At 46.7% G+C, this 139,723-nt stretch overlaps 9 protein-coding genes across 10 annotated transcripts in view; all 9 read right to left on the bottom strand.

Annotated features, from left to right (window-relative positions):
* LOC114103942 (keratin, type II cuticular Hb5) overlaps positions 1 to 543 on the bottom strand; it is a 6,223-nt gene extending 5,680 nt beyond the window's left edge. For both annotated transcript variants that reach the window (XM_027949823.2, XM_027949822.2), the window contains exon 1: positions 124 to 543. In XM_027949823.2, the coding sequence (XP_027805624.1) occupies positions 124 to 543 (420 nt within the window). The remainder of the gene's footprint in view (positions 1 to 123) is intronic.
* An 8,500-nt stretch (positions 544 to 9,043) lies between these two features.
* Krt84 (keratin 84) lies at positions 9,044 to 16,810 on the bottom strand. Its single transcript, XM_027949797.3, has 9 exons — positions 16,259 to 16,810; positions 14,881 to 15,089; positions 14,244 to 14,304; positions 13,338 to 13,433; positions 12,279 to 12,443; positions 12,005 to 12,130; positions 11,304 to 11,524; positions 10,654 to 10,685; positions 9,044 to 9,393 (listed from the first exon to the last, which is right to left on the bottom strand). Exons 1-9 carry the CDS (start codon positions 16,808 to 16,810, stop codon positions 9,044 to 9,046), a joined length of 1,812 nt encoding a protein of 603 aa, XP_027805598.2.
* An 8,436-nt stretch (positions 16,811 to 25,246) lies between these two features.
* Krt82 (keratin 82) lies at positions 25,247 to 36,270 on the bottom strand. Its single transcript, XM_027949824.3, has 9 exons — positions 35,866 to 36,270; positions 33,958 to 34,166; positions 31,581 to 31,641; positions 30,816 to 30,911; positions 30,311 to 30,475; positions 26,951 to 27,076; positions 26,339 to 26,559; positions 26,001 to 26,032; positions 25,247 to 25,482 (listed from the first exon to the last, which is right to left on the bottom strand). The coding sequence occupies exons 1-9, from the start codon at positions 36,268 to 36,270 to the stop codon at positions 25,247 to 25,249; spliced, it is 1,551 nt and encodes a 516-aa protein (XP_027805625.2).
* A 3,581-nt stretch (positions 36,271 to 39,851) lies between these two features.
* LOC114103947 (keratin, type II cytoskeletal 5-like) lies at positions 39,852 to 51,592 on the bottom strand. The gene is made up of 9 exons (XM_027949831.2): positions 51,110 to 51,592; positions 49,136 to 49,344; positions 46,409 to 46,469; positions 45,843 to 45,938; positions 43,623 to 43,787; positions 42,723 to 42,848; positions 42,090 to 42,310; positions 41,567 to 41,601; positions 39,852 to 40,063 (listed from the first exon to the last, which is right to left on the bottom strand). Exons 1-9 carry the CDS (start codon positions 51,590 to 51,592, stop codon positions 39,852 to 39,854), a joined length of 1,608 nt encoding a protein of 535 aa, XP_027805632.1.
* A 2,111-nt stretch (positions 51,593 to 53,703) lies between these two features.
* LOC114103988 (keratin, type II cytoskeletal 75) lies at positions 53,704 to 63,495 on the bottom strand. Its single transcript, XM_027949934.2, has 9 exons — positions 62,998 to 63,495; positions 62,272 to 62,486; positions 61,245 to 61,305; positions 60,795 to 60,890; positions 59,793 to 59,957; positions 57,823 to 57,948; positions 57,464 to 57,684; positions 56,098 to 56,132; positions 53,704 to 53,930 (listed from the first exon to the last, which is right to left on the bottom strand). Exons 1-9 carry the CDS (start codon positions 63,493 to 63,495, stop codon positions 53,704 to 53,706), a joined length of 1,644 nt encoding a protein of 547 aa, XP_027805735.2.
* An 11,474-nt stretch (positions 63,496 to 74,969) lies between these two features.
* On the bottom strand, positions 74,970 to 78,744 carry LOC139705011 (keratin, type II cytoskeletal 6C-like). Its single transcript, XM_071609184.1, has 9 exons — positions 78,211 to 78,744; positions 77,431 to 77,645; positions 77,046 to 77,106; positions 76,799 to 76,894; positions 76,509 to 76,673; positions 75,892 to 76,017; positions 75,532 to 75,752; positions 75,301 to 75,335; positions 74,970 to 75,199 (listed from the first exon to the last, which is right to left on the bottom strand). Exons 1-9 carry the CDS (start codon positions 78,742 to 78,744, stop codon positions 74,970 to 74,972), a joined length of 1,683 nt encoding a protein of 560 aa, XP_071465285.1.
* Positions 78,745 to 99,266: 20,522 nt separating this feature from the next.
* On the bottom strand, positions 99,267 to 103,247 carry LOC139705010 (keratin, type II cytoskeletal 6C-like). Its single transcript, XM_071609183.1, has 9 exons — positions 102,714 to 103,247; positions 101,934 to 102,148; positions 101,545 to 101,605; positions 101,297 to 101,392; positions 101,009 to 101,173; positions 100,395 to 100,520; positions 100,035 to 100,255; positions 99,804 to 99,838; positions 99,267 to 99,702 (listed from the first exon to the last, which is right to left on the bottom strand). Exons 1-9 carry the CDS (start codon positions 103,245 to 103,247, stop codon positions 99,473 to 99,475), a joined length of 1,683 nt encoding a protein of 560 aa, XP_071465284.1. The 3' UTR covers positions 99,267 to 99,472.
* Positions 103,248 to 112,054: 8,807 nt separating this feature from the next.
* Positions 112,055 to 116,709, bottom strand: Krt6a (keratin 6A). Its single transcript, XM_071609182.1, has 9 exons — positions 116,176 to 116,709; positions 115,052 to 115,266; positions 114,687 to 114,747; positions 114,439 to 114,534; positions 114,149 to 114,313; positions 113,524 to 113,649; positions 113,164 to 113,384; positions 112,933 to 112,967; positions 112,055 to 112,831 (listed from the first exon to the last, which is right to left on the bottom strand). The coding sequence occupies exons 1-9, from the start codon at positions 116,707 to 116,709 to the stop codon at positions 112,602 to 112,604; spliced, it is 1,683 nt and encodes a 560-aa protein (XP_071465283.1). The 3' UTR covers positions 112,055 to 112,601.
* Positions 116,710 to 133,618: 16,909 nt separating this feature from the next.
* Positions 133,619 to 138,828, bottom strand: Krt5 (keratin 5). The gene is made up of 9 exons (XM_034636856.2): positions 138,280 to 138,828; positions 137,501 to 137,715; positions 136,670 to 136,730; positions 136,467 to 136,562; positions 136,158 to 136,322; positions 135,685 to 135,810; positions 135,200 to 135,420; positions 134,375 to 134,409; positions 133,619 to 133,923 (listed from the first exon to the last, which is right to left on the bottom strand). Exons 1-9 carry the CDS (start codon positions 138,826 to 138,828, stop codon positions 133,619 to 133,621), a joined length of 1,773 nt encoding a protein of 590 aa, XP_034492747.1.
* Positions 138,829 to 139,723: the final 895 nt, after the last annotated feature.

Below are 139,723 nucleotides of genomic sequence, written 5' to 3'. Positions count from 1 at the left end.
TTGGTCTGCGTTTCTTTCCCTCTGCGGTTTCCAACCTGGCAGCCAGCCTGTCTCCCCAGCAGACTTTTCGAGAGAGGGCAGGGCTGAGGTCTTCTCTGCACCATCATAGGCCTCAAAACTGACCTTGTCGATGAAGGCAGCGAACTTGCTGTTGAGGCACTTGATCTGCTCCTTCTCCTCATGCTTCACGCACTGCGCGTTGGGGTCGATCTCCAGGTTGAGGGGCGTGAGCAGGCTCTCGTTGACCGACACGGTGGTGATGCAGGGAGCGCTGGGTCCGCACACGCCGCCGGAGCGGTAGCCGAAGCTGCGGCCGCAGGACCCAGAGCGGAAGCCCCCAATGGCCATGCGGGGTCCGCAGGAGCCCAGGTTACCAAGGCTGCGGCTGCTGAAGCCCGTGAGCCCCCGGTAGCAGGACACTCCCCGGTAGGGGGTGGCACTGATGCAGCAGCGGTTGCCAGTTTTGGGGGCCACAGCTGAGCAGGAGCTGAAGTTCCTGGTGACCCCACATCCTGAGCTGATCCTGTAGGAGCGGCAGGACATCGTGGGAGTCTGAGCAGAGTGTGAGCGGCTGTGAAAGTCAGTGCAGGCTGCGGAGCTGAGGCTGAGGATCCTTCTGGTCTCTCTGATCCTCCCTGATCCTTTTATTGGTGGGGAGAGCTGGGGTTGGCTGCATAAAAGGAGTGAAAAGCCATTTTATGTTGTTTATTGGCTTGGGGAATTTTCCAGCAACTCCCAAGGACTCATCTTAAAGGTGAGCTCAGCAGTGATTCCGGCACCGTAAAAGTATTGAAGATGTTATTAGGGACACTGTACGTTTGCACTTTTCATCTTCAAAGCTCGTTTACACACATTAAGTAATTAATTTTCTCGCAGTCTCTCTGTGAGATGGCCCCAACCCACACTTGGAGACGGAGTTGAACTCCACAACAGCCTGGGGGTGGATGGGTTTGGGTTATAGGCAGGGCCATCATCTCAAGGGAGAGTTTTTGGGGTCTCTGGTTCGGTGAGCCCTGGGGAGCCATTGCTTCCACCCAATTGTGGTAAGGCACATTCTCTGGTAAATCACTATCTCAGGAACTGATAGGTCAGGAGTGTCTACATGCATCCCCACAGCATTGACTAGAAGGTAGTTCAGGACCAGAGGGGTGTTTTTGACCATGTTCCCTCCAGTACAGAGGCTGCAGGGGTCCATCCTTTGGAATCTTCTGGATTTCAGCCTAGGGGGCTCTGTTTCAGGGTCTTTATTTCTCTCTAAGCAAAAATGCAAACCACTCAACTCTCAGTGGCCACAATAATGACCACTTGTGGATAATGGGGAGACTCCCCTTCAGCCACTTTCTTCTCTGTGGCCCAATGGAGTGGAGAACCCAATCCTGAGATTACCTGGTGGCTACAAATTGCTCTGGGCACCTTCTCTTTGCTCTGGAAGAAGAAACAAATCCTGTGAGTCTCCCCTCCTTCTGACCACCAGCCAGAGGAGGGGAGCTCATTCAGTTCACCAGCCCTGGTTGTCCCTCTTAGAGGAATGCTTAGAGACTGCTCTACACTTGTCTCAGGACCCTATAATTTTTGGCTCTAGGGGGGCTCTGAGAGTCTTGGCTGTTTATGTCCCTGCGTGTCCTTGGGCCAAATATTAGGATATTGATTGCTATCCTTTTAACAGCACGAACCTTGAAGATGTGGTCTCTGCCCCTGGGGAGGCTAGTCAGTGACCTGAGGTGTTAGGAACTTAGGAAAGAAGATCTGATGAACTTCCTCAGAGGGTGACTCCTCCTTTAGGGGCCTTTCAGAACCAAACTCTGCCACTGCCATCCCCCGACATCCTCTGTAGGGTACCCTGCATTCTATCCTGATGTTCATGGCCAGCCACCTTAGGTGTCCATCTAAAATCATACTGATACTCCTACCCCACGTCTTACCCCTGTTCTTCAGGGAAGGTAGAGAGGTCTTTGGAAGTGGGTTGAGGAGAAACATCTGGGGTTAGTAACCTGGGCAATGGAGTCAAAGTTGAAAGACCTGGTTCAAGTCCTAGCTATGTGGCTTTGGGGAAGCACTTAACCTCTCTGAGCCTCTGTTTCTTTTACCGTAAAGTGGGATTTATTCTTACCCTCCAAGGTTGTTGGGAGAGTTAAGTGGCTAATACGTGAAAATGTTCTCTAGGTGTCATAAAACTCTGTATAAGGAAAGGGATCATTGCTTCCGGTCAGAATCAGCCCCCTCCCTCCCCAGCATAGTGGCCCCACCCAGGGTCTTTACCTCCCCTGTACATTTATGACTTCTTTACCCTTTCAAGATTGTGTTTAATGTTTTCTTTAGCCTGATTTCACTCGTATAAAAATTTGGGGTGGAGTCTGGGGGCAGAGGGAGAAGACTGTCTTGGAGGGAGCTCAGGAGATGACTCCCAGCCTCACCCCTGGGCGGGGTCCCTGGGTTGTTATTCTCAGTGTCCTGAACAGGAGTTCACTGCCCAGGTGTCTTGGAGACCTGGGGTCATGTGCTATGGACAAGAGGGATTGGGGAGGAGGACCTGGTAAGCAGGAGGTAGGGGCGCCTTGAAATCTCATCACCCCAACTTGTAGAAGCCTCTGCTCGCCTCCGTTTGCTCAGATGATGGAGTCAGACCCAACCCTGCTCTCCTCAGAGGCAGCAGGAAGGGGAAGCTCTGTCTGAATGGAGGTTTTATGTCAGTTGCTTCGTCTTCCCCAAACTTGCTGTGGATGGAGGACTGTGCTGGGGAGAGGGGAGGGTGGCTGACTCCTCCTGGCTGGTCCCATGTAGGCCAGAGCGAGTGAGAGCTCACAGGCCAAGTCAGCCTCGAACAACTGCCCTGGAGGGGCCTGGCCTTGGCTGTATGGTTCTACCCTCTGGAGGGGCAGGGCGTCCTGAGCCCATGCCCAGCTCTTCCTATCAGCCACACACTCTGGGGGACCAGGCCCTATCCTGAGAGTCAGGATCTTTTGTGGGTGGGGTGGGAGGCCTCCCTCCTTTTACTGGTCTCATCATCTCTGCCCCCCTATATCCTGCTGATTCCTGCACTGCACCCCTCTCTCTATCTCTTAGACTTGTCTCCAGGCACACCTTTGTCTGGAATGTTCCAGAGCAGCCACCTCTTCCAGGAAGTCTTAATGAACTAATTAGAGGGCGGCTGGGATTTCTTCTCCTGGTGTCTCCTAAAATGCCCTCTCTGGGCTTCCCAGGTAACTCCCAATTATCCTCTTCTGCACACTCTTGAGCTCGATGCAGTCATGCATCACCCTCTTTGGTCCTGCCCCGTGCTGGCCCCTACCTTTGGAGGCCCCCACCCAGTGCCAGAATGTCTACTGGAGTCCATGACCCTTCCATGATTTAAAATGCTCCTCAGAGGACTCTTCTTCCAGGAAGCCTTCAAGAGCTAATTGGGAGAGAGCAGTTCTTTGCCCCACCCAGGAGCCCCTGGTAATTTCTAAGATCCTTTAGGAACCTGCCCCAGTCCACTAAGCATACTCCCAGGGGCTTCCTTAGAGGCCTTGCAACTCATGCCTCAGCCCCACCCATGCTGGTCCATCCTCCTCCTTTGTTTGACTGAAGCTGGGATGCCTTAGTCACCAGGGACTCATTACCTCCCTTCCCCTCTGCTCTTTCTACTATGTCTGACATTCCCCATCACCACCTCCAGGAAGACTTCCTGGATTTGTCAAAAGGCAGGAGAGCACGAATACCTTCTGCCTATCCTTAGAGCCACCGCAAACCCTCCCAGTTTTGTATTTGTATCTGCTTGGGTTATTCTATCCTTCCTGGCTGGCTGGTTCTCCCGAGTGGATGCTGATGGGCTCCCCATAGACAAGCCCTGTCCCAAGCAGGGGCTTGATGGCTTCCTGTACATCTGGTTCACAGTGGGCCCTCACGCTGCGGGCCACACTTTCATTATGCATGCAAATCAATGCCACCTGCCTACAGTGGGACATGGCTCTTGAAGGGGCATCATAGCACCATGACCCTTTCTTTGGCATTTGGAGGCTTGGGTATGATTCAGAGACTCGGTGTGGGAGGGATGAGGGTCAGAGCTGTAAGAACTTGGCTGAATGGACAGCTGCTTCTCTGTGTCATAGGGTGGTTCCTCTTCCGGCTGGCCAAGGGCTCCGTGGCCTGCCCCCCTTTCTTTCTTCTCAGGGCTTCCCCACCAGGAACCCCAGGAAACTCACTTTCCTCCCAAACTCTGTGCATCTTCCTCCCTGTGGTCACTGTCCCTGGTGGCTTGTCATTTTCTCAGAGCTTCTAATTTCAGAATTCAACTGTATTAATTAATGGTTTTGAGATATTTCTTCTTTTAATTTTAGCAATAGAACCATTTTCCTAAATCTTAGTAGGAAACTAAACATATAAAGCTATAAAATCACCCCTGGGTATCCATGGAGAAATGGTTCTGGGAACCCCAAGGATACCCAAATTAAAGATGCTCAAGTCCCTTACATAAAGATGGTGTAGTGTCTGCTTATAACCTGTCATATCCTCCTGTATGCTTTAAGTCACCTCTAGATTACTTACAAAATCTGGTACAATGTAAGTGCTATGTAAATAGTCTGTCATACTGTGTTGTTCAGGGAATAGCAAGAAAAAAAGGTAGTTGTTGTTCAGTTTAGACACAATTTTCCTCCACTCCATGGATATGAAGCCATGAATAGTGAAGGTGACTTGCATATTTTCTTAGAACAAATAAGCGTGTCATGTTAGTCTCCCTGCTGGCTGCTCGCCCCGCCCTCTGGACTCCATCCCCAGCACAGGAGGGTACCCCATAATACATTAAGTCAGATTGCTCCAAACCGCTGTGACTCGACACCCCACCCCTGTCCTAACGATGGCTCAGGAGGTCTTGCTCTGCCTGTCGCTTGCCCATTCTCACTTCATCTTCTTCCCCTGATTCCCCACTCTCAGCAACCACAGTGCTCCTTGAACATGCTGGGAGCCCTCCCATCAGGACTGTGGCACTGATTCTTTCTTCTGCCCGGTGCTGACTTGTCATCCACATGACAGGCTCCATCGCCTCCTGCGAGTCTTTGCTCAAAAATCACCTCTTGCAGCCCTCTTTTAAAAATAGTAACCTGCTTTCCTATCCCAGGGCATTCTGCGCCTGGCTTATCTTTTTCCAATCTACTTTATTCTATTTATTTTAGTAGTTGCTTATTTATTTATTGCTGCTTATTTGCTGACCAATTGAAGTATACATGTGTAAATGAATGAACATCTCAGATTTTTTAGATGTTTGAGGTTTGGTAGAAATTGAACTTGTGGGAAGCCTTGGTCTTTGAGCCCTAAGGTGCATGCCAGGTTTGAAAACCACAGGACTCTTGCACTTCAAGGCTGTAGATTTTGAAAGCACCCTTGGGAACAAAGTGAGAAACACAGGTGATGGAAACAGGGTTGTGTAGTGCTGGTAAGAAAGGGAATAGATTTTTAAAAAAATCTATTTATTGTTGTTATGTCTGTGTCCTACGTACAATTTTGGTTGGGGAAAAAAAAAGTTGAAAGACTAAGCTCACCTTTCACAATGTTAGCCTTTGAAAATTCCCTGTGCCCTGTCACTGTGGAAGGTGGCGGCCAGCAGAGGGCAGCAAAGCCCCGTGACTAGCCTAGCAGAGGCCGTGTGGTGGCAGGAGCAGGAAAGGCCAAGGAGGTATCAGCTTCCCTGACAGCTCAGACTTTAGGCTCTTCAGAAGCTGGATGCAGTCCACTGACTCTTGCCTAGACTATTGCAGTAGTTCCTATTGGGCCTCAGTGGTCGCTGTAGGAGTGATGAGAGGCAGTTGGATTCTGGCTATTATTTAAAAGCTTAGCTGATGATATTGGTGGATGGATTAAACATGGGAACATGAGAGGAAAGAGGGGTTAAAGATAACTCCAAGGATTTTTGACTTAAGCAGCTGAGTGGAGTTGCCAATAATGTGGAAGGAGCTGGAGAGGGAAGCAGGAAGAGGAGCTTGTTTGGGGACATGATTAGTTTGAGTAGCCCGTTAGACACACAGGGGGAGATGTTGGTGGGTGAGTTGCATATACCAGCTTGTAGCTAATGGGAGGTCTGGGCTGGAGACACAAATTCAGGAGTCACTGGCTTATCCATAGCATTTAAAGCTGAGACGGATGATGATGTCACCCATGGGGTAGGGCAGAAAGATGAGAAGGAACCTGATGACTAGAGCCTGGGAGTCCCAACATTGCCTTGTCATCTAGCTCGAGAGTTGGAATCAATGCCATTCCAATGGCATGCATCCGTCAGCCAGGGCCCAATCAGGAGACAGCACCCCGCGGTAACTTGAATGGGGAGTGTTTAATGCCAATAATATGGGATGTCAGCGTTATGAGGCATTGGCCAGTGAGAAGTAAAGAGAACTCCAAAAAATAGAGAAGCAACAATGTGAGAAACGGTTCCTACCCCTCGGGCCATGGTGGAGGGCCCAAGGGAACAGGCTGGGATCCAGACCTCCCTGGAAAGAGCAGAGTGTCACTCACTGGATGCCAGAGAAGTCACTGGGGGGGCCACTCCAGTGGAGCTTGCTGGAAATCTTCAGAGCTGGAAATCCACCTTCTTTGGTGTGGGGAAGGCTTTTCACAAAGAGGGAACTTGCTGGAGGCGCTTGGCTTTGAAACTGCCCAAGAGGGTATCAAGGGCAGCTATTGGCATCTGGTGCAACTGGCTGCTGCTGTGTGCTGCAGGAGCATGGCACTGTAGAAGCCTCTGTGGGGTGGGAACTTGGCTCTGGAGAACCCAAACAGGGACCTGCAAGGAGGCACGTGGAAGGGAATCTCTTACTTGAAACACCAGCCGACAAAGCTTGGAGTTATCTTTAACCCCTCTCTTCCAAAGGGACCAGATCATTTTCACAGTGTAGGCAGGCAAGGGTGACCTTAGAACTGAGGCCATAAATTGAGCCCTGGCACAGGGTGGATGTAGGTCTGGCTGAGAGGCACCAAGGCCACATGAGGAAGCCTTGGTATTGCTGTCTTAGAGGTGTATGCAACTTTGCATAGGGGAGAGGAGCTGGAAGTCAGGAGCCTCTGGAAATGGGGGCGGGGTGGCTGGTGAGGCCAGGGTCAGGCAGGCCTGAGGCTGTGAGCAGGGCACTCTGTATGTCCTTGGGTTGTTGACCAGGGTCTGGGTAAAGCTGAATATATAAAGATAAAATATGTGCTTCCTGATCTCTAAGAAGAGCTATCTGGGGGGAGGCTGATCAGCAATCAATTCCTACTATGACAGATGTGCCCTAATGGAGCGCATCCGGGTTCCTGGTCATGATCCACATTGGCTGATTCCTATTTCCGCTTGAAATAGGAATGCTGTGTCTTGGCCTCTATGATGTAGCCAGACTCAACTCCGGGCAAGTCTCAAGTTTGTCATGCTCTCTATCACCTCTTGGTTTTTGCACACATTGTGGCCTCTGCTTGGAGCACTTCTTTCTTCTTTGTGTGGCTAAGGCATCATCCTTTGCTTCTCTGATAGGACATCACATTCTTTAGGAAGCTTTTCATGATGCCCCAAGTCTGCATTAGGCCTCTACCCTGTGCCAACTCTACTCTTAACAAAGAATCTATCAAATCGAGACTTAATTACTTGTGCATCTGTTCTACCAGATGGATTGGAAACTCTTCGGGGATAAGAATCGAACCTTGTTCCCAACTCTTATGTAGTGGGCATTTATCAAATTGTTGAATGTGAGTGAAAGATGACAGGCCGGAAGTGAGGTGCATGGAGGAGATGACAGTAGGAAGTGTGTGGGCAGATCACGAAGTCCTTGAAAACCATGTGAAGAAGCCTGGGCTACTTCTGGAGAGCAATGGGGAGCCATTGAGGACTATAAGCTGGGGAGAACCACGACTGGTCTTCCATGTGAGAAAGATCTCTCCAGCAGCTTGGAGATGAATGAGTTAGGTGGAAACAAGAGCAGAGATGGAAAGACCCCGAGGTCCCTGCAGTGATCCCAGAGGACCTGGCACTGGGTAGGACCTGGGAACCAGGTGGAAGGGTTCACTTTGGTCAGGAGGAGGGCCCCTCTGAAGGGTAAGGTGAGCTTGGGGAGAAGTGGGCTGTTTGTCACTTGTTCTGAGAGTCTTTGCTCCATGTCTTCTTTGTCTTGAAGAGCTGAGCCCCTCCCTGGCAGGTTCTGAGCTTTCTTTTCCCAGTGCTTCCCCTGGGCTCAGGACACCAGTCCTTGGCAAGTCCTTAGGAGGATGGACTGGGGGGCCTCTAGGAGGCAGTCTCCCCATCCCCAGTGTAGTCCAGAAGGAGAGGCCAGAGTCCTGTTAGAGTGAGCTTGGCAAGTTTATTGAAAACCCAGAAACATAAAGAGCAGAACAAACAGGTGGCACCCCCACCCCCACGTCTCTCTGGAGCTCGTAGACATAACCCTGCTGTGGCCAGGGCTGGGCCTCACACCACCAAAGGACAGGGGCAATGGAGTGCTACAGAGACCACCTCTCCAGCCGCAGCCACCACCTCACCAATACCCCAGGAAGAGGAACACTAGGACATAAGCCACTGGAAGAACCACTGTGGGTGCCGTAGGGGTCCCTGAGCCACCAAAAACTGTGGGTATTTGTGGGCCAGGAAGAGAAGGAGAGACGTGTCCCCGGGCAGGGAAGGCAAGAAGCAGGAAGCAAGAGTTGGGGACACCTGCACTGTGCAGTCCACACTGTGCTCCAGCTCTACCAAAGCCGCAGGTGGCCCTGGAGCCCAAACACCTGCTTTGGGCTTGAACAGTCCTTTTCTCCCCAGGTACACTGCGTCTGGAATTGGGCTCTACCTGCATTTCCCTGGGAAATGGACCGTGAGGAGTGATCCCAAGGAAGGAAATTGGGAATCAGAGAGAAGCCAGTGGGGCTGAGGCTGTGGACAGGATATCTATACTGTGGCAAGATCCTTTAGGGGGTGTCTGACAAGGCACAGCTGCCCTTGGGGACAGCTTGCTGTTGGTGACTGGGCAGGAGGGGTGGCTGGAGACTTCTCAGGGGCACAAGCAGGGGACGTTGAGTTGGTTCTCCTCTGGACAGAAGCTGAGGCCTGGGGGTTGGCTTAGTACTTGGTCCTGCGAGAGGTGGTGGTGGACGAGAAGCGGACGCTGGAGCTGCGGGTACTGCGGCCACCACTGCAGCTGCTGAAGCTACCCTCAGTGGGCAGCGGGCACGGGACGCTGGGGGCGCAGGCCTCACCCACAAGCACTGAGCCCCCCTTGGTGCCCGCGCTCAGCAGGTCCCCGTGGCTGCCCCATGCCCCACCCAGGCTGGAGCTGCAGGAAGTCAGGACCCCTCCTGTGGTGCGGATGCTGCTGCCGCCAGAGAAGGTGACTCCGCTGCGGGACAGGGTGGAGCCAGCGACCAGGTGCTCAGGCCCACACACCACGCCACCCCGGGTGCTGCTCACAGCTGCGGAGAAGAAACCATCAAAGGGGCTAACTCCAGGAGTCAGGGTCCTCTTTTCCTTCTCTTGTCTTGGATGCCCAAAGACTGTGACTGCATTAAAACCCAACAGCCAGGTCAAGGTGGGAGAATTCTGGAAATTCCTCTGGATGTTTGCATCTGTCCATCTGCTGACTATCATATGAAGCCCAAGTTGGTGGGAGTGAGGGTGGGGGCGGAGTGGGCGGGGTGGGCTGGATGACCCAGGCACTGGAGCCTCTAGGAAGCTGTGACCTTCTCTCTGCCGTTCTACTGGGTTCCTGGTGCACTTACTCCCCCATAAGAAACCCTGTCAACATGGGTCCCTTGTCAGCTCTGGACACATTTCCATGTCCCAGGACTTGAACCCTAACCTCTGCATAGACCAGCCCCAGCCTGTCACTACACACTCTTTCTGCCCCCTTCTCTCACCAGGGTCTTTGCTCCATCTGATCTCCCCTGGAGCTTAACCTCCTGCTGAAGGGCCATTGCCTGCTGCTCCTTCCCCTGCCTCCAGGGGCACTCTCCTCCTGGAAGGGGTAGCTCTGACCATCTGACCCATCCAGATTAGCACTCAGTCCTACCACGCATCTGTGTACATTTGTGTTTTCGAGTCAGAAATCTGGATCTGGATTCTGCCTAGTCTTGTGACTTCCAGCAAATCACATCTAGTATGCCAAGGCCTGCTCCTCCTCCCAGGGGTCCTTCCAGGACTAGGGTGGCAGTAACTAGGACTCACCTTTGCAAGAAGATTGAAATTCTAGAGAGCAGGGGCTGGCCTGGAGCTACCCCATAGTGCTCTGCTCAGTGTCCTGTGTACTTTGGGCACAACCAGTACTATTTGACAGGAGGGGGAACTTCCACTCAGTTTGTCCCATCCTTGCCATCAGGGAATGACAGACCTCCCTGGCACAGGCCTTTCCATTCCTTCTTTCTCTGAGATGGTTCCCTTGAAGGACAAGGTCATTCAAAGCAAAAGGACTGAGTCTCTTCTGGAACTTTCTCCTACTTTGATAACTCTGCACACCCTTGTCAATGCTTTGCTCTGGGGAAGGCAGACTCCAAGAGATCTTGGACCTCAGCTGAGGACATGTCCCAGTCCAAGGGGCAGTTGGCCCCTGCTTCCCTAACTGTCTTGGTCATAACCAAGGAGCTTCTTGGGAGGGCCCTGTACCCTGCATGAGCCTGAGTTTAAAAGAAATTTGAAGGAGAGAGAAATGTGAAGAGGAAAAGGCATAAACTACTTACATATGTTAACTGGGCCAACGCCTTCACAGATGCTGGAGAGAAAGGAACAATTTAGTTCACAGGCAGGGGACACTTGGCTCTCAGTCTCAGCTGTACATGCGACTGGGGAGCTTTGAAAAAACCATATGTTCCTAGAGCCTACCCCCAAATTATTTTTTTGGCACTGAGGATTGAACCCAGGGGTGCTTAACCACTGAGCCACATCCCCAGCCTTTTAAATATTTTATTTAGAGACAAGGTCTTGCTGAGTTTCTTAGGTCTTCACTATGTTGCTAAGATCTTCTTGCCTCATCCTCCTATCTCAGCCTCTTGAGCCACTGGGATTACAGGCATGTGCCACCATTCCTGGCTTACCCCCAAACTACTGAATTAAAATATTTAAGGAAATGTATTGTTATTATTTTTAACAAACCAGCCAACCAAGCAAAACTCATGAGACACTGTGCCGCTTTATAGACTTCACATTTGAGAACACAGATCTAGAGCTACCTTCTAATCTCTGGACAAGGACAACCAACTAATGTTTGTGGGAAATGTATTGTCATCTCTGGGAGCAGCTTAGTTTAGCAATTTTCCCCCTGGCTCCTCCCCTTACTTGCTTAACCTTCCCAGATGCCTATGTCTGACCTCCTCCCTCCCAGAGCGCTCACCGGACTTCCTCGCCCTCTAGCAGCCTCCTGTAGGTGGCGATCTCGATGTCCAGGCCCAGCTTGGCGTTCATGAGCTCCTGGTACTCCCGCAGCTGCCGCGCCATGTCCTGCTTGGCCTGCTGCAGGGCGCCCTCCAGGTCCGCCAGCTTGCATTTGGCGTCATTGAGGGCCGCCTCGCCCTGCTGCTCTGCCTCGGCCACTGCTTCCTCCAGCTTGACTCGCTGCAGGGAGGGCAGTTTGCAGTTGGGCTTTGGCAGGGGCCCAGGGGGGTTAGAAACACTGCCCATGGCTGATAGGGATGTAGCTGGGGCCAAGCCAGGGATGGAGCCTCTGGTGGCTGTTTTCCTAGGGATGGTGATCCTGTAGTTTGCTGTCACCAGAGGGTAGAGCTTGACTTTCCCTCCCTTTCCATCCACATTGACTTCACCCTTCCTGATTTTTGCTGCCCATGGGGTCCAGAGAATCCACCTGTTCTTTCGACCTCCCCTCCCTCTCTGGGTCCGCCTCGGGTCATTCCTCCTACATGGGAGATTCTCCCTTCTTCCCTATTTCCTCCTCCAGGAAGTCTTTCCTGCACAAAGCCTCCATTCCTCTGTTTCTGGGTCTTGGCATGACCCTGACTTCATCGGACTTGGGGCTCCCTAAAGCTAGGGGCCCTACCTCTCCCGCTCTGTGGCTTTCTCTCATTTTTTTTTGCCCACCTGAGCCTTGGCATGCTCGATCTCTGCCTTCAACCTGTGGATCAGCCGGGTCAGTTCATTGATCTCGTCCCGTGTGTGGCGTAGGTTGTCACAGTGTTGGCCAGCTGTCACTCGCATCTCCTCATACTGGGATCAGAAGGCAGTGTTTTGAAGTTTCAAAGGTCAGGTAAAGACCACAGCCCCCACTAATTTGGGAACTTCAGAACTTCCCTGGCTCTACTCCATTGAAAGGAGCACTCTCCCCCCAGGGCTAGCCACACCTCTTTTTGCCCACCTTGGTCTGGTACCAGGCCTCAGCATCAGCACGGCTGCGCCTGGCCACCTCCTCATACTGAGCCTTGACTTCGGCGATGATCCCGTCAAGGTTCAGGTCCCTGCTGTTGTCCATCTTCACGATGACTGATGTCTCTGAGATGTGCGACTGCAGCAACTGGATTTCCTGTGTTGGAGGAACAGCAAGGCAGAAGGGCTCAGAGTCTCATCTGTGGCTCAGACCCTGCCATAGAGTCCCTAGGATGTGACTGGGATCAGGGGCAGAAAAACATTGCTATTTGGTTTAGGACACATCAAGATCCTCTACACTGAGGGTAAGGGAAAAGACGTGTCCAAGAACGATTTCAGTGTCACACTAGAACCTTTGCTATCTGCTGGGAGATAGCCCTTCTACCCTCTCCCTTGCTTAGGTTTTAAATAGTAAAACTGCAGTGTCTGTGGACTTGGTGGGGAGAGTGGGAGCCATGCTAGGGATTCAACTTTTCTTTGGCTCATCCAGAAAGTGGCTTTGCTGGTCACATTCCATTGAGAGCTGCCAATATTTTAAACCATGGCCTCCCAAGTCTCAGAACTAGGAGGCTGGAGCTGGCTGGCAAGGCGAGGGCTCCTGGGAGTGTTCACTCAGGGTGTCTTTGCTCAGAGCTGAAAACTCAGCTCTGCCTGGGTCTGCTCCAGACGAAACGGAACACATATGAAGCAAAAGATAATGAGTTAGTTTGGCTACTGGATCAGAAACACCTTTTCTTACATCTCCTGGCAAATCAGTTTTCCAGAGTCATCTGGCCAGTAGAAAGGAAGTGACATTCCTAGACCCCTGTCCTTAGCTTGGCTTATGGAGATTTGGATCACACATGCAAGGTGGCCATTCATAGGCCTGAGCCAGGCTGCTGAGAAGCCTGCTCCCCTGACCTGCTCCACTTGCAGATCCATGACACAGCACATAGACTTGGGTGGTAGGATGTAGGATGCCAACGTTTGAAAATATGCCAGCCTAGGCTAAGCCACCGGGAAGTCCAGGTCAAGCACTGATCCCCTTGGATGCCTTAGAGACGAGCCTCACCTCCATGTACAGGGTTTTAAGGAAGTCAATTTCCTGAGTTAGGGCATCCACGTTGGCTTCTAGATCAGATTTATTCAAGAAAGCTGTGTCCACATCCTGCATAAAAGAGAGAAGGATAAGATACTTATTACCTGTATGCTGCTTACCCTTCCCAACTTGGCAGGATCTGCGAATGGGTGGAAGATCTGGTCAGTTTCCACAGGACCAATTCCTACAGGCTTTTGGGATGGGTGGAATGTCACTGAGTGGAAGTGACTATGGCTCTTCTGAGAACTCCTCCAGAGGCTGCTGGAAATTCTCCAGTGCTCATTTGAAAGCAAGGATTATCTAGCTAATTCATAATACTTAAAAGGTCATCTTTTCATACCTCTGATTCAAGTGACCCAATGAAGTAATCTGATGCCAAATCAGAATTTCCAAGGGAAACTGATGTGATCTTTGGGATTCTGCTGTCTTTGTGTACTCACAAAGCACTGATCTCCTCAGATTCCTGAGAGATGAGCCTCACCTCCATGTACAGGGTTTTAAGGAAGTCAGTTTCCTGAGTCAGGGTATCCATGTTGGCTGAGTTAGGGTATCCATGTCTATATCTGAAGATAGATGCCAGCCATTCTTGCAGAGGCATAACTTGCAGAGGAAAGTAGGTGGGTGTGGTACTAGGAGGTGTATTCTGGGATTGTAAGTCATACCCACCACCTCAGATATCCCATCCACTGAGATGTGTAGAGCTGGAGAAGAACTCACAGCCCCCAACCCCATGTTAGACATGGAGACACTGGAGCTCACATTCCCTTCCATTTTCAAACATAGTCCCTGATTCCATGGGACTCCCTGGGATGTTTCTGGGGGTTCTTGAGAATATTTGCCCTTCTGGAGGAGAAATTTGGGTTTGTTGCTCTTCTTTACCTTCTTCAGAGTCACAAACTCATTCTCAGCATTGGCTCGGAATCCCACCTCCTCCTCATACCTGGGTAATAAAGATGAAGGGGTTAGTTCTCACTGCAAACTGAGGACCAGTTACTCCTAAGCCCTCAGCAAGCCTCTGAGGAACTCTCTGCTCCATTGGGTAACTTGGCTCCCTGTTCCATCTTTAAGACCTATGAGTTGGTGGTCTTAGTTCTTCCAAATCCATTTTACCTTTTCAACTTGGATTTGGGGGTCTGGAGATCTGGACCATTGCTATACTCCTCTATTAGCAATGACTTAGGGTCATTGCACTTGACCATTGACAGAGTAGGATCTAACTCAATGCTGAATGTGGGCATTGTTTTCAGAATCAAGGGAATCCTTTTTCTGGGAATCTCACTCATTCCACTGGCAGTATTAGGGACAAACCATGCCCAATTCCAAGACTTCTTTATCCTCAGGACTCGTGGAGGCACTCTTCCTCCCCTTCACATATTACTATCCTCAATCCTGTCCCCAAGCTGTATATTGTAGCCAACCAATTCCCACCCTCCCAGTTGCTGTCATATGAGCTGGGCTGCTGCTTTGGGAGCAGCCTGTGCCTGTCATCAGTGTGTGCAATCCGGGTTCCACTCACTTCTTCTTGAAGCCCTCGAGGACATCCTGCAAGTGGTTCCTCTCAGCCTGCAGCCGGGCCTGGTCATTGACCAGTGTCTCCAGCTGCCTCCGCAAGTTGGTGATGTAGTTCTCAAAGAGAGGTTCTAGGTTGCTCCTGGCACATTTCTGCTCTTGGAGGAAGCTCCACTTGGTTTCTAAGAGCTTGTTCTGTTGCTCTAGGAACCGTACCTAGATCCACAGGGACAAAGAAATGAAGTGTTTGATAGAGTCCCCACACGTTGGCCAGTTCTCTAGATGGCTGGCAATGAATCTCCATCACATATGGACAGTGTTGTCTCTTTTGTTGACTTTCATTCCTCTTCCAATGCAGGTCACACTGGAAGGGCATATCCGTGACCCTCTACTCACGTTCAGTCAGTCTTGACTACAAATAGACATGTTTCAGTACAATCCCCTCTTTCTCCCCCTAAGAAAGATGTAAGACAGTTCATGGGGAAGGTGGAAAGACTGATTTGTCTATTGCTGAAAACAGATGCCAGCCATTCCTGGCAGACCATACCTTGCAGAGGAAAGTACATTTGGGGTGGGCGTGGTACCAGGAGGTATATTCTGGGATCATAAGCCATACCCACCACCTCAGATATCCCATCCACTGAGATGTGTAGAGCTGGAGAAGAACTCACAGCCCCCACCCCCATGTTAGACATGGAGAAACTGGAGCTCACAGAGTTTCCATTTTCAAACATAGCCCTAGCTTCCTTCTCCATGGACATGGCCTTGGGAGGTCAAGTCTTTTGGAAGTTCATGTCACTGTTCCTCTGCATCAGTGACTACCAGTGTTGGGACCTAGATTTCCCTCAATCTAGGCAACTTGGCCAAACATTCACAGGAGGATGTATTTTTTTTTTCTTTTTACATGAAAATTACTCAATTCACTGTCCAATTTCCTAATCCTGCACAGATGGGGCCACCCAGCTTCAGAAACTGAATATCTTATTAAGGAAACCACAATTTCAAAGGATTAAATCTTTTGAACTTACAACACTCTACATCTGACTGAAGTCCTGGTACTTCCAGCCTGTTGAGGAGACATTTCTAAGTGACCAGATAGTAGGTCTCATTTTTTCCCAGATGCCCTCAGCTTTGGTTAGCCGCCCCTCCTTCCTCCAGAAGACATGACCAGGCCTTGGCCTGTGTTACCATGTAGCAGTTTCTCTGGCTTGTCCTCGTTCCTTGATAGAACCTCCCAGAGGTCATACCTCAATGCTTTGGTAGACACCCAAAGGATCTGGGTCAAAGGTGCTGCCCCAGAGCTGGACTAGTTCTTTTTAAGAGACAGAACTCCCAAGACTTTAGCCTCCCTATCCCAGACCCAGAGATTCAGCCATTATAACTACCTTGTCAATGAAGGAGGCGAACTTGTTGTTGAGGGTCTTGATTTGCTCCTTCTCATCCTTCTTCACCCTCTGGGCATTGGGGTCAATCTCCAGGTTGAGGGGCGTCAGCAGGCTCTGGTTAACAGTCACCGCTGTGATAGATGGGGCTGCTGGTCCTCCAATTCCTCCAACTCTGTAGCCAAAGCCAGGGCTGCTGAAACCATGGCCAAAGCCACTGCCGCCTCCAAAGCCCAGACCAACACCACTGCAGGCCCTAAATCCCAGACCGACACCACTCCTGTCACCAAAGCCGAAGGCCATCCTACTGCCAGGACCAAAGCCAACTCCACAGCGGGTGGGATGAGGGCCTACAGCTGCCATCCGGGGTGCATGGGATCCAAAGTTGATGACACTCCGACTACCAAAGGCACCAAGGCCCCGGAGACCAGGCCCACTCTTGCAGGAGACAGAGCTGGCCTGAAAGTGGCTCAGGTTCTGGGGGGTCACGGCTGAGCAAGAGCTGAAGTTGCCCATCCTGCACCCAGAGCTGACTCTGTAGGAGCGACAAGACATGGTGGCTTCCTGGGTGAGGACCAAGGATGATTGCAGAGTGGGGCGAGCTGGAGTGGGGAGTCCCTTTGAGGCTAGTGGATCCCTCTCACCCCTTTTATGTATGTGGGGATCTGAGGATGGGCCCCATAAAAACGAAAAAGGCATTTATGAGCTTGGGTAGTTAGCAGAAACTCTTCATGCCTATAACCTCCTTAACAATGAGCTAACTCGGACACACCTATTCTCATCAGGATGAGGACTGAAACATCAGACCCATAAACATTAAAAACACATAAACACATAAACATTATGGTCCTATTTTTCCTCATAAGTCCACCACAATTGCCATTATGGGGACATTAATTTGCTTTGGTCATAAATTCAGAGGTTTTTCCACTGCCAGTGTGGCTAACCACCAGAAGGTTAGGATGCTAACAGTCACGGCCAGAGGCTCATGAGGGGTGCATCTGTGCAGACATGTCACCCTAAAAAGGCGAGTGGGTGTACAGAGGAGAGAGACAGGGTCTGTGCAGCTCCACATAAGAAGCGATTGCAAGAGAATATGTTTTTTTTACATCCCTGCGGATAGATGGAATAATCAAAAGACCTTTTGCAGTGTTTTATCTCTTCTCCATGATCAGGTTTGGGTGTTTACATAAGAGTTAAATCCATAGTAAAGTTTGTTTGGGCCAGTGTAGACATAGTTCTGATTTGAGACGCTCAGAGGAGATTCATTCATTTAAGAATTGATTGTCCACCCTGTGCCAGGCTATGTGGATCTGTGTGTAAAGTTAACCACAAGGTTTGGAGCTCTTCCAATAATAGACCATAGATCTGATTTATAATCCTGCCTATGCAGGTTCCTTATTATCAGTGAATCTTTGGTTAGGGTACAGATACACACAGCAATAAGCATCTGGATAGAAAATGAAAAGTTCAAAGCAGCTGGATATTGTTCTTGTCCACAACGTTGGACATTGAAGCTGATTTACCTTTTCTGTTCTCTTATGTGACATGGTTCCTCCTTGTGGTCCTGTGCCCGAGAGAACTTGTGTTTGGAAGCTTGAGCTTCTTTGAGAAGCTTGGGATTCTAACTAAGAAGGGAATACGTGCTCTGGACAGGAAGTATACAGCTCAGGTGTGCACTATTTTCTGTAGATTCAGGTATCAGCTGTGTGTCTAAGAGGAAGGAAAAGCTGGACAATAAATAACAAGTCGAGCTCCCAGTGGCCTCTGTGTTGCTGGGTTCAGTGCTGTTTTGGGTCTTCTTTTCCCACAACTCAGCCATATTTAACATACTTGGTTCATCCTTGATGCACGTTCTTGTGTCCATTTCCAAGCATCACATTCTCCCAACTTCTTTTTAGTCTTCTTAGCCAGTTCTCCCTAACTTCTACACATCACAGCATCCCTGGGCTCAGTCCTGTGCCTTTTCTCATCTTTGCATACACCTTGGTGACATCAGTCAGACTCATGACTTTAAAGACTGTGCATCAGCTACTCCCCAGGCAGGGCTCTCCCCCAGACCTCCCCACACATGTGTTTTAATTGATAGCTCCATTTGGATATTAGACAGGAAACTCAAACCTAGTGTCCCAAGATGTTCCCCTAATCATTCCTATTAAATACTTTCTACTTGCCATCCTCAGTATCCCTGAAGCAGCTCAGACCAAAAATCTTAGAGTGGTCCTTGTTCCCTCTGTTTTTGCCATATCCCTCGTTCCATCCATTGGCACGTATATCTGGACTCTATTTCTTGCCACTCCACTGCTGCCATGTGGGTCTAAGACCATCACTCCTCACTGGCTCCATCCATTCACCCTCCAGCTAGACTCCCTGCTTCCTGGACTGCACCTTCAGACTTCTCGCAACATTATGGTCAGTGGGATCCTTCGAAAGCCTGTTAGGCTACATCATTTCTGTGCTCAGAGCCAATGCCAAGGAAGATTCTCCAGCATGCCTCCCATTCCTGCTCACCCTGCTCCCACCACCGTGGCCTCTGGCTTGTCCATCAAACAAGCAGAAACACTCCTGCCTTAGACATTTACCCACTTGCTGGTTTCACTGCAAGGACATTTCCTCTTAAAAGCTCCTCAGCCATGTCCCTCAACTCTTCCAGGTCTTTGATCATGTTCCCTTCTGACCTCCATCCAGGCTCCCTGCTCCCTTTTCCTTAGTACTTCTCACCATCTGAGGTCATCTCTTGCACAGAATTGCAGTCTATTATCTGTCCGCCCTGGCTGGAGCATAAGCTTTAAGTAGTGACAACGTTGTGGATTTTGTTCTCCTGGGTGACCCCAGTGCTTGGTAGAGTGAGGGCACATGGCAGGTATACTACCTAGTTCTGTTGAATGAATAAATACACCACAAAAGTTAAAAGCAGGAAGAGAAAGGAACGAGGGGAGCAGGGAGGATAAAGAAGAGGAATTGGGACATTAGGTTTTTGCAGATATTTTAGAAAGAGAAGTCTCCAGGCTTCACAGTGAGCAGGAATGACCCTGGAGATGCTGGTAGTGCAGAAACTCAAGAGCTCACAGGAGAACTAGTCCAGTTTCTCCAGATCCTGCTTCTAGGGCTTGAATCTGTCTGGTTGAAGGAAAAGACACCTCACTCCTCTAAGGATAGGCAAAAGTTTCCAGGATATTGAGAAGGGAACCAGAGGAACCCCACTGGAGGAGAAAGAGGGAGGGGAGCAGGAGGATGTCTTCGAGGGCACCAGTGAGGACAGAGAACTTGATATAGACTTTGGAATCAGATGGACCCGGGTTCACTCCAGTTTTGCCACCTGTCAGCAGTGTGATCTGGGAGAGGGATGCACTGAGGGGAGGATGGTGACAGCATCCTGCTTCAGGTGGGTACAGGCCGTAAGGGGTGCTTGATTGTAGACAACTTGAAAACAGTAATGCAACCAGCTAAAATCTGTCTGTTTTTCATTATCAACATGCCCTGGCTGTTCTAAATAATGCTGGTAGACAAAGATCACCCTGACTCCATGGCATATCAGTGACCTTGGCCAGGCGGGTGGGGTGTTTAACCTCTCTGAGCCTCAGGTTCCTCATGCGTATATGGAGTTAGACCTTCTTCACATCGTTCCAAGGATTCAACGTGGACACATCTGGGATGTGCGTTGTCAAGGCCTGGGGACCCTTCCCGAACTCCATTGCTTTCCCTCCTCCTTTTCCTCCTTCCTGTCCTCTCTACCCTTTTCTCTCTCTTTAGCCCAAACCTCCCTCCATTTCTGGGCAGTCCTCCCTATTCCTGTCCTGCAACCCACACCCCTCCTGTGGCTCATTATCCCATTAGGCATTCCTGGGCTGTCCCAAGTTTCAGCTTCCTTGATCCCTGAGCAGAACGGGTGGGGTGGGGGTGACTGGGACCAGCCAAGCCTAACCCTGTCACCATCAGCACTTTATAGTTCTGAGGTATCATTTCACCAGATGATGCATAACACAACACTCAGACATTTTCAAGGGGGTGGCAGGTAGAGAGTGGGGAGGAGTTGTCCTGGCAACTCTGGGCTCGAGGTTTTGCTGCCGTGACAGTTTCTTTTTGCTGTCGTCAGTCCACCTGAATGTAATCCTGGAGATCTGGCTGCGCCCAGCCGCGGCTCCTCAGCTGTGTCACTGGCCGACTGCTGGGTCATCATGATGCTATCTGTGGAGTAGGGAGGCAGGCCGAGTGGCAGGGGAGGGGACCCCCTCCTGGTTGGCTGAGCAGGGTCTGGGAACCCTGGGCATGTGGTGTGGCAGGGTGTGTGTGGGTTGGGTGGGGGGGGGATGAAAGGGGGCAGTCCAGGCGCTGAGCAGCCTTTGCTAAGTGCCGCCTTCTGAGTGCTTCCGTTTTGCCCGGGGAAGAGTTTGTGCTGGAGCGATACACTGGCCAGGGAGGAGGTCCTTTCTCACGCTGAGACCTGCCCCTGCTGGGAAAGCACGTTGGGAGTCCCCACAGAAGGAGCCGGAATGGGAGGGGAGGCTGAGTCCACTCTTGCCCATACCTCCACTTCTGCCCACTCAGACTAATGACCACTTGCTTGAAACCCAAACATCTCCCCAGGGGAGATAAAATGCGTCCTCTTATTGGGCACCCTCTTCCTGCAGGAAGGATGAGGTTTCAGGTTTAAGCCAAATTCCTCCCATTACTCACGCAGTGCCATCTGGCCAGAGTGAAAATGTTCCTGCTAGGTGCGGTTTGCTTCAATAACCCTTCACTGAGTGCTCATGTGTGCCCAACACTGTAACTAGGTGCTGGGATGGCCAAGGGAACCCTTTTTCTGCTATCAGATCCACTAACTGAATCACTGTGCCATTTAGGAAGTCATTGTCCCCTGCCAAGATTCTTTCTGGGTGCTCAAGTAACCCTAGTAGAGAGAAGCAGCAGTTAGAGGGCTTGGGGCCACAGTGAGGAAGGGACCATTTGAGGCAGAGGCAGTGGGCACCTGGGGATGGGCCATCGGAGCAGGTCAGGGTGTGTGGGGACAGGAGAGGCTCTATGTGAGTACTTGAGAGCCAGGGGAGGATGAGGGACAAGGAAATGGAGACATTCTGGGAAGACAGGAGCTCCATCTTGTCCTTCCACCATCCCCGACTTGCTTGTTCCCACGCTGTCCTCCCTGGCACTCTGCGTGGGATTGAAAGCTGGATTCTCCAGGCAGAGTCAAAGGTCGTGAAGTTCTGGCTTGCTGTAGACGGTTCTTAGCCTGCCTCCACCCCAGGCTGGTTCCTTTTGTATCCCAGCATCCAGGGAGCTGGCCCAGAGGGGAAGGAAGCTCAGGAGGTGTTTGCTGAGTCGAATGGAATGAGAACACTGTGCTCCCACCAGGAGGCGCTTTTGTCTCACCTGTTTTGAGTCATCACCACCCCATGGGAGGAAGGGAGAATGGGTTACTGCCAGACAGTGAGGAGTGGGGGAGTCCTCGGAATGTTCTAGAGGGGACAAACCCAGGTCCATGAGCTTGTCTCCAGACCTGAGCAGGGGGCGCCCCACTGCTGGGATGAGTAGTGCTTAGTACATGGTTCCAGGCAGCCTCCCCTTTCTAGCAGATCTGTTAAGGGCCCAGGTACTCGGGAACCAAAGTCTCAAAGGGGTGGCAGGCAGGCCAGAGAGGCCCCTTGTGAGGGTGAGGGATCATTTTAATTTTTACTCAGCTCAAACACCTAAAGGGGGCATCCCCGGGGCCTCAGGTAGTCTTCTGTGAGATAGAGGTGGCCAGTCTCTTTGGAATCCCAGGTTTTGGTGTACTCCTGGCCAGAGTGTTTCTGTTGGTTCCAGAGCTGGGCTGGGAGTTCCGCTGGTTTCGGGGCCAGGTCCAGAGCAACAGGGATGCAAGTGGCACTGAGGCTCCTGAGGCCCACCATCCCCTCCCTCTTTCCCTTGCACCTGGCACACACCTCTGGAATCACAGGCTCTGCTGGGCCCTGGGCACATGTCTTTCCACTAGAAGCTCCCACTGGCTTCCTTCCCCTTACAGTCCTGCGGCTGTTAGGATTCAGGCTGGCCTGCTTCCTGCTGCTTCTCCTGGGGAGCTTCCAGAGTCCTGTGACTCAAGAGGGACCCTCGGTTATGTTTCCCATGCCCCTCTGCTCTGCCACCTTCACAATAGTCCTGGTAGCTGGAGTTTCCTGTTCCAGGCCCACATTACTGCTAAGCTGTACATTCCATGGTCTTGGGCCAGGCTCCTTTTAAAAGGAGCCTCATGGACCTGCTATACTCATTTATAATGTATGATTCAATGAATTTAATCTATTCCCAGATATGTGGAACCATCATTGCAGTCAATTTTAGAACATTTTCATCACTAAAAAAAAAAAAAAAGAGAGAGAGAGAGAGAAATTTTAGTTATCTCCCAACTCCTGTCACCTACTTCCTCCAGCCCTAAGCAGTTACCACTCAGCTCCCTCCCTCTCTAGATTTCCCTGTTCTGGACTTCCAATGCATTTATTATGTGAATGAAATAAAATAATAAAGAACTTTCCTGTGTGGCTTCCATCACTTTGTAAAACGTTTTCATAGTTCACCTATGTTGTGGCAGGTATAATTATTCCATTCTTTTTTTATGCCCAAGATAGGATTCCATTGTATGGATATGGATCCTATGTTGTTGATCCATTCCATTCACCTGTTGATGGGCATTTGGTTGTTTCCGCCTCCGGCTACTTTGAATCATGTCGCAAGTTTGTTTGGCCATGTATTTTCATTTCTCTTGGTATATACCTAGGAAAGGAATTGCTGGGTCATATGGTAACTCCATGTTCAAGAGTTTGAGGAACTGCTAGAATGTTCTACACATCATTGTACCATTTTACAGTCCCTATCCTGGGCCCTCAGTGCTGGGCCTGCTGTATGTACAGGGCTGTCTTGTTCACCATGGTGCTACCAGGTCCTGGATGGTCTGACCCAAGCCGATGCTTGATAAATATATATTGTGTGACTGAAAAAGTGAATGAATGAGTTCTATTGAACGTGTTGCCACAAATATGCACCTCCAGGCTTCCTGTCAGATTCTGTCCTTGCAATCTTCCCTTTGAGCTTCTCTCTGACCCTCTTTCCAGCACAATCATTTGTTGCTTCTTGTTGTTCTCATACTTTTTAGCATCATTATTTATGACTCCTTGATGAGGCTGAGAGTCCCTCCAGGGATAAGAGGGTATATTTGTCATCTCTGTATCACTGGCTTCCAAAGCAGTGCTTGGCACAAGATGGGTGCTCTGTGGCAGTGAAGGGAGGGCTTCATCCCAGCTCTCAGGAGGGGGAGAGAGCCCTAGGGGAGGGGCTGTTTCAGGGGTCATTGAGGCAACAGGAAAGAACACTGGAACCTTGCAGAGGGTAGAACCACTGCCACTGAATCTTGTCTCCAGGTCTCAGGGTTTCCAAATGGGAAGAGGAGGTTGAAATGTCCTGGGCTTCCTTCCTTGCTGGGCTGCTGCCCATCTTCACTGCTTGGCCCAGGCCACGACTATGTAGGCCCTGGGAATGGTCCAGAATAGGGAATGGAGCCCAAACAGGGTTTGGGAGCTGCTACATCTAAACATGATAGTGGGCTTCAGGGTTTTCTATAGATTGTATGCAAGGCCCCATGCAGTGAGGAGGTCTCACTGGGTGCAAAATCTGCATTGGGATCGGATAATACGGTTGCTTTTTTAACATGGCAAGTGATATGCAAACTAGTGGGGTGTGATATGCAGGTTTTGAGTATGAATTATATGGAGCCATATTTATTCCACAGGCCACTTGCAAATTGTGAATGTGTTGTTTTCCCATTGGTAGAATGACTTTCCTTCCCATTCCCAAGCTTCCAGTCCCCAAAGATGGCTCATGATTCCCTTCAGCCTTATCTTACCCCCCGCCCCCTGACACAGAGCAGGATGAGCAATCCTGATTCTCAAAGTGTGAATAAAGTTAGTTTATTGGGAACACAGAGCCCAGAAGCTCCGGGCAGATAACTTGTATCCCAGGTGGGCAGGGCTCCTGGGAGGTGGGTGAGCCCAGCACCTTCTCCTCCCTCTCCCAGATTCCAAACTAGAGCCTCCAAGTGGCTGGGGCAGCTCCACAGAACTGTTGTGGAGAAATGTGTTCATGTAGACCCAAAGCCCCAAATCTAGAGGGCTAAAGGGAAGAAGCAGGAGCTGTTGGCTATGTACAGAATATGGGGTGGGGAGTGGGGCTTAATCCCATTGAGTAAATAATGTCAGCTCTTGATCATCCATCTTCCCAGTAATTATTTCAAGTCTTCTTACCCTTTGTTTCAAGAATATTCCACCATCCGCTGCCAATGTGGGCTCAGGCAACAGACTCATTTGTGTAGTTTGAGATCAAACAAATTTGTGTAAGTAAAGCTACTACCCAAAGACTGCTTTTTGAGTTTTTGTGCTGGCAGGAGATTGGCAGATCCCAAATGATCTGAAATCTTGGCACTTGGTTTTGGAATTCAGAATGGGATTTTGGGGTGTCTCCTTTTGATGTTTACAATAGTGCATATTTCAGGAGGGTGATAAAAGAAGTTTAATTTTTTTTTTAGGTGCATGAGAGCCAGTGGAAAGGGAGGTGGGAGGCTTGGGTGGAGTGGGGAGGAGAAGGCTGGCTTTGAAGGGAAACTTGCATGGGGTTTTCTGCAAAGCAGAACTGTGATGTGCCCATTTGGTTTATCTGGAATTGAAGTGGTTGGGGTTATTGCCATTCCTGGGCCATATCAGGGCTGACTGTCACTAGTTTGGGAGGGACAAGAGAAATGCATCCTCTCTCTCTGCATCCTACCTCACCCCAGGTCCCAATGCAGATTTTGTACCCAGATACTTGAAAATAAAGATGAACTTGAAGGTCAGCTCAACCCCAAGCAGAAATCCCAGGGGTCTCTGGAGTCAATACAGGAAGGGTAGGATTTTGGAACAGCCTTTGGCCCTAGTGGGGTACAACATCCAGGGCCCTGTCCCTGGGTCTCCAGTGTTGGGGGCAGTGCTAACACTAGTGCGCGCAGGAGCTGCCCCCAGTTGCCAGTTTCATGTTGGAGCTCCGCCCACTCCCACAGCCCAGGAGCCCCTGGGCCTCGCAGGGGATGTAGAGTTCCCCAGTGCCCACCACACTGCAGCCCCCGCTGCTCCTGAGGACACCTGTGCTTCCAGGGCAGTACTCGGTCCGCAGCATGGGTGTACCCACCACACAGGGCTCGTACAGGATGGCGCCTTTGGAACTGCTCACAGCTGTGGGAACATGAAGGGATGCTCAGGATCCCACCCCATGTGGCTCTGAGGGAGCTGCCCTGAAACTTCTCAGCCAGGCCCACACCTCCCACCTGCTGCCATTCACCTCCAGCTACCAACTTCCATGTCTCCCCACCCTAGCAACATCCAATGCTTGGAGATCCCCATGGGCTTCTCTCTTTTCCTCAGAGCCTTGGAGAGGTCAGGCCCGATGTCACCCCCTCTCAGCTTCTCCTTGTCTTCTCTCTCCCTTTTGTGTCTACCTCAAACCCTTGCCCTCTAGCAAAGCATCCTCTGGTCTATGTGGCTTCTTGGGGACTCTGAGACCACGCTGGGCATCTACTCCTAGTTGTGATACCCCAAATATGGATAGTCCTGCCAGAGACCTTCTCCATCAACCCAGGGCTTTTTGTGAGGTGGGAGATGCCCCAGAGGTCTGGATGGAGTGGTGCCAACTTGTAGGTTGTGTTATCAACTCCCGCGACCTGGCACTTTGGGGCCAAGGTTCATCTACTTACAGATATTCACAGGCCCGATGCCTTCACACAGCCTGGAGAGAGGAGGAGAAGAAGACAGGGTGACTGCATCAGAAAAAAATGAAGTGGGAAGGTGCTTGCCTAGCATGTGTGACGCCCCCGGGTTGCCATCCCCAGTACCACAAAGAGAAAACAAAGAAATAAAGAGAGTGAGGCACTCCAGGTGGAAGCTCCCCTTCTCTTGCCCTCACCATGTCGAGCAGGAGGGCTCAAGGACTGTGTGCTGTTCTGGATTTTCCACCACCCGTGGGTGGGTCACGGCAACACTTCCCCGAGGGCTGGGTAACACCCTGATCCCTGCCCTCCCTTGCAGAGCTCACCTGTGCTCCTCGCCCTCCAGCAGGCGCCTGTAGGTGGCGATCTCGATGTCCAGGCCCAGCTTGGAGTTCATCACCTCCTGGTACTCCTTGAGCAGGCAGGCCATGTCCTGCTTGGCCTTCTGCAGGGCCTCCTCCAGCCCCGACAGCTTGCACTTGGCATCGCTCAGGGCCGCCTCGCCCTGCTGCTCTGCCTCGGCTATGGCGCCCTCGAGTTTGCAGCGCTGGGGGAGAGGGCATAGCATGGCATCACTGGGGGCCCCTGAATCTCTGAGTGGGATGCTCAGAAGGATAAGCAGACATGTGGTGGCACCTGCCAGGTTTGAATTTGCTGTGGGCTTTATCCTAGGATTGTGACATCTGGCTCTCCTGGGTATAGGGAATTGTTTTTTCTGGAATACACTCAGGAGAGCTGAGATTTCCTCCTAGATAGGCTTAGCACTGGGGGTGGAGTGAGGTTCAGCTCTTATAGAAAGGATCTACTTCTTCACCAGTGGAGGCGGTCAGGTTTATTCCCTCCTCCGCGGTGCTCCCCGGGAGCGTTGGACCTGCCCCACAGCCTGCGGGAGAGTCACCTGTGCTGGGCTCCCACAGCAGAGGCCTCCCTTGCCTCACCTGAGCTTTGACAGTCTCAATATCTTGCTGCAGCCTCTGGATCAGCTTGTTCATTTCCAGGATCTCGTTCTTGCGGTTGCGGAGGTTGTCACAGTGGTTCCCAGCTGTCTGCCTCAGCTCCTCGTACTGCGAGGACATAGGTGTTACACCTCCAGGCTCTGCTCTGTGGCATCTCCTAGCTTCTTCCTCACTGTCCCCAGTCTTTTCTCCAGTGACTTCCTAGCTTGGTGCTCTCTGGCTTCTGATACTTGTCCTGCTTTCAATTCCCTTTTTATTTCTGACCAATGTTTATGTCCTTCCATGGGCCGCTCCTTATTTCTGTCTCACCCCTCAGTTCTGAGACTTCAGGCTGGTTAACTTCCCCTCCAAGCTCCAAGATCTTCACCTTGCCTATCAGATCCCCTTCTCTCTGCCCCAGAGCCCTAGCTGTCTGAGGACTCTCTCCCTTTTAGATGTCCCTCTGGATCTTGGGAGGGGTTTCTGGGCTCAGCCTGGAATGCTAACCGATCAGTAACTCAAAACAATCAAAACCAAAATGCAAAGTTATGTCTTACCTCAGCTAAACACTTTTTGAAAACCTTGTCCCTTTGCATTCAATTTCTGAAGAGTAACTGTATACAGATTACATTTGTATATTATTTAAAAAGTTAGCCGGCTTTAGATTTTCTGATAGTGGATGGGAATATCTTTCATAAGAAAATACAAAGCAAGGGGATTATAGCTCAGTGGTAGAGGGCTTGTTTGACATGTGTGAAGTCCTGGGTTTGATCTCAGCACCATAAAAACAAACAGGTCCGGAAAACATGGCAGCTGAGTCATTCCCCACTTAATTCATATTAAGCACAATCAAGTTGGCTCTTCTGTTATTGGGTTACTGTGGGGAAATCTGCAGCTGCCTAATAAATATCCACTCCTTTTCCCTTAAAACAGAACCCTTTGAACCCAGATAGGATAATATTTCCCAGCTTCTGATCAATGAGGTCTATGGTCATTGCTGGGTAGGGATTCTAGGAAAGCTCCTTAAGTGGGGAATGACTCAGCTGCCATGTTTTCCACCTTCTAGTTTTCTCCTTCCTGCTGAACATGAGTGATTTGTGGCTATCTTGGGACATGAGGCAACCATGAGCCTGAAAATGTGTGCTAAAGATGGTAGAATAGGGTCTACCATCTTTAACACACATTTTCAGGCTCAGCAGTAGTGCACTTGCCTAGCATATATGAGGCACTGGGTTTGATTCTCAGCACCACATATAAATAAATAAAATAAAGGTCCACCAACAACTAAAATAGTATTAAAAAAAAAAGATGGTAGAATTGACTGGGCAAGTGACACATGCCTGTAATCCCAGTGGTTTGGGAGGCTGAGATAGGAGGATTTCAGATTCAAATCTAGCCTCAGCAACTTAGTGAGGTCCTGAGCAACTTAGCAAGACCCTATCTCTAGACCAAATATATATATATATATATATATATATATATATATATATATATATATATAGGACTGGGGATGTGGCTCAGTGTTTAAGTGCCCCTGAGTTCAATCCCCAGTACAAAAAAAAAAAAAAAAAAAAAAAAAAAAAGGCATAGAATGGAATGTTGGAATGAGATGGACATCATCACCCTAGTACATGTATGAAGACACAAATGGTGTGAATATATTTTGTATACAACCAGAGATATGAAAAATTGTGTTCTATATGTGTAATATGAATTGTAATGCATTCTGCTATCATATATAACAAATTAGAAAAAAAAAGGATCCTGAGTGGTATGATCCTGGGAAGTCTATTTTTGTACTGTACCACATGAAAAACAAACAAAACAAACTGAATTTAACTATTTTTTTAAAAATTTCTGATTCTTATAGCTAACTAAATACAATCTTTAACCAATAGAATCATCTTTATGGTTCTGATGGGATGATGGGAAACTGAGTTTGTGTCCCCTGAGCCCACTTGACTGATGGATGGTCCAGGAGCAACCAGAGAAGGGGCCAGCAGGGTGAAGCTGGCCATGGTTGGGCCACAGACGGAGTCACCAGGGCTGGCTCCAGGCCAGGGTTTGTTATTTCTGATTATCACAGATCTTCAGAAAATAGGCAGAGCAGTACTTGAGGCCCTGGCTGGGTGGGGTACCTATTACCTTCAGAAAGAGCCCCAAAATATTTGGCACAGCCCTGCAGACGTTTGGAAACCCAGCCCCCAACTGTCTGTCTGGACCCAGCTTCCTCACAGCACACCGGAACCTCACTTTCTTGCCTCTGCGTCTCCTTCCTTCTGCTCCTCAGCCTGCTTCCCCAGTCCTCTGCTTATTGACATCTCTACGTACTGACAATTCTTCTGCTGTTCAGGTACAACGTGTTACTTCTGTCTCCAGGCCCCTGAATCTGCTGCTTGACCTTGGCAATCACCACACACTCTTTGTCTCTCATGGTGATTAGTTATACACTCCCCCTGTCCCCCAGAAATATAATTCCTCCAGAACAGGTCTGGTCTCACTCTTGGTATCCTGGATGTCGCCCTGCTCCATAGGGCCATCTTTCGCTGGCCCCCATCTAAGCCACCCTCCACACACTCCCTACCCTCTACCTGACCTGTTTCCTCCCTAATATACACCACTGTCTAACATACATCCTCTGGACTTCCTTGTTTCCTTCATTGTCTGCCCCCTGCCTCTGCCTCTAAGAAGGAAGTGACATGTGGGCCAGGTTGCTGTCTGTTCTGTTCGCTGCTGGATCTCCAGCTCCTAGCACTTGATGGATCCTCAATGAACAGTTGCCTGAATGCACGAACCAGTGAGCCGACGCATGCGCGGTGCCTTTCACAGACAGGGCAGTGACACTGAGATGATAGTGTTTGTTAACTCAGATTGCCCTCAGGGGCTCCCCTGCCCTCCCAGCAATCCCCTAATTACTAAGTCTGGGCCCACCTTAATCACTGTTTCTGCTGTACCATTAGTAACCACCCCATGCCACCAGCCTCCCACGTCTCCAAGCCCAGAGTCCTCTTTGCCATCATCACCAATTAGGTTTATTGAAGGCTGTTTAGAGGAGCGCTTCTGGTGAGTCTGAAGGTAAATAAAGCCGGGCACCCTGGTGGCAGGCCTGGCCTATCTGTGGGGGTCCCTCCTACATGCTCTGTAGGGAACTGGCGTGAAGCTTGGCAGAAACAATAGAGCTGGGATTTATGGGATTCCCTGGCGCTGTGGCATGGCCCAGTCCTCTGTGCTCCTTACTCACTTCCTGGGGCCCAGAGCATCTGGGGGTCCTCCCCTGGCCCTGCCTATTTCCTCTCTCTTCTCCCCTCTCCCTTGCTCCCTGTCCCTCCCTACCCCCAGCCCAGCCTCTGCACCCCAGCTTACCCGGCACTGGTACCAGGCCTCTGCCTCAGCTTTGCTGCGGCTGGCAATGTCGTCATACTGGGCCTTGATCTCGGCAACGATGCCGTCCACGTCCAGATCCCGGCTGTTGTCCATCTTCACAATGACTGAGGTCTCGGAGATCTGAGACTGCAGCAGGAGGATCTCCTGGGGAGGGCCAAGGTGAAGGAGTGAGCTCTGAGAATCAGCAGCCGGATGGGGACAGCCTGCTCTGATCTCTTGTGGGAGATTTGCACAGGTCTCTGCTGTAGCTGTTCCAGGACTTCCGCCATCAATATCCTCCTGGTCCCTGTCCTTTAGTGTCCCAGAACTTTCCCTGAGGAGCCTGAGAGCCTGGGATCTGGATACTCCAATTTCTGAGAGTCTCACTCCCTGAGCTCCAGCTGTCCCCGGGGGATCTATCTGTTCCAGGCACCTGCTGGGTAGATGCCTTCTTAACCCCCTGGCCCCTGACCAGCCATCTAGAAGGCAGCACGGCTGCAGGTACCTCTTCAAACAGGCCTTTCATGAAGTTGATCTCCTGTTCTAGAGCCTCCACGTTGGTCTCCAGGTCAGCTTTCACCAGGAAGGCTGTGTCCACATCCTGCAGCAGAACAGTGACAGAATCATGACCTGGAGCTGGGGGTGTGTGGGGACCATGTCCTCCACCAGCCAGGTACCAGCTGATGGCAGGTGGCAGGTGTGGGGCCCACTTTTCCTCAAGGAGTCCATGTGGAAGTGAAGGATGGAGCCAAGGTGGAAGGGCGGGTCCCCGGCCCTGGGACCCCTATGCCTGGACCCGACACCCTGATAGGGAAGGATCTGAGGATTGTAGGGGTTTAGAGGAGCTACCATGTTGGCCTACCATGTTCTCAGCTCTGACTGTAGAGCTCAGCCTAGAAATCCCCAACTGTCTGTCTAAGGAATCCTGGCAATCAGTTCATCTTTGGGCGTTTGAGTCAGAGTTTTGTTTTGTTTTTGATTTGGCATAGCCACATCTTCAACTGCTTGGGCAGGTGCAGACATGACCCTACCTGGCTTTGGCCTACTGAGTTGGGAGTGGGGGACAAACCAACCCTTGCCCCTAGCAAGAGGGATGGGAGTGGACTCTGACCTTCATCTTTTTCAGGGTCAAGGGGGTTGGCAAGGGAGGGTGGGAGGGACTCTTTGGATGGGATGGCTGTAGACATGTTTGGACACAGTCCAGGGGCTGGGTATCTGAGGCTGGCCAGTCCGGCTCAGTGGCCTCTGCCTCCCTGTGTAGCCCCCTCACCTTCTTCAGGGCAACAAACTCGTTCTCGGCACAGGGGCGCAGGGAGAGCTCCTCTTCATACCTGATGGAGTGGGCGGGAGAGAGTCTTTAGTTGGCATGTGGAGTTTGGAAGGGGTCTTGGCATCAGGTATTTGGGGGCCACTGTCTGTCAGTGACTGACCACCCTAGGGAGCCTGTCTCTGGACACCTCAAGATAATTATTACCAGAGCTTCTCACAGCCACTTTCCAAGAATATCCCCTCCCACTTCCCTGTAGCCTGTTTCTGTGGTGAGTCATCCTCTGGGAAGTCCTCTTTGAAGCTATCTTCATTTTTTTCTTGCTGCTGAGGAAGCTCCTTCATCTAGTTGATTTCTCTGGGAATCCTCTGCTGACCTGGCTGCTTTTCTTGACCTGAGACTGGCTGCTGTTTCTGAAATACCCAGCTGACCTGGGGCCTCCTCCTTGCTGGGAGGGTGCTGAACCTGATTTTGACTTGCAGTCTGGTGACAGAGGTAGCAATTACCCACTTCACCAGACCCACGGAGGCAGCCCGACTATTTCCTGCAAGCTGCCTGGGAGCTCCGCAGCCCACACAGGGCTCCTCTGAGGGGATCAGTCAGGTTCAGCCTGGCCATGGTGACTCAATTGGATGAGCAGCGTGGATCTATTAGAAGCGGCTCTGTGCTTCCTGACGCCCATTTCCCCCTTCCCAGGAGAGCCCCGGCACAGGACTCGGGGACCTATCACCTGGGTTTGAATCCTGGTTCTGTCACATGCTAGTCATGGCCAAGACGGGTAAGTGACTTGGCCTTTCAGCTCCTCTCCTGTGGAAGGAGGGTAACTCTGGTCCTGCCACACAGGGCTGTTGAGGGTCAGTTGATGTCTACCACACACTAGGACAGTGCCCAGCCTGAGCCTGGGCTAAGTGTGGTGTCAATGATGAAATACCAGTGGCATCTCATCCTCTCCTTTTGGCCATTTTGAAAATCCCAAGTTCTCCTCTTGAACTGCAAATCATGTCTCCCAATGTAACCTTGCTACTGTCTTCTCAAGAAGGGCATTGCTCCTTCTGAGGGGCCAGTCTCCACTTTCCCACAGCCTGCCACAGTCTGTTAGAGACGTTCCCCTTTCTTGGCACATTCTGGACCTTCCTTGTGTCCTGCTTCTATTTCTACCTGTTTCTGAGGTCTATTCTGGGCTGTCCTTTTGGAAGAAGCCATCAGAAGAGATGTTATCCCTCAAGGCCCCAAGCAAATGGTGCCTCCTCCAGGAAGCCTTCCTGGCTCCCCCTGCTCACTCCCTCTCTTGGGATCTGTTCCCTTTCTGTTCTGTTCTGCATTGCAGCTGCTTGGGTATAGGTGCAGGTGGTCATTGTGTACTAAACTGGGCCACCTAGAGGGAAGAAGCCACCTTTTCCCTTTCTATAGCATCTCTATTTCCCAGCACAATGCCGGCCACTGAGAGGGCCCATGTTGGCACCTATAGCATGAGTGTCCCCGACATGGCTCCCCTTCACTGGCTCCTATCTCTTAGGAACTGCTGCTCTTGGTGTGTGTTTCTCCTCAATGAAAATGTATCTCTCTTGACTCTCTTTCACCAGCATGTGTTCCCATGAGGCCCTGCGCCCGGGGCAGACCCACTCAGGACTCATCAGGAGGCAATTTATCTGGCTTCCGACTCTTGCAAGCACTGAGCTGCTTTCCTGCTGGTTCCCCATGAACATGTGCTCACCAGTCACCTCCTCCAGGCTGTGAATCAGACCCGAGGCGGGTACTTGGGGCAGGAGAGAATACACGAGCCCCAAAGCACCGAGAAAGAGGGAGTTCAAGCTCCTAATAGTGTGTGTGTGTTGTGCATGTGTGCACGATTTTTCCAGATCATTTCCAGCTGTGCTGGGGAGGGATGAGGAAGCCGGAAGTCAAGGGTGAGGGGAATGTGGGCTGGCTGGATGGCTGGGGGGCAATGCTGAGAGGGCTTATCAGGTGGAGGGAACAGCAGGTGCATAATCTTGGAGGGAGGAGCCTGCGGATCTTTTAGGGGACTAGGAAGAAGTCCTGACCTACAAAGGGACTCATGAAGCAGAGCAGGTAGGTAGCTCAGAGTAGAGATGGGGACTCCTTCATGGTGGGTGAAGCATGCTTAGGGAGAAAGAGCGTGAAGGCCTTCCTTATTTAAGCAGGGTGGTGGGAAGGGAGATGAAGACAAATGCACACATTCAGGGCTTCCACCACGCACTACATACATGATCCTGTAGGATGTTCTGCCTATATTATCCCACTTAATTATTGTTCCACCTAATGAGTGTTTTCCCATTTTATGGGTGGGAAAATCGAGGCCCAGGTCGTTTCTGTAACTCATCCTAGATCCCCTCATGGGATGAAAGCTGAGCCAACTCACTTTTTCTTGTAGCCCTCCAGCGCTTCCTGGAGGCTGCAGAGCTCCGACTCCAGCCTCGTGTGGTCCCCTGACACGCAGTCCAGCTGCCTCCGCAGGGCGCAGATGTAGCCCTCAAAGAGGGGCTCCAGGTTGCTCTGGCAGCACCTCTGCTGCTGCATGAAGTTCCACTTGGTCTCCAGCAGCTTGTTCTTCTGCTCCAGGAACCGGACCTGCAGCCAAGAATGGGGTGCGGTAGGGGGGACCCTGGGAACCAGGTCTTGGAGAGGGTAGTAAGTGGCTTTTGACCTTTCCCAACACACCAGTGCCAATGCTCTGGGATTCGCAAAAGTTAAGTTCTCTGCATTGACTGGCACCTGAGGTGTCTTTGTGTCTCCTCGACTTTGGGGACAGTAGAGGATGCCTACCTTCCCTTCAGGAGTTGTGTGTTTTAGCTGAAAGAATATCACCCAAGAGGCCTGGGCAGGTCTGTAGTGCAGCCTTCTCCGCCTGCCTCTCACTACCCTGTAGCCTAGACCAAAACCTTTACCTCTTCAAGCTCCACTTTGCTTCCCAAAGCTCCTGCTGGGACTGTGAATGGGAGAGCATCCTGCAAGCCTGCGTCCTAAGGTCCCGCTGTGACACTTGGGAGGCCAGGCTTCTGGGCACTTGGGGAAGACGATCAGCTCAAGGGTGAGAGTTTTAGGACTCCAGCTCTTCCCACCCATCCTGTCCCATCCCACATGGCTGTAAAAGGAAAGAAGTCCAGGTCATAGGAATAGGGACAGTTGCTGGCCCACCTCCCCCATTTTTGTGGACTGGAGCTGAGGTTAGAAGCAGCTGAGTGGGTAGACCCTGGTCACCCACTAGTCATGGGCACGGGGAGCATGGTCTCTGGGCCTTGCCCTGGGACTTATTCCCTTATGGTGCTTTGCCTCTCAAGAACATTGTAGAAAGGAAGTAGCCCCAATTCTGGCCAATGACCACATCAGCAGGAGGCTCCCTGCCTCACAGAAGGTTGATGACCAGGGCCCATGTTGTTGGATGAGTTTATAACCAGAACTTAAAAAAAAAATAAGTGTGACTGAACGAGTTTATTTCTGAAGCATCCCTGTGGTGTGGAGTGCTTCCTTTCATCCTCCCCCTCTCTTCCTCCTTCCCCCACGAGGCACCGGCATCCCTGAGGCTGAGCAGCAAGTGCCTTGCTCAGGGATCTGGGCAACAGGAGTGGAGTCAACTAGGGGCCAGGACTCCTGGCTTCTGTCCCACAAGCCTAGCCACCAGAAACACCAGCTCAGCCTGTGGCATGGTCCAGATCCCAAGAGCCTCCCTGGACTGGGGACAGGCCCAGGGGCAACTGAGGGATGACGCCTGGTTCAGCAGCATTTAGAGGCAGTGTGTCCCCCTCCCTGCAGCCTTTCCAAGCTGGCTCTGGGGTTGACAGATGTAAGACTTGGGTGATGGCCACGTTGTGCTCCCAGCTCTGACTGCTCTTCTATTCCCTCACCCCAGGCCTAAACCAATGACAAATTTTGGGGGTCACAGTACCCATCCTCAACTTCAGAGCCTTCAAGAGCCTCAACACAGCTCAGGCACACAGAAGGCAGTTGGATTGTTAAAGCCTCATCAGGAAGGGCATTTCTTTGGTTATAACCTGCTTTGAAAGTTTCTCTTATAGTCTGACCTCAGGCAACCTTAGTGATTTTTTTTCTCAGATAACGTCCAGAGAGACATAACTTAAAAAATGGACTGGAAGCAGAAACATTCAGTGCTGAGCCTGATCCGATCACTTTCAACAATGAAGGCTGGAGAGGCCGATGGGCAAAGGACAGCTTGTGTATTGCCGGCCTTTTCCTTGTCCCTTGACTGGCCACCAGGTACACTCTGCAGTGGGTCTTGTCCCCACCCCAGCATCTTAGGCCCACAGCTTACCTTGTTGATGAAGGATGCAAAGCGGTTGTTGAGACACTTGATCTGCTCCTTCTCATCCCTCTTCACCCTCTGCACCGTTGGGTCGATCTCCAGCTCCAGCGGGACCAGTAGGCTCTCATTGATGGTGACAGGAGTGATGCAGGCAGAAGACCCACAGGTGGCCCCTGCTCGATACCCAAAGCCAGGCAGGCTGCACCTGGAGGCCACCCGGGGCCTCCCGAAGCCCACATTGCACAGGCTCCGGGAGCCGAGGCAGCCTAGGGCGCGGAGGCCCCCACCAGCCCCAGGCCGGCATGGGCCCTTGCTCACCTCATAGTGGGTGACCATTCGGGGCATGATGGCCGAGCATGAGCTGAAATTCTGAGTACCATACCTGGAGCCTGCCTGGAAAGAGCGGCACGACATGACAGGAGAGAGAGGGAGAGAGACGGAGCCCTGGAGTGGAGAAGAGAGGGCAGGAGTGGCCAAGTCGTGGTTTGACTTCCCCTTTTTATCTTGTAGAGGGATGGAGGGCTGAGCTGGGTCAAACCCCAAATCACCATTAAATCTGGTTTACAGGCTTGGGATATCGGCAGCTACTGGCGAGCAAGGTGGATAATTAGGGTAGCAGAAAGCCAAGAGAAGGAGCCAATGGCCCATGCTGGTGGGGCCTATAAAAATCCAAGACTTCCTTGTTTATGGGGGCGATGAAAGGGTCCATACAGACAGAGATGCCTGCCATAACCCGTGGCTCAGCCTCGAGGAGGGGTAGAGTGGGACTTTACATCATTTCACAGGAGGGAAGGGGAGGGACATGAAATACACACCCCAACTTCCCTGGGATTCAAGGGCAGATCAGACACATGGAGGATGCTCTCTTTGCCCAGGGCTGTCTCTGTCTTCCTATAGATCTTTCAACCCAAGTGCCCTTCATGGGCTCTAGGTGATCCCAGGAGTTCCTAGGGAGGTAGACTTTTGGGCTGGAGGGAGCCTCGCTGGATCTTCCCCTTCTCAGGAGGCAAGGCTCTGGCTATGGTTCAGCCATCCAGACCCCCCCGGGGTCTTGAGGGCGGAGGGCTCCAGGCATATACACTTCTCTCCAGGGACCCATTTGTACACACACACACACACACACACACACACACACACACAAATGCTGTATAGGAGTCTCAAGAGGAGTTTTGGGAGAGGAAGGGATGGGGGGTCCCTTCACATGGGGGTCCCCCAGGACATGATGTTCATGGAGCTGGTCGGGGGATTCAGCATTGGTCTGGGGTTCTGTTTTGTGCTCTGGAGCCTCCCTGAGGCACATTCAGCTTGAGGACCTCTCTTCAGACAGTGCCTGCTCTAAAGAATGTGCCAGGTGGATGTGGGTCAGGCTGTCTTCCCAGAACTAGGGCACAGACACAGTCTCTTGGAGAGGCCTGCGGCCCCTGCCAATTTTCTTTCCTCTTCTCTCGTCCATCTCCACAGTGCAAACTCTGCTTGGTCTTGCCCTTCCATGCTGAGACTTTTTTCCAGGTCAAAATCAAGCCAATGATAATAATAGTGACATTGACTGAGGTTTAACATGTGCTGGGTCCCTCTGAACTCTTCCTATCCATTATCTCATTATCCTCCACAGCAACACTTTGCTGTAGCAACCATCTTACAGACAAAGAAAGTGAGGAGCAGAGTGAAGGGCTGTGTCCCCATCACTCAGCTTGTCAGTGATAAGGTTGGGATTGAGTCCTGTTCCTCCTAACCCCACCTTGCTCTGCTGCTCTGAAGGCCTGGGTTGGGGACGGGGAATCTGCACCAACATGCTTCACATTCTTTGCCTGTAGATTAGGAGCCTAGAACTTAAACACTTCAGCACCTTGAAAATTCTCAGTCTGACTGCCATTTCACACTGTTCCCTCTTCAGTAGTCTTGACTTGGGGCCTTGAAGTGAGGGGTGTCATGGGAGGCCTGGGGAATGGTGGGAGGTGGAGGGTGGTGTGGGCTGGGACACTGTTGTGCAGTGTCAGGGAAGGAGACTCTCACTCTACCCTGGTGGGCCCAGGAGATGATGTTCATGGAGCTGGTGCTGCTGAGAGACCTGGCCAAATTTCAGACTCTTTAGTGGATGGGGACAGGGCTCACTGGGACCACATGGTACAGTGGAGCTCCCTCAGCATATCCAGACACAATGGTAGTCTCAGTGACAGTGCTGGGCTCCCAGAAGCCCAGGAGCAGAGCTCAGGGGCAGAGGGTAGGATGGTTCATGGCATTCATGGTGGGCAGAAGGCATGGACTCCCAGACCTCCTGATTCTGAAGCTGCCCTCCAGGTATAAGACAGGACACGACTCAGTCAAGACCTAGAGTGCTCAGTGACATTTTATTGAAGCAATTTCAGCAACTTGGCAAGCGAGAAAGGAACAGGGAGTTAGAAGTTTTAACTTGTTTTCTGGAGCTGTGAATTGGGTCTGCATGGCAGCCGAGTGGCAGGGAACCTCCTTCTCTTTTGATCGGGTTTGGTTTTGAATTCATGGCGGGTGTTTGAGGGTTTACAACTCTTCAAACGAAACAAGGAAATCAACCATGAAGGCCAACTCCAAAAAAAAAAAAAAAAAAAAAAACTCAGTGCAGCCCCTCACCCTGTTCACCTGCCTCTTCCCTCTGTTCCCTTGGTGAGACTGGGCTATTATGTCCCTTCAGAGGGAGGGGACACTCCAAAGCCAGGACTGTCTCTCCTCCAAGCTCACCACCTCAGTTCTTCCCCGCAGGGCAGAGAGTTTGAGGTGCTGCCTTAGAGAGCTTTGTTCTCACTGGGACAGGAGAATCCTCATAGCTCGGAGACATTTCAGAGGCTGGGATGTGGGAAAAGAAAGGTTGGAAGAGCAAAAACAGAAAATATGTTGCAAAATGGGAAGAGTGGGAAGGATGAAAGGAGAGAAATAGAGAAGAGAGACGAGGAGAGGAGAGGAAGGGTGGGCAACGAGGGAGAACACACAACGAGGGGCCCTGAGGATGAGTAGGAAAAGCAGTGAGGGTGAATAAGGTAAAAAGGAAAGAGAAGCTTCCAGAAGAAATAGGTGGTTAGCATAAGGGAAAGGGAGAGAGGGCCGAGGCTGGAGCATTGTTTTGCAGGAGGATTCTCACAGGGCAGTTCTCTATATAGGCTAATTGGATTCCTTTTTTTTGGTGTATCTTGTGCGGGCATTTTGGGCTGAGTGGCTGCCTCCTACCCCCTCATCACTGGGATCTTTCTGTTCAGAGTCAGCCATCTAATATTAGTTTCAATGAGGCAGATATGGAAAGGAATGTGGCTAGAAGCTCATGCAATGCAGCTGCAGGCCACAGAGAACTCGGGCTCTTGATAAATTTTTTCCCAATCTAGTATGAATAATCACAGTTGGTACTGTTTTGAGGGCTATTGATTCCTTGTTCAAATATTTTACTGGGGGGAGTTGCTGGTGGACTTGGCTGAAGGCCTGGACAGAGACAAAATAAAAGGAGGAGAGAAGGCAATATGTGTGACAGGGTTAGCAAAGATATTTCCTGGTCTGAGGGCCCAGCAGGAAAAGTGTCATCTTTAGGGAGAAACAACCTATGTAGAAAATTAGACCTAGACGGCTCTGGACTTCTTTAGGGTCCCTGGGTCAATTTTAAGGTTCCCATGAAGGACTGAGCAAGAGGAATATCTTGGGATTGTAGTGGATCTGGGTCAGACAGAAGGAAGAGATCCTATTACATCTCCCAATTCTGGGAATTTCTTAAGGGCAAAATCCTAGCCCAGGTCTAAGCCCAGAGCAGTTGAGTCAATGTGGGCTGGAATGGACCCGGGAGGGCTCTGAGACCAGGATGGATGAGCTATCTCTGTGGGGCCTGTGACAAGAGATGGACAAGGTGACCTTTAAATTCATAGCCACTTGCCACTCCCTTGCCTGCTGCGGTGGATGTGAGCATGGGATGTGGGCAAAGCGTCAGGCCTGAGGCTGGAAGCTTGGACCTTGGGGGTGGCTGCCCAGGACAGGTGGGCGCCTTAGCTCCTGTAACTCTTCTTGGTGGAGGATGACGTCTTGGAGATGATGCGCATGCTGGAACTGCTGCTGCTGCCACCGCGGCTGCTGGTGGAGCTGAATCCGCTGCCCCCGCCGCTGCCACCGTAGCTGAGGCTGCTGCTATAGCCGCCCCCACCCATGCACAGGCCGCTGCCCCCGCTGTAGCCTGAGCCTCCAGAGGAAGAGACCACAGCTGTGGAGGGAAGACAGACACGTTAGCAGGTTCCTCTCTTTTCCCAAGATGCCCCTCTGGGGTGGGGTCTCATGCCCAGGCCTGTCCTCCCACAGCGTCTTGCTCCAGGCAACACTCTCCCCCCAGGGAGCCTTGGGAACAGTGGTCAGGCTGAGGCAGGGTGGGCATGGGCCCATCATCCTACAGTTTTTAAAGCCCTTTCACAGCTATGACCACACTGATCTCACTGAGGCCTGAGAGGGCATCATTACAGTGTCCCCCTTTTAAAAAGAAAAGATGAGATGCAAAGAGATCAAATGCCTTGGCCAAGGTCATGCCTGCCAGAATGAAGACTTCGGGCTCCTGTGCTGTGTTGGTTCCTCTTCTCTATCAAGAGGCTGTCATGTGGGGTGCAACATGAGGCCTCGGATTCAGGGAGAGGACCGCAGACTGCCATGTTGCAGAACAGGCCACCTGATGAACCCCTCCGGAATTGGAGTCCCCTTGACTACGTCACTGAGAGGCAACACTTTTGTGTCTATGCTATGTTTTCAAGGATGAGGAGCTCCCTCCTGACAGGGACAGCCTCCTGACTTTATCCAACACGAGAAGGCTTTGCTTCAACCCTCACTTTCAGAGTTGGCTTCTCCCCATGAAGATCCTATGACACCCCCATTCTGGAAATTCCTTAAGAGAAAAATCCTAGCCCAGGTCTTGGCCCAGAGCAGTTGAGTCAGTGTGGGCTGGAATGGACCCTGGAGGGCTCTGAGACCCGGATGGATGGGCTATCTCTGTGGGTTCTGTCTGGAGGAGAGGGATGGCCAAGGTGACTGACTCCAATTGGTGGCAGGCTCTCTTCCAGGCTCCCAGGTGTTCTGATTCAGGGACGCCCAAGGAGCTTTGATTTCCATGACCAGGACTCAGGGCTCCTGTGGCATCACACAGGATGCCCATCTTTTCCTGGGTGGGGGGATGTGGCTCTGTGACATGATTCCTCCTGGTCTCCCTCCTGGGAGTCCAGGTCAAGCCAGGCCAGTGACTATTCTACTTGTTCAGTTAAAGTGCTTAAATCTAAATAAAAGTCTTTTCCTTGAACCTGGTTCACAGCTTCTTATTATGTTAGTTTCTGAATCTCAGAGAAATCAGGCCATTGAACTGGGGACCCATCGCTGCTTGAGCAGTCCTGTCCCATAATTGGATCCTCAGGGGCCAGGCTGGTGTCACACTCCTGAGGACATGTGACCCCACTGCAGCCAGCTTAGGGGGCGAGGGGTCACCTGGGGAGATTATCCCAGAGTGAGGAGAAAGTCTCTGAGCTCTACTCCAATTCCTTCCTTAGGGACATGGAATGTCCCAGTGCTGAGTTCTCTTGAACCCACTGGGAGGAGAGGGGTCTCCACAGAGCCCCAAAGAGGGTCTTAATGCCACAGGGTGTTCATTTTCTAGCCACAAAATCCTAATTAGTGATGCTGTTAGCATCCATTTTGCACCCCCAATTTCTTTCAACCCAAGACAGTTACTCACAGATGTTCACAGATCCAACGCCTTCTCCAGTGAGTCTGTGGCAGGTGGGGAGAGAAAGGGACATTTCATTGCTGAGAAGTTAGAGAGTCCTGGGTTCCACTTACCTCTTTAGCTTTTGGAAACTAAAGAAAATATGTGAGGGGACATTTAGAGGGGGGAGGGATTCATGCCAAAGGTGGACCAGGATGGTGACATTATAGGGCATCTCTGGGAAGACATGGGGCCTCTGAGGCTGGTCGTGAGTGTGGCTAAGTTTGCTATAGGCCGTGCATGGAGATGGCCTGCTTAGGGGTTCCACATGGTCATGATCACTCCTCTTTCTGATACTTTTGGCCCTGACTGCTGCCCTGGGTCCAGCAGGAATGGTGACAGTGGCTGCAGCTACAGGATGTCTCTAAAGGAGCATTGGCATGGAATTTCTCTGTGGGGGGCTGACACTGTGGGGCTCATGCAGCTTCTATAGCATTATGATATGCTCTGGTGGCATCTGCTTTGGCCATGGTGGGAGCAGAAGTTGACCCACCTGCACTCCTCGCCCTCCAGCAGCTTGCGGTAGGTGGCAATCTCAATGTCTAACGCCAGCTTGACGTTCATCAGCTCTTGGTATTCTCGGAGCTGCCGCGCCATGTCCTGCTTGGCCTTCTGCAGAGCATCCTCCAGCTCTGCCAGCTTGTTCTTGGCATCCTTGAGGGCCATCTCCCCACGCTGCTCTGCATCAGCAATGGCGGCCTGAAGTGTGGCACACTGCCAGCGGAAGATGGGAGATTGTGACACCATTCACAGAGAATGTAATAAGAAGTGGACTTTATGATAAAAACATGGAAGGATTCCCTGAAATGGATTTAAGGTAAAGGAGGCTGGAGCTGGAGTGCTCTCTGTCCTCCTCGGATAATTAGAACTGCATCAGGATGGAGAAAATGGTTTTCTGAGGCCCTTTTCAATGCCACACTTCCTTGGCAAAGGGTAAGTAATGCAAGCCAAGGTGTGGCCATTTGAGACTCCACAGGAAAGGACAGGTCCTAGTGGATACATTTCTATATATCTGGAGACCATAGGTCCAGGAAGCTTTTCTCTGCATGGGTTGAGTTAGGCCCAGGTCCAGCTCTTCCCAAAGGTAAGGGCATGGATGGGATGACCTTTGGGAGCTAAGACTGACCTGTTTCTTCAGGTTATCAATCTCCGAGCGCAGTCTCTGCATGGCCCGGTTTAGCTCGGAGATCTCCATCTTGGTGGTGCGGAGGTCATCCCCATGCCGGCCGGCGGACCGCTGCAGCTCCTCATACTAGAAGAAAAGAGAAACAGACCTTGAGTAATGGATGTGTGCAGCTGGCAGGAAGAGCAATCGAGAGGAGAGCAGATGGTGGCTCCAGGCTCCACAGGCTTCCTTTGTCCTGCTTGGAGACTCCTGGCTTTGCCGGCATCCTGCCCCATCATAGCCCCTCACTCTCCGTGTCCACAGGCTTCACCCCACAGCTGACCCATGGCCAGGCTCGTCCTTCTCCCTCCACTCCAAGCACTGCACCCTCCCCCATACAGCATCACACTGGGTGCCCAGCCCTTTCTGTTTCCGTAGCTCCTCCATAGTTGTTTGTCCTGACACCACATCTCATCTTTCAAGATCCCCCAGCAGAGTGTCTACTCCACCCTGAAGAATCTCATTCTGTGACCTCTCAGTCTTGCCACCCCAGCCAGTTCCACCTCTCTTCTCTGGATGCTCTATCTTCTACCAGGAGGTTTTAGAGCTTCATCATGACCACGTCCCCTCCTCATCCTCCTGTTGGCATTATGGCTGGAACTGTCCAGTTGTACCTGTTCTCTGATACAGGGCATTGAAAGTGTGTGTCCATCTGTCCTAGCAGTGGAACTGATCATTTTCTGCCTGCATCTGGCTATTCCCCAGCTCCTGATGGTGCTAGATTAGAGGGCGAGTCTCGAGCTGAACTCAGATGCCTTTGACCCAGGCTGGAACATCTGAGAAGACAAGGCTCTCATCTTATTTGTGTTTGAAACCTTGGCTCTCTGTGCTTGTTTAATGGATTTTCTCTTGATAGCTCACCTTGGTCTGGTACCAGGACTCCGCTTCTGCCCGACTGCGATTGGCAATGTCCTCATACTGCGCCTTGACCTCGGCGATGATGCTGTCCAGGTCCAGGCTGCGGTTGTTGTCCATGGACAAGACCACGGAGGTCTCAGAGATCTGAGCCTGAAGCTGGGCCAGCTCCTGTGATTGGGCCCAAAGGGGAGAGCTGAGGCGGGGCATTCATGTGCCTGATTGTGTTGGAAGACAGACCCTGGCATAGAGGGTCTTGTATTTTTGGGTCATGCTCCCTGATTATCTCTAGAAGCCTTCAAAACTCGGGAGGGACATTAGGAAGTTTACAGCTGCTCTTTATCATCATCGGCTCATCTGGCCTGGGGAGCAGCAGCACAGGTAACTCTAGCCAGAATTCTCCAGAAACCACTCCCATTGCGGGATGGCGGGGGGTGGGGGGAGCACACCTTGTTATGACTGTTAATGTTCTGAGAAAGCACAGCCCTTCATACCACATAAAGAAATCAACTTGGGAAAGAAAACTGAGTCAGAAGGAGCCAGACAACTCGGCTATGTCCTCATTCTGTTTCCCAATTTTGCTCCTCAGGACTGGGAAATGGAAATGAGCTTGGATTAGCAGAAAGCACATGGGGCTGAGAAATCCAAGTCTGGCTCTGCAGAGCAAGTTTGGAGAGCATCTCTGGGTCTCAGAGAGGCTCATCGCAATACTGCCTTGCAAGACTTCCGTGAACACTCAGTAGAAACCCATAAAAGATGTTTTTTGAACAGTAAGCCCACAATTAATTTGATTTGATCTATTTTCAGAATTGACCAAAGCAGTGGATTTTCTCACTTCAGATGGACAGTATCAGCCCCACCCATCTGGGAGCAGGATGGGAATGCCACATTCAGCTCCCCAGACATCCTCAGTCCAAGCTGGTATGTTAACAAGACTCCAGAAGGTTCTGATGCTTTGGAATCTGAGAATTGCTGCTCCAAAGCATAAATCAAAGCAAAAATACCCCTCTATCCTCTTTAGTACCAGCTGCTTCTTACATTTTCTGTTTCAGCAAAGGGCTATTTTGTTCTTAAGCTGCAGTTTGTTTTTTTCCATACAGTTTTTCATGCTCCCTGACCTCACTGTGGGTGGGGTGGGGGTGAGGTTCAGCCCATGGGCCTGCTGGACAAGGGGCCCCCTCAGATTTAGGAGCCAGCACCACGCTGGTTGCCATAATGAAGAGAATAAGCAGAGCAAAGGACAGCTTTTTGTCTCATGCAAGCTCTGAAATGGTCACTGGAGGCACCTGGTCTTAGAGCTGACAGTTCTGGTCTTGGAACAACATGGCAGGCTGCTGGTGGGCACCAAACATAGCTGACCCTATAGATGTCAACTGTCCTACCTGGAGACCTACCAATCCCCCTCCTCTCCCCACCTTGACACTGCTGTCCCACCTCCTCACTCTGCTCTAGCCATGCTGTTCTTCCAGATCCCTGTGGCTGAGACACAATCCACCTCCCCTTGTCTTTCTGGCTCATATCTTCTCTTCCTTCAGACTTATTAAATGTTACTTGCTCCTTGCCTTCCATGGCTGCCTCTTGCCATTTTTCTTCTTTGCCCCCATTATGTCTGAAATGGTAGTTATTTGATTACCTTGCCATTGCCTGACTCCCTAACTATAAGACCTAAGAATCTAGGGGTTCCATTGGGTTTTCTCAGTACCATCCTAGTGGTAAGTGTCTGAGAAGAGTATCCTTGAATAGAGGTGCTCAACAAAATCATGTCTTTAGGAGAAGCAGGCAATTGTGTTGCGGGCTTTCAGAAGCACCTGCAGGCTTGCTAATTGCTGCTTGATTTGCGTAATTGTGTCATTCTGCAATAATAGCTCTAGGAAGAGCAGCAGATAGGGCTGGGCTGGGCTGGGCTGGGCTGGGCTGGGGGAGCCAGGTTGCTCAGGTGCTTCTGTGGGAACTACAGGCATTTCAATCACAGGAAGTCCATTCTTTTGTTTGCCCAATGGAACATGGTTGGTTCAAGTGGTCGAGGCTAAATTTTCCACCTCTCCCTACCTTCTAGCTGTTCTAAGGAACCTTGTTTTCTCCCTTGTATGGGAACCTGCATCTGCCTCATGAATTACACCCACAGATGGAGAGAGGGACTGTAGCAGAAGGCCAGGGAAGGAATCAGCAGCCCCTGTCCCAGCCACCAGCCCTTCCAGAGGTTGGGGGAACACTGGGTCCTCTTACCGCCTCATAGAACGCCCTCAGGAAGTTGATCTCATCCATCAGGGCATCCACCTTGGCTTCCAGCTCCACCTTGTTCATGTAGGCAGCGTCCACATCCTGGGCACAGAACATGCTATCACCTTGGGCCCACTCTTGGGCCCAGCTTGCTGCCTCTGGCCATGAGCTAGAGGGGTAGCTTCAGCTCCTGAGGGGGAACCTGTCTCTTCCCAGCTGTGGAGTGGAGGTTGGAGGAGGGGGAAGATCCATACCATAGGAGGAACAGAGTCCTCAGGGATTCTTCCTGGTTGTTAGCAGGTACCATGTGAAAGGTCTTCTATGGCACCTCACATGGTGAAGAGACCCCATCCTGGGACCCTGGGCTCCCACTGCCTCTAGGTTCTCCAAGCCTCCCCCCAAAGCCCACCTGGCTTCCAACCTTTATAGCTGCAGCTCTGTTCCCCTTCCAACTCAGCCCCTGGAAGTTTCTCTTCTCCCTTTGATAGTCCCATCCAGCAGAAAGTTCCAGACCTCTGTGATCTGACCCCTATACTGCCCCCGTCTCCCAGCCTGGCTCTCTGTCCCCTCACCTTCTTGAGCACCACAAACTCATTCTCCGCTGCTGTTCGCCTGTTGATTTCCTCTTCATACCTGTGGGAAGAATAGAGAAGGAGTGGGAGTGGAGGAGGGCTCTGGAGATAGGTCATTGGAAAATATCCTACTCTACCATAGCTCTCCAGGACACATATACCCCTAAGTCGCCAATCAAACACTGCCCCAGTGCAAACTGAGAATAGAATAAAACCACCCCTCATTCCACAGCTCATCTCCTTAGAATACTTGGGTCCCCGGATGAAGCAGACATGCTTCCTTATTTTATTTTATTTTCTAATGGGCTCACCCCAACACAAACAGAGGTAGTGAGAGGAAGAACGGAGAGAGCAGTAAGAGGCTCCTGGGATCTGACCTGGCTCCTGTATCCCACTATACTGTCCTGTCCCCTCTGGTGTCTTCAGCCTGCACACCCCTCAGGTGTCCTCAGCCACCTGAACCACACCTAAGGAGCAGAGTCCATTCCCCTTGTTGTCTTATTCTTGGGTTTTCCCCTAGGCAGCAACACCCCCCCTCCTGCTCAAGGGGGCTATGGAGATACTTTCCTGCTCACCCTTCTCTGAGAAGGGAGCCTCACTTCTTCCCCAGGTGACCCACTCCCCACCTGAGCCTCCGAAGCATCAGTTGCATTAGATAGCCGGGGTTCAGCTCTTGGCCGAGAAGTCCCGCCTGCCACTGAGTCACCCTGGGCAACTTCACTGACTAGATCCTAACCTCTCTGAATTCTTTCCCGTCTATGGAATGGCAAGTCTTTAATCTTTGACAACTACCAAGTCTGAACACATACAGGTGTGTTACTAGAATTTCACTGCCCCGTGGGACCTGAGCACCACACACTTTCCTGCCACTGAGACTTCAGTGCTGTGCCTTCTTCTACGTTCTCTGGGAAAACCAATTTGGTGCTCCTTATTGTTGCCTTTTTATGAAATCTGAACATTTTTTCTTCACCTGACTCCATGCCACTGTCCTTGTCTTTGATGTCTCCCAGCTCATAGTCCCTCTGCTGCACAGGCCACCTGGATCCCACAGGAACACTGCCTAGCTGTTAACCAGGAACATGCTCTTCAACAGATCCCACGTCCCTCCCCCTGTGCTTTCAGCTTTAGTCTCCTCTTCCTCCAGAAAGGCTTCTCGGATTAAAACCCTGTTACCCCATGTTTGTACTTGCATTATAAATTACCCATCTGCACCTTCTTCTCTCACCTTGGTCTGTATTACCACACACAGATGCCTAGTCATAAGGACAATCAAAATAGATAACATTTAAGGACTTACTATGTCAAGCACTGGGTGCCCTACCAAGCACTTTCCATGAAAGTTTTGATTTAATATTCTCAACTCCCTTATAAGTGGAGCACTATTGTCACCCCTGTAACAGATGAACTGAGGTTTGGAGAAGTTAAACAGTTTTCTTGAGATCATTCAGCTAGAGAGTGCCATTGACTAGGTTCTATAGCACTGTCAGATAGAACTTTTGCAATGATAGAATGCTATGTATCTTTGTTCATTACAGAAACCATTAACATGTGTGATTGAGCACTTAAAATGCAGCTAGTGTGACTGAGGAATGGGATTTCAAATTTTATTTAATAGATTTAAATGTGACAAGGGAAGTTTCAGAAAGACTCTTATCCAGACAATAAGAAGATTAACAGCATTGATTAAAAGAACAAAATAAGAGCAGGAGAAGGGAGAAACCAAGACTTTGAATTTACGAAGTTCAAGTTTCTAACCCTATAATAGCTGTTTTGTGTTTTTGTTTATAAAAATAATGTAGAGCCAGATAATTAAAAAAAATTTAAGTTACTTTTCTTTTTAGTCTGGCACATGAACTTGATCTTTTGACAAATGAACTATATCATATTAAATTCAGTCAGTATGTGCCCACCACTGATCAGTTTTCTTGAGGTGTAATTGATCAATAAAATTGCATAAACTTAAAAAAATAGTTACATGTGGATAGTGGCTACCATGTTGGTTAGGTTTTAGCAGGATTCTGTTTTAGAGTCCTGAACTCTCACTTCTACAAACAGTAACCAAAACTCATTATCAAGTTACTAATTTTGGTTGGGCCAAGATAATTGGAAATCAATTAGAACAAGAAAAATAAAAAGCAAAAATAAGAAACTCATGTTTATGGGCATGAGCATACCATGACCCTTAAAGGTGTGTGTGTGTGTGTGTGTGTGTGTGCGCGCGCGCGAGTGTGCACACATGCGTGCTTGCGCATGCATGTGTGCAGATAGTCCTGAGGGAAGTCTGCAAATAGGCTTTCTTCTCTGTTCCTTCAGCTTCTTGGCCAGGGCCATAATGCATAAAGACTGTCAAGGAGCCCTGGGATTTGGTTGAATAAATGTGCCAGTGAGATTCTCTGGGTTTAACTCTTACCTCATGAGTTGCCACCTCAGAGCCTGACTTTCCTCATCTGCGGAGTTGTGTTTACCTAGCCCTTCGTACCCATGTCACTCATTGTCATCTGTAATTCTAGCTCCTCCCTAAGACCTCGACATTCTTGACTACCGGGTCCCAGTTCTCATTCTACTTTTGTGTCTATTTCTATTCCACCCCATGCCCCAGCTGTGCATCTCATTTCCCATTGGACTGGGCATTTCTGAAGAGCAGAGCCTATTTCTCTGCTGTCCCTGGTCTCTGCCAGAGCCCTAGGGCAGGACTCTGGCCCAGGAGCCGGCTGAGCCTCCACTCACTTGTTCTTGAAGTCCTCCACCACGTCCTGCATGTTCTTCAGCTCCATCTCCAGCCTCCCCCGCTCTCCTCCCAGGCAGTCCAGCTGCCGCCTCAGGTTGTTGATGTAGGCTTCAAACATGGGTTCGATATTAGCTCTGGTGGTTTTGTGGTCTTGCAGGAGGCTCCATTTCGTTTCCAGGACTTTGTTCTGCTGCTCCAGGAACCGCACCTGCCCAAGCCAGAGGTAAGAGACCATGAGGGCTTCTGTGCAGTAGATTCCCAGAGTGCTCTGGGATATGGGACCCCCAACAGTTCAGGAAGTCTCTGCAAGATTCAGAATCCAGGTGGCATTCTCCTCTTCTTCCCCATTGCCTGCAAGGATCCTGAGGTTTACAGATTTTGTTGCAGAGGGCTTGGGGGACAGGTGGTAGTTTGATTTGAAGGGGGACAAAGTAGGGAAGTAGGTGCAGGAAGCCATCTGAACACACCAAACCATACTGATGTGTGCTAACGTAAGAAAAGAACCCTCTGTCACCATGTCACTGGCGAGATTTTTATTTCTATTACATGAGTAGGAGGTTTATGGCAGAAAATTCCATCTGTCCATTTTCTGGGAAAGGATTTCTCAGGATCTAGAATGTAGGCTACCAAGCCTGCACACTCCAGAAATTCTGAGTCGAGGGTCACTCATGAGTTGTGCTCGGGGGACCTGGGCACAATTCCAGTTGTGTCCCTCACTAGCCATGTGGCCTTAGAAAAGCCCCTTTCTCTCTTTGCTTTCTTGAGTTCTTTGAGGTTTTGTGCTGTTAATTTGAGTTTCTTAAATTAGCCTGGGAGGCATTACCCTTCCCCTTGACCAAAGCCTTTCCACTCAGAGGAACCAAAATGAATAAAGGAACAGTTTCTCCAAGCCTTTGGAGATGGCAGTATCCTTATAGAGAGTTATTAACAAATGCATCCTTTCTAGCTTCTCCTGTTGTTGGACGAAGGAGAACATCCTATCTCTAAGCCCCTCCCTAGTCCTAGGCTCTCATCTCCCTCATCCCCTCCAGATGAACCTGGGAAAAGCAAGGCCCAGGATCTTCTCTTCATAGCCAGGCTCCTGAAAATCTCCCCTCTGTTAGTACAACCTAGGCTAGGTGGGATGACATGGGTGACAAAGCTAAAGGACCAGTGCCTTGGCAGTGCTCTTGGTGAGGTCTGTGTGCTCAGTGGTCTTGTCCATACCAGGAGGCACTCATAGTTTATCAGACCTACAAAGGGACCTTAGAATCCATCTGTCCAACCCAACTCACACCTGAGAAATTGGCGACTCTTGCAGCAGTAGAACCAAATTGGAACCTGGCAGGTTGCCTCTTAGCTCAGCATTCTTTCATTCAGATTTCAGATATGGAGTCTGATAGATCAAGATCCTTGAACTGGTTCTTCCCAGGCAAAACCAACCAATTCAGGTGCAATGGGGATGCAGGGGCTCTTTCCCAGAGTTGGGAAGTCCCTAGAATCCCAGAGTGGGATTCAGGCTGAAGTCACAAGTTTCCTTTTTACCAAAGAACGTATGCTAAATGCTCTGAGTGTCCCCTCTCTACCCACTTAGCTTCCTAGACATCAGTGTCACCAGGCAGATGCCTACTGCCATGGGAACACATGAGTGCTGACTCAGCTGAGTAAGAAAAAAGGACCCAGTTCACTTCCATGAACTTGTAAACTTGACCCCCTTCCCTCAAAATGCATTCCTCTTGTGCTCATTTTAAGCCAAATACATGAGAAGAGCAATGTCCTCATAGTGGGTCAGAGAGCTCTTGGGTCTGAAGAGGGAAATTTTTTTGGTCTCAGCTCAGCAAAGTGGGAGACCACTCTCCCTCTCCCCACCAGCAGGCTGCTTAGTCCCTAGGACTGAAGGTCCTGGGAAGTCATAATAGACTTCAGAAAAACACCAGAAGGCTAAGATCCCCCGGCTTCGGTGCTTTCCAGGTGGGGACCCATGTGTTTCTCACCTTGTCGATGAAGGAGGCGAACTTGTTGTTGAGGGTCTTGATCTGCTCACGCTCCTCCTTGCGCACCCGCTGGAGAGAGGGATCGATCTCCAGGTTCAGGGGTGTCAGGAGACTCTGGTTGACTGTGACCTCCTGGATGCCCCCAGCTCCAGCCATCATCCCACCTCCCATTCCGTACCCACTGAAGCCTCCCCCCATTCTGTACCCTAGGCCACCGACACCCAGCCCACAGCTAGCACCCCCAAAGCTGCTGCGGCTGGAGCGGTAGCCCCCGCTGATGGAGATTCTCTTGCTTCCTCCCAAGCTGTGGAGGCTCCTTGTCCCGAAGCCACCCCCAAAGCCGCCCCCAAAGCTCTTTCCACTCTGGGACATGGAGACAGAGCTGAAGCTGGGCCTGCAGCTCGCCGGGAGGAGGCTGGCTGAGGAGGCACTGAAGTTCCGCGTGCCCCCCGATTTGATGGTGATGGAAGATCGTTGGGTCATGGTGGGAGCTAATGCCAGAGGGCGAGGGAGCAAAAATGAACGAGGAGCTTCCAAAGTCTGGCTCTCTAAGACTCTCTTTGACTTATATCCCTTTCAAGAACTGGGCTTGGCCAGAGGAGATCAAAGACCACTCTGTTGAGTTCACCCCAATGGCATGTCTGGCCACAGCCCATTTAACTACCCCGCTAATCACCATGGGGAACACCCTACCCAGGGCAGGACCAGGCCTGGGGATTCCGGCCTGTGGCAGGCCTGGGTTCCGAGCCCCCCAGCCAACCCCGTTCCAGCCACAGGCCATAGACACTCCCCTTGCTTCTCATCTGCAGCTCCAGCCTCCGTTTCCAGATCTCAGGCTCTGAATCCAAGAACCTGACTATGCCCATCCCATCCTGGTCACTTAATAATAAAAAAAATTCTGTTTACTGAGGATGCAGTCTGTGCTGGACCAAGAGGCAGATCTGCCAGGAGCGTCATTTCCTTTGATTCTCCTAACTCCGTGAGGGTAGATGGTGAAGATGACGGCCCACGCTTTTCGAGCAGCTTCTGCGGGTGGCTGCCTTACACCTGTGCTCTTGTTTAGCCCTGGACATCACTATGGAGTAGCTATTTTTATTCTTGAAGCAATAGAAGCTGAGTAATGAGGCAGCCTGGCAGAGGCTTGTGAACCTTCGGGCCAATATTAGAACTTGGTGGTCTGACCAGGTTACGTGCCTGGAATCATTGGGACTTGCCCAGCAGGGGAGTCAGGCCCAGGGAAAAGAGGAGGCTTCACTTTAAATTTCTATCCCTCTACTGGTCCCTTCCCTGGTCTTAACATGCCCTTCCCTGGGGACTGGAGGACCAGGGGATTGAACAGTTTCTCCCTTCCTTTCATCTTCATCCTCCCCAAATTTTTCATACTCGTCTCTCTTTTGATGCATGACTGCTCCCTCCCCTGTTCTTTAATGTCCTGCTCTTTCGCCTGCACAAGTGTTTCCACATCCCTGGTTTGTTCCTCTCATCATTTCCACTCTTGGTCCTGAGCATTGAGCCCAACCCCTCCAAATCCACCTTAGCCTCACTCTGGGTGAGCCCACCAGGCCACCCCAGGCTCAGGCCTGATGGGAGGGGACCAGGGAACTCATAAAATCAGGAATGTGGAACCTTCCTGGATGTCTCACTGCTGCCTGCAATTATGGTCTAAATGGCTCCTCTGCTTGGCCCCAGGGCTGACTTTTAACTCCTCTCTGTGGCCTGTTATTTCTCTGCTCAGGTCTGCAAGTTTGAAGCTGTCAGGGAACAATCGACTCCTTTGCTGGCAGAAGGCTGGGCCGCCCACCCTACGTCAGTGTCCCAGGAACAGTCCAGTTTGGGGAGGGGACGGCATCGCCCTGTATGACATACTGAAAGGGAAGCTGGGCAGGGCCTCTGCCCAGGGGCTTGGGCTTTCCAAACAAGGTATCCCAAAGAGAGGTAAGAGGAAGTGGGAGAAGCTAGGGGAGGAAGACTGGTGGTCTCCTGACCTCCCCATACCTCTCTCTTGGCTTCAAAGGAATGGGGCAAGGGCTGATGTGCTGGGAGCCTGCTTGTGAGTAGTTCTGCGCTGGGACAGCCTGGGAAGGAGGAGGATTGTTCTTGGTCCATAAGCTTTGCAAACAGAGGGCCTGATGCCAACACATTACACATGCATTTAATAGACACATTCCAGGGAGGGAACAGAGGAGCACTCAGACCAGCAGGCAGTTTATAAGCACCCTGAGACAGACTGGGACAGCCTGGCATTGAAACAGCCTCGGAGACACAGGCTCCCCATCACTGCAACTGGAGGGAGGGAGGGAGGAAGGGGGAGCCCAAGGGGTGTTTGCAGACTGCCGAGGCCTTGCAAGATAGGCTTCTTGCGAACTTTGGAAGAAAGAGGTCTTTGGTTTTTGCATGGCTAGCACAAAACAGGTGCCAGGAGGAGCCTGGAGACTGCCTTTGGCCAGGGAGTGGGATTCAGCCAGGTCTCCAGGCTTCCCAGCACCATAGGTGGGCCTCGTGGAAGGGAGACAAGAGCAAGGACCTGGATGTCCAGGTTTAGGTGTGAGTGAAAACAGGCTTCAGGGTGGGGCAAGGGTGCTGAGGGGCTATGCTCAGTGCTTGTAGCTCTTCCTGCTGGAGGATGTGGTAGAGACAAACTTGACGCTAGAGCCACTGCCCCCCAGGCCCCGGTTGCTACTGGCAGTGAATCCTGAGCCCCCCAGGCCGTGCCCGCCGCTGGTGGTGAAGGAGTAGCTGCTGCCTGCACCGAGACCCAGACTTCCACCTCCAAGGCTGCTACCACCGCCATGGCCACTGGAAACGGTGGAGGTGACTACAGCTGCCGGGAGAGAGGACACATGATGAGAATCAAGCACAGGAGGGAAGACACCAGGGCTGCCAGGGTCTGTGTCCTGAGGAGGTCCTGGGGGTGGGTCTAGGGTGTTCTCGCAGGCAACAATTTTTCCTTGCAGTCTCCCCACCAGCTTAGTGAGATTCTGTCCTCTGCTCCAGCCTGCCTTTCCCAGCTGTAGTGTTGGGTGTTCTCCTAGGTTAGAATGGCTTGCTGCCTGTCTTCTGTTACTTGGTACCTCCCTTCTCCTTCTAGAACCTATTGGAGACTACCCCTCTCCAGGAAGCTGTTTCCCTGTGACTCCACCACTGTCTCCCTGCTGCTCCATCCGATACTGGGTCCCTCTCTGGACCTGGCTCTGGAGTCTCCCTTCCTTCTGGCAAGTTCTAGGGGGCAATCCTGCTGCTTCTCATTTGCTGGCCCCAGCCAAGGCCCTCTGAATCCAAGAGAGGGGCTAGAATATTCTTGAAACACCAAAGATGAACCTGTTGTTCAGTTAACTCTGCCTCTTTTCTCCTACCAACCTGGTATTCTCCTAACTCATTGCCTTAGACATACTAATACCCTGGCTTTGGTCTTATAGAAGAAAAACTGAAATGAAAAATGAACTCTTAGCAGATGAACCATCCTTCCCCAAACTCTGTTAAAGCCCTAATTCCAACCACCTGAGAATATGGCCCATTTGGAAATAGGATCTTTGTGGATGTAGTCAAGTTAAGACAAGTCTTTAAGGGTGGGCCCTGATCCAGTGTGACTGGTCCTGATTAAAAGATGGAAGACAGCTGTGTGAAGACAGGTGCACAGGGACAAAGCCACATGATCACAGAGGCAGAGACTAGAGTTAGGCAGCTGAAAGCCAAGGACAACTGAGGATTGATGGCTGCCACAAAAAGAGGCAGGGATGGATTCTCCCCTACAAGTTTCAGAGGGAGCACAGCCTAGCTGACACCCCAATGGTGGACTTCTCGTCTATAGGACCGTGAAAGTACGCTTCTGTTGTTGTAGGCCAGCCCGTTTGTTGCAGCAGCCCTAGGAAACTAAGGCAGACTCACAGGTGTATTTCAAGAGAAAGGAACCTCAATGTTATGCCATTTGTTCCCCAAATTAGCTTCGAGGGTGTCTGGAACCACTAGACGAGGCATTAGGGAGGGCGGACGCTAGGGTAGTTCAGAGGACTCTGGCTTCTAGAATCACTGGTTTGTTCAGTCAGTTGCTCTTATGAATCCTTCATCAAGAAAACCAAACTCACTTGTAGAGTGTGAGTTGCCAAAGTTATTTCTGTTGGCCTCCCGATACCAGCACTGAGCTCTGTGAGAGACAACTTCTGCTCTTACTGGCACGCTGGGAACACCTCTCTTGCATTGCGACCACTGTACCCAACTGCCGTGTCCCATGCTGCCCTGGCTGCCTGGAAACCCCTGGCAACTTCCTGTGCTTGTGCTCTGCAAGGTGGAGCCACACACTGAATTCTTCCCAAACTGTTTGGAGGCAGGGTCCCCTGATGGGCCAGGCCCTGGTGCCTAGCATGAAGGCTGCCTCCAGAGATCCAAGGTAAACCAGTGATTTTCCTAAGTTCTGTCTACATCAGACACTCATCTTGGAGGTCTGAGTTAGACTTGTAGCCCCCAGTCTCAGGTGTGGAATTCTGGGAGATGAGAGAGATGGCAGAGGTTTTCTAAACCCATGCAGAACAATTACAGCAACCCCCCTCCCCAGTCTTCTTTCTGTGGCTCTGTCATTCATAAAGAGGTAAGAAATGTCATATTAAAGCCTCTCTCCTAATATGGCTTTCTTTTAAACAGACTTAAAACTTTAAACTCATTGGATTAGAGAAAAGGGAATGAAGGAAAGGGAGGGGGGATGGGAATAGGAAAGACGGTGGAATGAATCAGACACACATTTCCTATCAGTGTAACTCCACATCACGTACAACCACAAGAATGAGAAGTTGTACTCAATGTATGTATGATATGTCAAAACACTGCACTGTCATGTATATCCAAAAACAACGACAACAACAGCAAAACCCTTAAAACTTCTCAGAACGTAACCTTTCAGTGGGATTCCCCCTCATACCTTTTCCCTTCTGCAAGCCCACCACCTCCCTTCCCTTAAGCACACACTCCAAATAATACAAAAAGGATGTCATACTCACAGATATTAACTGGAGAAACTCCTTCTCCACTCAGCCTGATTGGGAGGAGGGGAGAAGGAAGGTTACTATGGTGTCCAGCAGCTTGTGGCCATTGGCAGTGACATTTTTGCAATTACTTTAAATGCATTAAAAACCCCTTTATTATTTTTATTGCAGAAGTTATGCAAGTTGAAATTTTGTAAATACTTATAGTATTAAAAATAATCTAATGAGTGACGAAGTGTGGAGATTGAGGTTCATGGGAATGAAACCTATAATCTCAGGAACACATTTTTTTGTTAAATTTGTCACACATTCTAAGAAAATAAAGGCTAATCACAGACTGGTGTCAGTTGGAAAGGCAGAGCTTGTCTTATAACAAGACTTCTCTCTCAACAAGGGACTATTGTCATATACTAGGCCAGCACTGAAGTTGTTATAGGGAGTCTGAGTCATAAAAATAATAATACCAACAATCAGTCTATTATTGTCTTAGCAACTGGTATGCACTCATAAATGAGTACTTAGAACTTTAATAAGAGCTAACATTTATTGAGTACTTGGGACTTACATTATGCCACTTAATTCTTTCAACAACCCCATTAGGTAAGTATTATTGTCTTAATTTTACAGAGGGAAAATTAAAGCTTTAGAGGTTAATTATCTAGCCAGTGGTCAGAAGGCTGGGTTTGAAGCCAGGTCCATCTAACTCCACAGCCCTTAACCAAATGCTAGCCATCATTTATTGAACACCAGTTGCATACCAGGCATTGTTCAAAGAATTTCATGTACAGTCTCTTATTTTAAACCTCTTAATACCACATGAGATCAAAACTATTATGATCTCCTTCTATAGGCACAAACACAGATGTGGAGAGCTTGAGAAATTTGCCTGTAGTTATATAGTTAGTAACTGGCACAGCACCAAGGAACACCAAGCTCCATCTGAGCTTTGGGGAACATATCACGTAGCTCCTTTGTTTTGTCATTGAAGAAACTGAGGGCCAGGGAGGGGAAACTGACTTTCTGAAGGTTACATAGCTAGGTAGTGGGAGACCTAGAAGCCCAAACTACTGGGATAGTATATGCTGGGTCCAGAGCCTTTTAAACCACATTTTGAGATTTGCCTTGTAACCAGATTTCTCCTTTGATAGAATGTGATTCCTTGGATCTGCTGAGGTGTTAGATTTTTATGGGGTACTAAACATAGTTGCACCTCAAATTATTTACCAGCCTGGAAGAAAATTACACCTAAGTTCTTAGAGCCCAATTCTACCTGTGTTGTGGTCCCATTTTCAGCCTGCAGCACCCTGAGCCCCTCAGAATGGCCAGGCAGCTGAGGGAGCTCCTTTTGCTTGGAGGATGGAGTTGGACATCTGCCCCTCACCTGCACTCCTCGCCCTCCAGCAGCTTGCGGTAGGTGGCGATCTCCACGTCCAGGGCCAGCTTGACGTTCATCAGCTCCTGGTACTCACGCAGCAACCGGGCCATGTCCTGCTTGGCCTTCTGCAGGGCCTCCTCAAGGTCCACCAGCTTGGCCCGTGCATCCTTGAGGGCCAGCTCTCCGCGCTGCTCTGCGTCAGCGATGGCCGTTTGCAGGCTGGCGCACTGGAAGGAAAGGAGGGAGCATGAGTCCTGCTGCCAGCCCTGGGAGGCATGGTGCCCCCAGGTACAGTCCTGTGAGACGGCAGGAAGACCCAGAGGAAATGAACATTCGAGGAGCTCTTGGCCTTGTCCAAATTTTACCTGTTTCTTGACACTGTCGATCTCGGCTCTCAGCCGCTGGATCATCCGGTTCATCTCGGAGATCTCTTGCTTGGTGTTGCGGAGGTCATCTCCATGCCTTCCCGCTGTGACCTGCAGCTCCTCATACTGACAAGACCAGAGTAGACTTGGTCACACAGCCAAACGCCTGGCCTAGGCACTCCCTGAGGGCCACCAACAGGCCCACTCATTCCCCAGTCCCTTGCTCCTGCCTCTCTCTATTCAGCCAGTGCTCCTTGAGCGCCCTGCTTGTCCGGGAGGCAGCAGGTAGCAGGTTCCTAGAGGTACTGCTCTGGGAACACCATGAGCAGTACAGTCAGGCCCCTGCTCCCCCAAGGCTCACAGCTTACTGAGGGAGACAGCCACTAATCCCATCAGCATGTTTCCAAAATTACACTTTCAAATGGTGAAAAGTGTCCTTTAGGAAATAGGGTCCTTGAGAGTGTCATAAAGGAGCCTGACCTAGACTTGGAAGTGGGGAGGGAGTGATAAGATAAGTCTCTCTAGGGATGGAGATGCTTGAGCTGTAATCTGAAGGAGGGAAGAAAGGGTTGAAGTGGTCAGTTTGTGGGGAGAACATTCCAGACAGATGAAACTGCGTGTGAGGATTCTGGGGGCAGGAGAGAAGATGGCAAGTTCTAGGAGTGAGGAGTGGGCTTGGTCACTGTCCCTGGGGAATTTCTGGCCTCAGGCATGTATCCAGACCAAATGTGTGCTAGGGAGATGAGGTTGATGCTGCAGAGACTGCAACTTTTTTTAGCTGTAGATGGACACAATGCCTTTATTTATTTATTTTTATGTGATACTGAGGATCGAACCCAGTGCCTCACAAGTGCTAGACGAGCGCTCTACCACTGAGCCACAACCCCAGCCCGAGGTTGCAATTTTGACCTTTGTAAAAGAGTCTCCAATCTCAGTGGTTCCGGGTCTAATAGTGCCTATCTGGGACACATTCACTTAGAAGAAATCATTCTACCCTATGTCCTCTGGCATACCAGAGTCACACCCACACCTTTCTTGACAGAAGGAGCACCCTTGCCAGAGCCAAGATCTCTTCAGTTTCGGAAGTTTGCTGCCTCAAGTATAGCCAGCTTCCTCTGTTTCTAGATATTCATGACTAGAAGGAACAACATAAGGAGTTGCTCACTGTAAACTTCCATCACTTCACCTTGGGGTGAAGGGCACCCTGCCTCTTCTCACTGCCAAGGATCTGCCTTGTAGACACCTGGCACCTGATACCCTCCTTCCTTTCTACCGTGCTGCCAACCAGAAGGGACTAAGTGCAAGGGACAGGAGCCAGTGATTGGCTGCCCTCTGAAAGGGGCCTGGGTTTGGCAGGGAGCTGGTCTAATGGTAAATGCTGCCTTTGTACAGCAGCTCTCTGTGGTCACCCCACTTCCCCTTTCACTCTCTTATCCACAAGGTGCACGCTCCTGCCTTCCAGCTACTGGTTCAGCCCTCAATATTTTCCTGCTTCTTTGCAACCGTTTTCCCTTCTTTGTTTCCCTACTGGGCTAAAGACCCACTTCTTTTAATAATGGCAGCTTTTTATTACTGCCATCTTTTTCCCTTCCATAACTCCCAGATCTTGGGTTCTCTGTGGTTTATTCATTTACAACCCTGTAACCCTGCTTGGCGGATGGTAGGAGCTCAGTATATATGAATGAAATGAATGTCCCCTTTAGAAAGTGCCCTGTGACTATTTCTTGGTTATTTTAGAGTCTCCACTGCTCACCGGGTGAGCACCGTGGAGCCCTGCTCTGGGTTTTGAGCACCCAGCATTGCCCTGGCAATATATGATGTTTCCACATGCATTTCGGGCTAGTTGCTCACAGCATCAAAGATGTTCCTGCCAAGTGGAAAGAAATGGAAATGCTTCCTGAGTGAAGTGATGATGTGGAATCTCAGGGAACACTGACCCTAGAACCTATCGGCAAGGTGCCCACACTCACCTTGGTCTGGTACCAGGACTCCGCTTCAGCTCGGCTACGGTTGGCAATATCCTCATACTGGGCCTTGACCTCAGCGATGATGCTGTCCAGGTCCAGGCTACGGTTGTTGTCCATGGAGAGGACCACGGACATGTCACTGACCTGGGTCTGCATCTGGGACAGCTCCTGCAGGGCATACACTCAGTCATGCAGGTACAGAAAGAAGGGATCTTGGATCCCCACCGTGACTAATTGTCTAGAGTAGGAATTCCTTCTTTGGTGTCCCTAGCAGAGATTCTTTCAGCTGTCCAAGGGGTACTTCCAGCTACTGAAGGGATTCCATCCTGTCCTGGGAAGTTTCTGGGCCATTGACCTGTGTGGTGGGAGTCTTTTTCCCACTGTCACCTCTCAAGTTTCCCATCAGTGTGCCTTCCCTGGGTATGAGGATGGGTAGAGTCTTCTGAATCCATACTGCATAGACTTGAATATGACATCTCTTTATTCAAAAAACCAGCACGAGTGGTTTCTTCAGGATCAGGTGATGTTTAGGACCTGGCTACCCCCAGGTCCTTCCTTCCTTCCCCTCTCTCCCTTTGCAGATGCACCCAGATCTCAGCCTTCAATGGGGCAAGGTCCTGAATGAGGCATCTTCAGGGGGCAAGAGACCCCCTGGACAATGAGCTGAAGGGCGGCTAGCCTCTTTGAACTTTTCTGGGAGGGGGAAGGGAGCAGGTAGGCCTGGAGTCCTTGGGAATATTACCAAGTGACCTAAAATTTGGAAATCAGCATATCCTCCTTGGTAGGATTGCCGTGCCGTGGAGTCAGGGAAGAAGTCTCAGAGCTGGGCTAGCTTAGCGTGACAAAGTTCCAAACAATTCTCCCTGGTTCCCACTATCCCCAAGACCCTTAGCTTGAGGCATCTGTCAAGGTTCTGGGTAGAGACACTACGGGAATGACATTCTGCCACACCCATTTCTTTCTAGGCTTCAGACCTGGGAGGAACAAAAATACTTGCAGACTTACTGCCTCAAAGATCATCCTGAGGAAGTTGATCTGGTCTGTCAGAGAGTCGACCTTGGCCTCTAGCTCCACTTTGTTCATGTAGGCACCATCCACATCCTGGAGCAACAACATGGGGGGCTCCTCTGAGGTCCCTGCCCCAAGCAGTCAGCCCCAAAGTAGCAGAAGAGAGACCTTCCCAGCCCTTCTAGCTTGAACCCGAGAGAACTCAGTGTCTGGGGCTTTGGGGTTGGGAGTGAGCCATTACTGAGGCTAGGAGCTTGATTTCCCTGGTTTAACAGTAAACCTGAGCAGGTTTACTGGGGACTTAAACACTGAGGGAACATTCGGGCAGGTTAGAGCTCTCTAGATAGCCTCAAGACTGAGTGACATTTCTTGGGTGTCACAAGGGTCAGGCTCCCTCACACTCCTAGATTCAGTGCTAAATCTCCTCTGAGAGACATCGCCCCTCACCTTTTTCAGGGCCACAAACTCATTCTCAGCAGCCGTGCGCTTGTTAATTTCATCTTCGTACCTGTAAGGACAGGGGCGAGGGGGTGGGCTATTGAGCAAGACTTCCCTTTAACTCTTCCCAGGCTGGTGGAGCAAGAATTAAGAGACCTCAAATCCTTCCCACCTCTGCGGCTGACCTGCATGTGACTATGGGTGATTCACTTAACCTCTATTTCTTCCTCTATAAAAGGGGGATAATTTCTTCTGCTAGGTATTAAAAAAAACTTTTATAAGGCTAGAAGATGAGCATAAAACTAATAGGAGTAGAAATGCGTGCTTGGGCAATGTCATCCCTTTATAGAAGCACAATTCGAATTTTCACAAAAGTTTGCTGCCTCAATTATTGGCTAAAACTATAGAGTAAGCTTTGCTTGTTCAGGACACTGTTCCAGGTAGAGTTTGACATATTTCCCTGAACTTCAGGGTGGCCATTGAGCAGTGAGATTTTTGTAACTAGGTGTAGCCCAAACTCGGAAGCCCAGGGTATGCCAGGTAAGTTAGCTAGAGCTGTCCCCTTCCATTGGCTACCTCCCATACCATGCAGACAAAATTTGCCTCCATGAGGAAGGTCAGAGTGGCCTATGGAAGCTCCCACTTCTTCCTTGCTACCTCGCCTCACTCCTGAGCTAATGCCATCTTAGTAATGCAAGTTCCTCTGTCACTGAGTCCACATCTGATGGAATGAAATAACTTGCTGAAGGTAAAATAGTATTATGCTTCTAGCATCAGGAGCAGTGTTTTTAGTTAGATGATGCTGGCAACCCTTTGCAGTCATAGCAATAGATAAGAATGGGCTCCTTGTTAATAGTTACCCGTGAGATGAAGGTCTCTTTGTGACCCCCTCAATGCTGCTTTATCTATGGGATCATGATGACAAGTTCTGAAGCTCTCTGCTGGCACTGGCATTTGCTCCTTTGGACCTCTCTGGTCCTCAGTAAAAGGAGCCCTGGAATGGCCATGTGTGGCCAGGAGTCTGTCTCTGATTTACCTGACTTTGAAATCTTCCACTACCTCCTGCATGTTCCTCAGCTCAGCATCCAGCCTGCCCCTCTCTGTGGTGATCCCCTCTAGCTGCCGACGGAGGTCATTGATGTAGGTATCAAAGAGGGGCTCCAGGCTCTGCCTCACGGTCTTGGTGCTCTGCTCCTGCAGGAGGGTCCACTTGGTCTCCAGGACCTTGTTCTGCTGCTCCAGAAAGCGCACCTGGAGGGGAGCAGAGAGAACCAATCTTGAGCATCTTGGGGAGGTAGCAGTAGATGCTCCTATTCAGAAGGGAGGGAAAGATGTTTTTTCACCCAATGACCAACTGGCAACTATGTAATTGACAGCTCCAACCCCAAATGAGAAAGCCCATGAAGCTACCCCAAAGTTCCCCAGGGTTTCTATGGAGTGGGTACAGGCGCCCAGAGCTTCTATGGAGAAGCCTCCACGCTTGGGTTGTTTTGCACACCTCCAGCTCTGGTGAGGGTTTTCACTGAAAGCTCTCCTGTTCTCCACATTGAACCAGCACCGAAGACCCCCAGAGAGGACAGTGGAGCATTTCCACAAGGTGGGTCAGCTAGCCTGACTTGAAAATGCCAGGGCTGCATGACTGGTACCTGTTGGATTTGAAACACTTCCCAGGGGACCCTTGTGTTAGTGTCTCCCTCTGGGTTGGGCCCTCCCCCGGAGTCTGTTTACCCAAAGGCAATGAGACAGAGGAAGTCTGTCCCACCTTGTCGATGAAGGAGGCAAACTTGTTGTTGAGGGTCTTGATCTGCTCCCGCTCCTCCTTCCGCACCCTCTGGATGGTGGGGTCGATTTGCAGGTTGAGGGGAGTCAGGAGACTCTGGTTGACGGTGACCTCTTGGATGCCTCCGGAGGGACAGGCGGGGAAGCCAGGGCCACCAAAGCCCCCTCCAATGCTACCCCCATAACCAAATCCACTGCTGACCCCAAATCCACCACTAGCCCTGTTGCCAAAGCCACTTCGGAAGTTGCCGCCGCACCCACCGATGGAGACCCGCTTGGTCCCCCCTAGGTTGTAGAGGCTGCGGCTTCCAAAGCCGGCCCCAGCACCACTGATCCTGCCCAGTCCTCCATTGCCCCCAGTGGAGCGGGCCACGGAGACGGAACTGAAGCGGGAGCGACCCAAGGCTGGGGTGGTGGCCGAAGCTGTGCTGAAGCCCCTGCGGTTGCCCGTCTGGAAGGTGATGGTGGACTGCCGAGACATGGTGGGTGAAGACGGTGGCCAGGAGTTCCCGAGGTAGGCGCGAGAAGAGGATGGAGAAGACAGCAGCTGGGGAGCTGTGGGTCCATGGGCTTTTATGGGCACCCAGGAGGGGCGGGGCTCCTCTAATGAAGGGGGCCTTGCTGATGGCATCCCCTAGGCATTCGCCAGGCGTGAGCTCACACTCAGCACCCCCTGGGAAATGGCAGAAAAGCCACTGGTTGGTTCCCTGCCTCCCTCCCCCACGTGGAAACTCCTTTCCAGTTGCAACTTGATCAGCAGACCAGTGAGAAGCAAGTTAATTACTTTCAGTCATGTCCTAATCATGCATCTTTTAATGGACTCAAAAAAAAACACTGCCTCATTTCTAAACCGCTTTCTTAGGCCTGGGACCAACTCCCTCCTGTCCAAACAGCTTGTGTCAATACAAGCCACTGCGATTCACTGTTTCCTGTTCCTTGGCGTGCTTCCTGTGCTTGAGGATTTTCTCAGAAGCTACTGCCGGTTCCTCCCATCCCATCAGGCTGGCCCTCCAGATCTTGAAAATTCTGCTGCACACTTCCACAGACATCCACCTGGTGTTGCTTGTCCTGTTCTTTTGCTCTTAAGCTTTCATTTCTCTTTCATAAGTCACATGTGATTTTCTGGTGCATGAGTGTGTATATGCATGTGTATACACACGTGTGCACCCTGCCTAAGTGACTTTAAAGGCCAGCCCTCCATCTTCTGTGGACAGAAGTTGTGGGAGTAGAAAGAATTGGGTTTGAATGCTAGTCCAGCCAATGACAGCTGAGGGATGTTAGGCATGTCATGCAACTTTTCTGAGCTTCAGTTTGTGTGTAAGATAGTTGTGTAATGAGTGTCATTGTGAACACTATTTTTGCTTTGACTATGTAAGTGCTCAATAAATCTATCTTTCTTTCTTCTTTCTTTCTTTCTTTCTTTCTTTCTTTCTTTCTTTCTTTCTTTCTTTCTTTCTGTACTGGGGATTGAACCCAGGGACACTTAATCACTGAGCCACATCCCCGGCCCTTTCACTGAATTGCTTAGGGCCTCTCTAAGTTGCTGATGCTAACTTTAAACTCATGATCCTCTTGCCTCAGTCTCCCAAGTTGCTGGGGTTACAGGTGTGCACCACTGCGGCCAGCTAGTAAATGTTTCTTGAGTCCATTCCTTCCTGATATTCAAACAAGTATTAATGAGGGGCCAGCTCCATTCTATCCTGTGACAAATCCTGTGGGGATTCAAAAGAAACACAACATATGAACATTGTTTCTTTAGTAATAAACTCATGGTCCTGTGAGATGCTAAAGAACTTTCTTTCTTTTTTCTTTTTTTTTTTTTTTTTGGTACTGGGGATTGAACTCAGGGGCACATGACCACTGAGCCACATCCCCAGCCCTATTTTGTATTTTACTTAGAGACAGGGTCTCCTGATTTGCTTAGTGCCTTGCTTTTGCTGAGGCTGGCTTTGAACTTGTGATCCTCCTGTTTCAGCCTTCCAAGCCGCTGGAATTACAGGCATGCACTACCGCACCCAGTACTAAAGAAATTTTGAACAAGATGGTATTGATGGTATCCAGTGAAGCGCTACTTCTAAGCTATCTTTGAGGCTTTCTTCTTCCAGATGGGTCACAGACATCCCCTCCTCCCAAGGATGGGGATACCCACCTCTTCACTCCTTCATCAAAAGAGCTCCAAATCTGCATCTAGTGGAAGATTTTTTTCTCCCCCACCCCTGCACTAGTGACAGGCTGACAAGGAGTCTATAATGCTCCTTGTCCCCCTTCTTCCTGTTTCTCCTCCCCTTATCTCTACTATGGGGACATTCACCCAGAGAAATGGCTAGATTATCTTGATTTTGTTGACCTTGTTTCTTGCTGTGGGTTTGAAGGATGGGCGAGTGAGAGAGGAAATGATAGATATTCAGTCTCCATTGTGTGGATAAGGAAGTGAGGCAAGTGATTAATGCAGAAGGCAGGCTATCATGACCTCTTTGGTGAGCAGAGCCAGGTGCCATGGTCCTTCCACACAGCTGTCCTTTGAGAAGCACATGGGTAGCCAGTGGCTGGCAGATGCGCTCACCTGCTTGGAATGGCAACTTGGCACTTGGAGTGGTGGACCTCTGTCTTCAGCAACCTCCTCCCTGAGGCTCTGGTCAGGGGCTGGGCCTCTGCTCCAGTTAGACGTTGTCTGCGAGTCTCAGGTTCCACAGGGAACCTCTGAATCACAACTTTTGTTGACATAGGCCAGGAAGAGCTCAGGAATTCTCTCAACGGCTTGCCAATGTACCCAGGGCCTAGCCTGGGTGGTGCAGGTCTGTCTTCTCCAGTGGGAAGAATAAATATCTTTGTTTTCTATACTCCTCATTACATGACAATCTGTCTCCCAGAAGGAACGCTTGTTTGTTTTCTGAGATGAGCTGAGTAAACTCCTTGGAGCTTTCCACAGAATAAAGGTTGGTAAGGGTCTGGGCTCCGGAGCGGAACTGGCTCTGAGATGCCCAAAGGAAGGAATGGAAGTCCCACTGTCTGCCTGAGTGCCACCAGGGGGAAGCTGGCTCCAGGCTGCCTACTTTCCTGCCTATTCCATCCTTTCCCACTCTCCCTCCTGGGAATCCCACTTTCAGGCATGGCCATCTCATTTCCACTCCTGTTTCTCTCAGCCATGACCTCTGGTCTGCTTATTCTTATTCTTCCTCCTCCTCATCTCTCTAATGTTCCCACCAGGATGGTGGTTTTCTAACGACATCGTCTTACTAGTGGCAGTTGGTAAGCTACATTGACAGAGGTGAGTCTTTCTTCCCTCTTCCCCCTTCTGACCTTTCCCCTGCACTGTGACCTTTACCCTAGTGGACAATGAATGCCTAGGACACCAGGCCCACTTGACAGCCTGTGTCATCACACTCTTGAAAGCTCGAAACTTAACTGTTATTGTCCTTTGCTCTCTGTCAGGAAGGGTTTGGTGTTGTTTTAAACTCCCTCTGTAATTCTGCTCAAAACTTCCCATCCCAAGAAACCTTCTCAGATAAACTGTACCGAAGTTTGTCCTTCAGGACCCTTGTGTGTGGCCTGTTCTTCAGCGTGATGGTTTTCTGCTGGCCTGGGGGTTAATCTACCACTGAGGCTTGGGTAGCTTCTTTTCTCCTCAAATTGCCTCCTAAGCTCCCTAAATTGAAATGTGGCAGAAGTTCGTGTGATCGAGGGTATCTGGCTTATATTCCCTTCTGTTCTCCAAGCATTCTTGAGTCTCTCCAACTCTATATTATTGAGTATGTTTGGGTGAAGTTTTCTTGAGGTTTGGAGGAGTGGTGGTTCAAGGGCAGGCTATGCACTCTGGCACCCAAAGCTGGGACAGCCAAGCCCTCTATTTTCCTGAGGTGTGCCCCTCCTGCTCAGTGTGTTCCCATCTGCCTCAGAGGGACACAAAGGCCTTTAGCAGGTGACTGATTCCAAGGAGGCTGTACCAGTGGCAATCAGGTTGTGGAGGTAGAGGGAAGATGTAGAGATACACCTCCTCAGGGTTAGAAGTTGGGTATGCACCATGGAGCATTGGCTTTTAATCAAGGCCAAAGGAGGAGCCTAGACAAAATGCCTCTCTCCATAGCAGACTGGTCTGATGACCCAGGCCACAGTCACTGCCCCGCCATTGCCCAATATGCAAGATTGCTTCTGCACCCCTCCTCCTCTCTGAGGGAGTCCTGGCTTTAGTGAGTAAGTATATATTAGCACCTGTCATGTGCCAGTACTCACTGTACTAGACATAGGAGGTAATAGCTATGAACAAAGCAGACAAAAGCCCCTTCTCTCCTGGAGCGCATGCTGGAAGAGGAGGGGGAGCAGAGGTGTTTTGCAGGTGCAGTTGTAACTTGGGTCTCCCCTTGGCATGCTCCTTGGGCCGAGTGTGGAGAAGGTAACTTTTGCAGTGGACCCTGAGGTAGCCCAGCCAGAAACATTTATCTACCTTGACTATTCATGCAGGGACAGCCATACTTCCTCAATATTTGCAATGTCTAGTAGGTGCCACCCAGCCTGCCTCTAAGGGGCTCAGACCTTCTTCCTCACGACCCTCTTGCTCCTGCATTAACTGATCATTATCAGTCTCCAAAGGGCACTGACAGACCAGTTGATCTCAATCATCTCTTGAGATTAAGGACTTGGGACTTTACCAACATGTAGCCAGTGTCACTCATCTGCTCCTTCCACTGGTCAAACAGATCAGGCCTTTCTCATGGACCCCGATGGATGGGCTGCTGCAGATCCTTCTGCAGGCTACAGACAGCCCTTGAGACCACTTTGGTGTACTCTTATCATTCAAACTTGTGTTTAAGAAAAGCAAGATGGAGCTGTCCCTTTGCTTCATGATCAAGTGCTTGACACAGCCAACAGATGTACCTGTACAAAGCTCAACACAGGCACTAAAAACTTCCACAAAACAGCAATCTAACATGCATGTGCTGCTGACTGAGTGCATCCGGAAAGAAAAGTGAAGCAAAGGAGCAGAATTTGTCTTTTAAAACCTGAAGAAGCCATGCAGATGAGGAAACCAGGGTCAGTGTGGGAACAAAAACTATAATTCTGTAATTCTGCTCAAAACTCCCCCATCTAAAGAAAGCTTCTCAGATAAACTGGACCCAAGTCATGTGCTTGCTGATTCCTAAATCTCTCTGCTCCCCACATTTGCTCTGAGCTTTCCTGACCTTATAAAACCCAAAGAGAAAAACTCCCTGCTGCTGGTGACACACAGTTGGGGACTTCGTAGGGGGAGGAGTGGCTAAGATGTCAGCATCTCTGTAGAAATCACTGGAAGGTTTTAGACAAGACAGGCTTCCAAGTGTTCCTTGGCCATTCCTCCCAACCACTTTCATGGCCTTGTTTGTTCCCAGAATGGGGATGCTTCATCCACCAAGTCTCTCTAGTTTTTGCAGAGATGAAGCTGCCCAACGAGGAAACTGGTGAGAGGAAAGTGGGGGTGGTGGGGGGGGGGATGAGATGCTGCTCCAGTTTTTCCTCAGAGGAGGGCACCCAGCAGCCACTCTGAATTGAGGAGTGCAAGACCTAGAAAACCGGCATGCTGAGCACTGGCACAGAGCCACAGCCCGTGGGCACAGACTGGTGGGCTGGATGATACTGGCACACTGAGGGACGCTGTTGACACCACCTCATTGGCTTGTGACTGGTCTGGTGGTTGCTGCTGAGGGTTGGGGGATGTGTCACCTGGTAGGAAGTAAGAGCCAGAAGCAGGCACCTCACCCCTATGCCAGGCCTGGTGCTGCCTCTGTTTTCATGAACTTAAACATCCTGAAAACTCATGACTCCATCTTGCATCCTGGCTTCCTTCTCTCAGCCTAGTTAGGTCTAAGAAACACTTCTGACTTGAGCCTTCAAATAGATTGCACTTGTGCATTCATTCATTCATTCGTTCTTTTAAGAAACACATGTTGGGGACCTGTGATATGCTTGGCACAGGGACATAACAATGGATGGAGAAAAGTATCCCACATTGTAACAAGAAAGTGGGTCATACTGGTGAGCTGTCACCTTAGAGGTAGCCCAGATGTGCACTGGGAGCCTTTAGACACCTGGAAGGGTGCTGTTCTTGGTGACCAGGCAGTGACCAGCTGTGAGTGCATGGGCAGTGCCCAGGCCTTTTTTATCTACCTCAGGTCCAACAAAGTTCATGAAGTGCACAATATAGAGGTCCCATATTTTATGGGTGAGGAGAGTGAGGCCCAGAGTCCTACAGGAAATTGAGAATAAAACTGGGACTAGGATCATCATCTCCTATCCCCTAGCACAGTGCTCTATTCCCATGCCACATGGATCTCCAGGCTGGAAAATTATCATTCTTTATAATTCCCACGTCTTAGGGGCTTGCTGAGCTGTGGAAGATAAACCCAACATGTCTAAGCAATAGTCATATAATGATGGAATTAGAAAATGTGAAATTCAAGGAGTAGTGAGATTCATCTCTGGATGGGACTTGAGGATTTCAGATGAGCCTTGCTCACACTTTTGGCTTCAAATATCACATTTTGGGCACTCACAGAAGACTGCAGGAATCAGCCCTGGAGCATAGAAGGGGAGGTTCAGCAGGCTGGCTTGGCTTAAACATTTCTCAGGGATAAATCACAGAGTGAATCCACCCACACTTGGGATGGGATTGCATTCATCTGCAGAACATATACCTACCTCGTCTGTATCAAGCTGCACTCCTACATGAGACATCTAGGTGATGCACTGTTTACCTGGGTGTTTCCAAGGACAGGACCATCTGAATGTGGGTTGTGTTTCCCATGATCCCTAGGAAGGCTAGTTCCAAGGGGCACCCATACTTGTCTAGGAGTTCCTGCCTCATTCTGAGCTGTACAATGCCCAACTGACCTGCAGTACCAAATCAGTCACTGGTAACAAGGTGGCAACAATGACATTGATGATGATTTTGGGAAACAGAGCCATTGAACTGGGACTGGTTGACTGGATATAACTGTAGAACAAGAACCTTTTCTTGCTCTTCTTTAAGAAGGGTAAATATTCCAAAGCCTGGATATAGAGGAAAGGAACATTAGGGCCCATGACTCATTAGTACAAGGGAATTAGTCTCTTTGAAGAAGGACACGGCACAGGGCTGTCTCATTAGTCAGCTCTTTTGGTATGCAATCCAAGTGCAATTGATCAACATGCAGCTTGCAGAGGGTAAAATCAGAGAGATGTCCTACTGGAATCTATGGAAGAAATGGTGTCCACGAAGCAGACCAGCTCTGTGTCCATGATGAGCAGCCAGGATACTACTCTCTCCTCCCTTCCAGGGAAAGGGATAAATGGCAATGACCTCATGGGCAGATGCCCCAGTGCCCTCTGTGTGATTCCTACCCTGTGCATATTCTGGATGTGCTTCATCAGGCCAATGAGAGAGACAAATTCCTTTTAAAGGAAATACTTGCAAGTGCCTTTCATTCACCCCTGAGCACTAGTTTATTAAGCAAGAGTTGGCCAGCCCTTGAGGGAGCCCAAAAACTCATGCAAATGACGAATGAATTGGGAAATAGGAGGTATGAGGAAAGGAGAAAGGAATTGTGATCAGAGACCAATCTGTTTCTTTGTCATTGTTATTATTGATACCACTAGGGAGTAAACTTAAATTTCACCAAGTGGGATTCAATTACTTCTACCTTCTAATACCAAACAGGAATGTATTCCCTGGAGGGAAGTTTTAGGGATGAATATAGATTCTTTCTGGAATAATTTATGAGATATTATTGGGTAATAAATGGAAGTGAGGCTTCTAGTTTGTTTTGAGTGCTGAATGTTTCTGTAAGATCCGCATGTATATACTCTGCTATGATAATGTTATTTGGGCATCATGGTATTTTATAGGTTTAGTATTGAAGCAGGGTTTCCCTACATTTTAAAAATTTTGTCCTTGAAGGAATGGGTGCTACTGAGCACCCCTGAAGCTGGCTTGCCATTTCTCATGGGCCTTCACACTTGGCATTCATTGCCTTGCCTCTGGGGCTCTCTCTCTCTCTCTCTCTCTCTCTCTCTCTCTCTGTGTGTGTGTGTGTGTGTGTGTGTGTGTGTGTTTGTGTGTGTTATGGGTAGAGTTCTAGCTTGGGCAGGTGAGAAGGTTTGCTCACAGGAGACCCATAAGTCAGCCGCACTTAACAATGTACCTACATTCCTTTAAATTATTCTTTAGGGTCCAGAACCTTGCCATGCCATAGGCTGCCTTTGACTACATTGCCAAGTGACTGCTGGACTGATAAATGACAGAGGGCACATAGGAGTGAATTGTGAAGATATTTTCAGAGGCAAATGTAACGAGCTAATGATGGTCACACTCTACTCCTTCCTTCCTCATCGCCCAGGAGTAGACAAGAAGTCAAAGTGGGAAAAGTGGAAAGGAGGCTTTAGAGAGGCTCTTGGAAAGAGGAAGGACAAAACTGGCCAGAGTTCACAGCTAAAGGAGGAGATAGTGGCAACAGACCCAGCCTGGGAAAAAGCAATCATCTTCCTCCTAGTGTGGGCTGGACTCCCCAGGCTAGAGGGGAGGCGTTGCTTGGTGTTTTTGCTGGTGTGTATGTCATCAGCTGAGGTCATGGACCAGCATTGCTTCACTGAGGTGAAGAGAGAGCTCCTGCCACTGCTTTTGGCAGCCCAGGGCAGGGGTGCCTCCACCAGAGGGCAAGAAATGCAAGAGGCTGGAGCCAAGAGAAGGCACGGGTCAGTCCCTCCCTATGGCCAAAGGCCAAAGGCCAAAGGGGAGCTGAAGAAGCCTGAGTCCACGTGAGACCACACATCCCAGAGAAGGGGAGAAGCACAGATTACGAATCGAGGCCCATCAACCCTTGGATCCTGCTCTGCCTCTTCGTTGTCATGTTACTTAACTTTTTTGAGGCTTGGTTTTCTCATCTTTAAAATGGGGATGAAGTTTAACAAGGTGATTGGGTACAAGAACAAGGTACAGAAGTCAACAATATTCACATGCTACCTTTAGATAAGAGAAAACGATGCAGCAAACAAGAAGAGTAACCAGAAAATACTGAAAACAAACCATGAGTAGGACTTGCTGAATCAGGAAACAATGTATATAAAAAGCTGTCATATAAAGCTCTACAATGGTGTAATCAGGCACAGAGATCAATGTGACTGAAGAGAAAACGTGTGAATTCAGTGTGTAATAAAAGTGGTATTGCAGTGGGGCCGGGCAGCAGGACACTTATTCTTATGTAGCAGAAAAGCACAAAAAGAAAAATAGTAATTATCCAAGTTCTCACTCCTCACAATCAAAAACTTAGTATTTTAACCTCTTTGTGTCTCTCCTTTTTTCTGGGTTAATATCTTTTAATAAATAACAAACATAATAAATACATTGTCTTTTAAAACAACCTATGGGCCACCAGCTGGAGGATCAGTCTTGAGAAATTGTAGGACTATATCGAAGGAGTGACAAAGAGGACCACAAAGACTAAAAGCCCTTAGGAGAGCCCAGGCTGCTGGAGTGGGGCAGGTGCATGAAGCAGAGACCTGAGATGACGGTGAGGGGAAGGTGCAGAGGAAAGGGATTTATATTTGGTCCTTGCCTATTGTCTGTCCTTCAGCAGAAATCCAAAGCAACAGTCCAGCCACCCTTGCCCTCATCACATTCAGTATGAGGACAGATCTATCATCTAGGCAGGGTTACCAGATTTAGCATAAAAATACAGATGTGCAGTACAGGTAAACAACAAATAATATTTTAGTATAAGTGCATTCCATGCAATATTTGCAACATACTAAAATATTTTTATTGTTTTTCTGAAGTTCAAATTTAACTGGGTGTACTCTGTTTTGTCTGGATGACCCTATTCATACGTGACAGGGATAGTAATAATGCCTGCTCTAACCAGCAATCAGCTGGCATCCAGTTGGCCTCTTCACAATTGGGTCCTTGCATGGCCTTCACAGAAGGGGTACCTGTAGGTGGCCTACTGTCCTGGAGTTCTCCACAGGGAGAGGAGAACTGAGTCTGTCTTGCCACTTTGGGATGTTTCTCTATCAGCTTCTGGGCTTTGTCCAGTGTGGCAGTTTCAAGGTCTGCTTCTATCTTGCCTTGACCTCAGACTGCAGTGGTAGACACAGAGGGAAATCACTAATCCCAAAGTCTCCCCAACTCCCAAGCTTCTGCCTAGTGATCTGTCCAGGAGTAAGACCCTTGCCTACCTGTAACAGCCATGTAAACAGATTAGACCTAATCTGATCAGAGAAGGTATCCATTGTGGCTTGAAATTAGCAAATTACCATTACAGTTGAGATGGGTATTGTTGTTCTAGTGGAAGTTTCCCGTGCTATGTATTCTTTTTCTTATAGTTAAGACATGCTGTGGAATGTCTGATTAGCCAGACTCCAGAATAAGCTTGTGTAAACATGGCCTAAAATCTAGAGAGTTTGTCTCTGCCTAAAGGTCAAAGACATTGATATCTAGACAGATTTAAATGAACCTCCCACATCTAGTTTTGCTTGTCAAAATTTGCATAGATGTGTAAAATTTAAAAAAATTTTAAACATCCTAATGCCAAGTGACAAAGATCTTAAGAACCACGTCCTCACTAATCTGAGTCATTGACCAACATGGAACATGGTTTAATCTCATCTGTGCCAACAGTACTTTAAAACAAAATCATTAACCAACACTGCTTTGAGATTTTAGTGATTGATTTTATTGACTTTTACAGCTTCACTTTTTTTTCAGGGTTATTAAGGTGTGAGGTATAGACAAATAAATTCACCATTTTTAGGTGTATAGTTCTATGTGTTTAACCAGCCTCTTGCAAGAGGCATCTTCCTTGAACTCAAGTACGTCTGGGTTGTGTCAAATTCATCCAACACATTTAGCAGCATGTGGCTACAAATCCACACCCTGAGGTCCTGGATGCTCCTCTCTGTACTATGTGGTTTGATTGATACATCTAAGGGTTTGTATCAAAGCAATCTCTGCAACAGTTATATTAATAATCAGAGAGAGAGAGAGAGAGATGAGTATTGTGCCTTCTTGCCAACAGTTTCTATTTTGTAGGATCTGTGTAGTGTCTCCCAGGGGTGGGGGAATGGGAGGTGGAGTTTCTGAAGGAGTCTCAGAGATAACAGAGGGACCAAGCCACAAAATGATGGTAACAAAAGAAAAAAATAAGTGAACTTCAGTTATAAGATTGTGCTGATCCATCTTCCAGGACCCAATTCCCTCCTAGTCTTAATGCTTTTTAAAAGACTCTACTTGGGGGGAAAATCCTGAAGTGTGGAAGGCTGAAGAGTATTGGTGATCTCCATCTAGAAAATTCCTACATCACATTAGGTATGGAGCACGGTGCACTGTCAGTGGGAGAGGGATGGTCCCCCAAAGATGATGAACAGTTTGTAGAAAGAGAGATTCAGAGTCAATATGGAGCATGAAAATTATCAACAACAACAAAAAACCCTTAAAATATATTTAAAATGTACTTTATTTAAGAGAACAAATAAAGCCAAAGAGACCAGAGAAAAATAGTGTGGGGATACAGACTCAAAACACCAGAGGGGTTATGTCACATAGCGTTCATTGCCAAGGGAACAGCAAGACCATGCATGGGGCAGATGAGGAATCCCGGAAGGCAGCTACAACAACAGGGAAGTTAGAAATCAGAGGGAGGACTCCTTGTCTGAAGTGGACTCATGTTCAGTTCTTAAATGGAGCATATGGAATAGGCATCACAGAATAATGGCAATTCTTATACAAAGGAACATCACAACGATGTTCCCATGTCTGAGTGACAATGGTTATTGACATTCTACAGATGAGCTGTGGAAACTCAGAGGAGAAGGTAGACAGAGGAGGCAGGAGAGCAGGGGCCTTCCGCAGCCCCAGCTAGAGAGCAGAGGTGGAGGCAGAGGAGGAAAAGATCCTGAGCAGAGGGCTCTACACCAGAGGGCTGAGCAGTGTGGGACAAGGGCCAGTGCAGGACTTCAGTGCTTGTAGCTCCTGCTGGAGGAGGTGGAGGAGTATTTGATGGTGGAGCTGCTGCCACCAGAGGAGCTGAGGCCACCCCCGATGCCTCTGCCACTGCCAGAACTGAAGCCACCTCCAAGGCTGTGACCACTGCTGTAGGAGTAGCTGTTGCCTCCGCCCAGTCCGAAGCCACTGCCGGCACCCCCAGCGCTGCCATAGCCGCTGGACACAGTGGACTGCACCACAGCTGTAGGGAGGACAACAGGACACAGACACCGTGAGCTCACTCTGTCACCTGAGCCAGCTCACAAGGTCAACAACTGGGAGGCAGACAAGCCAAGTACTTACAGATGTTGACGGGTCCAACGCCCTCGCCACTCAGCCTAGGAGGAGAGGAACACAGAGGATGAGCCCTCCACAGCCCATACCTGATCCCAGGAGAAGCCTCCACCCGAGGCTCATGGAGACCTCCCACCCCTGATCCAGAGAGTCTCTTGACAGCACCCATCATTACTGGCCACAATCCCCTGCTCAGGGCCAGACCCCTCCCACAGGTGCTCAGAGGGGTGTGTCACCCACCTGCACTCCTCGCCTTCCAGCAGCTTCCTGTAGGTGGCGATCTCCACGTCCAGGGCCAACTTGACATTCATGAGCTCCTGGTACTCCTTCAGCAGCCTGGCCATGTCCTGCTTGGCCTTCTGCAGGGCGTCCTCCAGCCCTTCCAGCTTGCTCTTGGCATCCTTGAGGGCCATCTCCCCACGCTGCTCCGCATCAGCAATGGCGGCCTGCAGGCTGGCGCACTGCAAGGGGAAGCAAGGAAATGAGCTTGGAGCCTGGGCCTTCCAGGAGGCTCATCCCTGCTCTTCCTGCCCAGTGAAGAAGAGCCCGGGAGGCTGGACTGCATGGACAAGCAGCCCCGCCCCTGTCTCTGCCCTGTACCTGCTTCTTGACGTGGTCGATCTCCGATCTGAGCCTCTGGATCATGCGGTTGATCTCAGCAATCTCCTGCTTGGTGTTGCGCAGGTCATCCCCATGTCTGCCTGCTGTGACCTGCAGCTCCTCATACTGTCGTGCAGGGGGGAGAGGGAGACAGAGAATGCGTGGGGTTTTACATGTGCACAATGCTGTCTCGCTTCGGAGTCAGTCAGTGAGTTATCTCCACCTATTGGCTTCTCCTCAATGAATTTTAGAAAAGTTGATGTTAACTGGCTGGACACAGTGGAATCAAGCCACAGAACATCTCAGTTAGGGAACCAGAGACTTCTTAGTTCTTTCAGGGACTGACAAAGTTGTGCTCTGTGTCTCTGAGAGCCATCAGTGAGAATGAAGTTTAAGCAAAGATGACTTGGTCCTTATCTATGGGAGCTTGCTCCTGCCTGGGAGTGGTTCTTCTGCTTCCTAGACACGGACATCATATCTGAGAGAGTTTGTTCTAAGCCTGTGGGGTACAGCTTCTGTGAGAGCCTCCTTTCAGTAATTCCCCCATGAAGTCAGGAGGCTTCTCGAGCTCAGGGTGGGGCTGGGGCCTCCTTAGCGGCTGCCAAGTCACTGCTCACCTTGGTCTGGTACCAGGACTCAGCCTCAGCCCGGCTCCTCTGAGCGATCTCCTCATATTGGGCCTTGACTTCGGCGATGATGCTGTCCAGGTCCAGGTTGCGGTTGTTGTCCATGGACAGCACCACAGAAGTGTCTGAGATGTGGGTTTGCATCTGAGACAGTTCCTGCAGAGCACAAGGTCCTAAGGTCATCTTGGCCTGGGCTGCTTACCAAGGTACCCAATGGGGACATAGGACTCTCCACCCTGCAGAACCCATCTGAGTGAAGGAAAAGGGGTAGAGATGCTCACTGCCTCATAGATGGCTCTGAGGAAGTTGATCTCATCTGTGAGACTGTCCACCTTGGCTTGCAGTTCCACCTTATTCATGTAGGCAGCATCCACATCCTGGGGAAAGAGCAGACAGTTTGGAGTCAGCTGAGCCCTCCTGCCCAGCCCCCATTTTATCACCATGGCAATGGTCTTGTGAGATGGGAGGGGGATGCAGAGTCATGTCTCTCCTTGAGCAAGAAACTAGAACCCTGATTAATCAGCTCACCTTCTTCAGGGTCACAAACTCATTCTCTGCTGCTGTGCGTTTGTTGATTTCATCTTCGTATCTAGGAGAAGAGGGTTGACACACATCTGAGCTAGTGTGTGGTTGAAGCTGAAAAGCAGTCTGGGATCTAACACTGTCCATAGATAGAGAATATCCAACTCTGTGCCACAGAGATCCTGAAGGTGCCTTCATTTTTCAGATCTTTGGCCTCCTGTGTTTATTGATACCCTACTTTTCTTTATTTTATTTTCTTCTAGCCTTGAATTTTGATATTCACCTCAATGAACATATAGTGCTCAGTGGTCATGCCCACATCTAGCCCTGGCCACTCATTCATGTCTAAGTGTGAGCCTTGGGATCCTGAGCCCATTCCTCTTTAACCTACTTTTTCTTATTGTCCTCGACCAGGTCCTGCATGCTCCTCAGTTCTGAGTCCAGGCGGCCTCTCTCCCCCAGGATCCCATCCAGCTGCCTCCTGAGGTTGTTGATGTACTGCTCGAACAAAGGCTCCAGGCTCTGCCTCACAGTCTTGGTGCCCTGCTCCTGGAGCAGGGTCCACTTGGTGTCCAGGACCTTGTTCTGCTGCTCCAGGAAGCGCACCTGGAGGGGAGCAGAGTGTGAAGAAAGAAAAGCTTGCATTTCTTGTTTCCATGTTCTCCTCACTCTTGTATGTCACCGGCTGTCCCCTAAACTTTTCCATGTGCCCTGCCCTCCTGGGTCTCAGAAGGGAGGTCCAGAGTGAAGTACCCAACCTCATTCTTCTAGGGAAGATGGGTCCATCCTGCAGGGCCTAGGCAAAACCTGGAAGAGCTGGCTGGAGCTGTGGGTGGCCTCGTGCTGAGAGCCTTGAAGGCACTCGGGCTGCCACCAGGTGAACACATCTGCCTTCCTGTGCCTCAGCCGTGCTACAGTGGGGCACCGAGCTTGCCTCTCTCTGCAATAGTAATCATGGAGCCCTTCGTGGATCACCTCTGAATGAGAATCAGGCTCTGGCTGCCAGTCCAACTAAGAAAGGGGCCCCCAAATGTAGGACTTAGGAGCAAATGGGAACCCCTACAAAACATCAAGGTATTTGCACAAAGCCTGAAAATTCTTCCCTCTCCCCTCTGTCTTTGGCATTTTTTCAAAGATTCTCAGCAGGTTTTTGGATAGGGTCATGTCTCACCTTGTCGATGAAGGAGGCGAACTTGTTGTTGAGGGTCTTGATCTGCTCACGCTCCTCGGTCCTCACCCGCTGGATGGTGGGGTCGATTTCCAGGTTCAGAGGAGTCAGGAGATTCTGGTTGATGGTGACCTCTTGGATGCCTCCAGGGGGGCACACGGGAAAGCCTGAGCCCCCATAGCCACCACCAAAGCCAGCTGTACCACCGAGCCCAAAGCCACTACCAGCTCCACCTCCAAAACCAAATCCACTGCTGAAGCCGAAGCCACCTCCAACTCCGCTGCCATATCGGCCGCCCATGACGCAGCTGCCCCCTCCAATGGAGATCCTCTTGGAGGCCCCTGTGCCATAGAGGCTCCTGCTGCCAAAGCCTGCGCCTCTGCATGCCGCTCCCATGCCACCACTGCCCCTGGAGCGGGACACAGACATGCTGCTGAAGCCAGAGCGGCAGAGCCCTGGGGCTCTGGCTGAGCTGGCACTGAAGCCTCTGCGGCTGCTGCTGCTGCTCTGGATCCTCGTGGTGGACTTGCTGGTCATGGTGCCTGGAGACGAGAAGGCTGGGCAAGGCGAGAGAGGCTGGAGGGCAGAGCAGAGAGGAGCAGATGAAGGAGATGGACTGAGGCAGAGCTTATATATGGTGTGAGTGGGCTGGGCTCAGGGCTGGAAGGTGAGCTTGCAGATTGGGAAGGGCTGGGCTTTACAAACAGTGAGATCACACCTGGATTATTAGAAAAGTTATGAAATAACCAGATTGCATTTTTGGCTTCCTTTAGTCAGGGAAAACGCTTCTGCCTACAGCTGTGACTTGATCTCAGTACAATAAGACTATTCTCAATTCACTGTTGCTGGGAGTTAGTCATTATCCTAACAAAGGTTCTCCCATGTCTCAGAGCATCCTGAGTGTCCTCTCCCCAATCTTTCTTTTCTCCTAACAGAGAAAATAGGGATCCAAAGAAATCTACTGCATAAGACTTAATAGAAAGATTACCTTTTCCCCCAATGATTACAAATGGTAATTATAAATTGTTTTTTCTTTATATGAAGTGTGAACCAGGTAGAGATTAGAAGAAACATAAAGGTTGCCTCTATATCGGTCACATAGCTTTAACTATTTCTATGTCATGGACACACTTATTTCTTCCATAATCTGCCATATTCCAACTCCAGACTATTTGAAAACAAATCATTGACTGTATTATTTTTCAGTGAATAATTCAATGTCAGCATCAAAATGATATACCCTTTGAACATAGTCATAAACCATTTTTAGATTTTAAAAATGTATGCATTCCTTAAAGTCAACAAATGTCTATTGGATCTCCCAATATCCCTCTTGATATTACTAATTTTATATTTTGTTTTTTTCCAAATCTGGATTCCCAATAAGTACCATGTATGTATTATTTGAGTGACATATATTTTAAATGTCTTTCAAATAATTAAAAATTTAAAATATCCCTTCATTTTCCCTTGATTTATTTGTTAAGATAATTAGGTGAATTGTCATATATAGTCTTTCAGTCTGTGGGTATTTCTGATTGCGTGTTCCTGGGGTTCATCTGACATGCTACTTTGTCCTTTCTATTTTCTACCAACTGATAGTAAACATTAGAAATGTATTAAGACTTCTCTCTATATATAAACATTCCTTGTGAACATATAGTAGATTGCCTATTTAAGTATTAGACATTGTTTTCTACGCATTCATTCATATATTTACAAATTAAATTCATAATTCTTTTTAAAAATTTTTGTTAATTGTTTTATAGTACATGTTGAAGGAATAAAATATATGTTCAAGGCCATCCTCACCCAGTTCCTATATATGGAGGCAATTAATGTTATCAGTTCCTTTTGTATCTTTCTCACAATTTTAGTTGGACGTTTCTGTGCTGTTACAAGGACATGTATGAGAAAGAGCCTACTAGAGAGGTGGGGGTTTATATGTGTACAGAGATAGCGGCAATGTAGAAAGGTATTTAAATAAATAAATAAATGTTTACCTTATTTTTCTATTGCTTTCATCTTTAGAGTGTGGATCCTGTCATGGTTCTTTTTTGGCACGTTCTCATCTTTGGATGAGATGAATGCCTTCTGGAACTGCCATTTGCAAAAAAGTATTCTGATATGAGGGGCCAAGGCCATTTCTGTGGTAACAAGAATTCTCATTGTAACACAGGTCTGTGTGAATAATTCCTTTATTCTTTAACTCAACCAACCCTACAAAGATCACTGCACACAGAGGCTCATGGTTTGCCATTTCTCTGCTTTCTTTGCTTTACCACCTAAATGCTACCCCGAGGTCTTTTCTCTGCTGCCTTATTTAGCTCTGCCTTCCCAGTTTTAAGAAACTTCTTGATGAATGGGGTCCTGACTGTGGCTCGCACACCCAGTTCTGTTGGCTTCAAACAGGGATTCTTGGATATCCACCCGAGGACATGCCCTCTACGTTGATGTAGGTGAGTTTCATGAGTCAACAGCGACTGGCTTGTAGCAAGACCTCAGTGTTAGGCTTTGTTTGGTTTTCCATTGTGGTTGCCATGTTGTCTGATTTTGATTTGTTTGTTTTGAGAGTGTCCTTCACTGGATTTTTTGTTTTTTGAAAGCTGCAGCTGTGGGCATCTTTTCTCTGAGCTTTCTGAACAATTTCATTTTGATTTTGGTTTCTGTGAGAACGTTCTTTTATTTTTTGGTTTTAAATCTTTTATTTTGTTTTTTTGAGGGTGGAATCTGCCTTTATATTTCTTGTCCTCTATGTTGTTTTTAGGTAATTTCTAAGAAGGGGGAAATGCCTCTCTTTCCCTTACTAGGTGAAATTCAGAAACCACCCATTCATCTATTTGTATTTAAGTTACCACATTTAAAATATTAACCTAAATTAGTTAAAATTTTTTCCACTATAACTTCATGAAAACAATTTTATTTAATTAATTGTCATTGCTCTCAGGGCCTTGATCTTCCTTAGAGTCATTTTTGAATCACCTGAAGGTTTCCTAATAGGACATCATTTTTTTTCCTGTCACTAGAAATTGTAAAACGTATTTGTGTTTTTCTTAATGTAACAAGCTATTTTATTGCTTACACAAACTTTGCATTATTGAAATCTGCAAGCGGATTCAATGAAAGTGATGAATATAGAAACCTCCGTGTACCAGTATTTTCTCATCATTGTTTCATGTATCTACTACTTTTTGGTTGAAATATCTTACAGAAAATCTAGAAATTAAGTGGCCTGTAAATGTCTGTTTGTATGTCTAATAATAAATTTATAATTTAATTGCATAAAATTATTGTGTTTTTCATTATTGTGTTTTTCATCCCTTAATGAAATCTAATGCCACCTCATATTGTGACCTTCTGATTATCTCAAAGATGCATTATTATGGCTGCTTTTCTTGAAACAATGTCCTAACTAGGTTCACCTACCACATTGGGCTGCATCTCTTAAGATCCTTGATCCGATAGCAGAACTTGTCCTTTTCTTTGATATGCTGTTGATCTGTGGAGAAAATTTTTAGTTTCTTTCTATAAAGTGTCCTTATGCTGGATTTGGCTCATTATTTCTTCCTGGTATCACCCAATTCTTCTAGCCTCAGTTTTTCCTAGGTACGACTAAGAATCATAGTAGAAACTTGATTAGATTAGATCCATTGTCATAGGCAAGATTGTGTGGTAGCTGCTGAGGTGTCCTCCCTCTGTTGTGTCACATTGCAAAGAACCTAATGTTGGTTGTCCAATTTTTAGTCATGTTAAGACTGATGAGGGGATTTCAGTGGTTTTAGCTTGCTCCTTCCATTACAAAATACACGAAATTTTCAACGAAGATTTTATTTATTATTTATTGTGGGGAAAAAAAGCATAATTAGAATTATTAGTTGAACTCAGATTAGATGATTCCAAACTCTTCAGCAAGGCCCAAAGCATCATCATCAGGAGCCAGTAGAACACATGCTTTCTTCTCTTCATCAGCCTGAGCAGGCCACTGACCTTGGCCACATCAGTGTTGTGGAGTTTCTTCACAGCCTGTTGGATCTGATGCTTGTTGACCATGACATCTACAATGAGCATGAGAGTGTTGTCTTTCCTCTTCATGCTGACTCAGTGGTAGGGGACCTTAGTGATGGTGCAGAGGTCAAGCTTGTTTCTCTGGGCTCGCTCTTCCAAGGTGTTTTTTCTCCCTCTGGAGTGATGGAGGTGGGTGATGTGGACACCCTTTCTGTGCTCCTCTTGGACTTCAAAATCTATGGTTTGGATTTGGCTTTGGGAGGGGCAGGAGCTTCCTTCCTAGAATTCAGTGCCATCTTGGATAAAGGCTCATGTAAGATTTTAATGTTTACTGATCAATTCTCAGATTTACTACTTCAATTCTCTGATTTCATGACTTCACTATTTCATTATAAATTTGTCTTTTTTTCTGATTTTTATCATGCCTTCATTAACTAGATGGGATTCATCTTCAAAGAAGGACTCTTCATTTACTTTTTAGGTAACCTAATATTCAATTCTTACTGGAAGGTCAAAATAAATGCCCGATTCTTTCCCTTTATTTGCCACTCTTGAGAGTAAGGAATCTAGCAATCTCTAAATGTAATCAAAAAGGTTTTCTGTTAGGCCATTTCCTTTTTTAGATATACATGACAGTAGAGTGTATTTTGACATATTGCATGTACATGGAGTGTAATTTATTCTAATTAGGATCCCATTCTTGTGGTTGGACATGATGTGGAGTTTCACTGGTGGTGGATTCATATATGAACATAGGAAATTTATGTCGATTTCATTCTAGTTTCTTTCCTATTCTGATCCCTTCTCCCTTCCCTCCATTCCCCTTTGTTTAATCCACTGAACTTCCTTCCCCTTATTGTGGTTAGCATCTGCTTGTCAGAGAGAACATTCAGGCCATTTTTGTTTGTTTGTTTGGGGCATAATTATGGATTCACATTAAAAAAATATATTTGGTGCGTTTCAGTCTATTACCGTCATTAATCCTCTCCGTGCTTAAATTGTCCTGCATGACGCCAATGGGAGTTTTCCAGATTGGCTTCCATATCCTTTTTAAAAGTATTTTTACTTGTTGTCGATGAAATTTTTATTTTATTTATTTATTTTTATGTGGTGCTGAGAAATGAACCCAGGGCCTCATGCATTCTAGGCAAGCCCTCTACCACTGAGCCCAACCCCAGTATTCTTTGATATTCTTTTGACAGGATCCCATTCTGCTTTGATAGTTTCCTTGTTTTCTGGCATCAGATGGCTCGGGCTTACCTTGTACTCACCTTGCAGCAGAGGTGGAATCAGTCATTTCTCCAACTAGATCTGATTCTTTTTATAGGGAGATAATATACATAAATTTAGTGGCTGGGGTGCTCATTATCACCATGTTGTCATTGCTGCAAATCCCTTTTCAATGGACAGAGCTAAGAAAAATGTAAAAATGTATAAATAGCAACAAATCAGAGCATTATACTGATATCTTCAACTCAAATAAGAGATTATAGGATGATTTTTATACCTGTATGTAGATTTTCTCACATTGGAAAGCTTGGCTCTGATCGACATTAACACATCATTTATGTGTTTTATCTTATAACATACCTACAGTATTCTCAAAATAACAATACCAATGTTAATATTATAAATAAGTCTTCTAAACGTAGTTTATGATTCCTTTGTGGAACTCTTTGTTCTAGAATATATCATAGTGTAGATACAGATCTAAATTTTATATTTTGAACTCCCTAAACGTAAACTTTTCCCCTGTGTGTTTCATTTGTTTTTCATTTTTGAAGGTGTCTTTCTTGCTCCTTTTAATATTTAAAAACAATGTGTAAAGCATTTACATAATCCAATTAAAATACAAATAAGTTATATTCACAGAAGTCTTACTGCCATTCTTTTCTCCTTTCTCTACCCTGCTCCCTTCCTTCCCCACCATGGGTAATCCTTCTTCTTCTCCTTCTCCTTCTCCTTCTCCTTCTCCTTCTTAACCAGGATTGAACCACCCAGGGATGCTTAAACATTAGGCCACATCCCAAGCCCAGGGCCTTGCTAAATTGCTGATCTGGCTTTGAACTTGAGATATTCCTGCCTCAGCTGTATGAGCTTCTGGGATTACAGGCATGTGCCACTGCACCTGGCTCTTCTTCAATTTTGGTCTTTCCTTGTGTTCCTTGTATTTTAATAACAGTTCTATATGTCTATATTCTTCCTTTTGACTTAAAATTAAAGCATCCTATAAATGCTGTTCTGGAACTTGCGTATGCCTGTATGTATCTGGAAGACCCTGCTTTTCTGAGTTCCACTGGGGGAAGTAGATGATCAACTGACTTAGAAAGACAGAGTGAAGGAAAACTTTCATGAGCATCCAGATGTACTCTAGGATAGTTAGCAGTTTTCAAAACAGAAGCAAAAATAACATCCTTTTGAAGTGACAGGGCCAGGGGGCTGATATCAGATGACAGTGGCCTTAAAGAAAGAGCTTTTGAGGAGGGAAGGAGGCTGAAGACCATGAGACACTGGGGATGATGTTGTGTCTATGGGAGCACACCTCAAAGAATCACAAGAGGGTGATTTTTCCTTCTTATCTCTGCTTTCTAACACTGCAAGAAGGAGCCTCATGGGTAGATAGAGCCCAGTTCCTTGGTCATAGACTCTCAACCTCTTTAGGTGAAAGATGAGCTTGCACCTCCATCAGACTTCAGGGTGTGTTTGGTTTGGAGCAGTGGAGTACGGGAAAAGCGGAGCTCCTGCTTCCTGGTCACCAGGTGGGATCCCTCCTATGGCACTTAGGGTCCTAGAAGCACGCAGAATGCTTTCTGATTAAGACTAATGCTTGCTATAAAAGTATTGGAAGGTCAAAGGAACAAATGAAGGCTGAGAGGTGTCCAAGGACTTGAGCAGAAAACTAAGAAAACTATTTCCAAAGAGAGTTTCAGAGATGAAGAGATGAGGATGCTGGGGATCTGGCAAGTGACGGCACAGTGGAGAAGGTGAAGGGACTGCTGAGCAGGAGCCGGGGAGAAAGGGATACAGTTACTGCCAGAGACAACACCACAACCCCTTTTTCCTCCCATCCTTTGATCTACTGCCAGCTTTTCTTAAGGCCAACGACAACTAACAGTCAGCCAACAAGGAAGTCTGCAGGGCCGGCTCCTGGGGCATGGAGCAGCCTGTCTTAGCAATCTTTGGAGCATTCTCCCCTCTGAATGGGCTGCACCCTCCCTCACCTGAGACTGATTCCATGCCTGGGTGGCTGGAGTTCACACTGGACCATTCACAGGTAATCGGCTGCATCACAGAAAATTCAGGTAGATGGACTTTAGACATGCCTTCTAACAAACAGAAGTTCTTAGATTAGAGGGCCTTATTTGTTATTAAAAAGATGTATTTGCTATCTTTTTCAGACACATGGACTGAAAAATCAAATCAAATATCTGACCAGTCTGTATTAAGGCATTCTTCCTTTCCTCAAAAGCCATCTATGTTGTCGTAAAAAGAATTAATTTCTTCTTATTCAGTCCCCAGGGCTGGAGGAATGCAGTTTAAATGTTTCTTTCCCATGGACCTTAAATTTATGTTAAAAAAAATTTTTTTTTGACATGGGCTCTCACTATGTTGCCCAGACTGGCCTCAAACTCATGATCCTCCTGCCTCAGCCTCTGAGTAACTGGATTACAGGTTTGTGCTACCACATCCAGCTTGATGGGCCTTAAATCCAGAGACTGAAGCTCAGAACACTTTCTCTTTAGTACTAAAATGAATAACCATGTTTCATCTCAGACATTCCTAAAATTAAATCATTGTCAGGGAAATTATTTTCTCTCTCTCTTTTACAATTCTTTCTAGTGATGTTTCTAATAACTTTCAAATACATGCTTAATATTAAACTTGGTGACCTGAGATAAGTGCTATAATTATTTTATCATATATTCCTTATATTCTATGATTTCTTTTCTTCTCTCTCTTTCCTTCTCTTCTTCCTTCCTCCACTAGTAATTTTGTACAAAATTAATGTTAGTTAAAAACACAGAAGGCATTTTAAGCCCACACCTTAAGAATTTTTTAAATGAACTTTTTTATTGGGGATAGATTTAGATAGAAATATTGTGATGATGGTTCAGAGAGGTCCTCTGTACACCACCAGCTTGCCCTATTATTGCTTCACATTTGTAAGGTATATTAGTCACAATGAAAGCACCAATGTAACATATTATTAACTAGTCCATATTTCATTCATATTTTTTCTTAGTTTTTTTACCCAATGACCTTTTTCTGTTCCAGAATCAAGCTGTCACATATAATACATGTCATATGCCTCCTTTACCTCTCTTGACTGAGAGTTTGTCAGGTTTTCCTTGTTTTGATGACCTTGAAAGTTTTGGAGAATACTGACCAAGTATTTTGTAGACTCTTGATTGGACTTTGTCTAGTGTTATTCTTGTTAATAGTCTAGGGTTCTGGGGTTCCAGGGGAAGGACCACAGAGGTAGAGTTCCATTCTCATCACCCTACAACAAGGGTTCATGACTTGTCGCTACTGATGTGAACCTCGATCACCTGGTTAAGGTAGTTTGTCAGACTTCTTTGCTGTAAAGTTAACCTTCTACCTCCTCTCCACACTGTACTCTTGGGAAGTCATTCATCACAGCCCACACTTGGGAAGTGGGGAGGAAGAGTTCTATTCCACCTCAGGGAAGGAGGAGTGCTTACATAAACTATTTGCAATTCTTCTGTATGAGAGCTGTCTATCTTCTCTCATTGACCTATTCCATCATTTACTTATATCCACATAGGCTCACGAGCATTTGTTTATTTTGTACTTTGGATCACATTCCTATTGATTTATTTGATGACTTAAATTGTTCCAATTTAGCCATTGGGAACTCTGTCAGTTGTGTTTTTGTTTCTTTTCTTTTTTATTTCCTTTCTTTCTGGCATGGCAAGCTCTCAGATTGTCTTGTTTATTTCCTGTCCTAGTCTTAAAATCAGTAATTTCTCCAAGGGATCCTTGCTCTGAGTAGTATTCCTTAGAGCTCTTCAGAGAAACAGGACATAAACGTATAGAGATTTACTTTAAGGAATTGGCTCACATGACCTTAGAGGTGGGAAAAATCCAAAATGCAGAGCTGATGTGCCCATTTGCACCTGAAGACCAGGCACTGCTACAGAGCCCAAAAGACCTAATGTCCCATTTCAAAGACCCATGAGCAGAAGCCTTCTCTCTTACTCAGAGGATAGTCAGCCTTTTGTTCTATTCAGGCTTTCTACTGATCTAATGAGGCCCACTTCCACTAGGGAGGGCAATCTGCTTTACTTGGTCTACTGATTCAAATGTTAATCTCATACAAATATATCCTCACAAAAACATACAGATAAATATTTGACCCAATATCTGGGCACTCTGTTGCCCAGTTAAGTTGACATAAAATTAACCATCACACTAACATTGGGTAATAGTATTAGAAGCCAGGATCTAGATACTAGATTTGTTCATTGGGTATTGGGGCATCATTGCTTCTAGGCCCTGTTAGGTGACAGAGCAAGAAATATATGTATATGTGTGCACACACTATATACCGACTGTATACAGACTATATACAGAGTGGTTCCCAGAATCTGCCATCCATTTACCCAATTGTTCTATTTCACAATGTGTGTTGTGATGGTTGATTTTATGCGTCAACTTGAAAGGGCCACAGGTTGCCTGGATATTTGGTGAAACATTATTCTGGGTGTGTCTGTGAATATGTTTCTGTGTGAGATTAACATTTGAAATGGTAAAGCAACTTGCCCTCCCTCACTAGTGTGAGCAGGACTCGTCAAATTAGTTGAAGGTCTGAATAGAATAAAAAGGCTGAGTCAGAGGGCATTCCCCTTGCTGACTACCTCTGAGCTGGGGCATTGTTTTGTCCAGCCTTTGAACTCAACCTAAAACATTGACCATCCAACTTGCTGACTGTAGATCTTGGGACCATTGACCTCCAAAAGCACATCGCTCAATTTTTTTTTAATAGTAAATCTATCTCTGTCTCTCTCTTAGTTACATATGTAAATAGATAGACAGATTTAATTTGTTTCTCTGGAAAACACTGACTAGGCCACTTGTACTGTATGTTCAGAATTCTCAGACTGTATCTCCATGGGATCAGTGTTACCAATTAGAGTACAATGCTTATGTGGAGTTCCTTTGCCCATAGGCTTACAGACGTCACTCATTTCCAGAGTTCCTCAGGTCAGCCTTTTCTCGCCCATCCCTCTTCGGTGAGGTTATTTTGTGCATTCATAACGAAGTTAAATTCTTTTGTCACATTGGGCATTCTCTTGTGAAATGTCTTAACATTATAAACTTTTAAAAATTCTACACATTTAGGTTGACTCTATGCTCTGAAATTCTATGGGTTTTGAGAGAAACATGGTATCATGATTTTACCACTACAGTATCCTGAGTTAGCCTTCATCACTCTGAAACGCCCTGCCGCCTGTTCACCTCACAAAGCTCTTTTGCCTGTCCATATGAACTTTAGTTTGTTAGGACTTACAAAACAGCTTACTGAGATTTAAATTGAGATTGTGTTCAATCTACATAGCAAGTCAGAAAGAAACTGACAGCTTAATAATATCAAGTCTTCCAAACTGTAAGTATGGAATATCTCTTCATTTATTTATATATTTGATTTCTTTCATTGGCATTTCATCAGTATTTCAGCTGCAGATTCTCCACATAAGTTTGTCAGATTATGTCTAAGTACTTAACCTTTTGGTGATGTGAATAATATTTATTTTTCACTTCTTCGTTATTGGCATATGAGCAAGTTATTTTATATAATAATTGTGTATCTTGACACTTTGCTATTTTTACTTACTAGCTCTAGGAAATTTTTGATATATTCTTTGGATTTTCTACATAGATTATAATAAAAATATGAGAATAAAATAATTTTATTTATTTCTAATATATATAAATTTTGTTGCTTTTTATCATAGCATTGTTTTAGATGGCTTTTCAGTATAATTCAAATAACTGAAGGGAGAGAAAATACTGTCTTATCAATTTTAGGGAATAAAGGTTCAGTTTCTCACCCTTAAGAATCCTATTAATTCAAGAACTTTTTCAGACATTTTTTACCAAGTTAAGTTACCCTCTACTTCTTGTTTGCTGAGAGATTTATTTATTTATTTATTTTAATCTGAATGTGTGCTGGATTATGTCACATATACTTTTTCTGCTTTAACTGATATAATTATATGACTTCTCTTTTAGTACTTCCCAGTAGCAAATTGTTCTGATTTCTTTTCGACGTTAAACTAGCCTTGAATATTTAGACTAAATCCTGCTTCATCCTGGTACATAATTCTTTACGTACTTGATGGTTTTAATTTGGTTTCATTTTGCTGAGAATTTTATTTTATGTTCATAACATGTATTGATATGTACTGTTCTTTTCTTAAAATGTCTTTATATGGTTTTGGTGTCAGAATGATGCTTTCCTGTGTAGAATGAGTCAAAAATTTTTTCTCTCTGCTTCTAATTTCTGGGAGAATTTGTAAAGAATTGATGTCATTCGATGTTCATAGCAGCACAATTCACAATAGCAAGACTGGAACCAACCTAGATGCCCTTCAATAGACGAATGGATAAAAAAACGTGGCATTTATACACAATGGAGTATTACTCTGCATTAAAAAATGACAAAATCATAGAATTTGCAGGGAAATGGATGGCATTAGAGCAGATTATGCTAAGTGAAGCTAGCCAATCCCTAAAAAACAAATGCCAAATGTCTTCTTTGATATAAGGAGAGTAACTAAGAACAGAGTAGGGATGAAGAGCATGAGAAGAAGATTAACATTAAACAGGGATGAGAGGTGGGAGGGAAAGGGAGAGAGAAGGGAAATTGCATGGAAATGGAAGGAGACCCTCAGGGTTATACAAAATTACATACAAGAGGAAGTGAGGGGAAAGGGAAAAATAATACAAGGGGGAGAAATGAATGACAGTAGAGGGGGTAGAGAGAGAAGAGGGGAGGGGAGGGGAGGGGGGATAGTAGAGGATAGGAAAGGCAGCAGAATACAACAGACACTAGTATGGCAATATGTAAATCAATGGATGTGTAACTGATGTGATTCTGCAATCTGTATACAGGGTAAAAATGGGAGTTCATAACCCACTTGAATCAAAGTGTGAAATATGATATATCAAGAACTATGTAATGTTTTGAACAACCAACAATAAAAATTAAAAAAAAAGAATTGATGTCATTTCAATTTTAAATGTTAATCAGTGAAAATATTGGACTTGGTGTTTTCATTTTAGAAGCTCACATTATTGATTTAATTTACTTAATAGGTATATGGATATCCTGATTATTTCTCCCTTGTTGAGAGCCACAGCTGAAGGGGCCCCAGCAAATCATGCTGGCTGATGATTGGCTCACAGCGGCCCCAGCAACATCTAGCTGATTGGCTCCTCTGCGGCGATGCTCATTGGGCTGTTTCCCTGCCCTTTCAGACCACGGAGCTGCTCATTGGGGGACTTTTTTGGCTCTGCCCACGTGACCCAGCCAATCGGCCTCAAGAGCAGGAGGATTGTGGGAGGTGGAGAGAAGCTTGTGAGGGAGGGAGAGGCTTGTGGAAAGCCGGTGGTGGCAGTTGAGGCTCTGAGGGTTTTTCCTGAGAGGCTGTTTTGTTTGGCGTGTGTGGTTCTAAAAATAAAGTTAGTTTCTTTTGACAAGTGGCTCCTGATTGTGCCCAGCCAGACTGCGGCACTCCCTATATAAATCTTTGCAGTAATTTTTAACTTTCAAGGATTTAGTGTATTAAATCAAAGTTATCACATTTACTGATATAGAGTCATTTATAATTTTCCTTTATTATATTTTAAATGTCCATGTACCTTAAGATTTTAACTTGGCTTAAAATATGCACACACACATATACATATACACTCTCTTTTATTGTATCTTTTTTTGTACATAGCCATATCCTAGATAATTCTCCTTGTCATTTATTTTCCTTTCCACTATGCCTCATGGATACATAGTAGTATGTGTAGTCTGAGCATAAAGTGAAGATGTGTCAATGTGAGAAGCTGCCCATGTTGCTGGGGGGACGATTAGAAAGGAACACAGAAGGATACTGATAGAGCAGGATCCAGAAATACATTCTATAAATTAATCAACCCAAGAAAATGTCTTGAGAACTCCAAGATCCAGAATGTTAGGGAGACAATTACCACTTTGTGGTGGAAACAGGGACTGACACAGCCCTAGGAAAGCACAAGCTGACTGATCAACCCATTATATACTGAGTATTCCGTTACTTGGTCAGGTATGTCAAACCAAGCTAGTTCACTCCTGAGAAAGGAATGAGACCCTCTCTTCTAAGCACCAAGGACATGGTTTCTTTAAGTCTCTGAAAAGCTTAGGGAGTGATAAGAAAGAAATTTCCATTTCCATTTTTGTTTCACCTTTGCATTTCAAGAAAGAAACATCAGAGTTTGTGTCTATTCTACAAACTGTTAATTTGACCGGTTGTAATGTCTCCAGTTTTCTCCATTTGTGAAGATAGTTGTGCTGGCCCCCTCCTCCTGCGCCGGCATAGTAGAGGGAACTGGGACCAAACACAGAGCAGGCCCAGCGGCCTGCTGAGGGGCAGAGCCGCCCCCCCACCCCCCTCGCCTGCCAGGTAGGGGAAGGGTGACCACCGACAGAAAAGGCCCAGTGGCCCGCGGCGGGACAGAGCTTCCAATCACTCCTGCAAGGTAGGCGGGCCTGCGACCCACCGGCAGAAGAGGAGCAGCCGCCTGCTGAGAGGCTGAGCCGCCCCCTCCCCCTGCGCCGGCATAGTAGAGGGAACTGGGACCAAACACAGAGCAGGCCCAGCGGCCTGCTGAGGGGCAGAGCCGCCCCCCACCCCCCTCGCCTGCCAGGTAGGGGAAGGGTGACCACCGACAGAAAAGGCCCAGTGGCCCGCGGCGGGACAGAGCTTCCAATCACTCCTGCAAGGTAGGCGGACCTGCGACCCACCGGCAGAAGAGGAGCAGCCGCCTGCTGAGAGGCTGAGCCGCCCCCTCCCCCTGTGCCGGCATAGTAGAGGGAACTGGGACCAAACACAGAGCAGGCCCAGCGGCCTGCTGAGGGGCAGAGCCGCCCCCCACCCCCCTCGCCTGCCAGGTAGGGGAAGGGTGACCACCGACAGAAAAGGCCCAGTGGCCCGCGGCGGGACAGAGCTTCCAATCACTCCTGCAAGGTAGGCGGGCCTGCGACCCACCGGCAGAAGAGGAGCAGCGGCCTGCTGAGAGGCAGAGCCGCCCCCTCTCCCCCGCGCCTGCAAGGTAGTCGGAACTGAGACCACCATCAGAACAGGTCAGACCTGCAACCGAGAGACAGAACAGGCCCAGTGGCCTGAGGAAGGGTAGAGCCGCCCCCCCCCCACGCCTGCAAAGTAGGCGGACCTGCGACCCACTGGCAGTACAGCCCCAGAGGCCTGCAGAGGGGCAGTGCCGCTGCCTGCGCCTGCAAAGTAGGCAGAACTGCGACCACCGACAGAACAAGCCTAGCGGCCCGCAGAGGGACAGAGCCGCCGCCCGCGCCTGCAAGGACGGTGGACCTGCTACCGACTGGCAGAGCAGGCCCAGCGGCCTGCCGGCGTGGTAGGCACATTGCCCCAATTGGCGGAGGGGCAGAGCCGCCGCCCGCGCCTGCGAGGGAGACTTTGCAACTATACAAGACCAATATAAATATATAGGGGGAAAATTCAATAGCACAACAGTTTCACCAAGAAGAAAGGAACGCGAACAGTATGAAGAGACAAGGAAAGAAAGGACCACAAGCATTGCAGGTCAACTCAACTTTAGAAGAGGTAATAGCTGCAGCTGATGGAATGTCAGATAAAGAATTCAGGATATACATGCTTCAGATGATCTGGAGTCTCAAGGAAGACATCAGACAGCAAAATCAGACAATGAAAGATCACTTCAACAATGAATTACATAAACAAATCCAAGAAGCAAAAGATCAACTATACAGGGAAATAGAGGTTATAAAAAACAAACAAACAGAAATCCTAGAAATGCAGGAAGCAATAAGCCAACTTAAAAACTCAATTGAGAATACTACCAGCAGAGTAGAACACTTAGAAGACAGAACATCAGACAATGAAGATAAAGTATTTCAACTTGAAAAGAACATAGACAGCTCAGCAAGACTGTTAAGAAACCATGAGCAGAACATCCAAGAAATATGGGATAACATCAAGAGACCAAATTTAAGAGTCATTGGGATACAGGAAGGAACAGAGTTTCAAACCAAAGGAATGAGCAATCTATTCAATGAAATAATTCGAGAAAACTTCCCAGACTTGAAGAATGAGACAGAACCCCAAATCCTAGAAGCCTACAGGACGCCGAATGTGCAAAATCATAAGAGACCCACACCTAGACACATTATAATGAAGATGCCCAACATACAGAATAAGGAGAGAATTTTAAAAGCTACAAGAGAAAGGAAGCAGATCACATTTAGGGGTAAGCCAATCAGGATAACAGCTGATCTTTCAACACAGACTCTGAAAGCTAGAAGATCCTGGAATAACATATTTCAAACACTGAAAGAAAATGGGTTCCAACCAAGAATTGTGTTTCCAGCGAAATTAAGCTTCAGGATGGAAGATGAAATTAAAACCTTCCACGATAAACAAAAGTTAAAAGAATTTGCAGCTAGAAAACCATCTCTTCAAAACATCCTTGGCAAAACATTACAGGAAGAGGAAATGGAAAATAACAATGAAAACCAACAGTGGGAGGTAGGACACTAAAGGGGGGAAAATAATCAAAGTGGAAAACAAACCATGTTTAGTAACATAAATAAACAAATATGGCTGGAAGAACAACCCATATCTCAATAATAACCCTAAATGTTAATGGCTTAAACTCACCAATCAAGAGACACAGGCTAGTAGAATGGATCACAAAACAAGACCCAACAATATGCTGCCTACAGGAGACGCATTTGATAGGAAAAGACATACATAGGCTGAAGGTGAAAGGTTGGGAAAAATCATATCACTCATATGGACTTCGGAAACAAGCAGGAGTATCCATACTCATATCAAATAAAATAGATTTTAAGCCAAAGTTAATCAAAAGGGATAAAGAGGGACACTACATACTGCTCAAGGGAACCATACACCAACAAGACATAACAATCATAAATATATATGCCCCAAACAATGGTGCAGCTATGTTCATCAAACAAACTCTTCTCAAGTTCAAGAGTCTAATAGACCACCATACAATAATCATGGGAGACTTCAACACACCTCTCTCACCACTGGACAGATCTTCCAAACAAAAGTTGAATAAGGAAACTATAGAACTCAATAACACAATTAATAACCTAGACTTAATTGACATATATAGAATATACCACCCAACATCAAACAGTTACACTTTTTTCTCAGCAGCACATGGATCCTTCTCAAAAATAGATCATATATTATGTCACAGGGAAACTCTTAGACAATACAAAGGAGTAGAGATAATACCATGCATCCTATCTGATCATAATGGAATGGAACTGAAAATCAACGATAAAAGAAGGAAGGAAAAAGAATATATCACTTGGAGAATGAACAATAGGTTACTGAATAATCAATGGGTTATAGAAGACATCAAGGAGGAAATTAAAAAATTCTTAGAGATTAATGAAAACACAGACACAACATATCGGAATCTATGGGACACATTGAAAGCAGTTCTAAGAGGAAAATTCATTGCTTGGAGTTCATTCCTTAAAAAAAGAAAAAACCAACAAATAAATGATCTCATACTTCATCTCAAAATCCTAGAAAAAGAAGAGCAAAACAACAGCAAAAGAAGTAGAAGGCAAGAAATAATTAAAATCAGAGCTGAAATCAATGAAATCGAAACAAAAGAAACAATTGAAAAAATTGACAAAACTAAAAGTTGGTTCTTTGAAAAAATAAACAAAATCGACAGACCCTTAGCCATGCTAGCGAAGAGAAGAAGAGAGAGAACTCAAATCACTAACATACGGGATGAAAGAGGCAATATCACAACAGACACTTCAGAAATACAGAAGATAATCAAAAATTATTTTGAATCCTTATACTCCAATAAATTAGAAGATAGTGAAGGCATAGATAAATTTCTTAAGTCATATGATCTGCCCAGATTGAGTCAGGATGATATAGACAACCTAAACAGACCAATATCAATTGAGGAAATAGAAGAAACCATCAAAAGACTACCAACTAAGAAAAGCCCAGGACCAGATGGGTATACAGCAGAGTTTTACAAAACCTTTAAAGAGGAACTAATACCAATACTTTTCAAGCTACTTCGGGAAATAGAAAAAGAGGGAGAACTTCCAAATTCATTCTACGAGGCCAACATCACCCTGATACCTAAACCAGACAAAGACACTTCAAAGAAAGAAAACTACAGACCAATATCTCTAATGAACCTAGATGCAAAAATCCTCAATAAAATTCTGGCCACTCGGATACAAAGGCACATCAAAAAAATTGTGCACCATGATCAAGTAGGATTCATCCCTGGGATGCAAGGCTGGTTCAATATAAGGAAATCAATAAATGTTATTCACCACATCAATAGACTTAAAAATAAGAACCATATGATCATCTCGATAGATGCGGAAAAAGCATTCGACAAAGTACAGCATCCCTTTATGTTCAAAACTCTAGAAAAACTAGGGATAACAGGAACATACCTCAATATTGTAAAAGCAATCTATGCTAAGCCTCAGGCTAGCATCATTCTGAATGGAGAAAAATTGAAGGCATTCCCTCTAAAATCTGGAACAAGACAGGGATGCCCTCTCTCACCACTTCTGTTCAACATAGTTCTCGAAACACTGGCCAGAGCAATTAGACAGACGAAAGAAATTAAAGGCATAAAAATAGGAAAAGAAGAACTTAAATTATCACTATTTGCAGATGACATGATTCTATACCTAGCAGACCCAAAAGGGTCTACAAAGAAACTATTAGAGCTAATAAATGAATTCAGCAAAGTGGCAGGATATAAAATCAACACGCATAAATCAAAGGCATTCCTGTATATCAGCGACAAATCCTCTGAAATGGAAATGAGGACAACCACTCCATTCACAATATCTTCAAAAAAAATAAAATACTTGGGAATCAACCTAACAAAAGAGGTGAAAGACTTATACAATGAAAACTACAGAACCCTAAAGAGAGAAATAGAAGAAGATCTTAGAAGATGGAAAAATATACCCTGTTCATGGATAGGCAGAACTAACATCATCAAAATGGCGATATTACCAAAAGTTCTCTATAGGTTTAATGCAATGCCAATCAAAATCCCAACGGCATTTCTTGTAGAAATAGAGAAAGCAATGATGAAATTCATATGGAAAAATAAAAGACCCAGAATAGCAAAAACAATGCTAAGCAGGTAGTGTGAATCAGGCGGTATAGCGATACCAGACTTCAAACTATATTACAGAGCAATAGTAACAAAAACAGCATGGTACTGGTACCAAAACAGGCGGGTGGACCAATGGTACAGAATAGAGGACACAGAAACCAATCCACAAAACTACAACTATCTTATATTTGATAAAGGGGCTAAAAGCATGCAATGGAGGAAGGATAGCATCTTCAACAAATGGTGCTGGGAAAACTGGAAATCCATATGCAACAAAATGAAACTGAATCCCTTTCTCTTGCCATGCACAAAAGTTAATTCAAAATGGATCAAGGAGCTTGATATCAAATCAGAGACGCGCCGTCTGATAGAAGAAAAAGTTGGCTACGATCTACAGTCGGTGGGGTCGGGCTCCAAATTCCTCAATAGGACACCCATAGCACAAAAGTTAATAACTAGAATCAACAAATGGGACTTACTCAAACTAAAAAGTTTTTTCTCAGCAAAAGATACAATAAGAGAGGTAAATAGAGAGCCTACATCCTGGGAACAAATCTTTACTCCTCACACTTCAGATAGAGCCCTAATATCCAGAGTATACAAAGAGCTCAAAAAATTAGACAATAAGAGAACAAACAACCCAATCAACAAATGGGCCAAGGACCTGAACAGACACTTCTCAGAGGAGGACATACAATCAATCAACAAGTACATGAAAAAATGCTCACCATCTCTAGCAGTCAGAGAAATGCAAATCAAAACCACCCTAAGATACCATCTCACTCCAGTTAGATTGGCAGCCATTATGAAGTCAAACAACAACAAGTGCTGGCGAGGATGTGGGGAAAAGGGTACACTTGTACATTGCTGGTGGGACTGCAAATTGGTGCAGCCAATTTGGAAAGCAGTATGGAGATTTCTTGGAAAGCTGGGAATGGAGCCACCATTTGACCCAGCTATTCCCCTTCTCGGTCTATTCCCTAAAGACCTAAAAAGAGCATGCTACAAGATAGTTGTGCTGCATATTTATGTACATTCACGTTTCTACATTTGCACTATTTCCTCAGGATACATAATTGTATCTCAGTACAATTTCATCTCAGAAGTATGCTCACTTTAATTACTCATGATAATTAAAGTGTTGTCAGACAAGTTTTTTGGTCATAAGACATTTCTAAGTACAAATATCTATTCAAGAAATATCTATTTTTCTTCTCAAATGACTTTAGCTATAATTGGCAAGAAGTGTTTCTCCAATTGAGCATTCAGACTAGACACCAGAATAGAAGGAGGAATGATCTCAGAGGCCAAGGAACTTCCTGATTTGGATAGTTACAACAGAGCACCCCTGAGCATGGTGGTGTATACCTGTAATCTAGCTACTTCAGAGGCTGAGCTGAAGGATTGCAAATTCAACACCAGCCTGGGCAATTTAGTGAGACACTGTTCCAAAATAACATAAAAATTTCCAGGTGCAGTGGTGCACACCTGTAATCCCAGTGGCTTGGGAGGCTGAGGCAGGAGGATCTTAAGTTCAAAGCCATCCTCAGCATTTTGGTGAGGCCTTAAGCAAATTAGTGAGACACAGTCTCAATATGAAAAATAAAAAGGGCTGGGATGTGGCTCAGTGATAGAGCACTCCTGGGTTTTATTTAATACACAGTACCATTTTATATATATATATATATATATATATATATATATATATATATATATATATATATATATATATATATATGTTGGAGATGTAGCTCAGTGGTAGGGCACTCTTGTGTTGCAAAACCACAAACAAAAGCAAAAAACAGAGCAGTTGAGTATACTATATCTGTTCTACATCTCAGGATTTCATATCTGTGGATTAAATCAACAATGCCTGGAAAACATTTGTAAAAAATTGCATTTCTACTGAATATATAGAGATATTTTCTTGTCATGGTTTTCTTAAACACACTGCTGTCATCTTAAGTACTATAATATAGATATAATTCAAAGTATACAGGAGAGAGCAGGAAGAATATACACAAATACTATGCTGTTCATTGTAAAGCACTTGAGCATCTGCAGATTTTGGCCTCTGTGAAGTTCCTGTAGGAACTAATGCCCTATGGATACTGAGAGACTACTGGCAGAGCAGACACCTCCCACTCTACTGCCAAAAAACATGGTTTGTGCAGAAACCCTGAACCTCAGGGTGCCATGGTGCAGGATGTTTGTTGACCTCCTCTAAAGAGGGGAAGTGAAGGACATTGGGACTGGGATTTTTCCCTTAAAGATGAAGACACATTGTCAGTTGAAAGGCTAAACAAACATTAGTGACATGTATTATTTTAAAAATCTGCTTTATTTAGCATTTAAAAGAGAGAAAACATCACAGTGATACAGATACTGCACATCTGAGGACTCATCACAAGGCTTCCAGGTATGTGAAGTGGGTGCTCAACATTTGTAAGATGTTCTTGGGTCAAGGGAAATTAAAGGAAATTTGCCTAATTTTTGCAAAGGACCTTGGCCCGAATTTCTGGAATGAGAGGGGCAGAGATAATTTTCTTGTAATGCTCAGCTTCAGAGATAAACTAAGAAGGTAAGAGCTAGATAACTAGGTAACAAAGTGAGACACCAGATGTGACTGAACCATGATGTGAGATCAGAGGATGACATTCTGAGGAGAGCCACTGGATCTCTGAGGAGCAGGTAAACAGAGGAGCCAGGAGGGCAGGGGCCTTCCGCAGCCCCAGCTAGAGAGCAGAGGTGGAGGCAGAGGAGGAAAAGATCCTGAGCAGAGGGCTCTACACCAGAGGGCTGAGCAGGGTGGGACAAGGGCCAGTGCAGGACTTCAGTGCTTGTAGCTCCTGCTGGAGGTGGTGGAGGAGTATTTGATGGTGGAGCTGCTGCCACCAGAGGAGCTGAGGCCACCCCCGATGCCTCTGCCACTGCCAGAACTGAAGCCACCTCCAAGGCTGTGACCACTGCTGTAGGAGTAGCTGTTGCCTCCGCCCAGTCCGAAGCCACTGCCGGCACCCCCAGCGCTGCCATAGCCGCTGGACACAGTGGACTGCACCACAGCTGTAGGGAGGACAACAGGAAACAGACACCGTGAGCTCACTCTGTCACCTGAGCCAGCTCACAAGGTCAACAACTGGGAGGCAGACAAGCCAAGTACTTACAGATGTTGACGGGTCCAACGCCCTCGCCACTCAGCCTAGGAGGAGAGGAACACAGAGGATGAGCCCTCCACAGCCCATACTTGATCCCAGGAGAAGCCTCCACCCGAGGCTCATGGAGACCTCCCACCCCTGATCCAGAGAGTCTCCTGACAGCACCCATCATTACTGGCCACAATCCCCTGCTCAGGGCCAGACCCCTCCCACAGGTGCTCAGAGGGGTGTGTCACCCACCTGCACTCCTCGCCTTCCAGCAGCTTCCTGTAGGTGGCGATCTCCACGTCCAGGGCCAGCTTGACATTCATGAGCTCCTGGTACTCCTTCAGCAGCCTGGCCATGTCCTGCTTGGCCTTCTGCAGGGCATCCTCCAGCCCTTCCAGCTTGCTCTTGGCATCCTTGAGGGCCATCTCCCCACGCTGCTCCGCATCAGCAATGGCGGCCTGCAGGCTGGCGCACTGCAAGGGGAAGCAAGGAAATGGGCTTGGAGCCTGGGCCTTCCAGGAGGCTCATCCCTGCTCTTCCTGCCCAGTGAAGAAGAGCCCGGGAGGCTGGACTGCATGGACAAGCAGCCCCGACCCTGTCTCTGCCCTGTACCTGCTTCTTGACGTGGTCGATCTCTGATCTGAGCCTCTGGATCATGCGGTTGATCTCAGCAATCTCCTGCTTGGTGTTGCGCAGGTCATCCCCATGTCTGCCTGCTGTGACCTGCAGCTCCTCATACTGTCGTGCAGGGGGGAGAGGGAGACAGAGAATGTGTGGGGTTTTACATGTGCACAATGCTGTCTCGCTTCGGAGTCAGTCAGTGAGTTATCTCCACCTATTGGCTTCTCCTCAATGAATTTTAGAAAAGTTGATGTTAAGTGGCTGGACATGGTGGAACCAAGCCTCAGAACATCCTGGTGGGAACCAGAGACAGTTATCTCTCAGGGACTGACAAAGTTGTGCTCTGTGTCTCTGAGAGCCATCAGTGACAATGAAGCTTAAGCAAAGATGACTTGGTCCTTTATGGAAGCTTCCACCTGCCTGGGGGTTCTGCTTCTTCTTCCTAGACACGGACATCATATCTGAGAGCTGTTCTAAGCATGTGGGGTACACTTTCTGTGAGAGGACTTTAGCCTCCTTTCAGTAATTCCCCCATGAAGTCAGGAGGCTTCTCGAGCTCAGGGTGGGGCTGGGGCCTCCTTAGCGGCTGCCAAGTCACTGCTCACCTTGGTCTGGTACCAGGACTCAGCCTCAGCCCGGCTCCTCTGAGCGATCTCCTCATATTGGGCCTTGACTTCGGCGATGATGCTGTCCAGGTCCAGGTTGCGGTTGTTGTCCATGGACAGCACCACAGAAGTGTCTGAGATGTGGGTTTGCATCTGAGACAGTTCCTGCAGAGCACAAGGTCCTAAGGTCATCTTGGCCTGGGCTGCTTACCAAGGTGCCCAATGGGGACATGACTTCCCACCCTGCAGAACCCATCTGAGTGAAGGAAAAGGGGTAGAGATGCTCACTGCCTCATAGATGGCTCTGAGGAAGTTGATCTCATCCATGAGACTGTCTGCCTTGGCTTGCAGTTCCACCTTGTTCATGTAGGCAGCATCCACATCCTGGGGAAAGAGCAGACAGTTTGGAATCAGCTGAGCCCTTATGCCCAGCCCACATTTTATCACCATGGCAATGGTCTTGTTAGATGGGAGGGGGATGCAGAGTCATGTCTCTCCTTGAGCAGAGAAACTAGAACCCTGATTAATTAGCTCACCTTCTTCAGGGTCACAAACTCATTCTCTGCTGCTGTGCGTTTGTTGATTTCATCTTCGTATCTAGGAGAAGAGGGTTGACACACATCTGAGCTAGTGGGTGGTTGAAGCTGAAAGGCAGTCTGGGATCTAACACTTTCCATAGATAGAAAATATCTAAGTCTATCTTTCCTGCCACTGAAAGCCTGAAAGGTGACTAAATTTTTCAAATCATTGCCCTCCCATGTTTATTGATACCCCAATATTGGTTTATTTTCTTCTAGCCTTGAATTTTGATATTCACCTCAATGAACATATAGTGCTCAGTGGTCATGCCCACATCTAGCCCTGGCCACTCATTCATGTCTAAGTGTGAGCCTTGGGATCCTGAGCCCATTCCTCTTTAACCTACTTTTTCTTATTGTCCTCGACCAGGTCCTGCATGCTCCTCAGTTCTGAGTCCAGGCGGCCTCTCTCCCCCAGGATCCCATCCAGCTGCCTCCTGAGGTTGTTGATGTACTGCTCGAACAAAGGCTCCAGGCTCTGCCTCACAGTCTTGGTGCCCTGCTCCTGGAGCAGGGTCCACTTGGTGTCCAGGACCTTGTTCTGCTGCTCCAGGAAGCGCACCTGGAGGGGAGCAGAGTGTGAAGAAAGAAAAGCTTGCATTTCTTGTTTCCATGTTCTCCTCACTCTTGTATGTCACCGGCTGTCCCCTAAACTTTTCCATGTGCTCTGCCCTCCTGGGTCTCAGAAGGAAGGTCCAGAGTGAAGTACCCAACCTCATTCTTCTAGGGAAGATGGGTCCATCCTGCAGGGCCTAGGCAAAACCTGGAAGAGCTGGCTGGAGCTGTGGGTGGCCTCGTGCTGAGAGCCTTGAAGGCACTCAGGCTGCCACCAGGTGAACACATCTGCCTTCCTGTGCCTCAGCCATGCTACAGTGGGGCACCGAGCTTGTCTCTCTCTGCAATAGTAATCATGGAGCCCTTCGTGGATCACCTCTGAATGAGAATCAGGCTCTGGCTGCCAGTCCAACTAAGAAAGGGGCCCCCAAATGTAGGACTTAGGAGCAAATGGGAACCCCTACAAAACATCAAGGTATTTGCACAAAGCCTGAAAATTCTTCCCTCTCCCCTCTGTCTTTGGCATTTTTTCAAAGATTCTCAGCAGGTTTTTGGATAGGGTCATGTCTCACCTTGTCAATGAAGGAGGCGAACTTGTTGTTGAGGGTCTTGATCTGCTCACGCTCCTCGGTCCTCACCCGCTGGATGGTGGGGTCGATTTCCAGGTTCAGAGGAGTCAGGAGATTCTGGTTGATGGTGACCTCTTGGATGCCTCCAGGGGGGCACACAGGGAAGCCAGCGCCCCCGTAGCCACCACCAAGGCCAGCAGCACCACCGAGCCCAAAGCCACTACCAGCTCCACCTCCAAAACCAAATCCACTGCTGAAGCCGAAGCCACCTCCAACTCCGCTGCCATAACCGCCGCCCATGACGCAGCTGCCCCCTCCAATGGAGATCCTCTTGGAGGTCCCTGTGCCATAGAGGCTCCTGCTGCCAAAACCTGCGCTTCTGCATGCCGCCCCCATGCCACCACTGCCCCTGGAGCGGGACACAGACATGCTGCTGAAGCCAGAGCGACAGAGCCCTGGGGCTCTGGCTGAGCTGGCACTGAAGCCTCTGCGGCTGCTGCTGCTGCTCTGGATCCTCGTGGTGGACTTGCTGGTCATGGTGCCTGGAGATGAGAAGGCTGGGCAAGGCGAGAGAGGCTGGAGGGCAGAGCAGAGAGGAGCAGATGAAGGAGATGGGCTCAGGCAGAGCTTATATATGGTGTGAGTGGGCTGGGCTCAGGGCTGGAAGGTGAGCTTGCAGATTGGGAAGGGCTGGGCTTTACAAACAGTGAGATCACACCTGGATTATTAGAAAAGTTATGAAATAACCAGATTGCATTTTTGGCTTCCTTTAGTCAGGGAAAATACTTCTGCCTACAGCTGTGACTTGATCTCTGTACAATAAGGCAATTCTCAATTCACTGTGCCTAGGAGTTAGTCACTGTCTGAAACAAAGGTTCTCCATGTCATCCTTTTGTTTTAAAATGCTCTGCCTGCTGTCTTCTTCCCAGTCTGGTCCTTTCAACCTACAGAAATATTGAATATTAAATGTCATCGTATGCTAACAATAAGATCACCATTTTCTTTCATTTATTCTAAATGATAAACTTTTTTTTCCATTTTATAAAAATTTAAGCAGGTAGAAAATTAAAAAATGCACATTACTTGCCATGTATACTCATCTTTAATATTTAAGATCTTTGGACCATAGCTCTTCTTCCATGCTTCCCTCCTGTTCACCTACCAACCCTAAATTATATGAAAGCAATTCCCAGAAATCATTTTTCTTCAGTAGATAATGCAATATTATGTCTATATTTTAAAAACATACATTCAAAAATCATCCTTATCACTTGAAGAAATAAATTTATTCATTAAAACTTCAATTTATAGTGTTTAATTTTCCAGTATCGATTTATTAGATTTTTTAAAAAATTTGGCTGTCCATATCAGTCAAATAAACCTATTCATATTTTATTTGATAATATATTTTAACTAAAATGCCTTTTAAGTCCTAAAATTTCCTCCTCTCTCCTTTTCTCTTAATAACATATTTCTTAAGGAAATCACTGTCCTGTGTTGTCTTTCAGTGTTTGTGATTTTATATTTGCACACTCATGGTGTTTCATGAACACACTACTGTCTCCTTCATATTTTCTTAAACTGTTAGTTGAAGCTTAGGAAGGTTCTCTTATATGTTCAGACATTTCAGATGTGGATGTAGTAGAATGCCTACTTAAATATTAAATGTGGTTTTTACACATTTATTCATATATTTACAAATTGAATATATACTATGTTTGATGAACAGATTGCATCCTGGGTCATTTGCTATCACTCAGTTTTAGTACATGAAAGAAAGTATTGTTATTAGTTCCATGTGTGTCCTTTTAGTAACTTGGATATGATTTTGTGCCTTTCCTGGGGAATAGGTGTGATATATGTATTTGTGTGTGTGTGTGTGTGTGTGTGTGACTCTTCATTTTACATATATGTATATGTATACACATTTGCATATATATTAAAACCTTGTATATGTATCATATATGTTCTCTTTTCCAATTATACTGTTGTATTCACTTAGTCTCCAATTTCTATGTTTTCTCTTGATTCTCCTTTAACAATCAATGTTCCCTTTTGTGTAACTGTTTGCTTTTGTTTCTCCCTTTCTACAGGTCCATTATTGACATTCTGCCATGTCTTTCCTCTTTGTGTTGTTTTTGGTTTGGTCTTCATTACTATCGTGACTTTAGTTTTTCTCTGAGCTTTGTAAGTTACTGTCTCGCCATATTGTCCACATTCTCTTATTTTGCAGTCAAGATCCTGTTATTGAATTTCTTGCTAATACTGTATTGCACCTTTTTTTTCTGTTGAGTGTTACATGCCCTTTGATTTTCTTATTGCTTTCATCATTTGATTGCACACATGGATCCTGCAGTGGTTCCTCTCTGAATAGTGCTCATCTGCGGATGAGACGAATACCTTCTGGACCTGCCATTTGCAGAAACTATTCTGGGGGAGGAGCTGAGGCCATTTCCAGGCTAAGAGCAATTCTCTTTATGACACATAGCTAAGTGAATAATTCTTTTATTCTTTAATTCAGACAACCCATCAAAGATCATTGCACAGAGGCTCATGAATCATAGTCTCTGTACTTTCTTTGCTTCATCATCAAAATGCTGCCAATAGGCAACAAAATGGTATCAGCTTGATTGAGCCATGAGATACCCAGATATTGGGTTAAACATTTTCTGGATATGTCTGAGAGGGGTTTCTGTATAAGATTAAAATCTGAATTGCTTAATTGAATAAAGTGGATTGTCAGTCCTAATGTGGGTGGACGTAATCAATGAGTTGAAAACCTAACGGTAATAAAGGACGGAGCAAGTGGATAGTCTTCTTGTATGATTGCCTTTGAACTGGGACATTGTTTTTACCTGCCTTCAGACACACACCAAAACATCAGCTTGTTTTATATCTTGAACTTGTCATGATTTCAACTGAAACTGCACCATTGACTTTTCTGTTTTTTGGGTCTGGAACAAGGTCATTGGCTCTCTGTCAAACTTATCTTGTGACTTGTCATCCTCCAAAATTACATCAGCCAATTCTTTATAATCTCTCTCTTTCTCTGAGGTGTGGGGGGGTTCCTGCTGCCAAAGCCAGCACCTACGTACATAGCCCTCATGCTATCACTGCCCCTGAAGCAAGACACGGACACATTACTGAAGCCAGCAATATACCTATGTATACACACCCACACATACACACAATATATATATATTGTGTGTATGTATGTGTGTGTGTGTGTATATATATACACACACATATACATACATAAATTAACATACATATATATATTTAGGTAGATATCTATGTACACACACATATATCAATATATACATCAAAATATATACCTGAAATGTAGATATCTATATATAGATTTTATATATATACATATATGTGTGTGTATATATATATATATATATATATATATATATATATATACACACACACACACACATCACATACATACAATGTGTATGTATGCCCTCTATTTATTTCCTATAATGTTTTCATAATTGTTAGTCATACCCCCACAAGAAATAAACTTATCAACCAGAGTTCAGTTGCTATGTACAATTCTCTTTTCTTTTAGTCTCAGATAGTCAAGAGTTACTTAGGTCAGCCTTTTTATATCCCACCCCCAACTCCAGCAAGGTTAGTTCATATATTTGTAATATACTTAGATTCTCTTGTCACATTGTGCGTTTCATCCTAGGCTATCTTGACCTCATAAATTATTATTTTTTTAAAAACGTCAGTCCTTAAGTTTTACTCTAGAGTATAAAATTCTGTATTTTTTTCCAGTCAAAATCCTAGAAAGTGATCCTTTTATATGAATAAACCGATTGTGAAGTTCATATGGAAAGGCAAAAATGCCAGAATAGCTAATTCAATATTGAAGAAGAGGAACAAAATCACAGGACTGCACTATTCAACTTTAAGACCTACTATGAAGCTAGAGTAATCAAGATAGATAACAAGAATAAACAAATAGGTCAAGGAACAATATAGAGAACCCAGAACTGAACACATACATTCACTCAACTGATCTTGGCAAACAAGCAAAGTCAACACAATGGAGCAGACAGTCTTCAATAGATGGTGCTGGAACAAGTGGGCATCCACATACAAAAGAAAAAAAATGAATCCAGACACAGACCTTATGTTCTACACAACCAACTCCCAGTGAATAATAACCCCAGATATAAAATGCCAAACTACAAAATTCCTAGAAGATAACATAGAAACAAACCTAGATGACGTTTGGTATGGTGATCAGTTTTTAGATACAGTAACAAATTTATGAACCACAAAAGAAATAATTGATAATCCAGACTTCATTAAAATTAAAACTTGTCTGTGAAAGCCAGCATTGAGAGAATGAGAAATCAGTTCATAGACTAGGGGAAAATATTGGCAAAAGACATATCTGATAAAGAATATACCCAAAATGTACCAAGAACCCTAATTTCAACAATAAGAAACAACATGATTATAAGAGGGGCCAAAGTCCTTTAAAGACCCCTCACTAGAGTTAGGGATGTAGTTAGGTGGTAGAGCACTTGCCTAGCATGTACAAGGACCTGGGTTTGATCCCCAGCACTGAAAAAAAAAAAAAAAAAAAAAAAAAAAAACAGAAAGAAAGAAAGAAAAAGAAAAGAAAAGAAAAAAACAAACCCAACCAAACAAGCAAGCAAAACATCACTGCATTGAACAAAACAAACGTAAGACAAATACAGATAAGAAGGTGCTTGATAGCACATGCCACCAGAGAGCTGCAAATAAAAACAACAATGAGGTGTCACCACACAACTGGGAGAATGGCTAAAATCCAGAACACCAGCAACTGGAATGCGTGGCAAGGCTATGGAACAGGAAGCTCTCATGCATTGCTGGGAAGGGGGGGGCAGGGTGGGGGTGGGGAGGCAGGGATGCAAAATCATATAGCCACTGAGGACGAGATTGGCAGTTTCCTACAAAACCAAACATACTCTTACCATACAATCCAGCAATCACATTCCCTGGTATTTACCCAAATGAGTTGAAAACATGCCAATGCAAAAACTTGCATATGACTGTTTATAGAAGCTTTATTCCTAATTGCCCAAACTTGAGAGCAACCAAGATGCCCATCAATTGTTGAACAGATGAACACATTGTGGTACCTCCAGACAATGGATGTTAGTTAGCATTAAGAAAAAATGAACATCAAGCCAAGAAAAGATTTCAAGGAACTTGGATACATATTATTGAGTGAAAGAAGCCAATCTGAAAGGTTACACATGATTCCAACTATATTATATTCTGTAAACCGAAGAAAGTAACAAGATCAGTGGTTTCCAGGGATTGGGGGGAGGAGTGTGTAAATGAGGTACAGCAGATTTTAGGATAATGAAACTATTCTGTATAATACTAAAATAGTAGATAATACATTTTTCAAAACCCAAAGAAGGTACAACACCAGGAGTGAATTCTAATGTGAACTAAGGACTTTGGATAATAATGACATGCCAGTGTAGTAGATGCATCCATTTTAACAAATGTACCATTCTCACAGTGTGTGAAGTTATAAATTTGTGGCTATAAAATATATGGTCTAAATCTCTGTACCTTCTTAACAATTTTGCTGTGAAACAAAATTGCTCAAAAAAGTGGAAGAAGCTGGAGGACATTATGCTAAGTGAAACAAGTCAGCCATAGAAGGAAAAATATTGTTGATCTACTTAAATGCAAAATATAAAGAGCTGAACTTAACAGAAGTAGAAAGTACAGAGATGGTTACCAGAGGCTGAGGTTACGTGGACTAAGGGGATTAATTTTCTGTTAGACAAGAGGATCTATTGCACAGCAGGGTGATGATAGTCAATGCAGACATACAGTACACTTCAAAATAACTAGGATGGTGAATTTCAAATGTCTCATTGCGAAAAATGGTTAGCATGGCGATGAATACGTTAATTAGTTTGATTTAATCAAACCACATTGTACAAATATCAAAACATCTTATTGTATCCCATAAATGTAAACATTTATGGTTTGTCAATGAAAATAATAATTTAAAAAATAAAAGAAGAGCGGGGGTCAGGGTAGCCCAGTGTTGGACAGGACACCATGGGAGACAGACCCCATGTGGTTTCTGGCTCATCTCCATCTCTCAAAGCTTTTGGACATGCACACAGCTGAAGGAGGTATCCCTGGCGGAGAACTTTGGAAAGCTCCCTCTGGTGAGACTGGGCAGGGGTGGCAGGGTGGGGGTGGGGATAGCCTTGAGAAAGCAGCTGAGGAATGGAGGGATCTGGATTTCCAGAGACTTCAGAGATGATGCCTGCTCTGATAGGAACCGTGAATCAATGCTCCGACTTGGGGCTAATTTGCTGAATGAGGTAGTTCCATCCTCAGTCCCGCATGGGAGACAGGTTAGGGCAAGTCTTTGTCAGACTCCATCTGCTTAAGCATGATAGGGTTTGGACTGCTGTCCCTTGCATGAGCATTGCAGACTCTCTCTCTCTCGTTGCTATCCAGGCATGTCCTGCCACCTGGACCAGCTCCTCTGTCCGTCTTCCCTGGAGAAGCCTGAGCCAAGCGTGACTCAGGGAAGCTTTTCAGCACTACCCCTGGGTTCAGCCTGCCACTTTATTTCTCGACTACAGCAAACACCATCTCCACCATCTTAGCCTAAAGAATCAGCCTGAGGGGGCTGGGAGAAAAAAATTGACAGTGAGCAAGGAACAGCTTCTAGCCAGAAACCCCTGATCTGAGAGCCCATCTTTCTTCATCTTTCCCATTGATGGCTTTCGGCTTGACCCTGCCGTCTCCCATGGGGGCAGAATTCCATGAGCCCAATTCACGGATCTTTCCCTCTGTTTTACATTGCTAATAATGAATGTTAATCTTGAATTTTTCAGCATCTCTTGCATTGAATTAGAATGGCTTTCTCATAGTTTATTTTAGAAAGATGTTCAATAAAAAAAAATTAAAGAAAATTCTAAACGTTTTACAAAATCATAATTTCATGATTTCACTAATAGTGTGTCCTATGTTTCACCTATTTGCCTTGCAAAAATTTTTTTGCCTTGCTATATAAACTTTATTTATTTTGTTGATACTTACAAAATAGCTTATCAGAATTTAAATTGGGACTGTGTTGATTACATCTTAAGTTAGAAAGAATTGACAGTTTAATAACGTTGAATCTTTTGATCCATGAACATAGGATATCTTTTCATTTATTTAGATCTTCGATTGCTTTCATCGGTACTTTCCTCAGAATCTGGTTTTCTAGTCATAGATTCTCTACATGTTTTGTTAGATTCAGGCCTAAACACTCTATCTTTATTGTTATTATGAATGACATTGATTTTTAATTTGAAATTTCAGTTTTTCATTGCTAGTATGTAAAAAATTATTTATTTTATAGAGTAATCTTCTATCTTATAACTTTGCTTATACTTGCTTATTACTTACAGGGAGATTTTTGATATATTCTTCAGATTTTCTACATAATATTATAGGAGAATAAAGAGAGTTTAATTTCTTTATTTCTAATATGTATAATTTTATTGCTTTTTGTAACCTCATTGTTTTAGTTAGAGTTGCAGTACAATGTGAATAACAGTGGAGAGAGGGGATACTCTCATCTTGTTCTCAATCTTAGGGGAAAAGGGATGTAGGATAATATTATTTTTACCAAGTTGAATGTTGCCCTTTATTCCCCATTTGCTAGGACATTATTTTTGGGTTTCTGAACATTATTGGGTATTGAATTATATCATACACCTTTTTATGCATTGATTGCTATTTTCATCTGATTTTTCTTATTTAGCTCTTGGATGTGGTAAATCACATTGAATGGTTTCTGTTGAACTAGCCTTGAATATCTAGAACAACTCCCAAGAGGACATGGTATATAATTCTTTGTATACTTGGTAGGAATAAATATGGCACATTTCATTGAACATTTTATGTCAATATTCATAAGAGGTCTGGTTGGCAGTGTTCCTTTCTTGAATTGCCATTATTTAGTTTGGGTGTCAGAATAATACTGGCCTAGAAAGAATGAATCAGAAAGTGCTCCCCCTGCTTCCATTTCCTGGAAGAGGCTGTAAAGATTTGGTTCCATTTCATTTTTTAAATGAAGGTAGACTTAACCAATAAGAATATACCTCAGTGCTTTCTTTTCAGAAGCTTATTTATTAGTGATTTAACTTATTCAATAGGTCTGTGGATATTCTGATTATCCTTTTGAGAAATCTGGCTGGTTTAACCTTTTTTGAATCAATTTTGACATAGAGTTGTTTGTAGTATTCCTTCATTGTGTTTTTAATGCCCATGCGCAACGATATTAAATTTTGTCACCTGAACCAGCTCACAAGGTCAACAAATGAGGAGGTGGCAATGTGACAAGCTGCCTGTGTTGCTGCGGGGACAGTGAGAGGTGAACACAGCAGATAATGATATTGAAGGATCCAAAAACTACAATAAAAATCTATGCAAATTTCTACGGTAATATGAGAACCTGAGGATTAGGAAAATAATTGTCACTTATGGGGTCCACAGGGATTGATATAGCCTCAGGATAGTACAAGTCAACTGACCAACCTTGAATTTTATTTGGAGTTTCCTCTTAACCATTCATAGAAATTAAACCAGGACAATTCACTCCTGACACAGGGATGGATCCATCTCTCTTATCAACATAGACTCTGCTTCTTTGAGTCTCCATGAGAAGCCAAGAGTGTGAGAAGGAGGGAATATTCTTTTGTTGCCATTATATAACAAGAAATTTGAATTTTGGCCTTAATCTTTGAGTCCTTCATTTGACTACCTCAAATTTCTCCATTTTCTCCAGTTGTGATGATGTTGTGATGCACATCATGTTATGTACAGCTTTCTGTGTTGGTACTATTTCTTCAAGATGTATTTGTACAAGTATAATTCTGACTTAGAAGGATGCACACTTCAAATGCTCTTGAACCTTATGTCAGGCAAGTCTCTAGGTCATGAAAACAATTCTAATTAGAAATCAAATATCTTATTTTCTTGTCTAACGACTTATAGACTAACTGACCAACCATATTTCTCCAACTGGACATATGGCATTGGGAGAGATAAAGACAGTAATGTCCTAGTATGGACAGTAAAAATAGACCAGATTCCTCCACTTGCTTGTGAAAAACATCAATGAAAATGATGTGGGATGGGACCTTGAACATCAAGATAGCAAAACTCTATTTGATAAATATCTATAAAGGAGGGGAGTGAGGTATGTGGGGAATGGTTATCTTTTAAATGATAAGAAATTTATCATATGAAAAAGTTAAGAACATATGGCCTGAAAGAAAGGCAACCTGAACAACACATTATAGTATAAATCTGCTTTATTTAGCAATTAGAAACAAACAGGAAGAAAGCAAAGAGAAGATAAACCAATACAGAGATACAGATTCTGTACATCATAGGATTCATCACTTGTGTTTCCACAGTTATTACAAAAGAGGTTCACAACCCGGTAAGATGGGGTGTTCTTGGGTCAATGGAAATTGAAGGGAATCTGCCTGTTTGTGAATTCTTGACTGTGCTTCAGGCAAGACTTTCTGGAATCAGAGGACAGAGACAATGTTCTTGTAATGCTCAGCCTCAGGGAGAGCTATAAAGGCAAAACCTTGATAACTAGGTAATAAAGTGAGACACCAGATGTGACTGAACCATGATGTGAGATCAGAGGATGACATTCTGAGGGGAGCCACTGGATCTCTGAGGAGCAGGTAGACAGAGGAGGCAGGAGAGCAGGGGCCTTCCGCAGCCCCAGCTAGAGAGCAGAGGTGGAGGCAGAGGAGGAAAAGATCCTGAGCAGAGGGCTCTACACCAGAGGGCTGAGCAGGGTGGGACAAGGGCCAGTGCAGGACTTCAGTGCTTGTAGCTCCTGCTGGAGGTGGTGGAGGAGTATTTGATGGTGGAGCTGCTGCCACCAGAGGAGCTGAGGCCACCCCCGATGCCTCTGCCACTGCCAGAACTGAAGCCACCTCCAAGGCTGTGACCACTGCTGTAGGAGTAGCTGTTGCCTCCGCCCAGTCCGAAGCCACTGCCGGCACCCCCAGCGCTGCCATAGCCGCTGGACACAGTGGACTGCACCACAGCTGTAGGGAGGACAACAGGACACAGACACCTTGAGCTCACTCTGTCACCTGAGCCAGCTCACAAGGTCAACAACTGGGAGGCAGACAAGCCAAGTACTTACAGATGTTGACGGGTCCAACGCCCTCGCCACTCAGCCTAGGAGGAGAGGAACACAGAGGATGAGCCCTCCACAGCCCATACCTGATCCTAGGAGAAGCCTCCACCCGAGGCTCATGGAGACCGCCCACCCCTGATCCAGAGAGTCTCCTGACAGCACCCATCATTACTGGCCACAATCCCCTGCTCAGGGCCAGACCCCTCCCACAGGTGCTCAGAGGGGTGTGTCACCCACCTGCACTCCTCGCCTTCCAGCAGCTTCCTGTAGGTGGCGATCTCCACGTCCAGGGCCAGCTTGACATTCATGAGCTCCTGGTACTCCTTCAGCAGCCTGGCCATGTCCTGCTTGGCCTTCTGCAGGGCGTCCTCCAGCCCTTCCAGCTTGCTCTTGGCATCCTTGAGGGCCATCTCCCCACGCTGCTCCGCATCAGCAATGGCGGCCTGCAGGCTGGCGCACTGCAAGGGGAAGCAAGGAAATGAGCTTGGAGCCTGGGCCTTCCAGGAGGCTCATCCCTGCTCTTCCTGCCCAGTGAAGAAGAGCCCGGGAGGCTGGACTGCATGGACAAGCAGCCCCGACCCTGTCTCTGCCCTGTACCTGCTTCTTGACGTGGTCGATCTCCGATCTGAGCCTCTGGATCATGCGGTTGATCTCAGCAATCTCCTGCTTGGTGTTGCGCAGGTCATCCCCATGTCTGCCTGCTGTGACCTGCAGCTCCTCATACTGTCGTGAAGGGGGGAGAGGGAGACAGAGAATGCGTGGGGTTTTACATGTGCACAATGCTGTCTCGCTTCGGAGTCAGTCAGTGAGTTATCTCCACCTATTGGCTTCTCCTCAATGAATTTTAGAAAAGTTGATGTTAAGTGGCTGGACACAGTGGAACCAAGCCACAGAACATCTCAGTTAGGGAACCAGAGACTTCTTAGTTCTTTCAGGGACTGACAAAGTTGTGCTCTGTGTCTCTGAGAGCCATCAGTGAGAATGAAGTTTAAGCAAAGATGACTTGGTCCTTATCTATGGAAGCTTGCTCCTGCCTGGGAGTGGTTCTTCTGCTTCCTAGACACGGACATCATATCTGAGAGAGTTTGTTCTAAGCCTGTGGGGTACAGCTTCTGTGAGAGGACTTTAGCCTCCTTTCAGTAATTCCCCCATGAAGTCAGGAGGCTTCTCGAGCTCAGGGTGGGGCTGGGGCCTCCTTAGCGGCTGCCAAGTCACTGCTCACCTTGGTCTGGTACCAGGACTCAGCCTCAGCCCGGCTCCTCTGAGCGATCTCCTCATATTGGGCCTTGACTTCGGCGATGATGCTGTCCAGGTCCAGGTTGCGGTTGTTGTCCATGGACAGCACCACAGAAGTGTCTGAGATGTGGGTTTGCATCTGAGACAGTTCCTGCAGAGCACAAAGTCCTAAGGTCATCTTGGCCTGGGCTGCTTACCAAGGTGCCCAAATGGGACATAGGACTCCCCATCCTGCAGAACCCATCTGAGTGAAGGAAAAGGGGTAGAGATGCTCACTGCCTCATAGATGGCTCTGAGGAAGTTGATCTCATCCATGAGACTGTCTGCCTTGGCTTGCAGTTCCACCTTGTTCATGTAGGCAGCATCCACATCCTGGGGAAAGAGCAGACAGTTTGGAGTCAGCTGAGCCCTCCTGCCCAGCCCCCATTTTATCACCATGGCAATAGTCTTGTGAGATTCGATGGGGATGCAGAGTCATGTCTCTCCTTGAGCAGAGAAACTAGAACCCTGATTAATTAGCTTACCTTCTTCAGGGTCACAAACTCATTCTCTGCTGCTGTGCGTTTGTTGATTTCATCTTCATATCTAGGAGAAGAGGGTTGACACACATGTAAGCTGGTGGGTGGTTGAAGCTGAAAAGCAGCCTGGTATATCTAAATCTATCTTTCTTGCCACAGAGAGTCTGAGAGATGATTTTTGTAGTAACAACTAAAATTTCACTTCTTTAATATCCTTCAACCTCCTATTGCCCTATTTATCTTACATATTTACTTTTTAGCAATAATGATTTTTATTTCTATGACTATGGTTGCTGCATAATGGTGTCCACCTCTAGAACTTGTCACCCAATTATTTGGAGAAAACCAGCCCATCTTCTTGTTTGACTTACTTGTTCTTGTAATCTTCTACCAGATCCTGCATGCTCCTGAGTTCTGAGTCCAAGCGACCTCTCTCCCCAAGGATGGAGTCCAGCTGCCTCCTGAGGTTGCTGATGTACTGCTCAAACAAAGGCTCCAGGTTCTGTCGCACTGTCTTAGTGCCCTGTTCTTGGAGCAGGGTCCATTTGGTGTCCAGGACCTTGTTCTGTTGTTCCAGGAACCGCACCTGGAGAGGGACAAGATGATCATTTGTGAGGCAAAGGCAGGAAGAAAGAAGTGTCTCTGTTAGCAGTTCTCCCTGTGGGTCTTGGTTCTCCATTTTGTAGAGCTGCTTCTTAGCATGGACAGAGGCTCAGTTTTGTACCCACACCAAAACGTTTTTCTTTTGCAGCACAGAAATCCACCAGGGAAATTCCCCCTTGGACCATTGAGGGGTTCTCATCTTCTAAGTTATGAAGCCAATCAGTGACTTTCCACATTTCTTTTCCTCTTTCCAAGAACAATCACAAATGCAGTTTAAAAATAATATTTTCTGATATTTCCTGCTAGGTTTTAACAATGTATTGAATCTCAGTTATAAATGATATAAATGTTCACTAATGATTAGATTCCTGTCTAAGTTCCAATTTAGTGTATATCTCCTCAAATTTATCCATTTTATGGTTGTTCTTTGTTGAATAAATTAGCATTTCTACATATTGTTTAAGTGGTTCTATTGTTTTCCTAATCTAGCCAGAAAAATTGTTTTCTTTTCTCTCTCTCTCTCTCTCTCTCTCTCTCTCTCTTGATTAATATTTTCCCTCTTACACAGACCCCAGAGTGGAATCCCCAGCCCAAACACCACTGGCATCATCTTGTCAAGAGGGGGACTGGATTCTTCCCAAATCCCAGTGCCTCATCTGTGCTTCTGGGTATCAACAGTTCAGGGGTCCCCCTGTCAGGAATGAGGGCTATGGAAGAGACCCAGCAGTTCTTCTATGCTCTTGAATCTATGGGGCCAATCCCCATCCCTGTGGAGAGGTAGCCTGAGGTCCTTTTCCCTCTTTCCTAGTTTTTTCCACCCTGTAGGAAGTCTATCCTGTTCATAACTGGGGATTCTGAGGTGCCTTGCGGATGGCACTGTTTCCTGGCTCACCTTGTCGATGAAGGAGGCGAACTTGTTGTTGAGGGTCTTGATCTGCTCACGCTCCTCGGTCCTCACCCGCTGGATAGTGGGGTCGATTTCCAGGTTCAGAGGAGTCAGGAGATTCTGGTTGATGGTGACCTCTTGGATGCCTCCAGGGGGGCACACAGGGAAGCCAGCGCCCCCGTAGCCACCACCAAGGCCAGCAGCACCACCGAGCCCAAAGCCACTACCAGCTCCACCTCCAAAACCAAATCCACTGCTGAAGCCGAAGCCACCTCCAACTCCGCTGCCATATCCGCCGCCTATGGCGCAGCTGCCCCCTCCAATGGAGATCCTCTTGGAGGCCCCTGTGCCATAGAGGCTCCTGCTGCCAAAGCCTGCGCTTCTGCATGCCGCCCCCATGCCACCACTGCCCCTGGAGCGGGACACAGACATGCTGCTGAAGCCAGAGCGACAGAGCCCTGGGGCTCTGGCTGAGCTAGCACTGAAGCCTCTGCGGCTGCTGCTGCTGCTCTGGATCCTCGTGGTGGACTTGCTGGTCATGGTGCCTGGAGATGAGAAGGCTGGGAAGGCGAGAGAGACCGAAGGGCAGAGCAGAGAGGTGCAGATGAAGGAGATGGGCTCAGGCAGAGCTTATATATGGTGTGAGTGGGCTGGGCTCAGGGCTGGAAGGTGAGCTTGCAGATTGGGAAGGGCTGGGCTTTACAAACAGTGAGATCACCCCCAAGTTCTAGAAAGGTATGAAACATGAAGGTTGCCTTTTGGCTTCCTGTAGTCATGGAGAAATTCTCTTGCCTTCCAGACTTGACTTGCTCCTAACACAATGAGCCTGGATGCAAATTCACTGAAGTCATGACTTAGTCATGTTCAGGAACAAAGGAAACAAGAAGCTGATCTGTGATAATTGTCCCTTCCTTCTGCTTATTCAGACACTCCCTGTGTGCCCCCTTACACACAGGTTTCCATCTCCACCCGCACCTCCCTTCTCCTCTGGGTGGGACTCTCCCTGAGGGTTTCCAGCCATTTTCCCATGGGCCTGAGCAAGAAATGGCCTGCCATGTTTGCCCACCATGTTCGATTCAGTTCTTCGGTAGCTCCTGGCTATATGATCTGGTGATCTGAGCATGGGAATGGGGTACACAACCTTCCTCTGTAAGGCCAGAGGGATGGAGGAGTTGAAGTTTTCACTATTTAGAACCATGTTTGCTCTGTGCCCCCTGTGTGATAAGCTGCCCACTTGGCACTTTCCTGAGAGGACAGGTGCAGATCTCTCCTAACCTCTGCTAGGAACTTCTATCCATGCCTGTGCCTCCTGCCCCAGGATCTTCCATCCATGCTTGTGCCTCCTGCCCTATGGGTTTGCTTGCCCATTGAGCTGTCTTTCCAGCTGAAATTCATAGAAATTTTCTCTCTGCAGTTTTTTGGAATGTTTAGTTAGAGCTTAAGTTTAAAAAAAATCCAAAATGATTTGGACAAGAATCATGAAAGAATTCACGGAGGTTTTATTTCCACTAATTTTGACATTTCAGAAGAATCCAGAATCGAACATCTTAGCAGGGTGTGTACAGAAAGTTGAGGGGCATATAGAAGCAATGAATCATTAAAATGTGTCCTTACAAGTATGATGATTTCATAAGTAAATTCCAGATTTATATTTCTAATCTCAGTGCTTGAAATCTCAAATCTCTAAACCCTTTCTCAGAGAGCAGACAAGCCTTCAAATGAGAGTAGCACTTGGTTCACAGGAACTGAGTTTCATGTTTTCTAGTCCATGCATTAAGCACCATGAATGAGAATTGAGAACAACCCTAGGTGTATGGTGCTCTGAGAACATTTGTCTAACTGAGCAACTGTGGGAGGAAAGACCAACTCCCACACTGAGATGAGTTCCCTGAAAGTTCCAGTTACTATTTTAAATGCAGTCCCTTCTCTCCCACAAGTTGAGGGGCACAGCATCCAGGATGGCAGGGAGTTCCTGTCTAAAGCAGGTGCTAAGTCAGCGTCTGGCAGGAAAGAGATACCTTCTCAAGACAACGGAAGCAGCTGCCCTCCTCCACCCTGATTGCACAATGGCTCTTGAAGAATGTGCTTCCACCCAGTTCTGGGAAAGAGATGCTGTTCCTCATGGTCCAGGACACTGATGCACTCTACTGTTCCTGGTTAGGGGCTTTAGGCACGGCATGGGCTATGCCAGGCTTGGTAGGAAATGTGGTCAGGTCGGGTGGGAACACCCTACTTTTGTCCACCATCCCGTGTCTATGTCCATGCCTGATGCCTATGGCCACTTTACACCACAGTGGCAGAGATACGCAGCTTACAACAAAACTTGTGACTTGCAAAACCTAGAGTATTTGTCCCTTTAAAGAAAACCTTTGCTAGCCCCTGGTTAAGAACATGGGTCCTAGGATCAGTCTAGGCTCCTTATGCAAATCACTGAGCCCTTTTTCTACTTATTTTTACACCTGTAAATGAGTGTGTGTGTGAAAAGAGTACCTGCCTCATGGTGTTGTGAGGCTAAAATGAGGTAATTTGTGTGAAGGTTTAATACAATGTCTGGCATGTGAGTTCTCCACGGAGATGAGCTAACATCATTATCATGAAAGTAGGAAGAACTTCAGTGTGTAGGAATCCAAGAGAAGCTTTAAGAATCAGAGCACAGCAGGGTGCAGTGGCACACACCTGTAATCCCAGCTACTTCAGAGGCTGAGGAAGGAGGATTGCAAGTTGGAGGCCAAACTGGGCAACTTAGAGAGACTTCATCTCAAATAAAAAAATAAAAAGAACTGGGGATGTCATTTGGTGATAATGCATGTCTGGGTTTAATCCCCAGTATGGGGTGGGGGGGACAGAATTCAGAATATATGTGTGTGAATGGGAACAGTGGTTTGAGGACAGTAATGGAGCCAACAGTGCAAGATAGTAAGGACCTAGGAAGCCATGTGGAGGGGTTTGCCATTGTTCCTCAAAGCCGCGTAGAACTATAGCAGGCAGGAGAATGACAGGATCAGAAGAATGATTTGCAGCTTGCAGGTGCTCACAGCAGCAGAACCGAGTGGGAGCAGAGCCCACCCCGACCCTGACTCCCACCCTCCAGCAGATGTGGCAGGTAGTCGAAGTACCTGGAAGGAAACAACAAAGTCAGGGAGATTCTGAGTTTTGGGCAGGAGCCCGGCAGGCTGATATCCGTCCTCTGAAGCCAGACTGCCCCGCTCATCCTCTACTGGGTCTCAGGCTGTTCTCTGGGTTGTGCATACAGGGACAGGCTGCTGTCAACCAGCACAGATAACCCCAACAGTCCCTCTTTCAGTCCTGATTTCATATCTTTTAGAGGATTGGGGAGCATTCATCCCTAAACAAAGTAGATTATTTAGATGCAGCTGAGACCTCCCATGTACTCCTTTAGCCTGTCAGAATATGGGTTAACTTTAACATCTAACCCAAGCCCAGGCTTGCCCGGTGCACTAGACAGCACCAACAATGTAAAATGTCATGTTCGGTTTCCTAACACAGGTGTCTCTCTTACTGGTAGATTTATGAGACGTTTTCTAAAATAAAATCCTTGTCCCCACTTGCCAGGGAATGCTCTGGAAACCAGTTCCAGTGACCCCAGGAGACAGTAAGGTCAGCTTGGAGGGCCCAGGAGAGATGAATAGGGCTGGTAAGATGGTAGAGGAGAAGAGGGACCCTCAGCCCAGCAGATCTATTTCTGATTCCATTTCCTCCTAGCCCCACTACACTTAAAGTCTAAATATGTCCTTGGCTCATTTGTTCTTGATTTTTTATTTTTCTTTGTCTGGGTATGGGAGGTGACCAGTGTTCCTTAGCCCACTTTTAGCCTGCTGTTCTGGGCTGGGCTGGGTTTCTTTCTCCTCTAGAGTCCAGCCCTCCCCCTTCTGCCTTCTGCTTTAGCACCAGGGGAGGGCTATGGTCCTAGGCAGTTAGGACCCTTGGATGTTTAGAGAATTGCCTTCTTGGATGACCTCTCCCTGGGAGATCTGTTTTCCCAGAGCAGCCACGTGGGAAAGGCCCAATCTTCATAATAAGATTAGAACAAAGGGTGATAGTTCAGGCAACTCTGTGAGAGACACTGAAGCAAGCAGCTGAGTACCTGAGAGGACAGTTGGCCTCCTCCCCAGAAGGCTGCCGAAGCTACCTGCTCTCTTCCAGGAGAGCCTTCCTGCCTTCTGTTTCCTCTGATTGCCATGGAATGTAGAAGGCCTTGTTCTTGGCCCAGGGGTTCACCTGCATGGCTCACATTGTTCCCAGCATGGAGGAGGGGAAGGAGGGAGGCCCTGAAGCTTGAGCCCATGGAAAGTCGCCTCAAGAGGATTTGCCTTGTCTTTCTGCCTCCCTGGGTGGAGCTGCCTGATGGGAATGAGGGAGAGGCCATTGTCATCATCCTTTAAGACTAAGCACCTAATCCTCAAGCCAGAGCGCTGGATGATGCCTTTCAGAGGGAATCCCACAGACCCAGTCCAGTCCCTGGGTCACATGGGGCCACATGCACACAGGTGTGATAACAGACAGCTGCTCCCGGGGTGGAATAGAAAGCACAGCCTCCTAATAGAGTGGTTCAGAAAGTGCTGAAACTTACAACACTGTATTACTTAGTAAGTAGGTTGTTTATGGACAGGTAACCTATGCTATATTGTGCAGCTTCCCTTATAGCTCTCAAGTTTCACACACACAGTCCACCCATTTTTTCCCCAGGGAACACTGGGACGGGTGACATATCTGGACATGATGCTGGCTGGCTGGCTCTACAGCTGCAGGAATTGTCCGACATCTTTGTTTTCCAGTGGGACAGGGTGCTGCCTTAGGTCCACTGTGAAGTCCACAGGCCACTGAGAGGACGTTTCACACAGTGCTTCATAAGAAGCATTTATGATCTCCTGCCTCTGGACTTGTAGTCCCAAATTCCAAGATGTCACCTGGTGTGACTTTTTCTGGGATATTCCAAGAGCCCCTTTCCCCACAGACTTGAAGGGACCAAGAGGAGCATTAGGACTGCCGTTTTAACCACCAAAAGCAGCATGTGACAACGGATCTGGGAGGAATTGGAGAGGATCATTAGCCTACAGGATGGATGCCTGTTCTATGCCTTAGATATTGGATAGGCAGGTGCAGCTGGATGTTTAAGATGTTGGTAAAAGCAGAATTAGGCTAAGGGCTGAGGACATATTTGGAAGGAGAGGACAGCCCTTGGCTTACCTGATTGATGCAGGAACACTACTCATTGGAAGAAGAGCAACATATCTCATGAAGGAGGCATCTTGATGATCTGGGGTAGGAGATAATGCTGGAGTGACAAGAGTGCTTTAGAGAGGATGGGAAGGTAGCAAGGGATGAGCTCAATGACAGAACCAGGTCAGCGTGTACCTGGGAGGACTAGGGTACACTAATGTTGCCAGAAAGGCCTCAGGGGCATCTGATAATACCCTTCTCCTTTCCCCTGCCCTTCCCTCAGCCACTTTACGGAACTAGCTTGGATTTTTCCAGATAGGCATAGAACATACATGGCTGGGAAAGTCTGGACCCTGGGCAGAAATGGTTGATTTTTCTCTCTGATGCTTTCCTCAGAGTCATACCGCCTTTCTTATTCCTGTCCACTTTGAGCTTCTGGTTTCCACTTCCTTAGCACTATAGGGCCCACCTCACTGTATTGTGTGACTTATTTTTTAAATGTAGTAAGGGAAAAATATACCAATGATTCCCCAGTGAGATACACAAGACACCTGGCTTAGACAATCAAAGCGACTGGGTGAGATGCAGTCTTTGGGAACCATGTCTTACCATATCTAGGTTTGGGTTAAACTCCCTTTATTTCAGTAAAGGAGAAATGTCTGGTTAATAAGGATGATTTGGAGTAATTCCTACCCCCAAAAATCAAGTCAAAATCACTTGACTCTTATAGTACAAAAATCCTAGACAGCAAACAAGCCTCTAACTATCTGTTTTGAGATTTCTTGGCATTTAATGGCTGCATCCATCTTTAATCCCTTATGATCTCACCTGAAGCCTCGGGTTGGGATTAATAACAGATCTTTGATAACTCTGGCAAGTCTGTGGAACTAATGTTGCCAGCAAGGCCTCAGGGGCATCTGATAATACCCTTCCCCTTTCCCCTGCCCTTCTCTCAGCCACTTTAGGGAAATAGTCTAGATTTTTCCAGATATACATAGAACATACATGGCTGAGAAAGTCTGGACCCTGGGCAGAAATGGTTGATTTGCTAAGCACTGCTTTCTTTCTGTCTCCACAACAGAAACGAAAGTAAAGTAATCTATCACATATTTAAAATGGAATTTTGGTTTTTGAGGTACAATTTGAATATAGAGAAATGCACAGATATTAAGTATAAAGTTCAGTCTATTTTGACAAATCCATGCACCTCTCTAACTCACATATTATCAAAATACAGAATATTCCCATTACTCCAGAAAATTTCTTTGTACCCCTCCCCATGAACCCATGAATTCTGCTTGGCCCAGCAAATAGTGTTTTGATTTTTGCACCTAAGGATCATACAGTATATATCTTATTTATATTATAGTGATATATATATATATATATATATATATATATATATATATATATATATATATTCTGAAATTTTCATTCAACAAAATGTTCTTGACATCTGTTAGGATTTGGGGGTATTAGCAGCTCATTCTCCTTTATATCTGAGTGGTGTTTCATTATATGAATATGCCATAATTCATAATCTGTTTGTCTATTCCTCCTGATAAGTTCCTAAAAGTTTTCCAATTTTCTGTTACCTTGAATAAAAGAGATCAATATACTTATGAGCATTTATGTGGGCATATATTTTCATTTAATTAAGTATTTATTGTAAATGCTTAAAATTGAATTGATGCATAAAAGGCAAATGTATATTAGTTTTTGAAAGTAGTTGTACCATTTTTAAAAAGACACTTTCTTTTTTTAAAGCAAGTTTAGGTTCATAGCAAAATTCTACAGAAAGTACAGCAATTTCTCATATATCCTCTGCCCCACATGCATAGCCTCTCCACTCTCAACATCCCCTAGCAGAGAGGTGCCTAGTTACAACTGATGAATCTATTACACTGTCATGTCATTGTTACCCAAAGTCTGTAATTGACATTAGGCCTCACTCCTATTGTTGTATATTCAGTAGGTCTTGAAAAATATATAATGATGTGTATCTACCATTTGTATCATACAGAATAGTTTCACTGACCTATATCTCCTCTATGCTGTACCTATTCATCTCTTCCTTCCCCTAACAGTTGGCAACCACTGATCTTTTTACTGTCTCTAATGGTTTTGCCTTTTTCAGCATACAATATGGTTAGAATCATACAGTGTGCAGCCTTTCAGATTGGCTTCTTTCACTCAATAATATGTATCTGTGGTTCCTCCAGGTCTTTTCTTGGCTGATGCTCATTTTTTCTTAATGCTAACTAACGTCCATTGTCTGAATGTACCACAATGTGTTCATCCATTCACCACTGAAGGGCATCTTGGTTGCTCTCAAGTTTGGGCAATTAGGAATAAAGCTGCTATAAACAGTCATATGCAAGTTTTTCTGCTGGCATATGTTTTCAGCCCATTTGGATAAATGCTGGAAGTATGATTGCTGGATTGTATGGCAAGAGTATGTCTGGTTTTGTAGGAAACCACCAAACTCTTCCACAGTGTCTGTATGATTTTATATCCCCACAGCAATGCATGAGAGCCCGCTGTTCCATAGCTTGCCAATGTTCTGGATTTGGGCCATTCTGCCAGTTGTATGGTGACACCTCATTGTTGTTTTAATTTGCAGTTCTCTGATGATGTGTGATATTGAGCATCTTTTATATGTGTATTTGTCATATAGAAACCTTCCTCAATGAGGTATCTTTTAAGGACTTTGGCCCACTTTGTAATTGGGTTAATTTCTTTCTTATTGTTGGATTTTAAGAGTTCTTTGTACATTTTTAGTAACAGTCTATATCTTTTATCACGTCTTTTACTAATATTTTCTTTCACTCTGTGGCTTGACTCTGATTCTCTTAATGTTTTCTTTCACAGAGTAAAAGTTTCAATTTTAATGATGTCCCATCTACCAATTATTTCTTTCATGGTTCATACTTTGATATTGTAATTTAAAAAGTCATTTCCATACCCCAAATCATGTAGATTTTCTCTTACATTTCGGGGTTAGTCAGTTTTGCATTGCTGTGATAAGTATCTGGGTAAAACAACTCTAAAGAGGAAATATTTATTTTGGCTCACAGTTTCAGAGGTTCGAGTCCGTGGCTGGCTGTCTCCATTGCTCTGGACCTGAGGTGGGGAAGAACATCACAGTGGAAAGATGTGGCGGATAAAGTTACTCAGCTCATGGAAGATGGAAAGTGGGGTGTGGGGAGGAAAAAAGGCCCAAAGAGAATATAATGAGCATGTCTCTAGTGATCCATTTCCAGCTAGGTCCTACCTCTCAGTAGTCCATTTAGCCATCAATGGATTAATTTGCTGTTTTAGTCAGCCTTTTCACTGCTGTGATCAAAAGACCTGAAAAGAACAATTTTAAGGAGGAAAAATTTATTCCGGGGCTCACAGTTTCAGAGGTCTCAGTCCATAGATGGCTGGCTGCATTCCTTTGGGCCTGAGGTGAGGCAGGACACCATGGCTGTGTGTCACAGGAAAGCAGCTGGGAACATGGCACCAGGAAGAGGAGAGAAAGCTCTGCTCAACAAGGTCAAAATAAACCTCAAAGGCACACCCAAAGGGACCCACCTCCTCCAGCCACACCCTACCTGCCTATAGTCACCATCCAGTTAATCCCTATCAGGGGGTTAATTCACTGATTAGGTTAAAGCTCTCATAACCCAATCATCTCACTTCTAAATCTTCTTGCATTGATTCACATATGAGGTTTTGGAAACACCTCACATCTAAACCATAACATCCACTAATGAGACCAGGACCCTCACAATCCAATCACTTCCTAAATGTCCCACCTCTAGACACCTGAGACATTGGGAGACATCCCAGATCCAAACCATAAACTCTTCTTTCTAGGGCTACCATAATTTTACATTTTACATTAAGTGCTATGATCAATTTTGAGTTAATTTTTGTGGAAGGAATAATGTCTGTGTCTAGATTAATTTCTTGGCAGGTGGATATCTGTTGTTCCAGCACCATCTGGTGCAAATTCTCTTTGCTCTATTGTATTGCCTTTGCCTCTTTGTGAAGAACCAGATCACTATTTTTCTGTGGGGCTAGTTTTGGGTTCTATATTATGTTTCATTGACCCGTTGGTCAATTCTCTCACCATGCCATACTCTCTTGACTACTTTAGCTTCATAGTAGATCTTGAAGCTGAGTTATGTAAGAGCTCTTACTTTTTTCTTCTTTAATATTGTGCTGGACTATTCTAGGTCTTTGCTTCTTCTTATAAACTTGAGAATCTCTGTGTCAATATATGCAAAATAATTTTCTGGGAATTTGGGATTGCGTTAATTATAGATTAAGTTAGGAAGAACTGACATCTTGGTAATATTATGTTTTCTCTCCATGAACATGGAATTTCTCTCTACTTTTTTAGTTATTCTTTGACTTCTTTCATCACAGTTTTCCCTCATAAAGATCTGTGCACATTAGGTTAGATTTATACAAACTATTTCATTTTTTTGCAGTGCTGTAATGTAAATAGATGCTATAAATTTTATTTCAATTAATCATTGCTAACATACAGGAAAATGATTAACTTTTATATGCTATCCTGTAATCTTGTTATAATCACTTATTGGCTTCAGGAAATTTGTTTTTTAATCTTTAGAGTTTTCTACACAGACAATCATGCTACTCAAACAAGTTTTTGTTTATTTTTTTCCTGAGTTTTATAACTTTTATTTTTTTTTCCTTATCTTATTATACTTACCAGGAGGACTTCTAGCTGATGTTGAAAAGGAGTTGTGAAGCTGGGCACAGTGGTGTACGCCTATAATCCCAGCAATTTGGGAATCTAAGGAAGGAAGATCACAAGTTGAAGGCCAGCCTTAGCAACCTAGTAAGACCTGTCTGAAAACAAAAAATAAAAAAGGGCTGGGGATGTGGCTCAGTGGTAGAGTACTCCTGGGTTAAACCCCAGCTTGATGAAAGAAAGAAAGAAAGAAAGAAAGGAAGGAAGGAAGGAAGGAAGGAAGGAAGGAAGGAAGGAAGGAAGGAAGGAAGGAAGGAAGAAAGAGAAAGAAGTGTTGTGACAAGGGACATCCTTGCCTTATTCTCAATCATAGGGTGAAAGCTAGTTTATCACCATTAAGTATGATGTCAAATGTAGGTTTTCTGTAGATGTTCTTTTTATCAAATTGAGGAAGTTCTCCAATATTCCTAGCTTTTTGAGAATTTTTATTATGAATATTGTTGAATTTTGCCAAATGTTTTTGCACACCGATTTATAATCTTCTTTAACCTGTTACTGCGAAGAATTACATTAATTGATTTTCAAATGCCAAACCAGGCTTACATTCTTGGAATAAATTTCAATTGGTCGTGATGAATATAATTTTTTTAGGCATTGTTGGTTTTACATCTATGTTGATGAGAGATAATGGTCCATAGTTTCCTATTATTACAATGTCTTTGGTTTGGGGGTTAGAATGATGCTGCTTTGTAGAATGAGATAGGAAATGCAGATTATAGAGAATTGGTGTAATTTCTTCCTTAAATGTTTGGTACAATTCATCAGTAAACCTATCTGGGCATGGCACTTTCTGTTTTGGAACGTTTATCATTACTGATTGCATTTCTTTAATAGATTATTGAAATTGTCTGCTTCTTCATGTGTGCCTTTTAACAGATTGTGTCATTAAAGAAATTGGTCTCTTTCGGGGGTGCTGGGGTTGTGGCTCAGTGGTAGAACACTCACTTAGCATGTGTGAGGCACTGGGTCTGAGCCTAAGCACCATATAAAGATAAATAAATAAAGATATTGTCTATCTACAACTAAAATTTTTTTTTTAAAAAAGTAATTGGTCTCTTTCTTCTTGGTTATCAAATTTATGGGCAAAGCTAATCATAGTGTTTCTTTAATAACATTTTAATAGGATCTATAGTGTCTTTTCTCTTTTTTTTAGACTTGAAAGACTTTATAAATTGTATTAATATTTCTGAAAAAAAAGAGCTTGTTGGGGTTGTGGCTCAGTGGTACAGTGCTTGCCTAGCATGCATGAGGCACTGGGTTCAATCCTCAGCACCACATAAAAATAAATAAAGACATTGTGTCCACCTAAAACTAAAAAATCAATACTAAAAAATTTTTAAAAAGCTTTTCAATACTTTGTTTTCCCTCTATCAATTTCCTGTTTTCATTTAATTGTTTTCAGCTTTAATTTTTATTATGTCTTTTTTATGCTTACTCTGAATTTGTTTTGTTGTTCTTTTTCTAGTTTTCTAAGGGTGAAACATAGGTTATTGATTTTAGATCTTTCTTCTTGTCAATTTATGTGTCCAGTGCATAAATTTCCCTCCATTACATCTGGTCTGTTTTGATAAGTTGTTTTTTATTTTCATTTATTCCAAAAAAATTTTTTTTAATTTATCTTGAGATTTCTTTTTGGACTCCCCTGTTATGTAGAGGTGTGTTGCTTGATTTTTTAAAAGTCAGTGTATTTTTTGCTATCTTTCTGTTACAAATTTATAGCGTAATTCCGTTGCGGTCTAAGAGCAGACTTTGTGTGATTAAGGTGTGTTTTATGGTCCTGAATGTGGCTTATCTTGGCAAATATTCTATATGAACTTGTGAAGGATGTGTATCTTGCTCTCAATGGATGCAATACTCTAAAGATTTAATCATACACAGTTGATTGACTGCTTTTCTAATAGAAAATCAATATTATGCATCTAACAGTTGTTAGTTTGACAAAGGCAGTGAAACGTGTAAGAAAGGACAGACTCTTCATAAATGGTACTGAGAAACCTGGTACCTATTGTGTTGTTCAGCTTTTTGTTGCTGTGACAAATACCTGAGAGAAACAACTCTAAAGAGGAAAGATTTATTTTGTCTCACTGTTTTAGTCTGTGGTCAGCAGGCTCCATTGTTTAGGCAGAATATCATGATGAAAAGGCATGGAAGGGGAAGGCTGCTCCACTCCTGACACCCAGGAGACAGACAGAGAAAGCAGCAGGGGCGGCAGGGGGAGGCAGGGACTAAACATACCCTTCCAGGGCACACCCCTAATAATTTAACAAGGTGACTATAGATTATAATGACCTATTACATATTTTATGAAGAACTAGGAGAGAGAAACTTGAAGGCTCCAAACATAAAGAAACGATAAGGAGATGAAAATGCAGGTTAATCTGATTTGATCAGTATACATTATAAATCTATATCAAAATATCATAATATTTACCTCATATATATGTAAATTATTATGTAGTTTAAAATGAAAAGGAAGAAAATCAATATGAATATTTTCTAATAGAAAAAATGGAAAATAGAGGATATTGAAGTCTCCAGCTGTAATGGAAATTTCATCTTTTCTCTTTGCCATTCTGTTGGCTTTTGCTTTATATATTTTTTGCTCTGTTGTTAGGTACATACACATTTAGGATTGTTATGTCTTAGAATTGACCTTTTATTTTAGGTAATGTCCCTCTTTATCCCTGATAACCTTTCTGGCTTGAAGTCTGTTCTATCTGAAATTAACAATGTAGCTACTCCAGATTTCTTTTGAGAAGTGTTAGAATGCTCTCTCTTAATCCACTGATTTACTTTTAATTATACATATCTTTGTATTTAAAGTGGGCTGCTTATACACAACATATAGCCAGAATTTTTTAAAAATTATTTTGAGTATTTCTATCTTCAAATTGGTTCATTTAGATCATTGACATTTAAAGTGATCATTGAGAGCTGGATGACTATACCCTGTATTTGTTGCTATTTTCTGGTCATTGCCCTCATTCTTTTTCCCTGCTTTTGTCTACCTGTCTTTTTCTGCCTTTCAAGGTTTTAATTGAGCATTTTATATAATTCTGTTTCTCTCCTTTATTAGTATATCAATCATACTTTTGAAAAACACTTCTTTCGGTGGTTCACCTAGAGTTTGAGCACACATATACAACTAATCCAAGGGTATTTACAAATGATACTCTACCACTGCAAAGACCTGTAATAATGAAATAATCCCAATTCCTCCCTCTTATCCCTTCAGTCATTGCTGCCATTCATTCCACTTCCACATAGATGTAAACATTGAAGACATTGCTGCTATTATAATTTTGAACAAACTTTTAGATCAAGTAAAAAGAAACTTTAACTTTGTTTTACTTATTTCTTCTGCAATGTGCTTCCTTTCTGTATGTAGATTCTAGTTTCTAACCTACATCATTTCCTACTCTGTGAAGAACATTTTTTAACACTTCTCACACGGCAGGACCACTGGCAACAAATACCCTTGATGTTTGCTTTTCTTTAAAAAAGCCTTTATTTCTCCTTCACTTTTTGAAGAATAAATTAGAAGACATGGAGTTCTAGATTGGTGGTTTATCTCTCAACCCTAAATATTTTACTCCACTCTCTTCTTGTTTGCATGATTTCTATGAAGAAGGTGGATGTAATTCTTACATTTACTTCTCTATAGAGAATCTGTTTTCTCCGGCTGGTTTCTTTCAGGATTTTTTTTCTTTATTTTTTATTTTCTGAAGTTTGAAAATATGTGTGGGCGTCATTCTTTCATGAACCTGTGTGTGTTTACATTTCTCCTGCTTAATGTTCTCTAAGTTTCCTTGATCTGTTATGTAAAGTCTGACATTAATTTTAGGAAATTCTCAGTCATTACTCCCTCCAGTACATCTCATGTCTCTTTCCCTGAGTCTTTTTCTTTTAGTATTTTCATTACACACATATTGAACCCTTTGTTGTTGTATATTCTTGCAGCCACAGTTTCTGCATATTTATTCTGTTCTATGTTTTTCAGTCTTTTTTTTTTCTTTTCTGTTTTGTGAGTTTCTGTTGTCGTATCCTCAAACTCAAATTCTTCTCTCAACTATGTCCAGTCTTGTAATGAGCCCATTAAACAGATTCGATATTTCTGATAACAGTGATCCCTAGTGTTTGTTTTGTATTCTTTCTCGTTTTCCTTACCCCAGGTAAATTGGGCTCTGATAGACCTTGGCAGGTTAGGCTGTGGCTAAATAGTTCATACACAGGGCAGACTGTGGAAAACAGAATGCTCTAGTTACTTCAAAATGATTCATTTTCCACTCCCCCTGCTGGAAGCATAAGGGGATTTTTCTCTGATCTTCACTGTGAGGACACAGTAGACACCCTGGAAGTCAAACAAAAGTAGGAGTGCTCCCCTAAGACTGGGATACCCTGGAATTTTAACTATAAAACTTAGCCACACTGAGTCACCAACAATTTGACACATACAGTGTAGGTTTTCCTGCCAGGTCTGAGTTCCTATGGCGAGTTCTGCTCTGGTAAGCTGGGATTCTCTAAAATTGCCTTTCTCTCCAATCTGGTAGGGTAGTGGTTTGCCCAAAAACCTCAGTTCTTTGACAGATGAAGACGAGTTGTTGCTTGTCATTGGTCCAGTTTTGAACACGTTTTCATGAGTGTTTGCCGCTGAGCAAAGGTCTTGCTGCTTAGCAGGTCACTAGGCAGAAGCTTTAGGGCTAGGGTGACTTTAGAGAATTGGCAACCGCCCCACCAACTTTACCAGCACTGAGGTCTTTCTTTTCTTGCCCTGGCTGACATCTGGCTGTGTGTCTACCAATGGGCCTGCACTTGGAACTGCTGTGTGGCAGGTGGCCTCTTGGGGCTGTGTTGCTGCCTGCTGTGAGCTTGCGCTCTGAGTGTGTTGCTTCTGTTGCATTTACCAAGTTCTACTAAGCCTCTGTTAGATTGTGACGGACCCAAGTTAGAATTCTCAGTAAATAGCATTTAGGGACAGGAGTATGGCATTGGAGTTCTTCTGAGAGTGGCCTCAAGTCCCGTGTCTCAGCCCAGACCTGTCTGTGTGTCTCCTATTGAATTGTGTTTCTCAATCCCAGTTAAATTAGGATTGATGCTAAACTCAGGAGAATGACTCTTAACCTATGACCATTTGTTGTGTGTCTCAAGCAGGTGCTGGCCCTCATTTTATGGAATGTGCAGGGAAAAGATTGACAACCTGTGCAATATTTGGATATGGCTCCATCAAGTGTTGTCCATGCAGAGGAAGAGCAGTTACTGTGCAGCATGCTGGGGCCACACTCCTAGAACTGGGTGACTTGCTGGGGGGTCCTATAAAACACCTCGGCTGCTGCTACTGTTTCCTAAACCTCTGTTACAAGAAAAGAGCCTCATCCTCTGGGCTACAGGGGAAAACACACATGGTATCTTTGTGGCACAACCAAGGAGTTAGCTATTTCCATGGGGGAGACTCCTTGCCCTGATGATACTGATTAGAAGGTCTCTGGAGAAAGACATTTATAAATATGAGCAGGAGAATTTCTCTCTCACCAAAATGTAGGAGGGAAGGAAGGAAGGAAGGAAAGAAAAGAGAAAGAGGAAGGAAGAAGGAAAATGGGAATAAGGAGGAAAAATTGAAACAGAAATCCATAATTTGATGCAATTGGGAAATCAATCCAAATTATTCTTTTAAAAAAAATTTTTTTTAGTTGTCAATGGATCTTTTATTTTATTTATTTAATTGTATGCGGTGCTGAGGTTGAACACAGGGCCTCACACATGCTAGGCAAGTGCTCTACAACTGAGCCACAATCCCAGCCCCCAAATTATTCTTTAATTAAAATTTTTAATAGTTTGTACATCAAAATATTAAAAGTTGTGCAGATTAGCCTAGGGCCCTTTCTATGTAGGTTCTGAATTTACATTTCCAAATATACAATAGAGAACAGATGTACCTTAACTTAGTTATCAGAATTATTGACTTGTCTAAATTCCCCATGACCGTACCATCCCCTAACAAACCCCATATTGAAAATGGACAGTCTGAGCCCATGAGTAATAAATTAAAGTTTAACTAAGTCCTTGGCACCTACAAACTTGCTTAACAAAATTGAACTTGGTAGATCTTCCCCCAGTTAAAATAGTTAATATGCCCAATGTAAATTAAAATGGGGCCTTCAAGGAGTGCATCCCATTGTACAGGATTTACTGAGAGAAAGGGTGATTACACCCACTGATTCTCCATTCAATAATATAATGTGGCCTATTTTTAAACTTGAAAATAATGAATTGTGCCTCACTGTGGATTACCACAACCTTAATGCCATGGTCATATCTAAGATTCCATATATAATATTATTGAAATAATTGTATATAATCAGCACCTGCTTGTGAATTTGGCTGGTATTATTCTACTCAGTGTCCATTTTAACAGCTATCACCTCTGAAGGGGCACACTGTGACTTTTTCGAACACCTGAAGCACCTCAAAAGCCTGGTCTTTGCATATAGTCTTTGCAGGCAAGATGTTGCATGCACCTGATTTTGTCTAGGAGCATGGATATGATTGACATGGAGGAAGCCTCCTCGGAAGGGGTCCATTTTATACAAATACTAAGGACATATAAACACTCCTAAAGAAGCTTCCCCAACGATGGTGTGCCATTTTCCCACACAGTATAAGATCCTGCCACCTGGGTGAAAATCCTGAAATTATTTAGTAAACTGAGGACTACTCCAGCCCTGACACTGACATATAACAGCTATTGACTGTCTCAACACCTAAAATATTAAAAGAGGCGCAAGATCTTTTAGGGCTTTTTGAGTTCTGAAGACAACAATTTTTTTTTTCATTTACCAATGTTACTTAAGTGCCCTTATTTGCGAATTGGCAAAAAGCTCTAAAATCTGTCAAAGATGCAATGAATCTTAGACATTCTCATTGGTGCAGTGCACTGATTCCTCCACTGCAGAGGCTTTACCAACCTCCCCTAGTGCCTCATAGAGTCTCTGGACCATCTGTGATGGTTACTATCCCTCCAAGATATACTGTCCTCCCTGTGAACCATTAAATGACCATCACATCTACACAGATTGACCCTCAGGGCTCTCTAGGCTGGTGGAAGACCTGGAAAAAACAATTCTGCACCATAGCTTATATTAGAAAAGCATTTTATTGAACACACTCTGGAGGTATTCAGAACCAGGTTAAAATTGGGGTGGGCACTGGGGTGGGGATTCTGTTTTGCTGGCTTAGATGGTGGAAAACTTTGGATTCTCATGTCCCAAGGACCATACTACAGGGAACTAAACACTGATTTGAAGCAAAATATAGAATTGTGACACGAGAGACCAGAGACTGGGAATTGGGTCCTCCCAGAAAACAAAGAATGTGGTTCTGCAGTAGACTGGGCCTAGACTACTCTCCAGAAAAAGAGAAAACTTGGCTTGGGCAACTGCCTAGCAGAGGCGGCTCCATCGCTGGGGCTGCCCTTGGGAGGCGGTGACCTGCAGTGGGCTCTTCTTAGCTCTTGAAGCTCCTCCGGGAGGAGGAGGTGGTGGAGACAAATTTGACGCTGGAGCCGCTGCTCCCGCCACTGCCAAAGCCCATTCCCATCCCTCGGCCGCTGCTTGCACTGAAGCCAGAGCCCCCCACACTGAGCCCACCGCCCAGACCAACACCCCCACTGCTGCTGGAGTAGTAGCTGCCACCGCCACCTCCACCAAGACCACCGCCGAGGCCTCCACCAAGGCCTCCTCCAAAGCCACTGCCTCCTCCAAAGCCGCTGCCACCGCCGTAGCCAGAAGAGACACTGTTTGTGACGACAGCTGCAGGGAAAGGAGAAATGGGTGAGGCTACTGATCTTCAGATAGATTCTACAGGGCCAGCCTGTTTGATCCTGCCAGTTATGGAGCACTACCTCTGGTCGCTCTTACAGAAGCACATAAGAGGCCTAGAAGAACTGTCATTTAGCTAACATCCCCAACAGAAAGCAGGTGGACATAAGATGAAAGCATGGCGCTAGGTACTCCAGAGGTAGGTACAGGGTCCAAAATGTATATGCCACATGACCTCCCCTTTAAGAGAAAAGACACAAGCTACATTGCTTCATGTCCTAATCTATGTTCTGTCCCCTGCATCACTTGCTTTTCACTAGGTGTGTTAAATAACCAGATATTGGGGAAGGAAATGTCTGGTGTCTAGAAACAGCAGGATTCTGAGTTAGCACCAGGTATCCTATATTATCATCATTATGAATGTCTGCTCAAAGTTACTTACAGATATTGACTGGTCCAACGCCTTCTCCGCTCAGTCTAAAAGAAAATAAATTGGAATGAATTAAAAATTCCCCAAAGATAGCATTAGTCTATGTGGCTACATCCCATAGTTATGATTAGAGGTCATTCCAGAGCTAGGGTCTGCACCCCCAAAAGACCATGAAGTTAGAGGAAGAGGGAGCCCTCTGAAGGGACTTTCCAATGAACAGGGTTTAACCAGACAACAGATTGTCAAAAGAAGATTATAATTCATATTGTCCTCCGCCCATTTTACCAAAAGCATGAGTAAGAGGTTGTGGGAAATAAGGGTACGCACACAGCAGTTTTTGCCTTGGAGGAGCTTACGTTCTGTGATAGAACTCGGCCTGGACAGAAAGTAGGCAATGGACAGTGTCCGAGATTCAAGAAACTAGAGTAGTTTGAGAATCCAAAGGCAGGCAAGCTTAGCTCAGCTGGAATAATTAGAAAAGGCTTCCTGAAGGAGGAAGTACTTAAAGAATCAGGAAGACTAGAATGAAGGTGGGTGTGGCACGGGCACTGAGGTCTCCAAAGCCATGAAAGAAAGCAGGCAGAGGACAATATTCAGGTCACTTTTCTGAAATTACTTAATTGGAGGGAGGCAGCACTCAAGGATATTGGTAGTGGGGAATAAGCCAGAAAAGTGAGTTGAGACCTACAATATGCTCATGTGTCAGTTGAGATGGGTGGGTGGTGTATAATTATCATACACATGACAGTGGTCACTTGTGTGTGTGTTTTACACCCTGTAGTGGAGAAGCTCCACTTCATCAAATGGGAGGCCATCCTGGGCCCACAGTCAGCCCACCTGCACTCCTCGCCCTCCAGCAGCTTGCGGTAGGTGGCGATCTCCACGTCCAGGGCCAGCTTGGTGTTCATCAGCTCCTGGTACTCCCTCAGCAGCCTGGCCATGTCCTGCTTGGCCTTCTGCAGGGCCTCCTCCAGCTCTGCCAGCTTGTTCCTGGCATCCTTGAGGGCCAGCTCTCCACGCTGCTCTGCATCAGCAATGGCGTTCTGCAGGTTGGCGCACTGCAAGGGGAAAGGAAGAGTGGGGACACTTGTGTAACTGAGCTGGGCCCCGGGGTGTCTCTTTTTGACATTCTAGGTCAAGCAAATCAATCTGGAGCTCCAGAGAGAACTGGTGCATCTATCCTGGTCATGAGGGGTGATAGAACATTGCTGTGTGTGTGTGTGTGTGTGTGTGTGTGTGTGTGTGTGTGTGTTTAGCAAGAGGAACACAAAATATGTCTCCCATTCAAAGCCCCTTCCTTGCCCTCTTTCACCTCATCCTACCTGCTTCTTGACATTGTCGATCTCAGATCTCAGCCTCTGGATCATCCGGTTCATCTCAGAGATCTCATGCTTGGTGTTGCGCAGGTCGTCCCCATGCCGGCCAGCTGTCTGCTGCAGCTCTTCATACTGGGGCCACCAGGAAAAAAAGAAAGATCCTGTTACATGAGAGTGGAAAGCACTTTCTCCAAGTTCACAGACAGGAACTACCAAGAGGTGGCATGGGTCAGGCTGATTCAGGTGAAATTGGTCTCAGATAATTTCTTCTGTAGTGTCTTTGGTCTCCTAGAAACACTGGTATGACATTCTCTTTCAGGTTCTTGAGTTTGTATGGAAAATGTAACCATAACTGTTCCCATAACTCAACCAATTGGCCTCAGCAAGCCTCAGGAGCCACCTCCTTAGCATTGTCGTGGCCTAGAGTCTGAGACACAGCTCCATCCCCTCATTCCGGAGACATTTGCCAGAGCACCCACCTTGGTCTGGTACCAGGACTCAGCTTCAGTTCGGCTGCGGTTGGCAATGTCCTCATACTGGGCCTTGACCTCAGCGATGATGCTGTCCAGGTCCAGGCTGCGGTTGTTGTCCATGGAGAGGACCACGGATGTGTCAGAGATGTGTGTCTGCATCTGGGACAGCTCCTGCAGGGAGACTTGAAGTCAGTCATCTGATTTTGTGTTTTTTAATGTCAGTTCCATTCAAATCTTCCATTTATTGGGGGACAAAAACTTGAGGAAAAAAAATAATAACCACGCATATAAAAAAAATTTAGGTAAGTTTCTCACCGCATCAAAGAACATTTTCATGAAATTGATCTCATCCATCAGGGCATCAACCTTGGCCTCTAGCTCCACCTTGTTCATGTAGGCAGCATCCACATCCTGGGAAAATGGGAGTGTTTGGCATCACAAAACGTCCACCTGACTTAAATGACTCCACCCCAGGAGAGTGACTGCCCCAAACTACAGGTTCCCTTCACCACACACACCTTCTTCAGCATCACAAACTCATTCTCAGCGGTGGTACGCTTGTTGATTTCATCTTCATACCTGGTGGTGAAAGGGACAGGAAGAATTTATCAGATAATGAAGGACACTGGAGGGGTCTTTATTGTACAATGTGAGCCTACTTTCATATTGGAAAGGACTTCTTGTATCTCATAGGCAGAAAGGGAGTGGATGGGGTAGTGTGAGCCCTGGGCAAGGTCCTTACCTATTAGGATGCTGCCATTTCTGTAACTGTCTACCAGGTACTCAGTCTGTTATCACTATAATTCAGTTGCTTCTAGACTATTCCTGTGGAAAAGCCATGCTGTTTCCCTTCAACATCATATCTAGTCAGCTTTTCTAGTGATTTTGTCAGCATTCAGAGCCGTTAAAAACATAAACAAAACCCTGAAGTAGCTGGTTCACATGACTAAGGAAATTGTTTGAGCCTCCAAATTGGGTTACATGATCAGTTCTTGCTTTGAAGGGAAGCCACCAAAAGTCCATGCTGTATGTTTCGGGAGGACTATGGAGGAAAGCCCAGGGACCAAGGATGATAGGCTGGCACATTTCACCAGGTGGTATCAAGGCTGCTGTGCCTGTGGCTCTGACTGTTGGCTAAGTGCCTAACTTAGCCTGGGGTTGGAACTTTCTAAACATGGACTGGGATTCTAGGATTTTCTTTTTAAGTACTGTAGCTATCTACAGAAGGTATATGCATCTAGTGAAGGCATAAGCAGAAGTTTGGTTACAAAACTGATCTGGTACAGATAAAGAAGATATCAAGATAAAGAAGATATCAATGCCCTTGTCTCCACCCACCCCTGACTCACTTGTTCTTGAAATCCTCGACCAGGTCCTGCATGTTCCTCAGTTCTGAGTCCAGGCGGCCTCTCTCCCCCAGGATCCCATCCAGCTGCCTCCTGAGGTTGTTGATGTACTGCTCGAACAAAGGCTCCAGGCTCTGCCTCACAGTCTTGGTGCCCTGCTCCTGGAGCAGGGTCCACTTGGTGTCCAGGACCTTGTTCTGCTGCTCCAGGAAGCGCACCTGGAGGGGAGCAGAATGTGAAGAAAGAAAAGCTTGCATTTCTTGTTTCCATGTTCTCTTCACTTTTGTATGTCACCTGCTGTCCCCTTAACTTTTCCATGTGCCCTGCCCTCCTGGGTCTCAGAAGGGAGGTCCAGAGTGAAGTACCCAACCTCATTCTTCTAGGGAAGATGGGTCCATCCTGCAGGGCCTAGGCAAAACCTGGAAGAGCTGGCTGGAGCTGTGGGTGGCCTGGTGCTGAGGGCCATGAAGGCACTCGGGCTGCCACCAGGTGAACACATCTGCCTTCCTGTGCCTCAGCCGTGCTACAGTGGGGCACAGAGCTTGTCTCTCTCTGCAATAGTAATCATGGAGCCCTTCGTGGATCACCTCTGAATGAGAATCAGGCTCTGGCTGCCAGTCCAACTAAGAAAGGGGCCCCCAAATGCAGGACTCAGGAGCAAATGGGAACCCCTACAAAACATCAAGGTATTTGCACAAAGCCTGAAAATTCTTCCCTCTCTCCTCCTTCTTTGGCATTTATTCAAGATTCTCAGCAGGTTTTTGGAAAGGATCATGTCTTACCTTGTCGATGAAGGAGGCGAACTTGTTGTTGAGGGTCTTGATCTGCTCACGCTCCTCGGTCCTCACCCGCTGGATGGTGGGGTCGATTTGCAGGTTCAGAGGAGTCAGGAGATTCTGGTTGATGGTGACCTCTTGGATGCCTCCAGGGGGGCACACAGGGAAGCCAGCGCCCCCGTAGCCACCACCACCAAAGCCAGCTGCGCCACCGAGCCCAAAGCCACCACCACCAGCTCCACCGCCAAAACCAAATCCACTGCCAGCTCCACCTCTGAAGCCAAAGCCGCCTCCAGCACCACCAAATTGGTTCCTGAAGCTTCCACCGCTAGCGCTGAAGGAAATCCTCTTGGAGCCCCCCAGATTGTAGAGGCTCCGGCTGCCAAAGCCACCTGCTCCATAAACACCCCCAAGGCTGACCCTGCCACCACCGCCACCCCCGGACCGGGACACGGAGGTAAAACTGGTGCGAGAGACAGACGGGGTGATAGCAGAAGCAGCACTGAAGGAGCGGCTGCCCCCACTCCGGAAGGACACACTCGACTGGCGAGACATGATGGCTTGTTCCTGGTGGAGCAAGAGTACCGGGCACTAGTGGGGCAGGAGGTGCTGGAGAGAACAGAGCACAGCAGGACGCAGTGGGTGGCTCTGTTCCCCAGGAACTGCAATGCCCCTTTTTATCCCCTCAGAACTGGGCTGGGCGGGAGAGCTGTCGGGCTGTGAATGATTAAGTGGGCTGGGCGTGCCCGGGGGGCAGCTGTGAGCTCACCCCTCACACCTGCACTATGGTGCGGAGTGCAAATGCTTTCTTCCTGGCAGGCTCTGCTCAGTTAGAAATAACCTTGCCTTGCAGCACTGATCTCTTGGCAGCAAGTCGGCCATGCTGCCAGATAGTCTCTCTTCACCATGGGGCCTGGGGGCTGTGGACAGCCCAAGAAGGATTGCAGAAAGTAAGGGGGCATTTGGCCATGGCCACTGTCCTAGGGCGGACTGAGGACACTGTTCACCATCTCAGCATAGTGCATGCTGACCTTCCAGCTTCAGGGACACTGTCCATCAGTGGAGGAGGTGGGGGACAAAGCAAGTCCCCCACCTGGCAGTGATATACTCTTCTAACACTTTGCTAGGTGGGAAGTTGCTACAGGGACTTTAGCTCTTGGAAAGGCAATTCTTTTGAGGCCTTATAGCTTGTGTATGTGCCAGAGGGAGAAAGAGAGTCCAGTCCTTTTCTGCATAAGTTCTTTCTTGTGGGAGGTCCAGTTATCTCAGAGCCCCATTGGACAGATTCATCTGCAAGATTCAAGCCAGAAAAGTGCTCCCAAGTCCCAGACTCCAGAAACAGAGAATGTGGAAATCCTCAACCTGGCTATAGACCACCTTGCCCTCTTTGTGGCCAGGTCTCTCCCTCCACAGCTGCTCCTAACTCAGCGTTTTGTGTCTGCCCTTTCCC

This window comes from Marmota flaviventris, chromosome 3 (genome assembly GCF_047511675.1).
Source record: "Marmota flaviventris isolate mMarFla1 chromosome 3, mMarFla1.hap1, whole genome shotgun sequence".
Taxonomy (NCBI): domain Eukaryota; kingdom Metazoa; phylum Chordata; class Mammalia; order Rodentia; family Sciuridae; genus Marmota; species Marmota flaviventris.
The sequence above is the reverse complement of the archived record's forward strand: the minus strand, read 5'-3'. Positions and strand labels throughout refer to the sequence as shown.

Coding starts and splice junctions, on each gene's coding strand:
- Krt84 (XM_027949797.3), bottom strand. CDS start 16,810: ATGTCTTGTCGCTCCTACAGAGTCAGCTCTGGGTGCAGGATGGGCAAC. Junction 14,305..14,880: donor CTCGAGGGCTTCAAGAAGAA/GTGAGTGGAACC, acceptor TTTATTACCCAG/GTATGAGGAGGAGGTGGGAT. Junction 13,434..14,243: donor AGTTTGTGACTCTGAAGAAG/GTAAAGAAGAGC, acceptor TCTTTTATGCAG/GATGTGGACACAGCTTTCTT.
- Krt82 (XM_027949824.3), bottom strand. CDS start 36,270: ATGTCGTGCCGCTCTTTCCAGGCAGGCTCCAGGTATGGTACTCAGAAT. Junction 27,077..30,310: donor AGGCCTGGTACCAGTGCCGG/GTAAGCTGGGGT, acceptor ATGTCCTCGCAG/TACGAGGAGCTGAGGCAGAC. Junction 26,560..26,950: donor TTGAGACTGTCAAAGCTCAG/GTGAGGCAAGGG, acceptor CCTCTCCCCCAG/CGCTGCAAACTCGAGGGCGC.
- LOC114103947 (XM_027949831.2), bottom strand. CDS start 51,592: ATGACCCAACGATCTTCCATCACCATCAAATCGGGGGGCACGCGGAAC. Junction 49,345..51,109: donor TCGCCTCCTTCATCGACAAG/GTGAGAAACACA, acceptor TGGCTTGGGCAG/GTGCGGTTCCTGGAGCAGCA. Junction 40,064..41,566: donor CGTTGGATCTGTGAACATCT/GTGAGTAACTGT, acceptor TTCCCTCCACAG/CTGTGGTCTCTTCCTCTGGA.
- LOC114103988 (XM_027949934.2), bottom strand. CDS start 63,495: ATGTCTCGGCAGTCCACCATCACCTTCCAGACGGGCAACCGCAGGGGC. Junction 61,306..62,271: donor GTGGAAGATTTCAAAGTCAG/GTAAATCAGAGA, acceptor CTGTCCTTACAG/GTACGAAGATGAAATTAACA. Junction 53,931..56,097: donor AGTTTCTCCAGTTAATATCT/GTGAGTATGACA, acceptor CTCTCCCGGCAG/CTGTAGTCACCTCCACCGTT.
- LOC139705011 (XM_071609184.1), bottom strand. CDS start 78,744: ATGACCAGCAAGTCCACCACGAGGATCCAGAGCAGCAGCAGCAGCCGC. Junction 77,107..77,430: donor GTCGAGGACAATAAGAAAAA/GTAGGTTAAAGA, acceptor CTCTTCTCCTAG/ATACGAAGATGAAATCAACA. Junction 75,200..75,300: donor CGTTGGACCCGTCAACATCT/GTAAGTACTTGG, acceptor TCCTCCCTACAG/CTGTGGTGCAGTCCACTGTG.
- LOC139705010 (XM_071609183.1), bottom strand. CDS start 103,247: ATGACCAGCAAGTCCACCACGAGGATCCAGAGCAGCAGCAGCAGCCGC. Junction 102,149..102,713: donor TCGCCTCCTTCATTGACAAG/GTGAGACATGAC, acceptor GCTCCCCTCCAG/GTGCGCTTCCTGGAGCAGCA. Junction 100,521..101,008: donor AGTCCTGGTACCAGACCAAG/GTGAGCAGTGAC, acceptor CCTGCACGACAG/TATGAGGAGCTGCAGGTCAC.
- Krt6a (XM_071609182.1), bottom strand. CDS start 116,709: ATGACCAGCAAGTCCACCACGAGGATCCAGAGCAGCAGCAGCAGCCGC. Junction 115,267..116,175: donor TCGCCTCCTTCATCGACAAG/GTGAGCCAGGAA, acceptor GTCCCTCTCCAG/GTGCGGTTCCTGGAACAACA. Junction 113,650..114,148: donor AGTCCTGGTACCAGACCAAG/GTGAGCAGTGAC, acceptor CCTTCACGACAG/TATGAGGAGCTGCAGGTCAC.
- Krt5 (XM_034636856.2), bottom strand. CDS start 138,828: ATGTCTCGCCAGTCGAGTGTGTCCTTCCGGAGTGGGGGCAGCCGCTCC. Junction 136,323..136,466: donor TGAAAATGTTCTTTGATGCG/GTGAGAAACTTA, acceptor GTCTCCCTGCAG/GAGCTGTCCCAGATGCAGAC. Junction 133,924..134,374: donor CGTTGGACCAGTCAATATCT/GTAAGTAACTTT, acceptor CTTTCCCTGCAG/CTGTCGTCACAAACAGTGTC.